This window comes from Polypterus senegalus, chromosome 15, assembly GCF_016835505.1.
Source record: "Polypterus senegalus isolate Bchr_013 chromosome 15, ASM1683550v1, whole genome shotgun sequence".
Lineage (NCBI taxonomy): Eukaryota > Metazoa > Chordata > Cladistia > Polypteriformes > Polypteridae > Polypterus > Polypterus senegalus.
In genome coordinates this window covers 137,253,726-137,375,416 of record NC_053168.1, presented here as the reverse complement: position 1 = coordinate 137,375,416, position 121,691 = coordinate 137,253,726, and the positions used below count along the sequence as shown (strand labels likewise).

The 121,691-nt window shown below is 39.3% G+C and overlaps 3 protein-coding genes and 1 long non-coding RNA gene across 9 annotated transcripts; 1 reads left to right on the top strand and 3 right to left on the bottom strand.

The window, feature by feature from the left end:
- Positions 1-2,255: 2,255 nt before the first annotated feature.
- bloc1s4 (biogenesis of lysosomal organelles complex-1, subunit 4, cappuccino) lies at positions 2,256-18,838 on the top strand. Its single transcript, XM_039736869.1, has 5 exons — positions 2,256-2,585; positions 6,191-6,262; positions 8,354-8,455; positions 12,228-12,362; positions 17,962-18,838. The coding sequence occupies exons 1-5, from the start codon at positions 2,325-2,327 to the stop codon at positions 18,055-18,057; spliced, it is 666 nt and encodes a 221-aa protein (XP_039592803.1). The 5' UTR covers positions 2,256-2,324; the 3' UTR covers positions 18,058-18,838.
- LOC120515656 lies at positions 8,999-31,732 on the bottom strand. The gene is made up of 4 exons (XR_005630679.1): positions 31,668-31,732; positions 31,494-31,555; positions 29,558-29,686; positions 8,999-9,060 (listed from the first exon to the last, which is right to left on the bottom strand). It is a non-coding gene; the product is annotated as an uncharacterized LOC120515656 (long non-coding RNA).
- A 3,180-nt stretch (positions 31,733-34,912) lies between these two features.
- Positions 34,913-59,798, bottom strand: LOC120516186 (activity-dependent neuroprotector homeobox protein 2-like). Of its 5 annotated transcripts, none has more exons than XM_039737684.1 (4): positions 59,460-59,798; positions 52,042-52,158; positions 44,140-44,232; positions 34,913-39,937 (listed from the first exon to the last, which is right to left on the bottom strand). In XM_039737684.1, exons 2-4 carry the CDS (start codon positions 52,147-52,149, stop codon positions 36,959-36,961), a joined length of 3,180 nt encoding a protein of 1,059 aa, XP_039593618.1. In that variant the 5' UTR covers positions 52,150-52,158; positions 59,460-59,798; the 3' UTR covers positions 34,913-36,958. The 5 variants fall into 5 exon arrangements, with proteins under 5 accessions (XP_039593618.1, XP_039593619.1, XP_039593620.1 ...); XM_039737685.1 differs by having other exon boundaries at positions 59,720-59,789; XM_039737686.1 differs by having other exon boundaries at positions 59,731-59,773.
- A 40,160-nt stretch (positions 59,799-99,958) lies between these two features.
- Positions 99,959-114,393, bottom strand: LOC120515861 (nuclear transport factor 2-like). Of its 2 annotated transcripts, XM_039737201.1 has the most exons (5): positions 114,184-114,294; positions 113,659-113,777; positions 104,043-104,114; positions 102,548-102,646; positions 99,973-100,363 (listed from the first exon to the last, which is right to left on the bottom strand). In XM_039737201.1, exons 2-5 carry the CDS (start codon positions 113,758-113,760, stop codon positions 100,250-100,252), a joined length of 387 nt encoding a protein of 128 aa, XP_039593135.1. In that variant the 5' UTR covers positions 113,761-113,777; positions 114,184-114,294; the 3' UTR covers positions 99,973-100,249. The 2 variants fall into 2 exon arrangements, with proteins under 2 accessions (XP_039593134.1, XP_039593135.1); XM_039737200.1 differs by lacking the exon at positions 113,659-113,777 and having other exon boundaries at positions 99,959-100,363; positions 114,184-114,393.
- Positions 114,394-121,691: the final 7,298 nt, after the last annotated feature.

Sequence of the window (121,691 nt, the reverse complement as noted above, 5' to 3'; positions counted from 1 at the left end):
ATGATTAGTATGAAAACCAGCAGCTGCTGCAGCCCTGCAGGATCTTAGTTGGACACCCGCGATTTATAACAAGCTGTGTTAGTTTTTGTCCCTGTGGCCCTGAATCACATTAAGTGGGTTTAATAATGTTATATTTTGTGAATGTCAATGCAGTGGTCATAGCAGGCAGAACTGCCAGCACACAACACTTAAAACATTTGCATGGTTTTCAGCTCTGGTGCTGTCTCTATGGTGTTGACAGGTTTTCTCTGTGGTCAAGGAAGTTTTACTCAAAAAGTCTAATTGCATGTTATTAGAATTAGTGGTTAGGTGACCACTGAATATCTTAATGGAGTGTGCAAGTGATGAAGTACCCCCACATCCATGAATCTAGTCTTAGCCAGATGAGAAAGATTCCAGATCCCAGCAATGCTGACAAAACAAATACCATTAAAGATGATCACCATTTAGAGTGGATTCAAATGTGAACAGTAAAATTTCGAACAGAAATAAATAAATCCATGTAATAAAGAAAAACACAGCACTTAGCACTATTCTAAACAATGCCACTATATTATATGCAAGTACACAAAGCCTGAATCTGAACAGTTACAGAATGCAAATTACTTTCCAGGGGTTACGGCAACTGGGCTGGAATTTTAACGTGGAGAGGTGGTTGTTATGGCACAATACAGGTAAGTCTTTATTAGAAAATATTAAATTCAAACATCTTACTATTGAAGTAAAATATTGAACCTATACAGCAAAAACAATAAAAACCTATAACCGACTGCTAAAAAAGTTTCATGATAGAGAAAAATTGTTTTATTTTTTAATTCAGCACCTAAAAATATATAAAAATAGCATGCAATAATCAAACCTTTTTTCAATGTATAGCTGTGTTATGTATTTTATTTAAAAATTGATCAAATCTTCTAATAATGAAGGCTGAAGTACTCGTCTCCTTGTAGAATTTTTGAAATAAAGGAAAAGATTCTTTTACACTGAGTTGCTGCCAGACTCATTGAGGGTTGGTTGCCACCTTGTGCCCATTATTGCCAGGATAGACTCCCACTTATTCACACCCTAAAACTGGATTAATTATGTTTCATAATAAACTAATAGGATTATATTTAAAACACGTGACACATGAGCATTTGTACACACTGCAGTTTTTTTAATGTTAGTGTCATATTTGATATATGAAAGACACATTCAGTTCATAAAAATGATGTTCTGTACTAATTACAGGTAAAATGTGATATTGCGACAATAAGCAAATATTTTAAGAATAAAGAATTGATACAGTATAATTTGTTCTGTTAGGGATTTTAAATGTATGTAGTGGAAGTAAAGCTATTAAAAATAATTTTTATTGTGCAGATGTGGATATATTAGTAATAACATACTGGTTAAACGAAGATACATTTATTAGAAACAACGACTCTGGGCTGATTACTATTACATTACTATGTGTGGGTTAGATCGGTGATTCCCAAAGTGGGGCACAATTTGATTTTTTGGGGGGGCAATTCGAGAATTTAAGTACGTTAAACAATTTATAAAATGAAAAAACAGAAATTCACTGTTAAAAACGATAGAAAAAAATAAACAATTTTAATTTTTTATAGAGACATTTATATATTTATATAAACATAGAAGGGATGGTGAGTCTTCAATATATGATTTTACAACCGGCTTAAGTTTTTCTACTTAGAAATCGCTTTTACCATTAAAATAATATGAATTGTAACAATGATTATAAAATTTTGCAATCTAACAAAAATATAAAATGATCAAAATATTACAGAAAAAGCTGTCACTAAAGTTATGTTCTATTAATATCACGTCTCTTATGTTTCCAAAACTGCATTTTCTGTATTTTCATATACTGCATATTATACATTTTAACAATTTTTGTCAGTACTTCAACTATCCTTTCCCTCTTTTGTTTCCGTGTTCTTTGGAAGCTTGTTTAGACCAAATTAATGACATTATGGGATTCCTCCACATGAGTAGGAGTTCACTTTTTGAATAGGTGATAATAAGAATAAGATATGTTACAGTGGGGGACATCATGATTTTAGTGAGGCCTAGGTGGGGCATGGCCAAAAAAAGGTTGGGAACCACTGGGTTAGATAGTTACTATAGCGGAGATAAGCCGATAAATGTATCGCTGTGTTGTTTATAAACCACACATAGAGCGGCACCTCGTCACTTTCCAACAAGAAGCACCAGCACGTGCACCTCTGAATACTTTCCCCGACGACCCTTGAAGCTTTAAGTTCCGCGTGACAGAAATCAGCTGACTCCAACCGAGCGGCCGTCCGCAGCTGCCTGCCAAAATGGATCGGCGCTTCGAAGGCGGAGGTCTGCTTCTGTCTCCGGTGGAGGAGTCGAGCGCAGAAGTCAGCAGAGACAGCGGTAACGTGTCCCAGAGCGAGAGCAGTGGATCGGTACTCAGCGATGTACTCAGCAGCGGTGACATCTCTCAAAGTCCCAGCTTCAGTATGCCCGGGCCGCCGGAGTCCACGGAGACGGAGAACTTGCTGAAGAATACGGCGCAGAGCTACTCGGCGTACGTGAGAGCCAGTGCGGCGGATGAGGTAGGATGGTTCGATGAGCTGCTAAAGAGCCTCGTTTATGTTTTTAAAGTCTTTATAATAAGAGACATAATCTGAAATTTGGGCACCGATTTGTGTACCTTGCTTCCGTTTGTGTCATGCGTCTCTTTATAGAAATTGTAGCTTTCAGTTCCCAATTAAGTATTGACTTGTTGTTTCTAAGTGTTCAAGACCCTCGCTTACTGCTTGCTACTACCAGCATCGGTGGGCAGGTATTAAACTGTGGAGATGTGCCCCCAGAAGGCGCAATGGCTGCAGGTTTACATGACCATTTATACTGGACTTGTGTTCTACATTTCCCTTCATTTAGTTATAAACTTGTCATTTTAATATACGTTTTCCATATTCTTGAATTGTCTTGATTACTCTCCGCGTAAGTCTGTGGTCTCATAAGAAGCCCCTGAGAACACTCGTCACGTAGTAAGTTAATATGATGTCAGATGGCTCTGCTAATTGAAGATGTCGTTAGACAAGACAATGTTCGCTCACTCTATATTCACAATATTACACATAAAAAGTAAAAAAAAAGTGATTTATCTTCATTTTGTTTAAAACATTTTGATACGCATCAATAGAAAATACAGACAACTACGCACCTCGCGTTGGTTTGCTGGACGTTCTCGATGCCCGTGTCCTTCTCCGATGCGGCTTACTTCTTTTCACGGCTGTTCGTTTAACTGTGTTTCTAAAATGTCGCCAGTGACGTAAATCCTTAATGTAAAAAACTTCGTACTTATGAAAAATCGAAGGCATTGTTGTCCTAGCGTATTTGGAGCAAATATTAAACGTGTGCACCCGTAGCTGGAATGCTGTAGGAAGCGGGAAAATTTCTTCGTGCTGGTTGGTTACGTGAACAGTAAGAAAGTAATTGGACCAATCGGGTGAGCTTTTACTGGCCGGTCTAAAAGCGCGGTATTGCACCTGTAGAGAGAGCGCGGGCGGCTTTGCTTTGGTTTTGTACGGAAGTGCATTGGGAGAAAAAAAAATAAATAAATTAGGATTACAGTAAAGGGGAAAAAAGTTTAATCAAAACGGTCTATAATTCTGCTTTAATTTTATTAATTTTAGGTTTTGATCTCGTAGTTTATTCCACGATTGAAATCAAGATTTCAGCTGTTCTTGAATGCAGAAAACATATGGCTGCTGTAACTAGGCCTCCAAGAGGGTAGGTGTATGAGTGTGTCCCACTACTTTAATTTAAATAACGTGTAAGTGTTAGATGCATGAGCTGATGGTTGCAGAGACAGAGTTCAAAGAATCGTCTTCAGGGTGGGCTCATGTACTCGGTGTTGTGCATAAACAAGCTCATTTTTCTAAGAGCATTGAACTTAACGTAATGTATTAGCAAGTGAAGAACCTGAACGTGAGCTAGTTCAGTTTTATGTGACATTCTTGATCTGGTTTAGGTACAGAATAAACTTTTTGCTCTACCCTGTATTGTAGGGGTGGAGCCGAATTCGAATACGGTATTTGGATAAGCACAAATAGTGGAATTTTACAAATATTTATTTTGTACTAATGTTTTGCCGTTTATTTGTATTTGGGGGGGAAAAAAATAACGTAAAATCGAATAGGCACTGTACGTGTCTGCCTGATTGTGCTTAAGCCGCACCACTGCTGACACTCCACTTTCACTTTTAGGAAAATGTACTTTGTGAGGCTACTTTATGTTTTTCCCCGTTGGACATGCAATATGTGACACAAATTTTGACCGGCAGCATAATTTGGTTAGTTCACCTACACCCTGGTTCCACAGTCAACATTTGTGTCACATGGATGGAAATGGAGCAGTAATTTATATGTATACTTGCATCTATTTAATTTCTTTTTTGACCGGGAGGATATTAGCATATATGGTTTATACGTGTTTGTTACTGGGTATAACTCAAAGTGTATTTAAATAAAAAAAAAGTCTTAATAATTATTGTATTTTATTCAAGAACAGTGTAATAACCTAATAACAGTATTACCTCGGTATACATCCTTAATCCGATCCTATAACTTATCCCAAACAGGAAGTATACCAAACAAATTTTTCCCATAAGAAATAAAGGGAAAATGATTAATCCGTTCCCATGAAAAAAATCCTATTGTTATTGGCATATTATACATTGATGGGGTGTATAAAATAATTTAAACACTGCTTAATACTAAAATTACATAAATACAAAAGCAGTTAGATTAAATAAATGAAAATGTAACCTCACTTTACTTTTTAATAACGTCTTTGTTTTTTCACAATCATAGATACCGTCGTTCTCGGCATACAGTATGCAACAGCCAACTTCTGGATACGCATGCCACCTTCATACTTTTCAACAATCAATTTAAATTTATGTGAAAAAACACAAAATCATGTGGAAATTCACAGAGAGTTATAGCGCGGGTTGTTCACTGAATGCTAGCAACTGGCGTACTGACGCTCGTGGACAGTCATGGCTCTCTCTCAAGGGAGAGGTAAACCTGGGTAACATGCGGTGTTCTAACACGCGAGTGGCATTCCAAAGAAAGGTCGTATACCAAGCAAAATGTTTCACGTCCAAACAGGACGTATACCAAGTAGGACTTGTTCCAAAGCGGACATTTACCAAGATACCACTGTATAAGTCATGCAAAATTGAAGCTGCGTACCTCCATTTGAAGGACAATGGACACTCATTTGAGGACGTTAACGTCCAGATATTGGATAGAGAAGACAAGTGGTTTGAGAAGGGGGTGAGGGAAGCTTTGCATGTGCAAATCAACAACCCCTCACTCAGCAGAGGTGGAGGCCTTAGGCATAACCTGTCTTCAATTTATCATGCTGCCCTTTCATCTATCCCCAGGTAAATCGAGCCCAATTCACACCTCCACCAGGTGGACCACTCTTAACGACCCACTCTGTGGGGGCAGGAGGGGCTGTTAAAAGTGTGACGGTTACTTCTACCCACATCTCCCCCTTCCTTCGTTTTACTCAACGAGCCTATTCAGGGCAGGTGTGTAGTGAAACTAACCTGGAGGACAACATTCCTCAGACTGAAGAAGATGGTTGGATGAGCAGTAAAACGCATCTACCTAACAAGAAAGAAGTCCAGTTGTCATGACTCAACTACCAGATAACTTCACCTGGATGACTGGGAATCTTCACAGACATAACGCTTTAGTAAAAATACAAGTGTTTAGGACTTTGTGAGCATGCAACTGGATAAGATGAAATTTGGATTATACAACACCAGCAATGGGAGATTTTTTTTCATGGATGTTTTCATATTATTTGTTGTTGTAATGCTTTGGTCACCATTGATGCCTGTTATATCAGAAACATTTCTACCACCAATATGCATGAAAACGTACTTTTTTTTTTCCTTGACCATCACTACAAATTGCAAGGAGTATGCAACATTAAAATAGAAAAACACGTATGTTTGGGTGTTCTTATAAGAAAACATGTTACATTTGGAGAAGTTTGTTCCTGCTCCTTAAAAGTAGACCATCACTAAAAAATCGGCCTGGCCTTGGGCTACGCCACTACTATGCAGCTCGATGGTGGCGTTGCATTTGCCAGCAGGCTTCCATTTTATGATGGCATTTCTTTACTGTCTCCACAGATTCAAAATCTAGAGATGAGCTTGGAAGAAATGTTGGTGAGAGTGGATGAGTTCGTGGGAATGCTGGACATGGTATGTGAAACAGTTTTTTAAATTCTTAAGAAAGCAAACCTCTGTTAACTTCTTGTTGTGGCAAGGTTTCATGTTCACTTGCCCATGTGGAAAATAAATAGGAATTTTTTTTATTTTTTTCTAAAAGAAAACAACTGTACATCCATGTTCACACATAAGCAGCCCTGGAAATCTGATGGAATTGTAAGTTTGAGATTTCCCCCACTTGACGTATATACCCTCTACTTGACAACTTCCATCCATCCATTATCCAACCCTCTATATCCCAACTACAGGGTATCACGGAGTCTGCTGGAGCCAATCCCAGCCAACACATGGTGCAAGGCAGGAAACAAACTCCGGGCAGGGCGCCAGCCCACAGCAGGGCACACACACACTAAGGACAATTTAGAATCACCAATGCACCTAACCTGCATGTCTTTGGACTGTGGGAGGAAACCGGAGAACCTGGAATAAATCCATAGAGACACGGGGAGAACATGCAAACTCCACGCAGGGAGGACCCGGGAAGCAAATCCGGGTCTCCTAACTGCGAGGCAGCAGCGCTACCCACTATGCCACCGTGCCGCCCCACTTGACAACTTATATTTATGACTTGGACAGATATTTGTCCCAAGGAATACATTCAGCTTTTTATGAAGTTAATATTATAACAATAAACCTCACCACCCCTCAAACTCACAGGAAGTTACAAAAAAGAAGAAAACCTCTGGTTTGGCTAAATAAGAGAGCAGCCACAATAAGGCATCATAAAGGCACAGTGCTGTGCATATAAAAGAGCACCAGTAGTGTTTTTCACACACTTCTGTTGAACAATTCGTTGGCTAAATGTACTTTGAGAATTATTGTGAATGTGTGGGTCTGCCCACAGAACACAGAGAGGATCACCGTGTACCATGCAGTCCCATCACATCTGGCGTTAAACCTTTAGTGATTCCTTTAGCACACTTCAGGAAGGCTATGTCAATGAAAGCGTTTTCACAATCGCACAAGTCTGTGCGGCAGAACAGCTTGCTACTTTATATTGTTTGTGTGATCCGCTGACAGGCAGCGACTGTGTGCATCTAAGTAATGTTTTATTTGTGAACTATGCACTTAACTGGCAAATAAATCTTGGCATGCCCGCTGTCCCATAGCTATTTCTGTTCTGGTCATCTTTGCTGAGTAGTAGGCAATTGGTTTGTTTCTGACTGTATGTGATATACAGTGCCCTTTATAATGTTTGGGACAAAGACCCTATTTTACTTTGATTTACCCCCTCTGCTCCACAGTTTAAAATTACAGATCAGACAATTCAGACATTGTGATGAAAGTGTACATTGCAGACTCTCATTTAAGGGGCTTTGCATACATTTCGGTGACACAACACTTTTCTCACTTTAGGGCACCATAATGTTTGGGACAAGTGCCAGGCCCACTGCCCGGGTCATGTGAAAGTCCATTATAGCAGGGAGCTTGTCGTCTTGTGGCACCCAGTGACCCCAGCAGGGCTGCTCTTGTCAGACTATATCTCCCAGCATGCCCTGCTGGCTTCTTAGTGGGCACTGATATCTAACGCTGCTGTCATCTAGCGTGCTGGGGGAATCAAAAGCCCCCAGTGACATCTTCCCTTTTTGGTTGGTTGTCTGTTCATCCCTTCTGGTCTTTCCTTCCGTGTCTGATTCCCTTCTCCTCCCCAGCCGGGATGCCAAGCTGCCAGTTAGGAGCCTCCCATCTGGGTAAGGAACCATCCCCTCTTCTGGTCGGGATGCCATGTGGCATCTACAGTACCAGCATTGAATATTCCCAGCCTGACTGTGAGAACTGCTGAGCTGCTTGAAATGTACTTCCCCAATTTACAAAAAGAGAGAAAAAAAAAATTTTGGGATGAATAAAAAAAAAAAAATTCTTTATGTACCTACAGTGTAATAAATTGACATGATTTCAACTTAAGTCAATTGAAAAAGGGGAAATGCAGTGCAGCACATTGCAGAATTGGACAGCGATGCCTAATATAGCGTGAAGCATTCTTTAAACAGGATAGTTTTATTGTATTGTCCTGCTAAGCCTGTGAACCTCATTTTAATGTTTACATTTTTTTTCTTTTTTAAGATCCGAAATGATACGTCTCAGGTTGTAAATGATAATCTACCTCAGATTTACAGAAAAGCTGAAGAGATGAGAGCCGTCTACCGGAAGATTGATAACCTGGATGTAAGCTTGTTATCTGTCATCTCACCCTCGTGTGTATTTGTTAGTTAATGTAATACAGTATAAATAATCAAATTAGTACACATTTCTGTCACTGTTGAGTGTTTAATTGCAAGTATCAATGGTGTGTTTTAAATTGATGGTCCATATTGTTGATATTAACTATTTTAATATAAGGACTGCTTGTATAATTCCTGTTATTGGCTATTATTTGTTTTAATAAAGCATTAGGTATCCATTGCTTATAAATCTGTCACCTGTTTCTTTATACTTTTGTATGTTAAATTCTGTCAAGTCCCAGCTTTACCCTTTTTGTGTGAATTTTTTAATGTTCTACTCATTTTCAGCTCTAGCAATCTTTATATATAAAAACATGGAAGTGTGTGCGTCTGTCTGTTGTGATAAGAACGACACAGATACATCGAAAATAGTTGAGGCAGCCACCCAAGGTTGATTTTTAGTTCAGTTGTGTTCAGGATGAAGTCCAAACAGAATTGATTTCGGTTTGACAAGATGGCGGATTTAAAGACCATGGCAGGAGGTGATGTCATTGAAGCCGGGACTGGGTGATGTCATCTAAAGCACCAACACCGAGTGGGATTTCTAGTCTGCAGAGGACGGAGAGAGAGAGAGAGTGTTAGTGCAGCTCACCACCCCCTGGTCTAGTGTGGTATTACTATTCTTTAAACCCTCTAGCTGCTTCCCATGCGCACGTGCAGGCTCCACCTCCTAGGAAACAAACTCGCTTAGCCGCGAATACAAGCGACCCAAGCACATCGGCAAACAAAACCTAGAAAGAAAAAGTCGCTTGGCTGCTAATACACAAGCGAGCCGAGCACATCGGCAAAATGAAACCTCCAAAGAAAGACAAAGTCGCTTGGCCGCTAACACACACACAAGGCGAGCACATCGGCAAAACAAAACCTCCAAGCAGAGAGACGCCCAGAGTAGTTCCTTTCAATTACCTGATATCTCTACATTTCGGGGTTTTTTTTTTCTGACGATTGCTAGTTTCTAGGACCCCGTGCTTTTTACAGTACGGCCTTACACAGCTAGTAATAAATAATAAGCCTCATTTGACAAGTAAAGATGACTACATGGATTTACAGACACAATACAGTAACAGTAAAATACAAAACACCATACAGCATGTACAATGGCAGGAGACCAAGAAGAAAAAGAGATTGGAGGAGGATTAGTAACAGCCAGTAATGACGTTTGCCTAATTATATCCTGTAGAAAAACTGACCAGTAACATACAGTATAAAGAGCATTGTACGCAGTTCTGAACTGACAGGTCTTCACTGTTGATTGGAATCATGAAAGCCAGTGAGGCATACTTTATACGAGCAGGGCAATAGGTTTTGTATTTTTAACACTACTAATGACAATTTTGTTCCGTATTTTAAGGAAAGTGAGCTATAACATTCTTAGACCGATAGTGAAAAATATCCATCTCTGTATTTGTTAAACCTGCTTATTCCAGTTCAGGGTTCCAGAGAGCCAGGGCCTGTAAGAGCTGAACAATAAGCAAATCTCAACTAGTGCTGGATTGGTACTAAAATTTGGGCTTTGATATCGATACCAGCTTTCAGAGCATAGTGAAACAAAGAACAGATCACTCTGAAACCCTCCATCTTACTACACCCTCCCTGATGCGCTTGCACTATTTCCCCTCTTCCCCAGATAGCGCTGAAGTAATAATTCTCTAGGAAAGTCTCGGTCTCGCTAAAACAATAAAGGGTTTGGGTTTCTCGAAGTTCAGATCGTTTTTGCTTTGTGAAGTGTACAAAATGGACGTTTTTCCACAACTGCAAAAACAAGTGTGAAGGAAAGGGGTTGCCTTAAAACCAATACTAAAAATTCAACTCTGTCTATTAAAACATGTCGTCAGTCCTCGGACGTCTTCTAGGCTGTGTCAGTGTTTATTCTCTCTCACGTGCGCACAACTTTAGGCTTTTTGCAGCACTAGAATTCTAACGCTGTGATGTACAAATGCAGATAACAATCCGTTTATCTGCTCAAATTGCTTCTCTGTTTTCCGTGCTTTCTTTTGTTAAAAGGTATTGAGTTTTGCTGAGAAATGCAGTAAGGGTCCTGTCCACATTACTAAGTTTAGAAAATGCAGACTTTTTTGCGTTTTCACCCACACTACCCTACTGTTTTCGGTCTACGAAAATGGATACTTTATATAAAAAAAAAACAACAAAACTCTGCCATACCTGAAGATTTTTGTAAACGTAGCCTCCGCTTTGTGGTGTGGATGGGTGAAAATGCGGCTTTTTTATTTTTAGAAAACAAACTCTGATCTTGCTCCGATTTGTTTCTGCTTATTTAATAGCCTTTCCCTGATTGGATTCTGCTGACATCATGTCATTCCCTGATTGGTCACCCTCTACTGAAGAAAAACGTTCCAACATTGTGCAAATGGAGGAATTGCTTTGCATGGTGCTTGTTGTGGTACAACAACAATAACATTTATTTTTTTTTTTGAGCACGTTTTCACACCAATGATGAAGCTCAAAGTGCTTTACAAGATGAAGAAAAAAAGAAAAATCTAAAAATAAAATTAGGCAATAATAAGTAACAAAGAATAATGTATGATCTGATGGCCAGGAGGACAGAAAAACCAAAAAAAAAAAAAGAGCTGGAGGAAAAAAAAAAACCAAACAAAATCTGCAGGGGTTTCCGAGGCCACAAGACCACCCAACCCCCGACATAAATGATCTCAATCAGTCCTCATGGTTTTCAAGCTTCATGTGGACCTTTGTCCTTCAATCCATCAATGGAGGGACTGCATGGCACCCTGATCAGCTGGTGGTGGCACAGATGGGCATCACAGAGAACCAGAAAGAGAACAGCAGAGAAAGTAGGGGCTAGTACGGATTTCAGAGCCATGGAAAACAATAATTTATTAAAAGCATGTATAGAATATCAGGGTTACACTAAAATGAAGTTATGAGAAAGCCATGTTACAAGAACGGGTTTTTTTGCTGTATTTTAAAGCGCTCCACTGTATTAGCTAGGTGAATTTCTATCGATAAGCGATTTTAGGTGCGTAACAGCAGAAGGCCGCCTCACCACTTTTAAGGTTAGCTCTAGGAATTCTAAGCAGACCCTCAACTGAAGATGTAAGGGTACGATTTGCAGTGTACCTAAATTGTGTTTTGTACACTTTGAGTACTGCAAACGTGTGCAAAGGGCAAATTATTTACTAGTCACTACGGTTTTACGATAAATCCTTTGCACTGTTACAGTCCCTTTTTAAGGATTTGTTTTATTAATCGCCAATGCCTGCTCCCTAGTGTAGGCAAATGTCTGTCATTTGTGTCTTTGGTTGTTTTGTGTTACAGAGACCCTTTTTTTTTTTTTTTTTAATTTCAAAATGCTAGCTAGATGTAGATAGTTTTTGCTCTAAAAATGTAGTAGAGTGAACCCAGTGTAGCCCAATGCCCTGTGCTGCTGGCTCCCATAGTGCTTTGTAAATAAATCTTTAAGAGGATGTCCTTAATCTCTTCCTATAAAGAATCTGAAAAATCCTTAATTTACTGGAATTGTGCAGCCAGCACCACTTGGTTCCAGGTTGTCCAAGATTGTGGATAAAAACATTTTGGTTTGTACTTTGCTTATTTAATTTAAATAACCGAGCATTGGTTTTCCTACCTCGATTTGGCAGTCGGTGAGAAAGTAGGTTTGATTTTAGCTTGGCGTAACAACTTCTTTTATGAAATTTCACATGCCTTTATAACTGAGCATTGTTTCATCTTTTGGACAGGCATTCGTTAAAATGGTTGGCTGTAATGTGGCTGTAATGGAAGAGGAAGTGACGCAGGCAGAAGCTAATCTTGGAACACTTCCGGGCACTTTTAAAAAGTTCCTACGTGCCATCAGTGCACCAACATTTCTTAATGTAAGTGGCTTGTGTTTTAATTGGGGGATTTGAAAATTGTGGCCCCGGGTTCAAATTAAATCATAAAAGATGTCATGCTTGTTCTATAAATACGAACAGTAAAGGAGTAAATCCCAACACAATAACGGCAAAAATGAATTAAATAGTACAACTTTGCTGGGTCTTTATGAGATAGTTAACTATGTGCAGTGCCTTTTTCTTATTAAGACTAGGTGACTTTAACATTGGGAAGTATTTTAAGTGTTAAAAAAATAAATAAATTACAGAGAACAATTTTTGAGTTTAGAAAATTGGCCACAGGTCTGAGTACTTTTGCAGTGACACCCACATAACACTGATAAGCAAAGCTGGCCTAATATGTACAAGATCTCTGACGGTGTCCTGTGTGTGTGTGTATGGGAGCAGGAGATCCCCTTAACTAATTTCAATTGTGAGGTGGAGCCGTCGTGAATCGGACTTCTTGTTCCAACACATCCCACAGATGCTTGATTGAATTGAGATCTGGGGAATTTGGAGGCCTGGCTAAGCCCTTGAATGCTTTATCATATTCCTCAAACCAAACGTGTGCTCAGTCAGTCAGTCAGTCTGTCATTTTCCAACCTAAGACAGGGTCATGGAGGTCTGCGATCAGGGCACACACACACCCAGCACACACTAGGGACAATTTAGGATCGCCAATGCACCTAACCTGCATGTCTTTGGACTGTGGGATGAAACCCACGCAGACATGGGGAGAACATACAAAGTCCACGCAGGGAGGACCTGGGAAGTGAACCAAGGTCTCATTACTTACTGCGAGGCAGCAGCACTACCACTGCGCCGCCACGTGTGCATTGTGGCCAGGGCATATTATCTTTCAGAAAGATCCTACCTCCATTGAGAGAGACCGTCGACATGAAGGGGTATACCTGGTCTACAATGATGTTTAGGTAGGGGGAACTTGTCGAATTAACATCCACATGAATTCCCGGACCCAGGGCAGGAGCCCCAAGCCGTCCATATGTTGCAACAGAAGATGGGATTCACTAGACCAGGTGACCTTCCACTGATCCAAGGTCTATTTCCAGCACTCATGTGCCCACTGTAGGCATTTTCGGCTCTGGCCAGAAGCTAGCTTGGGCACTCTGACCAGCCTGTGGCAACACAATTTCATACACCGCAGGATACAATGCATTCACTGTGTGTCATGTGTTGAAGAAATAAATTGGAATACATTAAAGAAAGAGATTTTGTTCACAACTGGAACCTTTTAATCAATATTAATAATAAGAATTAACCCAGAGAACCAGGCTGGAGGAAGCTTGTTCATGCGTCTTTAATTTCTCTTCATGAAGAGGGAGCACCCTGCCACATTTGTATGCCAAGGGATGGTTCCCAGAGCAAAGATGCCACAGAATGGTCACAGAACAAAGCTATAGTCCCATTTTTTGTATAGTACTAGGGTGTTGTACCGTGTTAGCCATTATGGATGGAACGAGACGTTAAGCAAAATGGTGCCAGAAGAAGGGGCTGAAGTTGCCTCGAAAGCTTGCATATTGTCATCTTTCTAGTTAGCCAATGAAAGGGGTCATCTTGCTTAACGTCTCATTAGTCCTGTTTTTGTAAACAATTGAATGTACATAACAGAATTGAATTAAGGCTTACACATCATCTGATTGACTCATTAGCGCACACACCTCTTGTACACCTAAATAAAAGTCTCATTCCGCTTCATTCTTTGTCCTTCGCAATACTTCTTAGGGTTCTGCTCTTATCTTATAATGGAAGCTGTGTACGTGACAACTGTCAAGTACTCCAGCTGCCACTTTCTTTCACCATCACCCAAAACAGTCTCATCACCGTGTTGCTCACACACCCTGGCTTGTTTAACTCTTCGTGCTACTTCTAAGATACACCCATACATCCATTATCCAACCCACTATACCCTAACTACAGGGTCACGGGGGCCTGCTAGAGCCAATCCCAGCCAACACAGGGCGCAAGGCAGGAAACAAACCCCAGGTGGGGCGCCAGCCCACCGCAGGGCACACCCCCACACCAAGCACACACTAGGGACAATTTATGCAACCTAACCTGTATGTCTTTGGACTGTGGGAGGAAACCCACACAGACACTGGGAGAACATGCAACCTCCACGCAGGGAGGACCCAGAAAGCAAACCTTCTAAGAGAGAGATAGCATTTACTCTATCTATCTATAATATTAAATTCTTTTCGCGTTTGAAAGGGAAATTACTATGACCACAACAGTCAGGTTACACAGAGAAAGTGAGACAGATGCAGATCGAGAGAGAAGGCTTGCAGGCTCACTGATCAACGTATACCACAATCACAATTGAGGGCCTCACAAAACACCCGAACAATGTGCTGAACAAAATCGAATTCGACGGATGCAGTATTCACGGGCTACCACGTCATACAGGCGTCAGGGTCTTTATATGGAGGGATTGAATTATAACATTGAAAAAGATTAATGCACATCATGATACTTACACATCATGTGTAAGTAGCGCCAAGCACAGAGGGTTAAATTTGAATCACGTGGGATGTGTTGTTCAGACGGGAAGGTGAAATTAACACCTTTAAGCCATCCACCTGAACCGTTGTTGTCTCTTATTTCTGGTGCAAATCCACATTCAACTCATTTTCTACAGAACATTAGGAAATATAATTCGTGTTTTCAGATGACGTCGTTTGGCACCACGGCTGCTACCGAGGAGTCTGGCTTTATGCCGACATTTAAAATGCGGGGGCAAATCTATCATAGAATTGGGTCATTAATGCCGTTGCCTCATGAAAGCCACAAATTTTTCCCTTTCACTCAGTGAGCGAAGCCACTGGGTAATCTGCTAGTATTTTAATATGGAAAGCATAACTACAGTATATTAACTAGATCATCACGTTAGCCCTTGATCCCCCTTTATTTTCTTTCACTCGTGACACGTTACTCATCTGTCAATAGCACTAAGAGTCGCTCCGGTCTTTACACCTGCCCATATCTTCTGCATTCAACACATCAACTACGAGTACCTAACGTCCGCTTACTGCCTAATATATCCTCGACATTGGCATGTGCCGTCGATACAAGGTGATTGATAATCACTGTCATTCACTTCATATAGGAGTGGTCGTAACGTTTTGGCTACTAAGGTATGTTGTGTTAGTAAAGAAATGCAAGTCCACAGGATGTGCACCAGCACTTAGACAAACAACCAGAACCTTCATATCTTAAACTGCTTGTGTACCTTCTGAGATATCCACACATTGGTTTCCTCTCCTGGCAGCCCACCAGAAGGAAACTATGGATGAGACGTCGGCCCGTCACAACCGTGCAGATCCCTACCTCAGAGCCACCAAAAAAATTTGTGAAAACACAAATTGTATTTCCTAATGTTCTGTAGAAAATGAGTTGAATGTGGATTTGCGCCAGAAATAAGAGACAACAAAGGTTCAGGTGGATGGCTTAAAGGTGTTAATTTGACCTTGCCGTCTAAACAACACATCCCACTATTCGTGATTCAAATTTAACCCTCTGTGCTTGGCAGTACTCACACATGATGTCCATTTCTCCTATTGTAACTTTTGGATGTAGGCAATAGTCTTTTTCAATGTTATAATTGAATCCCTCCATATACAGACCCCGATACCTGAGTGACGTGGTAGCCTGTGAATGCTGCATCCGTCGAATTCGATTCTGTTCAGCACATTGTTTGGGTGTTTGTGAGGCCCTCAATTGTGATTGTGGTATACGTTGATCAGTGAGCCTTCTCTCTCGATCTGCCCGATGTCCATAGCCCCATTAGAAATACAAAGTGCATCCGGAAAGTATTCACAGCACATCACTTTTTCCACATTTTATGTTACAGCCTTATTAGAAAATGGATTAAATTCATTTTTTTCCTCAGAATTCTACACACAACACCCCATAATGACAACAGCAAAAATGTTTCCTTGAGGTTTTTTGCAAATTTATTAAAAATAAAAAAACTGAGAAATCACATCTACATAAGTATTCACAGCCTTTGCTCAATACTTTGTCGATGCACCTTTGGCAGCAATTCCAGCCTCAAGTCTTTTTGAATCTGATGCCACAAGCTTGGCACACCTATCCTTGGCCAGTTTCGCCCATTCCTCTTTGCAGCACCTCTCAAGCTCCATCAGGTCGGTGCACAGCCATTTTAAGATCTCTCCAGAGATGTTCAATTGGATTCAAGTCTGGGCTCTGGCTGGGCCACTCAAGGACATTCACAGAGTTGTCCTGAAGCCACTCCTTTGATATCTTGGCTGTGTGCTTAGGGTCATTGTCCTGCTGAAAGATGAACCGTCGCCCCAGTCTGAGGTCAAGAGCGCTCTGGAGCAGGTTTTCATCCAGGATGTCTCTGTACATTGCTGCGGTCATCTTTCCCTTTATCCTGACTAGTCTCCCAGTTCCATCCCCACAGCATGATGCTGCCACCACCATGCTTCACTGTAGGGATGGTATTGGCCTGGTGATGAGCGGTGCCTGGTTTCCTCCAAACGTGATGACTGGCATTCACACCAAAGAGTTCAATCTTTGTCTCATCAGACCAGAGAATTTTGTTTCTCATGGTCTGAGAGTCCTTCAGGTGACTTTTGGCAAACTCCAGGCAGGCTGCCATGTCCCTTTTACTAAGGAGTGGCTTCCGTCTGGCCACTCTACCATACAGGCCTGATTGGTGGATTGCTGCAGAGATGGTTGTCCTTCTGGAAGGTTCTCCTCTCTCCACATAGGACCTCTGGAGCTCTGACAGAGTGACCATTGGGTTCTTGGTTCTTGGTCACCTCCCTGACTAAGGCCCTTCTCCCCCGATCGCTCAGTTTAGATGGCCGGCCAGCTCTAGGAAGAGTCCTGGTGGTTTTGAACTTCTTCCACTTACGGATGATGGAGGCCACTGTGCTCATTGGGACCTTCAAAGCAGCAGAAATTTTTCTGTAACCTTCCCCAGATTTGTGCCTCGAGACAATCCTGTCTCGGATATCTACAGACAATTGCTTTGACTTCATGCTTGGTTTGTGCTCTGACATGAACTGTCAACTGTGGGACCTTCTATAGACAGGTGTGTGCCTTTCCAAATCATATCCAGTCAGCTGAATTTACTGCAGGTGGACTCCAATTAAACATCTCAAGGATGATCAGGGGAAACAGGATGCACCTGAGCTCAATTTGGAGCTTCATGGCAAAGGCTGGGAATACTTATGGACATGGGATGTCTCAGTTTTATTTTTAATAAATTTGCAAAAACCTCAAGTAAACTTTTTCACGTTGTCATTCTGGGGTGCTGTGTGTAGAATTCTGAAGAAAAAAAAGAATTTAATCCATTTTGGAATAAGGCAGTAACATAACAAAATGTGGAAATAGTGATGCGCTGTGAATACTTTCCGGATGCCCTGGATTTACCAGTCACAGGCCAGAGAAAGGCATCAGCTCTTCATTTGGTTAATTCTTCTGCACGCTTATTCCCTTACATTTAGCAGTAATGTTTTCATTTCATAATTGAACAATGTGAGTTTTTGTTTTCTTGATACGGGGCACCAGCCGTCATGTACTTAACCTTCTTTTCTTTTATGTCCCCCTGTAGAAAACCGCCTCTCCAAGGAGACAGCAGTCACAACACAACGCGATGCAAGTCTTCAGTACCGATGATTACTTCTGTCCTGAGTCAGCAGAAAAGTGAGAACTGGCCACACAGCACAAGAGCATTTAATACCTCAGGCGTCAAGTGCTGGGACACGCACATTTATTGAAAATACAGGTTAAGATGACACGAATAAAACATGGCGTACTGTTTGCAATATAGTGGATCTGATGATATGTCAGAATATCGAGGGTTCTACTCCTACTGTTCACAGTTCCATTAGGGAAGCATTTTGTATGTTTAAGGAAAGCTGATGCGCTGTTAACGGATTTCTTATTTCTTTATGAAACGTCTTCCTGTTAAAAGCATTTAAGCCAAGCAAAAAGAACTACAAAAGCCTTACGTAACAATAACACCTACCGGACTAGTTATTGTAGAACCAGTGCCTTGAACACTTTGTAAATGATTCCTCTGTATATTGAGGTGCATGACATTAGCGGTTTTTTTATTTTTTTCTGTTCCAATCGAGTTTCTATTTAAGATGAACAACTGTCAAAACTAATTTGAATGTTTTATCGCTTGCAGTAGCCTAACTCTTTCTTTAACGGTTGGAGTTCCCCTTTCTTTACAAATCAAATGCGATCGGATTTCAGTTTCTCTTTGCCGCGCGAGGCTCCGCTTTTGTCTCGACGCTTGTTTCGGCGCTGCAGGATGAAAGGATCTTATTTTCTTTTTATTCAACTGTTGTAATTGTGTTGCTAATTTGAAGAGCTGAGGAACAGCCAGCAGAATCCACCCGTCCTTCAGTGTGTAACATGACATGCACTTTACACTCGTCGTTTTCTAATGGGTAATAAAATATCTGTGTATTACAAAGAGAGCTGGACCTTTTGTGTGCTTTATTAACCGTGGAGAGACGTGAACCAAAACACGGCCGACTGGAGAGATCTGCCAATATTTGCAGCTTACCGTGTTATTCTGTAGGACTCTTATACACTCAGCGGCCACTTTATTAGGTACACCTCGTTAGTACCCGGTTGGACCCACTTTGGCCTTCAGAACTCTCACAGTTCTTTGTGGCTGGAGCCATTCCTCAGGTCCTCATTGACGTGACACCATCCGGCTGCACATCCATGAAGCCAATGTCCCATTCCAGCACATCCCAAAGGTGCTCGATTGGATTGAGATATCGTGATGTGGAGGCCATTTTGAATCCAGTGAACTCCTCATCACGTTCAAGAAACCAGCTTGAGATGATCTGAGCTTTGTGACATGGCGTGTTACCCTGCTGGAAGTCCCCTTCAGAAGATGAGAGTACTGCAGTCATCAGGGGATGGACGTGGTCAGCAACAATGCTCAGTTGACACCAAGGAGCCCAAAGCTTTGCCAAGAAAATATCCATCACACAATGCCCACCAGCCTCAACCATTGAAATAGGCAGGATGAATCCCTGCCTTCATGTTGTTGAGACCAAATTCTGACCCTACCATCTGAAGGTTGCAGCTGAAATCGAGACTCATCAGACCAGGCAACGTGTGAATTGTGGCCTCAGTTGCGTGTTCTTAGCTGACAGGAGTGGCACCTGCTTCAAGGTTGGATGGGTTGTGTTGCAGAGCCGCGGGGGATGGCTTTCCTGTGCTTTATTAACAACTAATTACCATATATACTCGGGGATAAGTCGGGTTTGTGTCTCGCACCCTCATACTCCTTTATCGTAAGAGCACCCCTTATCTACGATGGAGCATTCGATCAGAAGAAAATGTGAAGTTTTAAATTTAAAAGTCGTCGTAGTGGCAAAAGAAATTGGTAACTGAGCTGCTGCAACAAAATTCGAGGTGTCTGAGCAACTGATGTAGAGATTGGAGAAAAAAACGAAGTGTATTTTTGAACGGGCGTATAAGTCGGGGTCTGATTTTATGATCGATTTCTGAGGATGTGCTCGGAAGACGCGTCAAAAGAAAGCTGGGAATGCGTGGCAGCCATGATACGCACGTGTATTGGTTCAGATCATGAAGTATAAACCAGCCCTGATGCAAAACAGCAACACTACTGTGCCCCCCTACCACCATGATTAATAACAGTGTAAATGATTTAATTCGTTAATTTATTCACCGTATACACTTACGGATAAGTTCATCCGCAGATAAGTCAGGGCTTGATTTTACCATCTAATTTCTGGTACAGGGGGTCCTTGGGTTACGAAAGTTCTGTTCCTACAACAGTGATGTAACGCGTATTTTGGTGTAAGTCGAAACACACTCGAGCCTAAGTCACTTACCTATCTTAACACATTTGCAAAATCATAATCTAGAACATAAAAAAACGAACAAATATACTGTACTACACACTGTACTGTAGTAACAGAAAAAATGAGTGTAAAAAAATCCTTTCCTTTATTCCTTCACATGTCTCAATTTAAGTTTTTATGGTAGTGAGTGTTGTAAACTCGACACGTTGTAGCCCGAGGACCCCCTGTATTTTAAAATGTCGCTCGTATAAGTCAAATGTGGAAAACTCACGCTATTGGTACCAAGAGATTCTGATATGCTAACACCTGCCCACCTGCGAGAGTAACCACGGCGCACAGGGTCTTGTTTTTCTATGTGGGTGCGGCAGTGTGCTGTATCAGTGCGTACTCCTCGCCTGTCTGCCTCTATTGTGCCTACGTGACCACACGGTAATACCTGAACTATTCGGAAGCGATGTTTGCACTGATTTGGTCATACAGCTTTATCGTAAGAGCACCCCTTATCTACGATGGAGCGTTCGATCAGAAGAAAATGTGAAGTTTTAAATGAAGTCATTGAAGTAGCGAAAAAAATGGGTAACTGCGTTGCTGCAACAAAATTCAATGCATCTGAGAAACTGATACGAGATTGGATGAGGCAAGAAGTTGTAAAAAAAATAAATAAATAAATAAATAAATGCCGTATTTTTGAACGGGCGTGTAAGTTGGGGTCTGATTTTATGATCGATTTTTCAGGTTTCTCGATTAGACTTATACACGAGTATATACGGTAAATAAAATCCTCTACATGCCCATCAGGAGGCGCTCTGCTGAAGCACTTTTAGCCCCAGCCTCGTTCTACCACCTTGTGCTAAGAAGCACCTCTGGAGGTCTTGTCTGCCTACTGTGATCAGGCACTTGAGTGCTTCCTCCCGATGTACTCATAAGTATTTTTATTTATGTATTTATTAATCAATTGATTAATTGTTTTAACTATATTTCTCATGTTTTTCCTCTGGATGTCCCAAACAAAATGCCAATACTCCCAAGTTCATCATGCAGTTTCTACACCATGTAAATGTATTATTGATTGATGAATTGTATTTATTATCTGTCTGGCGAGTCCCTATCCTTGTTTAGGGTTCTGCTGCTACATCCACCTGAACTCCAATGGATTAATAAAGTTTATCCAATCTACAGAAATAAAAAAAAAAACATTTGTTGGATAATAAATGTTTTGATCCTCATCACAGGCAGTTTTATCTTCTGACAAAGTACAAATCAGTCTGATGAAGAAGCCTGGCGGCCGTCTCAAGGCACCATGTATGTGCGGCACTGAAATAGGCCCCGGCATGCCCTGTGAATTCCCAGATCTTTCCTGTTTTCCCCCAACGCACTGGAAAAACACAAGTACCAAAATATACACTGCTGATGAATGCCAAGAATCAACGGATTCAAAATGTTTTCAGATCAGACTTTTTTTTGGTTTTGCCTTTGTATCCGATACAATACAATTTATTTTTTTGCATAATCCAAAAAAATTACACAAGAAGTGCAGCAATGGTCTTTTAACAGGCCCTGCCTTTTGACAGCCTCCCAGCCATGACTTTCTAAAAAGACAAGGAAAAATCTTCCAAAATAAAAAAATGGAAGAAACCTTGGAAAAGGCAACTCAAAGAGAGACCCCTTCCCAGGTAATTTGGACGTCCAAAAAAAAAAAAAAAGGGTCAATACACAGAACACAAGTAATCCTCAATACAATAGAAATATTGCAAGTGCAGAGCAGAATTCAACAGTAGATGATATCCCATAATAGGATTTGGATTTGTTTAGAGGCCTGGAGACCTCATTCATCAAGCCGTCTCCCCCTATTGGCCATTCCACAGGTGAAACAGCCAATCTGATGAAAGGACCCCTCTACCTGACGATTCCTGTGCTCCTCCATCAGAGATGACTTTACCTTAGGCAAGCAAAACAACCTGGCAGGTGGGCAGTGGCACCAAGTGCCACATTTGAGTACCAAGAAGAGAAACAGAATAGCGGAGGGTTAGTAGTAAATAACTATTATGTTACTTATGGTTTAGTGCTAATAACTAACTACAGAGATATAGCAGTCTGTACAGTTCATCAGCAGCTCTAGTCAGGGTGTGCTACACTGAAGTCGTGAGATTTGAAAGCTGAGACCAAAGGGGCATCTCTTATAGTAGCAGGCAGACCACCCCACAGTTTAGGGGCCCTGTAACTAAAAGCTCGACCTCCCGCTGTTATTTTATTAACCCTTGGGATCCTAAGCCGACCGGCATCTTGAGATCTTAATGTGCGCTCAGGTTTGTAAGTCATGATAAGTGCAGACAAGTAATCCAGACCTCGGCCATTGCCCTGAAGATGACGGTAAAGGGGCCGCGGGTTGATTCGATTTGGCACATTGTGTAGATCAACTAATAATAAATTCCTACTTTCATATGCTGAAAGTTTAGATTCGCAATAAAATATGAAAAACTGCATTTTTTTCCCCCTTCCAAGGAATTGTAAGAATATATAGCAAGGAGGGGACCGCACTGAAGAGAGTGAGGAGGAGAGGAGAGACCAGGAGGGGTCATTTCATGTAAAACAGTTTTTGGGGGAAAACCAGTAGGATTGCGTGATCAAAGGGTTATTCCCCAAAAATCTGATGGGAGGGTTTAAATAAGAGAGCAAAAGTTGCACATTCAAAGACAAAAAGGCAGTCAGTCGTTGTCGAACCTGCTTATATCCTAACTACGGGGTCACGGGGGTCTGCTGGAGCCAATCCCAGCCAACATAGGGCACAAGGCAGGAAACAAACCCCGGGCAGGGCGCCAGCCCACCGCAGGGCACACACCCACACACACTCTAGGGACAATTTAGGATCCTGCATCATCTTTGGACTGTGGGAGGAAACCCATGCAGACACGGGGAGAGAACATGCAAACTCCATGCAAGAAGAACCCAGGGAGCGAACCCAGGTCTCCTAACTGCTCCCTTATGTAATATCATCCATCCATCCATCTATTATCCAACCCGGTATATCCTAACTACAGGGTCATGGGGGTCTGCTAGAGCCAATCCCAGCCAACACAGGGCACAAGGCAGGAAACAAACTCCGGGCAGGGCGCCAGCCCACCGCAGGGCACACTAGGGACAATTTAGGATCGCCAATCCACCTACCCTGCATTATCTTTGGACTGTGGGAGGAAACCCACGCAGACACGGGGAGAGAACATGCAAACTGCATGCAGGGAGGAGGACACAGAAGGCGAACCCGGGTCTCCTAACTGCGAGGCAGCAGTGCTACCCACTGCGCCACCGTGCCGCCCAAGACACAAAGTGCAGGTGGCAAAACAAAAGACTCGAGCTAAACATAGGCACTGACGGCGTGCAGACACAATGTATTAATAGCCACGTGACTCCGGCTTGGGCGAGGCCAACACCAGGAATGCTCAACAAGTCACAACACACGGCCCTTCATCATACAAGAGATGTGAAAACAAGGCAGGGGGGCCGACGGCCACATTCGCATACCACCTTTTACTCCTGAAAGCCTTGAAATTCTGTTGGCACCAAACCCTCAGAAACCCTGAGCAGTAAATCATTTGCAGTTTGCATGTGGAGAAGATATTGCTGCATTAAAACCCGTTTATTTTGAACCCATTTCAATCAATAACACATTAAAACCTCGACGCCTGTGTTCATTCAAGAACGAGGGGAGCAGCCAAATAAGCTGAGCAGGGACCAACCTCGAAAGCGCTGCCAAGGCTCATGTGGAAAAAAAGGACACCCGTTAACTCTTTGAGGGCTGAATATTTTTTCCGAAAAACATAGTTTCTGAAAAACACAACGGTTTCACACAGAAATCAACGTAAAACGTCTGTTGCTGCATGCCGCGGCTATCAGTTTGCCAAGAATGTACAATCTGGTTTCTACCTCTTACCATTGTTAAGTGGCAGTCCTCCTGGCGAACATTGCCGTAGGCGTGTCAGCTACACGATTAGCTGGGGACCAGTCCGCTCAAGCTGCAACCTCACATTCATTTTCAGTCACTTGTATCAAAATTGGAGTCTGGCAAGTCATAGTCCAGTTCAGAGATAATAGACAGAACGTCGTCCTCGGAGTATTTCGCCGTACCCATTCGCTGTGATCCCTCGCCATTATGTCAGTGCCATTTTTGCTCTTGTTTGCATCTTACTACTCACACAAGTGCAGAAAATCTCGGTCAAACCAATGCAGCTAACTTTCCTTCTAGCTACAAAAGTCCATCTACAGTGGTGTGAAAAACTATTTGCCCCCTTCCTGATTTCTTATTCTTTTGCATGTTTGTCACACAAAATGTTTCTGATCATCAAACACATTTAACCATTAGTCAAATATAACACAAGTAAACACAAAATGCAGTTTTTAAATGATGGTTTTTATTATTTAGGGAGAAAAAATCCAAACCTACATGGCCCTGTGTGAAAAAGTAATTGCCCCCTGAACCTAATAACTGGTTGGGCCACCCTTAGCAGCAATAACTGCAATCAAGCGTTTGCGATAACTTACAATGAGTCTTTGACAGCGCTCTGGAGGAATTTTGGCCCACTCATCTTTGCAGAATTGTTGTAATTCAGCTTTATTTGAGGGGTTTCTAGCATGAACCGCCTTTTTAAGGTCATGCCATAGCATCTCAATTGGATTCAGGTCAGGACTTTGACTAGGCCACTCCAAAGTCTTCATTTTGATTTTCTTCAGCCAATCAGAGGTGGATTTGCTGGTGTGTTTTGGGTCATTGTCCTGTTGCAGCACCCAAGATCGCTTCAGCTTGAGTTGACTAAGAGATGGCCGGACATTCTCCTTCAGGATTTTTTGGTAGACAGTAGAATTCATGGTTCCATCTATCACAGCAAGCCTTCCAGGTCCTGAAGCAGCAAAACAACCCCAGACCATCACACTACCACCACCATGTTTTACTGTTGGTATGATGTTCTTTTTCTGAAATGCTGTGTTCATTTTACGCCAGATGTAACTGGACATTTGCCTTCCAAAAAGTTCAACTTTTGTCTCATCAGTCCACAAGGTGTTTTCGCAAAAGTCTTGGCAATCATTGAGATGTTTCTTAGCAAAATTGAGATGAGCCCTAATGTTCTTTTTGCTTAACAGTGGTTTGCGTCTTGGAAATATGCCATGCAGGCCGTTTTTGCCCAGTCTCTTTCTTATGGTGGAGTCGTGAACACTGACCTTAATTGAGGCAAGTGAGGCCTGCAGTTCTTTAGACGTTGTCCTGGGGTCTTTGGTGACCTCTCGGATGAGTCGTCTCTGCGCTCTTGGGGTCATTTTGGTCGGCCGGCCACTCCTGGGAAGGTTCACCACTGTTCCATGTTTTTGCCATTTGTGGATAATGGCTCTCACTGTGGTTTGCTGGAGTCCCAAAGCTTTAGAAATGGCTTTATAACCTTTACCAGACTGACAGATCTCAATTACTTCTGTTGTCATTTGTTCCTGAATTTCTTTGGATCTTGGCATGATGTCTAGCTTTTGAGGTGCTTTTGGTCTACTTCTCTGTGTCAGGCAGCTCCTATTGAAGTGATTTCTTGATTGAAACAGGCAGGTGTGGCAGTAATCAGGAAATTGAACTCAGGTGTGATACACCACAGTTAGGTTATTTTTTAACAAGGGGGCAATTACTTTTCACACAGGGCCATGTAGGTTTGGATTTTTTCTCACTAAATAATAAAAACCATCATTTAAAAACTGTATTTTGTGTTTACTTGTGTTATATTTGACTAATGGTTAAATGTGTTTGATGATCAGAAACATTTTGTGTGACAAACATGCAAAAGAATAAGAAATCAGGAAGGGGGCAAATAGTTTTTCACACCACTGTTAAACAGAACGGTTTGTTTTGGCACCGTTTACAGTTGATTACCATCGTCATCTCCTCCTTTTGACAAAAGTCGCCATCAGCCCTGAAAGAAGTGAGCACAGCAAGAATCAATCCGTCCTCTTCCGGGCCAATTCTTGAAGGAAAATTACTTCCACCCAAAAATGATTTTTATTTTTTTGAAACTGCTACTTACCCATGTCAGTTTGCAGTGATCATTTTTAACCTGATGTTTTCGTGCATAATGAAAGAACAAAAGCTGAGATATAATGGAGCCAAATGGCAACTCGTGCTGCACAACGGCAAACGATGTAAAGAAAAGGAAAAAAAAAAAAAGTGCATGTTACTCGTGTTGCATAATCCACATGTTCATTATCCTGTCATAGGGTAGAAAAACGCTGCAAATGCCTTAATTGTTTGCTAAAATATTAATAGTTACCTCCAGTAAACACACACTCCCATAATTCTGTGCTTCTAAATTGAAGAAAGGCCTTTTGACCAAACAAATGAGGGGGAGAGGCAGGTGGTGCCCACCACTGTACCATCTCTAGGGCACGTCTTCTATCTGAATGCAAACATTTGTGTGAGGTTAACCTGAATCTCCCAACTGGCCGAGTGTGTGTGTGTGTGTGTGTGTGTGTGTGTGCTCTTCAATGAACAGGAATCTCCCCCCATCTACAGTTTCTGAACCAAAACATCATCCGTCTTCCATGATCTGTTTAGAAAATGGACACCTATTAATGCACGCGTGATGCCATACTTCACTGGATTCAGTTAATGCCAAGCCTAAAATCAGAGAAGATGCACACATTGAGCCTGTAATGGCGGAGTCCTAACAAGTGTGAAATGTTGCCAGAACAGAACTGGCTTAAAACACTTTAATTTTATTTAAACAAAATAACATCACATACAATCAAGTCACACATACAGTAGAAATGACTTCATAATAAAACTAGGTGATCAAAAAGGAAAAAAATTAAAAAAAAAAGGGCACTGGCTTTCTGGAGCACTAAACTGGATAAGAGAGCTAAACCAGTAAGAAAATGGTGTCATGACTTAACACTCAGGTGCGTTTAGAGGATTGATAGCTGGAACATTTAATTTTCTAGTCACTTCAAGGACTTTGTTGCTTTTGTAGAACAGTGATTCATATTCTGAAAGAATGCAATCAGACGCAAGTCGTGTAGATGTTTTTAACACCATTTTACGATATCATTTGGGTAAATGTGCTTTTATAGACAGCAGATTCCAACTCAAATTAGGAAAAACTCTCAGTTGATTGTTGGAGGTGGAGAGTTTGTGGCTAACTAAATCTTTCAAAGTAGTAGTTGGTGGAGATTTAAAATTCTTGCTAAAGACACACGCAAAAAATCTTGGCTACATCTGAACTAGACAGACAGACAGACAGAACAAACTTATTTTTTGGCCCCTGAAGGGAATTTGGCTTTTTGCAGAGGCTCTTTAAAAAAATTAACACATAAATAGGCAGTTACAGTGCATAACGGAAAGTATTCACAGCACATCACTTTTTCCACATTTTGTTATGTTACAGCCTTATTCCAAAATGGATTCAATTCATTTTTTTCCTCAGAATTCTACACACAACACCCCATAATGACAACGTGAAAAAAGTTTACTTGAGTGTTTTGCAAATTTATTAAAAATAAAAAAAAATGAGAAATCCCATGTCCATAAGTATTCCCAGCCTTTGCTCAATACTTTGTCGATGCACCTTTGGCAGCAATTCCAGCCTCAAGTCTTTTTGAATCTGATGCCACAAGCTTGGCACACCTATCCTTGGCCAGTTTCGCCCATTCCTCTTTGCAGCACCTCTCAAGCTCCATCAGGTCGGTGCACAGCCATTTTAAGATCTCTCCAGAGATGTTCAATCGGATTCAAGTCTGGCTCTGCTCTGGCTGGGCCACTCAAGGACATTCACAGAGTTGTCCTGAAGCCACTCCTTTGATATCTTGGCTGTGTGCTTAGGGTCATTGTCCTGCTGAAAGATGAACCGTCGCCCCAGTCTGAGGTCAAGAGCACTCTGGAGCAGGTTTTCATCCAGGATGTCTCCGTACATTGCTGCAGTCATCTTTCCCTTTATCCTGACTAGTCTCCCAGTTCCATCCCCACAGCATGATGCTGCCACCACCATGCTTCACTGTAGGGATGGTATTGGCCTGGTGATGAGCGGTGCCTGGTTTCCTCCAAACGTGATGACTGGCATTCACACCAAAGAGTTCAATCTTTGTCTCATCAGACCAGAGAATTTTGTTTCTCATGGTCTGAGAGTCCGTCAGGTGCCATTTGGCAAACTCCAGGCGGGCTGCCATGTGCCTTTTACTAAGGAGTGGCTTCCGTCTGGCCACTCTACCATACAGGCCTGATTGGTGGATTGCTGCAGAGATGGTTGTCCTTCTGGAAGGTTCTCCTCTCTCCACATAGGACCTCTGGAGCTCTGACAGAGTGACCATTGGGTTCTTGGTTCTTGGTCACCTCCCTGACTAAGGCCCTTCTCCCCCGATCGCTCAGTTTAGATGGCCGGCCAGCTCTAGGAAGAGTCCTGGTGGTTTTGAACTTCTTCCACTTACGGATGATGGAGGCCACTGTGCTCATTGGGACCTTCAAAGCAGCAGAAATTTTTCTGTAACCTTCCCCAGATTTGTGCCTCAAGACAATCCTGTCTCGGAGGTCTACAGACAATTGCTTTGACTTCATGCTTGGTTTGTGCTCTGACATGAACTGTCAACTGTGGGACCTTCTATAGACAGGTGTGTGCCTTTCCACATCATGTCCAATCAACTGAATTGACCACAGGTGGACTCCAATGAAGCTGCAGAAACATCTCAAGGATGATCAGGGGAAACAGGATGCACCTGAGCTCAATTTGGAGCTTCATAGCAAAGGCTGTGAATACTTATGCACAGGTGCTTTCTCAATATTTTTTATTTTTAATAAATTTGCAAAAATCTCAAGTAAACTTTTTTCACGTTGTCATTATGGGGTGTTGTGTGTAGAATTGTGAGGAAAAAAATGAATCCATTTTGGAATAAGGCTGTAACTTAACAAAATGTGGAAAAAGTGATGCGCTGGGAATACTTTCCGGATGTACTTTAGGTAAATAAATAGCAGGTAACTGTGGCAAGAGAAATACTGAATCATTATAATGAGTCGATAATGAAGCTATGAGATTTGGAGTTTTTTTTTTGTTTTTTCTGTCCATCCTGGCCATCGGACCTTACTCTTATTCTATGTTAATTAATGTTGGCTTATATTTATTTTTTATTGCGTCTTCCATTTTTCTATCATTTTGTAAAGCACTTTGAGCTACATTTTTTTTGTATGAATATATGCTATATAAATAAATGTTGATTGATTGGATTATTTTTAGTGAAATTCTGATTACAAGTTTAGTTACTGAAGCATAAAAAGCTGCACAGCCACATTTCATACAGTTCAACCTATTTTTGTATTTTAATGGATATCATCATGTCACTTACCTGCTACCAATTCAAAGAGCAGAGGATCGGAGTAGCTACACCTGAAGTTCCTACAAGATGCTGCATGGCCACAGACTCAACGGTGAAATGAGACGAAGGCAGGCTATTGGCAGATAGTGAGACCTGCTGCTGTGTTGGTACAGCAAGGAACAGTGATGAACAAGCAATTACTTCCATATTGAATAACGGATATCATTATTAGTAAATTGAATAAATACATATCTAACACCATACCTTTCTAATATGCTAATACCAGGCCATCTAACCCCATGAGTTTAAATACCTGGGATCAACAGTACAGAGTAATGGGGATTGTGGCAGAGAAGTGAAGAAGAGAGTGCAGGCAGGGTGGAGAAGAGTGTCAGGAGTGATTTGTGACAGACGGGTATCAGTGAGAGTGAAAGGGAAGGTCTACAGGACGTTAGTGAGACCAGCTATGTGATATGGGCTGGAGACGGTGGCACAGGAGACAGAGCTGGAGGTGGCAGAGTTAAAGATGTTAAGATTTCCATTGGGTGTGACGAGGATGGACAGGATTAGGGATGAGGACATTAGAGGGTCAGCTCAGGTGGGATGGTTGGGAGACAAAAATCAGAGAGGCGAGATTGTGTTGGTTTGGACATGTGCAGAGGAGAGGTGCTGAGTATATTGGGAGAAGGATATTAAGGATAGAGCTGACAGGGAAGAAGAAGGACTAAGAGAAGGTTTATGGATGTGGTGAGTGAGGACATGCAGGTGATGGGTGTAACAGAGCAAGATGACGAGGACAGAAAGATATGGAAGAAGATGACCTGCTGTGGCGACCTCTAACGGGAGCAGCTGAAAGAAGGTCATCTAACCCCAGCTAGATCTGCCTCTTCCCCACCATGCGCCCTGCCGCGAGATGCACGTACTTCAGCCTGCACAACTGCAGGCGTTTCATTGTTTTTCTGTCAGAAGCATCCGATAAACGAGTAAAATAAAAAATACACAAAGAAATATGTATATACAAGTTACTTCGACCGTTACTTTAACCATACTCAAGATAAAAATGAAACCATAAAATATGTATCTGAAGTTGCACAGTATTTCTGTTTGAAGACAGAAGGGTTAGCAAGTTCACTTTTCACAAAGGGAGACTGACGGATATCTCAATGAAAACTGAACAGTTCCAAAAACTTAAGTCTGGCAAATTTCAGCAAAAACGAATCCCCAGTTAGTTGAGTTGTTGCACAGACAGATACGACTATTACAGCAGCATGTCGCCCCTAAACAATGGACGCACAGACCGGCCCTACTTCAGAAGGATACTATTAATCATGTGCCTCTATCATAGCAATGGCCATTTCGATCCACTTTACCGAGTACAGAAGAAGAATTCATTTGAACTGCCGGTTTAAGTGAACCGAGTCCAGCGTATATTGGAAATCTGGAAGGTTGGGTTTGGTGGTTCCCTCTGATCACATCACAAATATATAATCATTTCTACATTAATTTGATGTACGTGTGTATATAAATTGCTTATTACACAAATAATTAACTTAACTCATATATCACTGTCTTTTTTCTTTACACAAAGCAAAACACATCTGGTGCATAATTAAAGCAACATGTTTTGTTACAGAAACACAAAGGAGTGAGAATTCTGCCACTCGTAACGACTTGTTTCGAACGCAGATAAATGAGAATCATTAGGCCAGATTTTAGGGTGACTCCACATGACTCTAACAGTCACACAGTTGACAAGGCCCTCTGCTTACACTGAACTGAGCTAAGAGTTAACTTACAAATCAGATCTCTTTGTATCTTTATAAGAGTTTCATCCTTTTATTACTTCCATGTTAATGGAAGTTTGGCGACAAGGTCAAAAATTCACTATTGTGTTAAATTCTGCTTCTGATTCTACAACGCTTATCACATAGAAGGTCTACGGAAAATCCAAATTTCCACAACTTACAATATTTGTCAGGGAATTGGTGTTTTCGTTGCCACTGCGTGGATCACCCGGATGACTACATCCTAGCAAAGACAAATAAAAATTTAGAATGAGTAGTTTCCGAGATGTCAATCCTGAACTACTGAAACAGTCAGAATTTTTAAATTACACCATGATATTGATTTTTGGCCCTACCACTCATTCCTAATCCAGGTTATTGGTGTAGGGAGGAGATCTGTGGCAGAGCGATGGGCATTAAGCAGACTCCTGTCAATCATGAAGAATCCACTGCATCCACTTAACAGGATCATCTCCAGACAGAGGAGCAGCTTCAGAGACAGACTGCTGTCACCGTCCTGCTCCACTGACAGACTGAGGAGACCCCACACTATGCGACTCTTCAGTTCCACCTGGGGGAGTAAATGCTAACATTACTCAAAGTTATTGTCTGCTTTTACATGCATTGTTATCACTCTTTAATTTAATATTGTTATTATCAGTATGCTGCTGCTGGATTATGGGAATTTCCCCTTGGGATTAATAAAGTATCTATCTATCTACTAATCCTCGAGCACAGTAAAGGAACCAACCCTAGATGAGATGTTAGTCCACCACATTACCCACACACACTGGGTACAATCAGTTTTTAATTATTATTAAATTATTAATATTATTATTAATTATTATTATAATTAATACATGTATATTTTTCAGATAGGAGAGGGGTAAAAAAAACAAAAAATCCAAACACAAAGCAATTGCCGACCCTTGCAGGAGTGCCTACACTACCACCCCAGCCCTTCCTCTCTTATTTAACTTTTAGATATCACTGGACAACAAATAATTTGCTTTTGTGTGCATCCCATGGATTTTGGCCTGCTGATAACAAAAGTCGCCTTTAATTTTCCTATTACATACCATTTAACTGCAGTCACCTATTTTTGTTGATTTCCTCTCACATTTTTAGTATACATACATAGTACAACAACTGAAACTGGCACATCTGTGGTAATGAAAAACAGTTGCACTGCCACGAGGAATTCAACTTGAAATCAAAGTACTATTATTTTATTTATGAACGGGCCAGCCATGCTAAAGAGTTACAGTAAAAAGAACTGGCCACTCAGTGAGCATTTGGTCAAAGGGCCAAAAAGTGTAGCACATAAACCACTTGTCGATCCAAGATACAAGATATTTTTGCTTCATCTTCATATAAAACATTGCGAAAGCTATGAACAAAGTGAAGTGTTTTGATATCTGAGACAAATGTTTCCATAATAACTGATGGCAAGATTAAGGAAGACATTTTTGTTTGTCTACCAAAAAAAAAAAAAAAATAATAATCATAAGCATCACCTACTAGTGTTTATCTGTTAGTACAGCCAGGAAAAAAACACATGGAAAGCATTCAAGGATGCTGTTGAGAATTGTGCTGAAAACTACAGAGCACCAAACTGGTGGAAGATGCACTTCAAGCACACACAACCATGAAGTGCAACATGTTGCTAAAATTCATTTTCTGCAGTCACACTTTGACTTGTTCCCCCCTAATCTCGGTGCATTCAGTGATGAATACAGAGTAAGGAGTCACCAGGGGCCTCATGTATAAACGGTGCGTATGCACAGAAATGTTGCGTAAGAACTTTTCCACGTTCAAATGGCGATGTATAAAACCTACACTTGGCGTAAAGCCACGCACTTTTCCACGGTACCTTATACCTTGTCGTACGCAAGTTCTCCGCTCGGTTTTGCAGACTGGCGGCACCCAGCGTCAAAGCAGTGCTACTGTTCCTGTGTGGTTACACCTTATTTTCCTGACGCGGCTTTATAAATACACCGAAACTAACCGCATATTGTTTACTAGTGTAATGCATCTGATTGTAATTAACCTGTAACAATATAATAGTCCAGAGAATAGCCATAGTATTCAAGCCTACAGCCGCCAATGAGTACTGCTGCAATAAATAATTTCATCGAAGGTCGCGCACAATCACTGCGCCGTGAAACCCATGTTTAATAACGTGCTTTAACTCCTATCATCATGAAAATGATATCACTTATACATCTCAGTATTTTAGTTATTCAGAGAGCTGTAATATCACGAATGTAATGGATTCTGTGTCCAGTCGTAGGAAGAGAACCGGTTTAAGAAGCACTAGTGATTCACACACATAGAAGAGCACATACAAAACAAAGCATTTAACGTGTTACTTTAATTACGATGTGATTTGAGAAACTGGTTAAACGATTTTAAGATGACTTTTATGATGTTCTACTTTAGTGACAAAATAAACTACGTGATTAAAGTGGAAACTTCGAGATTGAAGTTGACATTTCGTGCTTTTTTTCCCCACTGTGTGCCTATTTTTTTTTTGTCCGTACCCTAATAAGCTTTCATATGACCCTCAGACGGTGGGCTACGACTCGCCTTTTCACTGTGACTTTGATATCTGAGCTTTCAAGCTTCTCCAACATACTATGTCACTCGATCAACTTCCTTTTGTTGATTATACCACGGTTTAATTAAACAAATAGTATGTTTTTCCTTTGCCCCCACTTGGTATTCGCTGAAATTATTGTATTTTCCTTCGTACTTTTCCCATTGTCTTTTCACAGAAGGCTGAGCTTAAGGGCGATTTATATTGATTTGCATATTGAAAGAGGCGTAATTCTGGGAGGAGTTTTGCCAGGACATAAGGCGCATGCACGAGCGTTAGTTTTCACGCTGACTGGGATTTATGTAGCGGAAGAACATGGAAGTTGGAGTACGCACAGATTCCTGCATCTGGATTTTTCTGTGTGTAAGGACATTTCGGCTTTTGTGCTTACGCCATGTTAGAGTGTGAATTCTACGCACGGCGTTATGCATGAGGCCCCAGGAGATTGCTATTATCAAAAAGTAATGCCAGGGCAAATGGAATCTATCAATACTGGCTGATTATTGTTGGACACGGAAATGAGAGGCATCATTTGGAGTGAATTCAAAAATCAGCAGAAAACATCTGTAGCTCAACTCACAATATAGATTACATTTCATATTTCTTCAAACCCCTGCAGGCTACACTCCACATGAAATTGCATTCCTTTTCAACTGTCATAAGTACCCAAAGTTTTTTGAGAAGCAAAAATGTGTTGTCCAGTGTTAAGGATTCATTATAACATGCCAATGGGTAAAGCATAAATAAGAACATTTCTTAAAAGCAAAAACTGCTCTCCGCTTTAATGCAACTGATTTAAAGTGTATATGACCCACTGGCCTAACAGTGTATACATACCAAATAATAGCTCATAATTGGTTTCTTTCTCAATCAGGACTTCCGTTTTCAAAATCAAAAACAAAAAATCTAGTTAAGATTTTAATAGTAAAATTAAGGTAAAACAACAAGTCATTTAATGTACTTTAATGAAAAATCAGGACAAGCATTTGACTTAACTGCAAATGACCTACAAAAATTTTATTTAAACTGCATAAGCAGCAATATATTGCATTTAACTGAGGAGTAAACAAAACAAGTAACATAGTCTTAAAACATCTGTATAACCAAGATTTACCATATAAATACAGCAAATACTTATTTTGTTTAAGATGTATTTATTAAGCAATTACAACACAATGGCATGAATGAGATATACAGAACGGCAGACTGATTGAAACAGTCAAACAAGTGATGCAGAAATTAACGATAAACAGATAAACATTTTAGTGTACAACGTGTTCTTTAAACTTTAAGCCTACAACTGCATCCTAACATGGTCCAAGTATATGCAGAAGGAAACCAAATACTGGTGGAGTGTTACAAACTACTATTTTGTTAATGGCAATACAGAAGAAAGCCAATACTAAATCTGTGTATTTTCAACAACACTCTTGCTACCAGCTGCTTTCCAAGGAGAAAAAAAACCCACTATCATGGGCTGAAATGTCTGAATTATTATAACAGGTTATTTCCTAAATAAAAGCATCTTCACCATCTACAAAGAACGTTTACCATTCACATAAATAAAAAAAGAAATCTGTACAATGGTTATGTGACAAATGATTTCTGAGAAATCAACTCTGTCCTACTACAGCAAAAATAATGTTCAGCCTCTACATAATGTAATATAAATTATATTGGTTCTATGCATTCATAAAGCCATAAGCAAATGTATTCTAATACTTCAGTTTTTCTTAAGCTTTTATCTTTCAGCGAAGTATGTTGTAAGGCCTTCAATGGTTAAAATGGAGGAAAGGGGCAGGACATATAAACCAAACACAAAATCCTCTCTCTCTCTTCTACTCAACACACTGAAACACAAATATCCAGAGAAGTGGAAAGTGAGGCACACATATTTTAAAGACAAGCAAGTTGTCTTCTTGGAGAAACTGGGGGGGCAAAATCCAATGCACAGAAATACAATTCAGTGAGACAGGCAAGGCCTCCAACAAGGGAATCGGGACTTTCAAAAAAATGAAAATGTACGGCAGTGCAAACAACTGCACACCCACATTGTAGTATAACACAATGGTCCACAAACTGAACAAATTTACAGATTGGCAATTTTCCCCCACTAACACCCTGCAAACCTGAAAAAGTGCAACTGCAAAAACTGGTCACACTCTTCAAAGAACAGTCTTAAACTATCTGTTCATAGTATAGCTACTATTTCTTTTTTTTATAGTTCTATATATATTTTTCCCAATCATCTAAGTATTTCCTGTCAAAAATAGAATTAGGGATATTTTACAATAATCAAGAAACCATTTGAAAAAGTTTAAAACTAATAGGTTAAAAAATTTTACTAGTTCTAATACAAAACAAATTTAAAATCCACATTGTAACTTTTTAAATATAGCCTGTTTAACAATACACAAAAAAAAGAAACAAGTCAAACATTGGCACACCAATGAACATCTCTAGACAAGACCATGTAGAAACATAGAGCACCCTTTCTAGAGGACCTTTCCCTTCTCACTTGAAAACTAATTATAGGAAAGAAAAGAAAAAAAAAAAAAAACAATACAGGAAAAACAACAATTGCTGCAGTTTACACCAACATATGTGTTAAAGCAAAACATGGGGCATTGATTTATAACTTGCATTAGTCAACAATAAATATGCAATGAACCACAAAGTTTGTTTTTTTTTTTTTTTAAGAAAATTCTAAATGACAGCTTGCTCTATTTTTAGTTAGTAGTTTGTTTTTTCTTCTTGTGCGTTGTAACTGCTGTGAAACAAAACGCTTATAGAGCCAGGACAAGCACTTAAGAGCCTAAGCAAAATTTTAACAGTCAACTTTTGAGTTTGCCCTCATGTTCTCTCACACACACACTCACATATATATATTGGTCTTCAGTGGCGCTACGGAAAGCATCTCTGCAGCTTGACTTTGGGTAATTTCTTTCTATACAGTGGATATGTAATTAGAAATAGTACCTAGCATAGTTTATCATCTTAATTTGGAAGAGATAATATTTAATACATAATTAACAGTTTTTATCCGTTTCAGTCAATTGTGACTTCAGTGATTTCCAAGTTATGTTTTATTTTTTTCAGTTCAGACATATTAAAGCCTAAGAGTACAGCTGGTTGCTTTTTCTGCATTGCTTTCATGCATCTGGTACGCTTTGAGCCAAAATGGCAAGCAACATCAGGTTTGTTGAGCCACAAACGTGATGCTAGCACTTCAATTTCTTTTTTGGAGAGGTATGGCTTTTTGTTGAAGTAAGCATTGAGAAACTCCTTACGGGCTTCATTTGAACGCACCGACACACTGGTAGGATCTAGTGCTAGAATGACTTGGGGTTTTTCTACAGCTGAGCTTACGGGGTCATTTTCAGAATCAATTTTTCGTTTTTTCGCAGCAACACTTTCTTTTTCACTCTTACTGGATTCTAAGCTTCTCATTATACTTTCAATCCTTAAAGTATTCTGAATAACTGGATTGATAGTCTGCGAGTTGAGGACTACTGGGGGATTATGTGGGATAGCTGGTAGCATGGTGAACTTCGGAGGTCCACCATTCACTGACATGAGTGTCGAAATACTGCTGTCCGGATATATAATTTTCTCCATTTCCTTGTTGTTCCTGGGAGCACATCTGCAGCGCTGTACGTGAACAGATATCGCTTTTGCTGTTGTCTTGCCTGTGTATACTCCACAGCAATAGATGCATTTGAAAGCTGGCATTTTTAAAATTGCATGAATTGTAGGCATAATATAGTGCTTGCTCTTCAAGTGCAGCTCATAATCATGGACACTCTCAAACTTTTCAAGGCAAAAAGGGCAATCCTTAGACGGGAACCTTGGAGTTACCTTGCAAATCGTTTGACCAATTGCAAGATGCACTTTAATATAAATCAATTCAAGAGATCCAGTCACTAGTGCCAAATTAATTTCTCTATCGCCAACTTGTTCTTTGGGTGCAGCTGTATTCATATCAAAATAAGGGAAAATTATTTCCCCTTGGTCATCAGTGTATAGACGATATTCTCGTTCCATAAAAGCTGAATTCACTTTCTGCCTAGGGCTATGTTCCATAGTTGTGTGTTCAAGCAGCTGTTTAATAGAACTAAACATTGCTGGACAAAATAAGCAGTTCAAACCATGTAACAAATGTTCACACAGACCTTTTTCAGAAAGTAACACTTTGCACGCTAAACATTTGATGGTCTTTTCCTTAATCTTCTTCAAAAATGGGGCTCTGGCAGCCAGTCCTCGTACCACATTTGTGGGCTTAGGAGGGGCCTGCTGCTTATGAGCTACTTCAATATGAACTTGATACACATTGGAAGGGAAAAGCTCATTGCAGACAGGGCATGAAATCCACTGCTTGGCCTGTTTCGATCCATCAGAAGAATCAAGGCTAGGAGGGACCACAGGTAATGCACTGGGTTTAACTGGTACTTGTTGGGCAATTTGTGTAACAGGATTTCCTTGTGGGATCTGCACCGGTACTGGTAAAGTGGGAAGGTTCTGAACATTTCCAGAATGGACAGGCAATGCCACTTGAACTGGTGCCAGTGTGTATGTTGGTAATCCATTTACTTTATTTCCTGTTGGAATCAGTTGACTTAACACAGACTGTGAAGCTAACATAGCACCTTTAGAAGCATTTACAGCAGACACAGGCTGAGTAAGTGGAAGTCTTTGAGAAACCAAGAGTGACTGAGGGGCCGCAGCTCGAAGTCCTACTTTATTTTGGAAATTAAGAGTTGTTTGCATCAAGGTTAGGCCCTGCTGTTGCTGCTGTGATGGAGGTGGCAGCAGCTGCTGTTGGTGCTGTAGTGGGAGTCGAAGAGACCCTGGCATTTGCTTAGGAGCATTATTAGTTATTGTTGGCACTGAAATATTCATTGGGCCCTTCTGCTGGTTCCCAACACCACCACCATGGATCAAAGTGGTTGCAACAGTGGTAGCAGCAGGCAGAGCAGATGGAGTCACTCTAGAGGGCTGAGAACTGATAAGTGAAGTCACTGGTGATGTGGGAGGAAGAGAGTTTCTAGGAGTGGTTGGGGACATTTGTACAAGAGAAGCAGATGGCCCTTGTGGGAGAAATCCTTGATTGCTGCAAGGGGCTCGTACTATAGGAGGCATACATCCTGGAGCTCCATGCATCACAGCAGGTGGTACCAATGATGGGCGCATGTGATTTAGTGATGGAACTGGAGGACTCATAAGCCGAGGTCCTGAAGAAGTGGCTGTAGTCCTTGGCACATTGGGGGCCATGATTGGACTATTAATAGGAGAACATTCAGGGGGTCTTGGTGGTCCCATTACTCCATGTGTAATATTCTGAGGAAGTGGAACCATATTCATTGGTTGCTGTCCATTAGTACCAGGCAACATGGGTACGTTTAAAATTTGAGAAGATGCTTTAACCTTTGGTGCAATGCTTGCGAGTTTTGCCAGCTGATTTCTTTTTCCCTGTTTTCCATGTTCATAGATTAAGGCTTTTAAGTGAACCTCGAGTTCTCTGTGCTTATCAGATGTCAGGATGTGATATAGTAAATGGTCAGAACTCTCAGCAGGTAAATTGCACATCTTACAGTAAAACCGAAGTGGGGAAAATCCAGTTTCCTGACATGAAGTAAGTTCAGATTCCGTTCGTTGGCCAAAATAACTGCTCAAAAGCGACGGATAATGCATAACCAAAATGTGCTTCTTCATGCAGTAATACAAGGAATCTTGATAGAAGCATTTTCGACAGGAAAACCTATCAGAAGACGACATGGCAGTTGGAGCAGACCCAACAATGGCATGTGAGGGAGAAAGCTGACTTTTCCGTGGCATAGTATGAAAAAACTTAAAGTGCTGATTGATGACTTTAGGGTGAGCAGTGAATGGACAGACAGGACACCCAGAAATCGTCTCAATATCTTGTTCCTCTTCATGGCACCGCTGAACATGCAGCCGGAAGGAATAAATAGTCTTAGTGGAAAACTTGCACAGGCTGCAGCAGAAAGTCTTGGTGCGGTACAGAGGCTGAAAGAAAAAAAAAAAAAATTACCACATACTGTAGCATTTAAAAAATATATTTTAAAAGCGTAGTTAGATCCCTTTACTTGAACAAGTTAGTGTTATGTTAACTTCTTACAACACTATACACAAAAATAAAATATGGTAAGTTAAAGATTTAACTTTCATGTCTTGATATTTATTTCTGAATTCCTTTTTTTAAACTATGGCCTGCATCAGATTTTAAGTAAATGTACTACTGTAGGACTAATGTTTCTCATTTCAATTTGTTTTTGATAAAATTAATTTTTTTTAAAATAACATTTTAAAAACAATTTCTGCCTTTATTCTTGTGGTCACTTGAGCCTGACTTCGCGTAATAATTTATTTCAGCTCCTTAAATCATTGTGAACTGCTTAACAAAGTTAACAAAAATGGTCCACTTCACATATGATTGCTAAAATTTACCTACATGGATACATATTTTTAAACCTTACACTTCTTAAATATAGGAACAACTTAGCACAATGATAAAACAACAAACAACACTCTGGCCTGGCATCGTTCAATGGCTCTTGGGAAAATTTGCACTTCAATTTATAAGCCCAGTGTGCTATACACTAATTACACATATGTACATGTATACATACATTCTAAAATTTGTTTAAATCAATTCAGGGTTATGAAGGGCAAAGGCCTACCCATCTTCACACGATGTAATATAGGAAACCCTCTGGACAGGGACACATTCCATGACAAAGCACATACACTCCAAAGCTCACTCACACGGGGACCAGCTGAAAGGCGTCAATCGAACTTATCACATGGATCTTTGGGGATGTGAAAGGTGCTAAATTTATGAACTTGAAATTTAACTTTTTTTTTTTTTTTTTTTTAAATGTTCAGCATATGACAAACCCTTGCTAATAATATAAGGCTTAAGCAGCATATACAGTATAAAAATCCCAAGTATTACTAATGTACCACAATTGGATTTATGGTGTACAAAACATGTAAACTGCATAGACAATGCAATGTACAGTATACCACAAATCATTTTTTCAAAGTCTAACATATTTGAGTAAATAGGGACATTTAAGTTCCTATTCAACAATTTACAAGCAAAAGTATCAGACAAAAATCAAGTTGTGTTAAACGAAGATGGCAATAGTTGGGTGTGTACTGGGGATCACAGAGAGATATGCCCATATTACCCATATATTACCTGTAATCCATATTCTCTTGCTACAAACACTAAGCATCCAAGTGTAAAAAGTTTATGTAATATAAGAATGTGGGGAAAACCAATCACAATTACTGCTCTGGATATTGACTTGAAAGAACAAAGTTAAAATAATGCATTTTATTTTTAGTCAATAGGATGATTAAAAAGGAAAGAAAAATACAGCTATTCAAATCAAACAACTGAAACATTCATTCCAAACAATCAAATATTGACCTGGTAATTTCTTCAGAACACCTGTAAGACTACTTGTTTTATTACTTTTTTTTTCCCTGTAATACATGGCTTAAAAAAATCACCTAATTTTAGGAATAGCTAGCAATATGTTTAAACAGGGTAATCAAAATAACAATGTTACACCACTTAATCCAATCCAAACTGTGGCTAATCAGACCATAACAGCTTTACACATAGATACAGGAAAGAAACTGCCTAGAACAGGGCATTCATTCATTTTGTAAGAAAAGTAGTCATAGCTGTACCTTTTTCAGAATTAACCGCATGAACAAAGGGACCACAGGCAAAACAGTTTTATTAATGTCTTAGCATCACACAGCATGACAAGTAGAAACACAAGTTTTTCTCATATGTGCATCTAAGGCTTCTATATAAGGTATTCAAAAAAAGAACAAAAACCAATGGCTTCTTCCACCATGAATTCTCCTATTCAAAAGTCCAAACAGAGGTGGACATTCAGATGCAATGCAAAGTTCCACTCTCTGAGGTCATGCACTGCTCATAACTCTGATCTGACCTGCAGAACACACCCAGCAGGCCTCTGTACAAAAATTCTAGAACTGGTCTGGCCCAGTCAACTGTTTTACGAAGGCCAGAAGTAGGAGTGCGAGATATGCATCATCTACGATAACTTCATTGTTGTTTTAACGATGTGCAAGCTGAAATCATTGAGTATGTCACTCTTAATCAAAAACACGCCTTGAGAGTCCACATATTCACTGAGAATACTGCACGTGTGTGCATGGTTAGCACACCACAAGTGAAGCTAGTGTGGCTGCCTAAAACTGATTCAGCAAACAGCACCAGGGCATAAACAGCCTCACAATCTACGTCATTAAATTTAACAGCAAGATGTAGATCATGCTCACTCGCATGGATGTGGTTCGTCTTTTAAAAGACTGATGTTACATAAAAGATGGCAGCAAACAATGCTGAAAATCGTTCTATGTTAAAGACAGCTGGAAAACTAAATTGTTTCACTATCTGTGAAGTGAGATTGATCGAATACAGAGCCCATTTGGTGTCAGGCAAAAAAAAAAAAAAAAATTCAAACATATAAGAGACAAATGCCTATTGTGCACGTTTTATTTCACAAGCCGTCTTGGTTGGGGGTCCTCGATTCCAAAGCACGTCTTTCATTATTTAAAAACTCATACAGATCCCTGCCTCCTTGCCCTGCTCCATCCTGTCTCTACAGCGGGTGAAAAAAATGTCTTTTAGCAGCTATTTAAAAAACACACAGGAATTGAGACAAGGCGAGTCTCTTCACAGTGCCACTGAAAAAAGAGATCAAGAGCTACTTGATGATACCTAAGGTGGACTGTAATGTAAATTCACCTGAGTGGTGGAAAACAAAAGAAGTAAATTTACCCAAATTGGGGGTTTTAAAAAAAAAATAAAAATGTACCTGTGCCCCAAACAGCACTTCTGACAGGGCTTTTGTAACATGAAACCGTGATGCTGTGAAGCCTGATGCTGTGGACAGACTGGTGTTTGTCACACTACTTGAAGTTTCCTCAGTAGAACTTTACAATTGCTTTATATTCCAGATATCTTTGTGCAACATATGACAGGACTTGTTTACAAATGATATTGTTTTTTTTCCATTGCAGTATTTGACAGAACTTTGGATTTTTACACTACAGTACAGTATGTTCGAGTTTTTTGTTCTTGCTTGCATGCTTCACAATTCACCTTACAGCAGAGCAGTTTGTTTTTCCAGACTAACATTTATGCCCTGCATTTCAATTATAATTCAAATTTTACTCCCTCTGGATTCATATCTTGTTTACATTGAGTGTCTGTTTAAAATGCTCTCATTATAATAGTTTTGTTGGTTTTATTGTAATTTGTGTAAATTCTATAGGACACTTTAAATGAATTACTCATACTTGCACTGTTTCGTCCCAGTAATACTTTGATTGGCGATTTTAATGTTTGTGTTATTTTACTTCAGTTTTAACTAAATAAATAAAACCTCTTTTCCTCAACCGTTGCTTACATTAATCTTATTAGTAAACTACAATTAACATTTGATTATCAAGGCCGACCTAGATCAATTAAGACTTTACAAACGCGTTTTTAAAGGAGGCAAAATATTGTCTAATTACTGTTATCACTTAAGTCCCCAAAATATTGAGACAATTTTTTGCCAATATTAAATACCCCTAGTTAGAAGTCATAAAATTCAAAACAGTGCACTCACAACATACTGTATGTACCATGGTTTTTTTTGATTCTGGCTCAAGTATAATGCAATGAAACTTAACTTTATGTCCATTCCATCAACCTTCATTTAAACATTTTAGAATTACCAAGACATTCTTTTCCTGCTAAAATTACATGTTTTTCAGGTCAGTTTATTTGTGACAGTCAGAGAAAGGCTCAATCACTGTGTAAAAGGGATACTCTAAACAACTTCATATTTTTTAACTTTTCACACTACATTTATCAATTATTTCTGATAAAATCTCTCCTTCAGATTGGCCAGTTGCTCCCCTAAAAGGAGATACTGGAAAAAATAATGTATAGCTGAATGTCCTTCCTAATGTCAACTGTTGACATAAGGAAGGGCAGAGGAACAGTGACCTAATTCTAACCCCAGGTAGGTTAGAGATCCTTTCTGATTAAATAAGTACCATTATACATTACCGATTTATGCTTTAACTGAAACTTTCACAGCTTTGTTGTTCACTTCTAGTGAGGTGAAACACATTTTAAAAAAAAAAAAAAACTGTAGGAAACGTACCTTTTTTTTCCTTCTGTACGAATCCCATTCACAAACATCTGACCATTCCGTATTATAGAAATACTTATCTCCAGCATCAAAGCTCTTGAGCTCCTGGTGAACAAAAAGCATAAAATAAATAAACCTGTGATTTATCTTAACTCTTACTTTGCACTTAACCAGTAAGTCTAAACAGATATATTGTACTGAAGTTATGTCTCCAGGCACTATATACATGTATAAAGCTATAAAACTCACAATAACCATGGACAATCTAAACGTTAAACACAGAGTGCTTGATTTTGCAATGATGTAGGAAATGCATTTGTAATAATTCATTCAACTGATTTTAAGCACCATACTTGATTTTATTACATTAACTTCAAAGCAAACAATAGCATATTTCGAAAGTAACAAGACCAAATTTGTTTAACTACTAAACTCAGGATGTTAAAAGAAAAAAAAATCCCACAGACAACCTTTGTTGCCATGCTGATAAATTTATATGTCTGAGAAATTTAACCTACCAGAAACCCCTGGTTCATTATACAGAACACAGTTTAACTTGAATGATAACCAGAAAGTCTGAACTAAGAGAATGGCTCATTCTTTTTAAAAAATAAGTCACATTTTTTAAGTTAAAGTTATTTTCCACAATCATGGCATAGATTCAATTACAGCTTAAGTTCATTCGCAGTGTATGTACAGTATGTTTTCCATCAACTTACAATTGTGGGGAACAGTGCTCCAAAAGAAAAATACAAAACTCTTAAAAAGTAACAAACATGTTCCACTAGCATTAGACAATCAAGATATGGACAAACTTAGATAACCTTCAGGATGACAATGGATTTAGGAATCAACAATTCTAGCAAATATATGTTAATACTCAGAAAGTTCTAACTATGTTAGGTTCAAAAAAGACAAAATCAACACAAGAATAACTCTGTTGAAATATAGTTACCATTAACATTTGGTTGTCGCCACACTGTTTTGACGCTTAACAGTGTATCAACTTTATAAGCACAAATGGTTTCAGGTCTATGAAATGGATTAAGGTTCTCCTTCACAGAAGAAACACAATACAAAAAACAGTTTACAAAAGCCTAATCCTAACATTCTCATATTTGAAAAGCTTTGTTTAATTTGAACAAAGCAAGGCAATACTTGTCAATCTTTTGTCAGCGTCTTTATCAGCTTGCTCATATATCATAAGACTTGAGTCTCCTTAGGAAGTACAGTCTGCTCTGCTCCGATGCATAATATATAGCAGAATGCAGCCATATATAAATAAAAACAAATCAGTAAATATGATGTGTAAGCAAATTTGCACTGATCTAAAAAAAAAAATGCTTATTCATGATGAAAATGAAGTGATGGCATTACATTCTACAACAGCAACTGGAACATGTGAACAAATGTATTTTAAGACATTTTCTGCATTAAAAAACTTCACAAGGACCAAATTTCATATTACAAGCATAAACAGCTGAATAAATGTTTATAATTCTGAAGCTATTCAATAGTTTAACACAATAAACGTAATACTATAATATCCCTTATCACAACAGATTGCGAATGAAGTTTGTATAATCATGCCAATGAGCACCACCTTAATTCCTTAGTCAATAATGAAAGAAATGGCAGGTCAACATAAAACATACAGTAACATTTAAACAAAATGTCAGTAAACTACTATCATTAAGCACATTTACCACTTGGTAGCTGGCACTGCTTCCTTACAGCTTCAGGAAAAATGGAGACATCCACCTCTTACCTATTTGGGGTCTTTCCTACATTCCAAAGATGTGTGTTAGATACAGCATGAGCAAGTGTAGCTAATTAATAGCTCACTGCTGCAATCTTACAAGACTTTAACAATTATGGATTTGTGTTAGTTCACAGTATTCTTGACCAAGATTAAAACAAATTTAAAAATATTACTGCAGCTTGAAAACAATCATCATGGATTTTTAAAAATCCAATGTTCGATCATGTCCATTTTACAAATATGTCATTTTAGCTTCCCATAGAGTTTTCAAGTATTTTTCTGATTGCGGTGTATATTTATACTCAAGCGAACACCACATTATTTACACCCCAATGGATTATTTATTCCCCAGAAAATAAACACAAATGTGCACTGTGGAAGAAGGAATTAAATCAAATAATTTATAAGACTGACTCTTAAGCATTTTCCTTGTTCCAGCCTGTACATTTTTTGGATACTGATTGTTTCATCCCATTATTTTATTTTCCACTGTTATATCCTAATAGTAGGGAGTGTTCTAAACTGGGTAATATTGAGAATTACAATGAACTCTGTGCATGTGACAATAACAACCCTACAAACCTATTGTTGCAGGAAAATTCAACAAACCAAATTTAAGAGAGGGTTTATCCTAAACGTCATCAGCACGTCACCTGGTCCACAAGGGATCCTGACAACACCTTGACAAAAGAAGCTTACTATCAGCTACTGTGTCCCCAACTTGGAAAGTCTGATGATGTGCCAATTTTGCTGCTAACTTACAAACAGAAACTGAAATATGACAGATTAAATAAGCAGAGGGAAAACTGTAGGACTACTCTGATTAAGCAAACTGGGACATGTTTTGATATTCCATCAGATCTGGACACCTATGCAAAATGTAGTAATAAGTTTTTTTTTTTTTTTTTAAATAAAAAAGTGTGGATGTCTGTGTGCTTACAGAAGCAATCCAAGAAACCACACATCACTCAGTGACATCTGTAATAAATTTCAGGATAATAACATGAAAAAATAAGGAATACAGATATAAGGTCAAAAATACACAAGGTGGCTAAATATCTGTATGGTATAAAATGGAGACCAATTATCACAGCAGTAAGGATTTGCACAAACTTTGGTTTAGAGACCCATATGGATTTCACAGTGAAGACTCATTCAATGTCATTTTCAATTTCTCTCCCCAGTGAATTTAACGCCTTCTACTTGTAGTAAGGAGATCATGGGTCTGCATGTAGTGTGGTGCTCTCTGAGTAGAGTGAAAAGCACTACATAAATGTGAAAAAGTATTGTTATTATTAACTCAGATTTGATTATGAGAACGCGTGGCATGCCATCCAACTGTATTCAGCACTATTTGATTCACGTGTCTCCATTGCTGTGCATGACTTAAGGAGCATTTTAAATAAGTAAATGTCCTTGGGCATCCAGTCCAGATTAAAATACCAAATTGTGTTTTAAAATTGTTTGACAATCTACTAGCTGACAAATTCAATGACAAATTTAATACACTACTGAGAGAATCTGTGGTCCCTGCCTGCTTTAAAACGACAATTACTACTGGGCATAAAGTTCATGTGACATAAGAAGTTTTCTTCAACAATTTTCAGTCCTAGCAATCATTTAAATAATCTTAGTAAATTACGGACAGTCACAACGACATTCAATCATGTATAGTGCGCCATTTCTGGTAACTTCGTCATACAGTTCTGCAACTGGCTAAGACAAAAATCAAGCAGTCACAGGGACAGGCTCTTGGGTGCGAGAGTTGACAAGCAATAAAAGCTCAGCTGAAAGTGCAATGTATACAATGAGGAAAAGATGCAAAAAGGATGTTCTGGGGTGTGGAAACCACCTCTAGTTTGTATATTGTCAGAAGTGGTCCAAAGAGGATGCCATATTCCTTGTACTTCATAAAACATTGCCACATTTGGAGAGTAAAACTATGCCAGAGTACCATTTATAAGCCATAGTACATCATTCAAGATTATTGTATTACCAAAGATGCCCACTAAACTTCTAGACTTGTGACTTATATTCAAGTGGCTACAATTGGATTTTTTACTTCCTAACTAACACACCTCTGCAATGGCCGCATCACATCCTCCACATAGATTCTCAAAACAGACACTCTAGAGAGTACTGTCCTGAGCTCCATAATGTATTACATGTTCACCTATGACTGCGAGTGCAAACACAGCTCCAAACCCCATCATTAAATTCGTAGAGGACTCCTCTATAAAAGGATCGATCATCAGTCTCACCCAAAATAGTCAAAGACTTCAACAAACTGAATGCAGACCACGCTTCCATCTACTCTGGGAGTGATGCTGTTGAGAAGGTGAGCAGCTTTAAACTGTGACCATCACCGACGAATTAATGAGTGAACACATCGCGGCTCTCGTGAGAAGATTTACCACCCATGCCTCTACATCCTCAGATGTCAATGGACATTCTCTACCTATTCTCACTTGCTTCCATTGGAGCACAAGTAGATTCATCCTAACTGACAACATAAGATCTGCTTGGTATGGCACCTCATTGACTTAAAATCCAAGGGGTGTTGAGGTGGAACAGAATATAATTGGCACCCAGCTAATTTCTTCTAATACTAATTGCCTTACAAAAGCAAAATGTATTATTACTGAAGACCTCAACTATCCTAAAACAGTCCCTTTTATAACTCCTAGTTTCTGGCAACAGGTACAGGACCATTCATACCTGGACCTGTGGATTCAGAGACACTTTCCGTGCACAACTTGCAAGGTTACTGAATACGGTTTGTGTAGTTGCCATAAGAACAACATAATAGCATACATGTTCTTACATATATGAAGTCCTGTGTCTCTCCACTACCACCTCTTCTACTGGCTGTATATTCAAGCAACTCAATCCAATTGGAGACTATAAAGTGTGTCCTACTTTGACAGACCTGAAAAAGTACCTCTTCATACAAATAGTCAGGAAAATCTGGAACAAACTCCTGACCCATTTTTTTTTTTTTTTTAAGTGTATTTGGATGAGATTTCTTTCTGAGAAAGCGGACAGTAAAATTTATTTAAAAGGTGCCACAAATCACCACTTTTCAAAGAGTGGTCAGTTTATATTCAGTCAGACCAGAATGCATACTGCACTCTATTGACAATAAATTCTCTAACAAGATCTTATCAACAAAGAAATATGTAAATGCATAAGCACAGGAAAACAGAAGCAATGGTTTGGTTCTTATCATACATATTTGTGTGTCAATATTTGAAAAGTAGTTATCCACTTTCTAAATAGTACATAACAAATAATGTACACTTCAGAAGTATCTAATTAAAACAAGTATAGTCCAACACAGAATGGTAAAAAAGCTCATTCGCTCATGGCTATACTGGTTTGGACTCCATCTACTAATTTCATTAATGAACTCTTTCTAAACAGGATGCACAGCTTGCTAAATGTTTTTCCAGGCAGTGGCCCACCCTGGATCTATCCACATTGTCATGTGTAAAAATCCCAGCATTTTTCACAATACATTAATGGTGATGTGCAAGAAACACACAAACCTGTTCTTTTCAAAGCCAATCAAATCTCCTGTCTTCCGCATTCTACTTTGGAACTTTCAATACAGTACAACACAATCTATTTACACAAAATCACCAACCATATTAAACTGTTATTTGAATATATGAAGCTGCTACCAACTGAAAAATAAGAATTAGGACCAAGACCAAAATTTTTTGAGAATAGTACAAATGAATACAAACAAGAACTGCAGAAATCCAACCATAAATTTCATTAGTGTTTTTCTTTAGTAACATTTTGTAACTAACAGAACAAAACTTCACCTGTATTGAAGGTGGAAAGTTTTGAGTTGGAAAGGATCAGGTGCTTAACTCATGTTAAAGAGGCACACAAAGTGTCACAGAATATTCATTTCAAAATTAAACAATTCACTCAAAGTTTCCCACCTCGATTTTAGTGTCCATATTATATCATTCAAATTAAATAAGGCCAGTAGGAGGGCTCCCCTTCAAAAGCAAGGGGAATAACCATCTTGAAAGCAGCACAGTTAAACAAAATATCTGTTTGTTAATCTTTACAAATACCTGAAAATCAAAATCGGTTCACACATACACCCCTACTACTACCAACCTGTATTCCTTTTATAAAGCAAATCTCATTTAATGAGTTCCGCCAGTTGACTTTCTTCAGTTTGTCTTTTTTTTCTTTAATAAAGTAGAGGTTGTACTAGATAATGCAATAGAAACTACGACTGTACACATTACTAGAAACAAAGAACGACGATATATTGAAAACCTATATTGTGAACATTAAATCCAGACGCAAGCTGTACTCAGATTGTGGGGGAACTGACTGGGACAATCCTTTTGCAAGACATCTACCCCTGGCTCCTCCTATCTGTGTGTGTTGATGCACAACACTAATACCCTGTAGCCCAACTGAGACTGCAATATTGTTTTAGTAATTAAGCCTTATTAATGAAACAGAAGCAAAAGAATTGCCAAAAAGCCACATACCTACTTATTCAATCATAATGTTATGTAAAATTTTAATCAAAATAATATGTTAAGCAACAATTAACTTCATTCCTTCTAATATCAGGATAACACCGAGTGAAGTATACATTTAGCAATCCCAACACTGCTATTAATAACAGACTATTTGTCAGAGAGGGCAAAATGGATGTCCTTAAAAATACTATGCGAATCATCTTTTTGGAACAGAAAATAATTTTTTTTCTTAATACTTAAACTATGAATTATTAAAAATGGCATTCAATTATTGAAGAATCTTAATAAAAATATGGAATATTATTCCATTTAAAAGAAGCTTCATCTTGGAATAATTTGTAGTAAATATGTTGGCCCCCCCATGGGGCAGTCTTTTCATAGCCATTTAAAATTATCTAAACAAAGGAAAAACTATTTTAATAGAGCTTAACAACTTTACGCTTAAATGCCGTTGTATTCCACTTTATCTCATCATTTCGGGTTGTTATTAATTTTACCTAAATGTAAAGCATCACACATCCATTTAATCCTTAAGCAATGAACCAGGCTGCTTAAAATTTGCTGCCTTTCTCTACCTCCACATTTTTTGTTAGAATTAGAATAAATAATATCGTGTCAGTACATTTTCAGAAATATACAAATCTTCATATCTGAAACAACAAAACATAAGCACATACAATAGGAACACAGAAGATGTTGCTAAGCATGTTATGCTGGTATGAAATAACATTTAAGATAATGATGGACTTCCTATTATGCCAACTACAGTTGCAGCTTTACAGATATGCTCACACCACTTTTTTTTACCATAAATACAGAAATAAAAAGAAGGCTTCACCAAAAACAAGCTATTGTACTTCTGACTTGCATGAAAAAAAAAACACCATGGAAAGTAAGCTACTCTATAAACAGCGCAATAAAGTTGTACGATTTCTCATATCTAGGATTATGTCTTTAAATTGTAAACTTTTCCCAGGGAACAAAAACTGCAATGTAAATGACAAAAATAATTCTTTGTATTTTATTCAGGTTACGTTACTGTACCTTTAAGACATTTTGTGAAAGCTACTTCTTAGCCCACATTACCACAGCTACTAGGAACTCTGTCTCCTCCCACTACTTCCCTGACTGGCTTTGGTAACAATGATGTAAGTGCAAGCCAATCAAAGCAGATATGCTGCAGCCCATTTCTCTTGCCTGTCTGTACAATATATTAGTCTGTAGACATGGAACAAAAAACTGAGGCAAACAAAGAACTTAATTTTAACACAACCCCAGTCTCTGCCACAGTAACTCCAATTTGAAAGTTGTGATTTGTAAATTATGAGTCATGTGTATTTTTCAGACATTTACTATTTAAGGTTTTAATAATGCTCCACCCATTAAGACTGAGAAGGTGGAGCTAGCACAAAAGAGCTGATCACTCATGTTTCTAAGCCTCCATTATCTGGAAACTGGAATGACAAAGGTACATAAAAACACAACATGAACTCTTTAAAAATAACCTTAAATCCTATTCTGTTGCTGTACTATATACCACATTATCTTATCAGAAGGAACCAAGAATATCTGGAGCTAAATTTTTAAAAATAAAGAAAACTATCAGCCCTAAAAAAAATAAAGAGAAACACTTACCCCTACCAGCTCTTTACAACTCTGGAGGCCAATGTCACATAAAATTCCTTTAACTCTTTTTCTAGATTTTCGGATTTTTTCCAGGTTAAACACAGGAAGCTGAAACATCTTTCTTTCCTATAAAGTGAAATAACCTTGTATTAATACCTTCCTAGGTCAAATTGCACAGTAATGAAAAACAAAAGTTGCTTTGTTTTACGATCTAAAAAAAATCAGATACTTAAGACAGTATGACAAGTAAAATTTTACTTAAATCTACAAGTCAACTTGCTGTGTAATCCATGTTTGCCAAACTGTTAAAGAAATATCAACATACTGCAATTAAAGTGTACTAAAATGCGTCACTATTAGCCAAATAAGCAGTCATCTCCTCCTCTTTAATCAATCTATTATAATTAATAACTATTTTGAACATCTGGAAACATTTTCTAAGAAAATCAGCCAGCATACATTTTCTCATTATTAAATCTGAATTACCTAGAATGTTGCTTTCTTAGAATCAAACTATTCTGCATTTCTATATTGCAAGTATACAAAAATCAAATTAATCGACTTTGTTTATAAAGAAAGAAAATGCTCAATTTTAACTTATTTTAGCGTTATTTATACAAATTACTCTCAGTTCCATGATCCGCAAATAAAAATTAAATGGTAAATTGTAGCAGCAAAAAATAAACATCTCCATTTCTACACAAATTCAGGCAGATGCATTGCATCCATCCATCGTCTAACCTGCTGAATTCGAATCAAAATTAAAATTAATAAGGCATAGAAGAAAACAGAATTGAGAGGAAACACATTTAAAAAATAGTAAGTTCAAACAGCACATAACACTAAAAACAAGTGGCTGCCTTACAGGCTTAATGTATGTCTTGCTGTGCAACCACACCTTCATGACAGAAGAAGCAGGTAGAACCAGGCAGGATAAGTAACAGAAGAAAACACACCGAAGAAATACTAAAATGCAAACCTACAATAAACAATAGGCATAGCAACAAGCGACACTTAAATGTAGTTCACTTCTAGATTAAACAATCTCATAAAACAAACTTTATTAGGCAAGTGAAAAAAAAATTACACAAGGGATACAAATTTCAAATCAGCATCTCTAAAAACGTAACATCTATCATTGTAATCTTAAATTGCATTGTAATCTTGAGGATATGGCTTGGACATTCTAGGAAAAAAAAAAAGAAAACCTTAATCACAAAATTCATTAATTAACCCAAATTTCAAAATAAAATTTGTTTTATGTAATAACCAAACAATCATAACAAAATGTTAGTTTTTCTATCTGACACACTTTGGTCTGAATGACCACAACCATGACTGTTTTTTTTTTTTTTTCTACGTTATCACTGTAATTAAACAAACAGAAGCATATTAGCAAAATTCTAACAATAATTATGCTGAATAATGTTCTTAGCTCTGATATCCCTGTTCCAGTGCTGGTTTCTGTCTGCATCTAATGTTGAGGTAGATATCAGATCCCCTCTATCATTTAATGGGAAAGGTATTTTCATAAAATGGACTGATGCTTACAATGGAATGTAATCATTGAGCTCAAGAGGAGCAACTTACATTTGTTAACTCTAGAAACACGCACTGAACTATGGGGCTGGCACAGAACGCTGCCCACTCCCCGATGCTTATGGTTCCCTAAAAACAGGACATTAACAAATTAGGCTCACATAATATGCCTCTTTCAAAATGTTGCCACTACATTTCATTTAATATTACAGTGGAACAGTGCTTGAATTTACCTTTGTCTTTCTTATAAATTGATGTATATATTTTTAATAACACAACTTGTAAGAAAAAAAAAAGATGTTGCAATGTAGTAGATACTCAGTAAAAGGTTAACTGTTCAGCAAAAACAGCTCTAAATAGTGAACGCAGATTTTATCATAAAGATTGGATAAGGAATTATCCAAGCATGATCCCTAACCTTCTTGTGCTTCAAGTGTAGAGAGAGCACATTAAAGATATTCATTCAGAACACCTGCATCTTTTTTTAGCATGCCTCTTCCAACATTGCAGTTTAAACGTCACCCTTAAATTGTAAATATTAAACTATCAGCACAATACTTTTTATTTACAAATGGGTCAAATCTATGGGTTTACTTTACACTGAAAAAACTGCCTTAAAATCAGCACATTGTGCATAGAGCACCATCGGAATCCAATTACACCTGAAAACTCACACTTTCTCTCCAATATTTTAAACCAACTGGACTTGTGCTCATTTTTTTATTACATGACTATTACGTAATAATCCTTACACTATTTATCATATTTCACAATCTACTTCTAAATATATTCGCTTAACCCCAACCTCTATATTTGAGTCTGTTTATAGGCATAGTAGGCTCCAATGCAAAAGGATGCTGGTTTCAATGTGTGAACCTGAAGCAGATACCTAAACTGTCTGTTCAACAGTATAAATTAATTGTAAGCAGTTGTATTATGCATCTGTTCAATATAGTAATGTGCTATACAAAAATAAGAGGTATATACATTTGGCTAATTTTTCTACTAAAACTTTTTTTTTGGTTCTTTATTTCATCTTATACAATTTCTCGTATTAGGAATTTGTTAGTTTTCGCATACCCGTTGGGGTCTAAGCGCAGGGTCAGCCATTGTACAGAGCCCCTGGAGCAACTGAAGGTTAAGGGTCTTGCTCAAGGGCCCAGCAGAGTAGGATCTCTTTTGGCAGTGACGGGGATTCGAACCGACAATCTTCGGGATACCAGTGCAGATCCTTAGCCTCAGAGCTTTGTAGTCAGTTTTCAAGCTGTGCAGCATAGTGGACTCCAAGACGACAAGACTGCTGGTTCAATTCTCACTTTTGACTCCTTGCGTGAGCACAAGTACAATACTTAAACTGTGTCTGTATTTCAACTGTAAAAAGTAAGCATTTGTATTTTGCATCCGTACTGAAAGTGCCTTACAATAACGTTTGTTATGAAAAGATTATACCCGGTTCATTTTCCTCACAAAACTCTGCAGTCTATTTTTAGGCAACGTGGCATAACTTGAAGAGTTTGCATCTCAAAATGAAGTGACTCCAATTGGGAATTTACTATACAGTGGCACACAACTCAGGTGGGTCGATAGTCTGACTGGAATTGTTACATCTGAGTATCAAACAAATAGCCACTGAATGGCCAATCTCCTTCCAGCATCTGGCTATAAAACTAGTAACGAAATATGGTCTTATCCTATTCAGTGTTCTTTAGCCTCGTGGGTGACTGTAACACCTACTTTTATATCCCTACATGTAACCATATGGTGTTATTTGTTCATGGCTTTTTTTCTAAGCCAGTTTGTTTCTTACTCTATTTCTAAACTTGGTCATTTATGTATTATTTGGTGTTTAATATTTGGTATTAGTTTCTATACAGTGCTCTGTCATCTTTGCTTTTATTCCTATTGCATTGCCTTGAACACTGGTGAAGTGCTTTGATTGTGGATAAGGCACTATATACATACAATGTACTTTTATTATACTGGACTCCAAACTACAAGATTGTTGGTTCAATTTTCCCCTTTGACTCGTGTGAACACAGGGAAGATAAACTGTCTGTGCTCCAACTGTAAAAATTAAACAGTTGTACTATGCATTTGAACTTAAAGTTCCTTATGAAGGTTTGCTTTATGGAAAGACACTACATGAAAATGTCTCTCTCTCTCTCTCTCTAATATATATATATATATGGTTAATTTTTCCCCAGAAGCGTGTAGCAGAAGACACTCTGGACTACAGCGATGTTGGATCAATTCTTGCTTTTAACTCACAAATGCGAGCAGAGAAACAATCTTAATCAAACAATTAATCATATCTCACCCATTTATAGCACTATTACATTGGTTTTGGGTGTGCTTTAAAACACTATGAATGGTTTCTAAAGCTCTAAATCTTGCTCCTTCCTATATTTTGGAGTGTCTGCCCACCTACATTTCCAACTGTAACCATAGACCTTCTAATAGTGGTTTGCTTATATTGCAAGAGCCAAATATGAATACTTATGGAATATTTTACCAACACAGATACACCAGGCTAATACTATGAAACATTTTAAAAACATTCTAAAACTCACTTTTTTTTTTTTTAAATTTGGCTTTTTCACAGCTGCATTTTAGTACGGCTTCTGCTAGATTAAAAACTGCAAAGAAATCTTCAAGGATTTCCACCCATTATTAACTTCTACTTTTCTCTCCTTTCTTTACTGGTTTCTGACCGATTAAAACACTGTGCTGTCACCTGTGATGCTGGAACATAAGCAGATACTCCAACTGCTGATAAGACCCACTGCATGAAACCATCCAGAATAAAGCATACAAAACAATAAAGAATTACTTAAGTGCATTTATATTAGCTGGGTGCTCTTTTTGGTCTTGGAACCCATGGAGATTGACCCCCCACCACCAGCATCACACCACTGGAGTTTTATTCTTTCTGTTCTCCCCAGTCATTTGGCCTTAGAATCAGACTTATCTTTTGAGACTTAAGAACAAATGAATACATAAGAATGCTACTTTTTCTATTACTTGGATATATCTATGTTAAATAATTAAGTAGTGATTTACTATCATCTATTGCTTTGGTATGTCATTCATTCTTATTTTTAGTAACTGTAGTTGGGATTTGCTTTTCTTGTTAACTATTTTGACATCTTGTATGCATGAAAATGTGCTATAGAAATAAATGTTATGCATCTGTTCACTGCAGAAAGGCACTATATAAAATAAAGGTCTATATACCTATTTAGATAAAAAAAAAATGTAGTCTCTTTCATGGTAGTGTAAGATAGTACACTCCATACTACAAGGTTGTTGGTTCAGTCCATACTTTTAACTCTCTGTGATACTTAAACTGTTTTACAACAGTAAAAAATAAACAGCGGTGCTATGCATCTGTAATCAACGCACCCTAGAATGGTGTTCACTATGAAAAGGTGCCATACAAAAAAAGGTCATTATTTCTGGTTAACCCCTAAAACCCCACCTCCCAAACCAAAAAAAAAAAACTGTAGTCTATTTCTAGTGTAAGATAGTGGACTCCAAAACTATAACATTGTTGGTTCAGTCCACAACTCTAACTCACTGTGAGCAGGTAAGTTACTTAAGATGTCTGTTTTCTAACTGTAACAAAATGTAAGGTTATACTATGTATCTGTACTCAAATTGTCATTAGAATGCACTCTTTATGGAAAGGTGCTATATAAAGGTGTATCTTTCTGGTGAATTTTAATTCTGTCCCCCCCATGGCCTTTGTAGTCTTTCTACACAGAGTAGCACACATAGTGAACACCAAACAACAAGGTTGTTGGTTCAATCCTCACCATTCTGTGTAAGATATACAAAGTGTGTTCCAACTATAAAACCAGTTGTGCTATGCATCTCTACCCAAAGTGCCTAAGGATGATGTTAATTATGGAACAGCACCATACAAAATAAAGGACTATATATCTGGTTAATCAAAAAAAAAAAAAAAACTTTGCAGTCTCTCTCTAGGCAGTGCATCTCTGTGGACTACAAGACTGTTGGTTCAGTCCTACTTTAGCCCACTAAGAAAGAACAGGTAAGAAAGTTATGCTGTCTGTTTTCCAACTGTATAAAAAAAAGCCAGTTGTACTACACATCTGTACTCAAAATGCCTAAAGATGGTGTTCATTGTGGAAAGGCACTACATAATGGTCTATATATTCGGTTATAAAAACAAAACTGTACTCATATCTGTAGGCAGAGTAGCGCAACAGACTCCAAAACTACAAGATTGCTGGTTTGGTCCTCACAGTATGTGAACAGGTAAGATGCTTGATCTGTTTTCAAACTGTAAAAAAATAAAACTATTGTACTAAACATCTGTACTCAAAATGCCTTAAGATGGTGTTCCTTATGGAAAGGCACTACAGAAGTTAAAGGTATATTTAGATTTCTGTTTAAATTCTCTCTAAAACTCTGTACTTTCTGTCTAGGCAGTGTATTATAGTGGATTCCTCAACTATAAAGGATTTTCAGTTCAGTCTTCACCTTTGATTCCGTGTGAACACAGGTAAGATACTTCAGAGTTACTATACAGTTAAGATATACAAAGTGTGTTCCAGCAAGCAGCTGTGCTATACCGTAGGATGGTGCTCATTATGGAAAGGCGCTATATAAGACTATGGTTGTTTGTTCCTATTTTGTTTCTTTCAGTGCTGTGCCAAGCTTCGAGGGGCATACTGAACCCTTGAAGGTTACCCTATAATGCACTTCTCCATTAACTGCTACTCAATACAAAAGTTACTCACAGACACTGAACGCACTCCAGCATCAAAACAAGCTCACTATTCATCAGATATCAAAATGGTTATTCAATATATTCCCAGCATTAGCAGGTTAGTAACCTGTTTATGGCAACTGGATGCAAGGCTGGCTTATAACAAAATACACCTCTGGATTGGCTCTCGAAAGGCATCACGGTCAAGCGAATTTCACGAAGGTGCCTCTCTCCTGATCTCAGCTGCTCCCGTGTCTTTTCTGCAGGGCAAACACCAAGTTCGGGGGGAAATCCTGCTCCTCTGTCGCTCCGCGCTCTAGAATTTTGCGTCACCGTCGTTCCGAGCGGCAAGAAGTCGTCTGCCATGTGAGTGGCACCGATTTAAACTTGCTTTAAACATTTCCTAGTATTTACAAAAAATAAAAAAACACACAAACACTGCTCTTCAGAAAACTAACCTAAATGTAACCGGCCGAAATCCAAAGTGCATTTTTTAGTCCCGCTCTAGCCACTTTTTATCGGCTGACAGAACCTAAACCTAAAAAGATCACCGTCGTTGACACCCTTTTTTAAAGCATTGGTTCCCCAAAAATACAAAAGAAAAAAAAAAAACTTAAGCATCGCCTAAAATTTACAAAAAAAAAAACAAAAAACGGGAGCACCGAGCGTGTAGCTTCGCGTATGGACCCACGGGTGCGCGCTCATTGTTCATCCTGTACATCCTAACCCCAAATCTGCCAGAGGGATCTTCATAAAGAAGAAAAAAAAAAATCTTTCCATGCATCGCCACCATTTCGTTTCCACCACCACCCCCTCCTCCGCTACCACCCCACTCCAAGTTCAACCCTTCGCCGCTTAAAAATAATGAAGCGTGCTTCGTTGTTTTTTTTTTTTCCGCGCCGACCCGGTGCTGCCAGCGCTCAAGACTTTTAGCGCTCCGGAGGTTGCGAGTCGCGACACGCGGGTGGGAAGAAGAAGAAGAAGAAGACGACGCGGCGACTGCGAGCCCGCCAAACGAAATGACAGCGCGACGCGGATTTCATAAATCGCACGAACAATAGTTAAGTGTGAGCGGCCAGCCCGCCCCTCGCTAGTTTATGCTGTGCTGTTACAATAGCCGTCACCGCCGCTAACCGAATATTCCTGTACCTACCCGTCAGTCCTGGAAGAGGGAGCTCTCTCTCGTTCTCTCTCTTTCACACACACGCACGCACACACACACACACTCCTCCTGCCGTGTTTGTGCGTGCGCGTGTGTGTGTGAGCGTGCAAGAGAGGTCTCCCGATATTGTACACAGCCCCCGCACACCGCTCCGCTGTTGCTGTTATCCCGCGCAGTCGGCGTTCAACTTCACGCTAGTTATCTGCTCGTCAACATCCGCGCAGGATTCGGCAACAATAAATATTACGGGCCTTTTTTCCACCTTATTCGTCACTGAATGTGAGCTGCATCGCCCTCCTCCTGAAAGGAAAAATGGCGCTTGCCTCAATCAGGAAGTGACGTCGGACTCTCATTTACATATTCACACTCTGACCAATAAGAGAGAAGGTAACCCAAACTCCAAATAGCACCGTTTTGCAGCTTCTCATTTTGGGTGGCACTGGTGTTGAATGGGAAGGGTGATGGTGCCTTGGCTTGATGACACCAAGTCCATGACCATGTCCAAGCCCATGGACTTTAATGTCATCCTTAAATTGCTCTCCTGAGATTTGAGCTAATCATTACAAGGGGGCGTGTCCACATTGGAATCACATGACTCAAAGAAAATCTTTGGAAGAGGTTTTAACAAGAGGGCGGGTCCTAAGCCACTTTTCATTTTCAAGATGTCCTCCAGTTTAAGTTCCAACTCTGAAGATAAGACCACCCAGAAAGGGTTTGTGACTTGAAGAAGCAGAAAAATATCAGTTGAGTTCAACTGGATTGAAGACTACGAGTGAATATCATGGCCGCACCATCCATTTCTGCCTTGCATGATCATATCTTTGATCAAAATCTGGTTGGGTCTGTACTCCATTGTCCTTCCACGATAGTCGAAGGCTTGGTATTAAAAAAAAAAAAAGAAAAGCTGATCAAATTGAAAGAAATTGTCCACACAAAATTTGACTTTGATGTGGCCAGGCATTAAAACCTTAGCTGGTCAACATCAGTCAAAAAATAGTAATCATTTAAGAGTTTCTGGTTTTAACTCCAACTCTGACTTAGCTAATGGGTTTAAAGAATGAGAACGACATGAGATTTGAGCAAACGCAATGCTTAAAGCAGATGGTTTACGATAAACGAGAAGTATGTTTTGTTCAAAAGGTCCTGGACACGACCAACTTAATGGAAGGATATTGAAATCCTGTGCAGAGTTGCTCAGCTCCATTCTGTTTGTTTTATTTATAGGTTGTCATTAGAACTGCGGAAGTTCCAAAACCTATGAAAACAAACTACAGTAATTCCTGTAGCTAAAAACAAAAACCCTAAAACCTTACATTTACATTTATTTGCTTAGCAGAAACTTATATCCAAAGCGACTTACAAGAAAGGTCAACAAAATCAAGTAAACATCAATGTGGGGGACTATTTAGGAAAAAAGTGTTGCAGGAGTAGGTTACAAAATTGATCACCACAAGTGAAGATCTCAAAACAAAATGCAATCTAGTTACAAATCCTAGATAATAAAAACCTAACAACTAATATCAATTAGACAGACATTCACCAAGCAAGAGAGTCTTCAAATCCTTCTTAAATGCATCGAGGGAGACAGAATTCTGAATGGAGGTGGGCAGCTTGTTCCATCATCTAGGAGCTACACATGAAAATAGTCTGAACTGAGATTTAAGAAAAAAAGGCAGCATCAACAGTTGCCATTCATCAGCAGATCTGAATGGTCGAGAGTGTGCATAGGACCTCACAAGTGTATTCATATATATATAGTTGCTGATTCATCAACTACTCTGTAGGCAAGCATCAAGGATTTGAACTTAATGTGTTCTGCTACAGGGAACTAATGTAGTGATCTTAAGGGAGGAGTGACATGTGCCTGCCTTTAGCTGATTGAACACCAGACATGGCACTGTATTTTGAATCATCGACAGTGGCTTGGTGATACATGTCTGTATTCCCACCAGCAGAAAGCTGCAGTTGTCCAGACAAGGCAGGACCAAGGTCTGAACCAGGAGTTGTTCTGCATACTCTTGTATAGAGCTGTATAGAGTGAATCTGCAAGACCAAGAGACCATAACAACATGGTCAGTGAAGGGCGTTTGGTCATCGATCACCACCCAAAGGTCGCATCCTTACTTGGTGGGTATTAGTGATAATAAGCCAAGCTGAATAGACGAGCAATCTGGGATGACAAGAAGGTCAGTTTTTGCCAAGTTGAGTTTGAGAGAGTGTTTCTTCATTCAGGTTGCAATATCAGTGAGACATTCAGAGAGTTTAGCCCAAACCATGTGGTCCTCTGTGGGTGGGATGACTTGTACATCTGTTTATCATCAGCATAGCACTGATAATAGAAACCATGGAATTGGACAATAGGGCCCAATGAGGAAGTGCATAGGGAGAAAAGTAGAGAGCCCAGCACTGACCCTTTGGGCACACACAGGCTTTGTCTTGTGCACCCTTGACATTTTTCCATGCCAAGACACGTGGGAGGATCTGCCCAAGAGGTAGGACTCAAACCACCTAAGGGCAGTCCTAGTGATGTGAAGGTCAGAGAGGGTAGCAAGGAGGGTCTGGTGGTTGATTACGTTAAAGGCAGAGGAGAGATCTTGGAGGGTGAAGATAAATGACATGTTGGAAGCTCTAGCATGTTATAAAGCCCTGACACAGTAAGTAGAGCTGTCTTGGTCAAATGTCTCTTCTTGAAGTCCAACTGATTAGGACTGAGTAATTGGTTCTGTAAAAAGGAAAAGACATCGTTTGAGACAGAACTCTCAATGTTTTACTCAGAAATGAGAGAAGAAAGACTGGTCTGTAATTATTTACCTCATGTAGGTTGAGAGTGGGCTTCTTGAGAAGAGGAGTTATTAGGGCCTGTTTGAACAATGTTGGGAAAGTCCCTGTACTGAGTAAGATGTTCACAATGTCTGTAATTGCAGAAATGAGTGAAGGATAGCATGGAGGAGATGTGAGGGAATGGACAAGTCCACTGTGTGCACAATTATTAGGCAAGTGAGTATTTTGACCATATCATAATTTTCATGCATATATTCCATCTCCAAGCTTTATAAATTTGAATGCTTATTTGATTGAAGTATATCAGGTGATATGTATTTGTGTAATGAGGGAGGGTGTGGCCTAAGCAGACCAACACCTCATATAGGCAGCTTCTTTTCCCTAGGCAAAATGGGCCAAAAATTGTAAAAAGTCTTTCAGAGGGATCCAGCACTCTCCAAATTGCTAAGATATTGGGGCGTGATCATAGATCCATCAAGGGTTTTGTTGCAAATAGTCAACAGAGTCGCAAGAAACGTGTTGAGAAAAAAAGACGCAAATTAACTGCCACAGATTTGAGAAGAATCAAATGTGAAGCAACCAGGAACCCGTTATCCTCCAATGCTGTCATATTCCAGAACTGCAACCTACCTGTAGTGCCTAGAAGTACAAGGTGTTCAGTGCTCAGAGACATGGCCAAGGTAAGGAAAGTTGAAACCCAACCACCACTGAACAAGACACATAAACTGAAACGTCAAGACTGAGCCGAGGAGTATCTGAAGACAGACTTTTCAAAGGTTTTATGGACTGATGAGATGAAAGTGACACTTGATGGACCAGATAGATGGGCTCGTGGCTGGATCAGTCACGGACACAGAGCTCCACTTCAACTCAGACGCCAGCAAGGTGGAGGTGGGGTACTGGTATGGGCTGGTATTATTAAAGATGAGCTAGTTGGACCTTTTCGGGTTGAAGATGGACTCAAATTCAACTCCCAAACCTACTGCCAGTTTTTTGAAGACACTTTCTTCAAGCAATGGTACAGGAAAAAGTCATCAACTTTCAAAAGGACCATGATTTTTATGCAGGGCAATGCTCCATCACATGCATCAAAGTACTCCACTGAGTGGCTAGCCAGTAAAGAACTTACTGTATGACAGAATAATGACATGGCCCCCTACCTCATCTGACCTAAACCCTATTGAGAACTTGTAGGCCCTTCTTAAACAGGAGAGCACACCTCTCTGAACAATGTCTGGAGGGCTGTGGCTGCTGCTGCACAAAAAGTTGATCAGCAACAGATCAAGAAACTAACAGATTCCATGAATGGAAGGCTTATTGCTGTTACTGAAAAGAAGGGTGGCTATATTGGTCACTGATTTTTTTTTCTTGTTAGAAATGTTTATTTGGAAATTATGTGTTGTTTGTTTATTATTCTCACTTTAACAGATGAAAATAAACAAGGGAGATCGGGAAAATGTAAGTTTTTGATTTAAATGCATAATAATTCTGCACACTAATAGTTGCCTAATAATTCTGCACACACGTGTATTCCCCTGATAATGTTCACACTCACAGTTCCTTTGCATAACATTCAGGTTTCAGGTTTATTAACATTTTGGATTGAATGATGGCACTGTATTTGTTTCATATTAAAATGAATCCCCAAAATACAACTTGCCTAATAATTGTGCACACAGTGTAGAGGGACACCTAGAGAGAAGGTGACTGGAGAAATTACTTCAGAGTAGTGCCTCTGACATAATATGTTATGAAATCATTTGAAAAAATTATAAAGAGGAAGGCAACCACTAAAACTCAGGGTTTATTAGATCCATTTGCATTTGCCAACCAGTCCAAAAAAGGTATAGAGGATGCCATTGTCACTTTGCTTCATCTGTTATCAAACCACTTGTAGGGCATCAAGACTCACACAAGGCTTCTGTTTGTAGACTTTTCTTCAGCTTAAACACCATCCAGCCCCATCTACTTCAAGCAAGACCTATAAAAGGTTTTAATTTGTACTTCAATTTGGTAGGGTGACTGGGTGACTTTTTAAAAGTCTGGACTCAAAGAGTGGAAGTCAGTGGTTGTCTGTCTGACATGCTGACCTTAACCACAGGGTCCCATCAGGGGTTTCTTTCACCTCTTTAGTATATTCTCTACACTAATGGTTGTTGCAATGTGAAAAACCAATTCATCTAAAAAATTGCTGATGAGTTGGTGATTGTAAGGCCATTGAATGAGAATGAAACCAGTCATGGTCCAATTTTAAATGATTTTGTTATCTGTTATCTAAATATTACAAACTAAGGAACATATAACTGATTTCTGAAGAAACACTTTTCACCCACACCACTAATCAAAGACCAGGTAGTGGACACCGTCGACAGTTACAGACATCTGGGAATGATCATAAATTCAAAACTGACTTTTAATAGAAAATACTGAAGCCATCTGCAAAAATGGACAGCAGCACTTTTATGGTTTAAGGAAGTGGAGTCTTTCTAGTGTGAGTCTTACCATTGTGTCACACTTTCATAATTCTTTAAATAAGTCTGTCTCCATGTTTTTCTGCCATTGTCAACGACAAAAATTGAATAAACTGTTAAAATGGAACAAAAAAATAACAGGGTCTCAACAGTCCAATCTCACAGTTCTATTCAACAAGTAAGTATTATGGAAAGCAGAGTGTATTTTCTCCGACAGGACTCACCCACTACATTCTCGATTTCAGTTTTTGCCATCAGATCTTAGGTTGAAGGTTCTAATGATAAAAGGCAGCCGGTTCAAATACTCTTTAATTCCAACTGCTATTAATCTTCTAAGTTAGCACTTGCACCAGTCAAGTCTGAATGTTGTCTTAATTTTTATGACAAACTAGGGGACTTTGCCCCCTGCTTGCTTTGCTCGCCAACCCCCCTGCCTGCGCTACGCGCCAGCAAACTTCGCGTATCTGCCACTCGCATATGTGGATTTCACTTTCACCAAAAGACAAAACTTTTAATTCTCATGGATAGGCCTCTTCATTGGGAAGAAACACTACTTTTCCCTGATGTCAACACAAATGAGATGATCTACAAGTCTCCGACTTAAAGTTTAAAGCCAAACAATATCTACATCCTTCTGTTATATTAGCTATGTCCATATAGTCAATCTCTTTTCGCTTTTACCTTTTTGTCAATATCGCATTGAATTTTACTTTCGTGTTTGGAATTACATCGTGACAATGCCCGTAAGTGAATATCGTTTCTTTCTCTCTACACGAACTGTGATAATAGCATTCACAAAAATGAGAAATGATTGAGCCGTGTGCGTGGTTGTAAATATTTTAGATGTGGGCAGGACTTTTCCAAATCTCTTTGCATAAAGTCTTGTCTCATGGGGCTTGAAATTTTCTCTCACGGGATTTCACTTTCACTAAACAACAAATCTTTTAATTCTCGCAGATACACCTCTTCATTGGGAAGAAACTCTACTTTTCCCTGATGGCAACACAAATTAGGCGATCTAAAAGTCTCCAACTTAAAGTTTAAATCCGAATAATATATTTGATTTCTTTTCGCTGGTCTGTTATTTCACCGAGTAATAATTTCCGTTTGTTTGCACTAATGCAATCTTTACTATCATTTTTTTGAGACTTTGGAATTTTCATACTTCCATTATCTCTAACCTGCTCAGCATGTGTTTTGCAGCCACGTTTTTTAATTCTTTACAACGTTCTACTTTGTCATCTACTCTATGTCTTTTATTTCCGGGGTATTTGATGTGTTTCACAGTAAGTATTAGGCTCACTGCTATATTTTATGTATTTGTACAAAATTTGTTTGATGGCTGTGTTCTTCGTTGATGTGTTTTTAATGTTATGTTGTGGTCTTTTTGTTACATCTGCTGATAAACCAAATTTCCCTTCTGGGACAATAAAATGAAACTAAACTGAATTCTAAACGAAACCAAAGGGGCTGACATGTTCATTCAATTAATTTCATTCTGATTAGGTCTGTTCTCAGGACGTGAAAAGTTTGTTTTTCTGCCCCTGTTCCCAACCATGAATTATATTTTTTTTCCTTTCTCCCTTTCCATCAAATGCATTTCCTCTTTATATGCCCACCATTATTATTTCTGTCTTAGTCACTCAGAGATAGATCATTGGCCTATCCCTGTTAACTCCATTGTGTTGGAACACAGCTTTGAAAAACATCATAAACTCTTCCAGAAGCTCTAATTATCAACTGTCAACACACGCGCCTTGGGGACAGCTTAAAGACTCTGGTGGTGGAAATTAAACGCAGATCCACAAGATGGTAGTGTATGCTAACGCCTCTTCTCTTCCTCCCTCTACAGTCTGGATGATTGACAATTCCTCCACCTCTGATGTCACTTCCAGTGTGTGTGTGTGTGTGTGTGTGTCCCTCTTGATCCGCCTCTTCCTCCCTGGCCTGTACTAAACAGGAAGTGTTGCCATCTTAGCCAGTCTAATCTGAGACTTGTGTCCTTAGGGACATTCTTTTAGCTGAAAAGTCTAAAATATTTTGCCTTAATAATATACGGGGTCGTGGTGCCATCACAACCTTTTTTCTTTGGACCTCATTTACACAACACATATAATATTGTAACAACTGGTAGTTGAGTATTGAAGTTCTTGGAGCTGAACTTTGCTGCGCACTTCCCCCAAGCTATCGGCTAGCAGAATGCCAGCGCCATACACGCAGCTGTACCTAGCTCAGTAAGCAGGCGAACACTCGTGTCCCATACACCGCACGACCCCGAGTGTCTCTGTAAATAACTGCATAGATGGAATATCTAGCAAGACACAGCTCTGTCCTTTATAACCTCTTTAATAGAGCAGAGAGTCAAAAACAAAGCTTAACACATTGCAAGGCCATTGCCAAGGTCATTCATAAAGACATCTTTCTCCATGATGGTAACTGTTACACTTTTATATAACTGGGCTGCAAATGAACCAAACCCACCCAAACTAACTTGACATAAACACATAACATCTAATACAAAAGAAATCGACTGCCTTGCTTAATTAACATAAAAAGTAAACTCTAAAGAATTAGCCATAATGCACCAGGCTGTTAGCACTGACTGCCGGATCATTACAATATAAAGTTTTTCATAGAGTTTCACTACCCTAAAAAATGTTTCCTGATGGGTTCAGCTCCTGACCCAATCTTTCACCAGTGTTCCCTTACTTGTATCTACACTGTGATGGACTGGAGACATGTCTGGGGTTTGTTCCTGCCTTGTGCCCAATGCTAGCTGGGCGACCAGCTGGACAGAGTTTGGTGCTCAGTAGTTGCCAATAGAATTCTACAACAACATTCTTGAATGCCTTGATAAGGTTCAGCTCTTTCAATCTTTTCTCATAATTCATACCCTGCAGTCTTAGAATCGGCCTAATTCTCTGACTTCTTCTGGCACTACTATGTGTTTTTGTAGATAGGAGACCCGAACTGAATACCATACTCCAAGTTAGGCCTCACTAGTGCTTTACAAAGCTTAAGCATAACCTTCTTGGACTTGGACTCTACATAGCGTGCTACATAACTTAACATTCTGTTAGCCTCCCTAATGGCTTCTAAACACTGTCTGAAAGTTAATACTGATCACTCCACTATTACCCCTAAATCCTTTTCATAGGGATTTCACCTGTTTTAACATCATTACATTGGTTACCCATGTCTTTTAGAATTTACTTTAAAATGCTACTAATGCTGCGGTGGGCTGATGCCCTGCCCGGGGTTTGTTTCCTGCCTTGCGCCCTGTGTTGGCTGGGATTGGCTCCAGTAGACCCCCGTGACCCTGTAGTTAGGATATGGCGGGTTGTATAATGGACGGATGGATGGATACTACTAATGGTATATAAAGCTTTAAATAATCTTGCTCCTTCCTTAGATCTTCTAACAGTAGTCTGATTATTATTCCAAGAGCCATGAATAAAAAACGTGCTGAGGCAGCTTTCTGCTGTTATGCACCAAAAATCTGGAATACTTTACTGATTCACCAGGCTAATACTGTGGATTATTTAAAAAAAAATCAAATCCTGAAAAACCCACTTAATTTGGCCTTCTTGTAAATATAATTTAGTTCTGCCCTTAATAAACTAGATACTCTCAAACATACTTGTCAATGAATCTACAATTTTAATATTAATCTTAACTTTCTCTGTTTTCTTTTCCAGTTCTTCTATGGTGGCTTTCTACGCCACCACCACCTGAACAAAGTCGTATGCAGCCATCTGCGATGTTTGAATGAAAGCAGATACCCCAACCTGCCATTGTGACCCACTGTGTTGATTCCTTTAAGACAAAGCCTTAAAAAAAAAGAAAGAAAGAATGACTTAAGAACATTTATGTTACCCAGAATGGCCAGAGAGGGCTGGCCGGTCTTTTGCTCCTTCCACAACACCTATATATTTATTTTATTTTTTCAGCTTCACTGAAGGCTTGTTTTTCTCTTTTTCTGCCAATTGACTCTATCATTGGACCATCATTTAGGGCAGGGGTGCCCAACTCCAGTCTTGAAGGGATGCAGTGGCTGCAGGTTTTCATTCTTACCCTGTTCTTAATTAGTGACCTGTTTTTGCTGCTAATGAACTTCTTTTAAATTCATTGTAATTGACTTGTTCTTGAAGACTCAGACCCCTCAATTGTTTCTTTTTCCTTAATTAGCAGCCAAACAATAATGAGATATAAAATGAGCCAAAACAGGACCAGCAAACTGTGACCATCATACAATATCTGGAAATAAAGAAAGGTGAAGGTCTCAGGAATGCTGATCTGCTCTTAGAAAAGAGAAAATCCACAATTTCAAAAATGTCTGCTATTGCACAATGAGAGCAGCAACAAGCCATGGAATTAAAGAACGAGTTTAATTAACGACAAGACTCAGCGCCTCATTAAGCAACTGGTTGGAGTGAAATTGCTTGGAGTTTGAGGCCCTGACTTAGTTGGTCTTCTCTTGGCTCACTCACTTCACATTTCATGTCTGTTTGGGTGCCATTTAAGGAAAAAAAAATGAAGCAATTCAGAGAAATGATGAAGAGATTCAGGGAAACAAATCTGAAAAAACAAGTCAATTAAAATTTATTCAAAAGAAATTAATTAGCAGCAAAAACCGGTCACTAATTAAGAAAAGGGTTAGAATGAAAACCTGCAACCACTGGGGCCCTCCAGGACCGGAGTTGGGCACCCCTGAATTAGGGATTAGAAAAAACAATTCTGTATTTAATGACTTTATTTCTCTTAATTATGCAACTTTCCTGCGTAGGCGTATATTATTTATTTTTGTATACTATTTATGCATTCTTTCTTATATAATTTAAATTTGTGTTTCTTTGCATGTAATTACTTCTTTGACATCTTGCAAAGCACTTTGAGCTACATCGTTTATATCGAAAAAGGGGTATATAAATAAATGTTACTGTTTTGTAAGCAATACTTTCAATTTTCAAACCTCCTATTGTCTATTCAAAATCCTAACAGTTTTACTTCCTTCCTGTAATACCTTAAATTTACTTTTTTGAAATAAGCAGATGCAGATACACTTCACTGCATGTAATATTTACTAGCTTTTTACATGTTTATTCTTGCATCCTATTTGCATTTATTTGCCAGTCTGTATAGTCAGCATTCTTTTTAATTTAGAGGTGTCGCTGATAGAGGGAATTCTTACTCACACTTGCTTTTGTACCTTTCTCTCTCATTACCAAAGCATTTCCTCGCTGATCCACCACTGCATTTATACGTTTTTAATCTAAATGTGTTTAGCAGTTCTTTTCAAGATAATAACATGGTACTTCATATACTCTTTGATAGGAAAACAAATATATCTGGCAGCTTCAATGATGTGCAATAATTTCAGTGCATTATGCAATTTATTAGAAGCACAGTCATCTCCACTTTCCATTACAGACCTTAAAATGCAAATTTAAAATCTAAATGTGTTTACCGTAAAGTCTGAAAATTGAGTGTTACTAAACTCTCTCTGGAATCGCCTGGATGTAAAGAGTAATTGCTTGTATTGAATTGTTCTCATTCTAACTCTTAGAAAGAAACAACATAACACAACATTCTCAGTTCTGCTTAATCCAGTTCAGGAACGCAATTGTTGGGATGTATCCTATCAGCATTGGACACTGGGAATGGGTCATTCCTGGTCATGAACTACTAGAAAAAGTAGTTTCTGAGCAATTAACTCATCACCTACAGGACCATCAGGTAATGGATCTTTTTCAGTCAGGCTTTAGGCCCCAACACAGTACAGAAACCGCGCATTTACGTGTCCTAAATGACGTCCTTTTGGCACTGGACTCGGGACTCCACGTGGTTATGGTTCTTCTCGACTTATCTGCTGCTTTGACACAATCGACCACGACATCATGATCTCCCGACTCGAATCCTGGGCTGGTGTATCTGGCTTAGCCCTCGACTGGTTCGGGTCATATTTCTGCAACAGGACTCTCAGAGTCATGCTAGACGATTTTTCATCTGAATCAGTCCCACTCCCATGTGGGGTCCCCCAGGGTTCCATTTTAGGGCCACTACTTTTTTCAATCTACATCCTGCCTTTAGGTGCAATTTTTAGAAAGCATGCAATTTCATATCACCTATATGCTGACGACTGCCAAATTTATTTCTCCCTCAAGCCAACTGACTCCACCAAACCTCTCCTCGACTGCCTATCTGACATTAAGGACTGGCTGGCTGTAAACTTCCTTCACCTGAACGATTCAAAAACCGAGGTCATTGTTTTTAGTCCCGACTGCAAACAGGCTCCACCCCTTGGCCTCGTTTCTCTTCCCATTCCAGTAACTTCGTCTGTCTCCAATCTTGGAATCAAAATGGATACGGTCCTGAAAATGGATGCTCAAGTCAACAGCACAGTAAAATCCTGCTTTTTCCATCTGAGGCGAATCGCCAAACTCAAGCCTATTCTTTCTAACCACCTCCTGGAATCAGTAATTCATGCATTCATTACGTCCCGGCTTGACTACTCTAATTCCTGCCTTTTTGGTATCAGTAAAGCCACTCTTTCTAGACTCCAACTGGCTCAAAATGCGGCTGCAAGGCTTCTAACTGGAAGTAGCAGAATCCAACACATTTCACCGATTTTGAAACACTGGCTGCCGGTTAGATTCAGAATCGATTTTAAGATTCTCCTCCTAACCTATAAGGCATTATACGGTCTAGCCCCCGCCTATTTGAGTGTCTTGCTTCATTGTCACAATCCCCCTTGTGTTCTTAGATCCGCAGATCAGCTGCTCCTAACCGTTCCCAAGGCACGTTTTAAAGCTCGTGGTGAAAGGCCTTTCTCCGTCTGTGCACCCAGGCCCTTAGTGGTTAGGCGAGCCGCTTCAGTCGCCACATTCAAATCTCGCCTAAAAACGCACTTCTTCACATTGGCTTTTAATTCTTAACCTGTTTCATTTTCCACTTGCCTTTTGCTATTTTCTCTATTTTATTTGGTCCCCTGACCTGTTTTTAGTATCTCTGTTTTAATTCTCTCTTAATGTTTGTTTTTAATATTTTGCTTTTAGTCCTGCTTGTTGTAACTGTACAGCGCTTTGGTCAGTTGTAATACTGTGTTTTTAAGCTCTCAACAAATAAATAAGGTATGGTATGGTGTGGTATGAACACTTAAAATTATTACCATAATTGTGTCAACTGATTCCCTGGTCAATTCTATCTTGGAAAACGTGTCATTTGACCAAAGACAAACTGAAACAGTCAGGAAGGGATCAACGTACCAATATCTACAGTTTGTCCACATTGCATTTTGTTATTTTTTCATTATGTTTAAAATGATGAGTTGGAATTATTAGCAGTTATTCCAAAATGACTTCTACATACATTTTCAGATTTTATAACAGGTAAAATTAATACGGTGCTGACAATTCATTATTCCTTAAAGTACGAGGTAATCAGAAGCCTAAACCTGAAAGGATACTGTATACCATGGTGTAAATTTTGTGACCAAAGATTAGACGCTGTGCACTAAAACATCCATCCATCTATCATCCAACCCGTTATATCCTAACTACAGGGTCACAGGGGTCTGCTGGAGCCAATCCCAGCCAACACAGGGCACAAGGCAGGAAACAAACCCTGGGCAGGGCACCAGCCCACCGCAGGACACACCAAGCACACACATGGGACAATTTAGAATCGCCAATCCACCTCACCTGCATGTCTTTGGACTGTGGGAGGAAAGCCACGCTGACACGGGGAGGACATGCAAACTTCACGCAAGGAGGACCCGGGAAGCGAACCCCAACGGGTCTCCTAACTGCGAGGCAGCAGCGCTACCACTGCGCCACCATGCCGTCCGCACTAAAACATGTGAAATTCAATTTTGTACCCTGTGTTTTTTATCATGTATGTTTCTTTTTCAGAACCTTGTTAATAAATATACTGAAACCATAAAATCAAGTATTGCGATTATTGAATTTCTAATGCTAGAGAGCACTCCATCAGAGATTCCTTGCTGCCTAGTTAGCATGTAACAGGACTAGTCCACTTTACACAGTACAGTAAAAAGATGGGTTCTGTACTCTCTGCATAAAGCAGCAGGCCGTGTTGACTAGAGCTGTAATCAGAAGATGAATCATTGAAAAGGAACTAGCAAAAGTGAAAACTGATAAAACCATTTTTTAGCACAGCCTAAGACATTAAACAAAAATTAGAAGTAGATAATTACAACGGTAATGTCAGAAACAAAAAATGATGAACAGAGCCAAAGCCAAAATCTTAGTTGAGGGGCAGAAAGAAGTTTAAAACCAGAGATTCCTTTAAACGCTAGGTATTAGGGTGTATCCAGAAACTTGGATGATGATCACTCCATATTGTGGGCTAATGAGTTGTCAGGCTGATGATGTCACTCACTATGACTTCCAAGAGACGTTACCCAGCAACCTGTGAACTTGTCCATAAATACAAATGTTCAAGACAGCGGTAACAATAACAAAACCAAGAAGGTGTTGTGGGACAACAGAATTACTTTTAAACATCCATCTATTATTCAACCCGCTATATCCTAACTACAGGGTCACGGGGGTCTGCTGGAGCCAATCCCAGCCAACACAGGGCGCAAGGCAGGAAACAAACCCCGGGCAGGGTGCCAGCCCACCAGAGGGCACTCACACACCAAGCACACACTAGGGACAATTTAGAATTGCCAATGCACCTAACCTGCATGTCTTTGGACTGTGGGAGGAAACCCACACAGACACGGGGAGAACATGCAAACTCCACACAGGGAGGACCCGGGAAGCGAACCTGGGTCTCCTAACTGCTACCACTGCACCACCGTGCAACCCACTTTTAAACATTAAAAATAAAATTAAAAATATGTCAAGTTAAAAAAAAAAAAAAACGTGATGAACACATTCCTTGACCTCTTAAACCCCAAGAAATAAAGTTTCAATTATTTTTAATGTCCAAGGAGAAATTGTCTCTCTGTTATAATAAAAAAATCTTGGGTTTGAGACGTGATCTTCTCAGAAGACACCTTGACGTCCCGCCAGACAAGGCAGTGAGACAAAAGGACAGCTGCTGTACAGGCTTTTAAATGACCGACGCGCAGCGCGACAAGCAGAACACGCACCTCGGCAGCAGCAGCAGCAGCAAGACCACAGCTGATCCAACTGCATTTCCTTAGCGTGCGTTCAGCCCTCCCCTTCACAACGGCAGGGACGTGAGTAAAGCAAGAAGGGGGCAAAGTCCCCTAGTAAACAATTAAAAATAAACACTAGGTCATGGTCAGTTCCAGAATTCCACTATGGCTGGACATCTTTTAAAGATAAACAAAGGTCTGGGCAGCCTTTGACTTAAATTACGAAAAGAAAATGTTGCCAATATATAGTGAATCACAAAGGGCAACTGAAGCATGATAGTATGTCAGATAGTAGGGATTAGTAAAGAGTCAGCTGAATCCATTTTTCATGAACACTTAATACATTGCAAAACAAGTCTGAGCAGTCTGAATATTGACTCCTGAAATGCAGCATCGCCATATTATCTGTTCCAAGGAGAATCTCTTGCTAAAGAACTCAGACTGAGAGAAATTTAAGAAGTAATTCATACCTGGAGAAGAAGCTTCAGTATTTCACTAAAACTTAAGAGTTGTAGCGTGTGGCCGGGGCTCTTGCCTGGCTGGGACACCTCCACGCTGAGAGGACTGGGGGAGCAAGCGTGGCCAGAGCATTACCTCCCCAGGGACGCTAGATGGCAATCCCCCTGGATTGCAGCGGTGCCTCGGACTCCCGCAGGGCTTCATGGGAGTTGGAGTGTGGTGCAGCCCTGTGGAGATCTTCAGGCGCCACCAGGGGGTGCTGCAGCTGGAGATCCTGAGCCCTTATGGGCAGTTCTTCCAGAACACACGGAAGTGCTGCCGGAAACGAGTAATCAAGCACCTGGAGCACTACCGGGGGCGTTATAAAAAGGACCCACCAGCCACTACTCGGGGAACCAGAGTCGGGAGGATGAGCGATGAAGCTTGACCTGAGGAGTGAAGGAGGAGAAGGAAAAGAGTAAAGGAAGGGATTAATTGTTTGTGCTGTGCTTGTGCCGGGACTGTGTTATATTTGTGGAGAACGGGAAAAGCGTTTCCCACAAGGGAAAAAGAAAATAAAATCAAGAGAATGTGAATTGAACTTGTGTCCCGTGTGTGTCTGTGTCAGGTTCAGCCGGCGGTGCCAGCCTGGTGGGCCACAGAGTCCAAACATCACTTTAACAATTGAAATATGGTGAAACTCCAATACCAAAGAAATTCAAGGTCCAAAGCAGAGCCAGTAAGTTAATGAGCACAAATTTAAAGGATGTTGAGGGTGTAGTCAATATTGGTTACACACCTCAAAGGCCTAGGTAAGAAACCAACACTAAGCTTATTTGTTCCAACATTTGTGGCAGTCACTCGGGCAAAAGCTGGAAAAATACTTGCCAGACATCTCTTTCTGCATGGGTTACAAAGGCTACATGGCAAAACTGTGGATTCAAAAAGATGCAATCCATACAATAAATTCAGATAGTACTTTGTTTGCCCTATAGGAAAATATAGCTTTTTTACAGAAGCTCAAGAAATATAGATATATTGTAAGAAACAACAACAATAAATTGTGCTCTGTTCTCCAGTCCTAGCTCTTTGTGGCCAACGCTAGCTCTCCAAACTGTTGGGCACGCCATGGGTGATACCAATGATGAAAACACCAGGAGAGCTACAGCAGAAGGTTTACGCAAGCAAGACAACACATTTTAACTGAGTGACCTTAAACAGCTTTGTACACATGTGCGATTTGTTCGTGGGAATTGTACAGGTGTAACTCTTCTTATCAGGTCAGGCTTAAAACTTCAGAAAGGAAGACAAAATGCGTTGGTGTTCATGAGGACAATGCAACTGTAACTCTTCTTAATAGGTGAGGTTTATACCTCAGGAAGGGAGACACAATTGATCCAGGTAATTACAGACTAGTAAGTCTTAGTTCTATACCATGCAAAATTATGGAAACTATAATAAGAAATACATTAGAAAAGTACCTACATGAAGATAATATATTAAATAACTAGGATGGGTTAGATAGCTAGGATGAGTTTACGGGAGGAAGATCCTGCCAAACTAATCTTTTGGATTTTTTTGAACAGGCAACTGCTATAGTTGACAGAAGCACAGCAAACAATAGAGTTTACAGAGACTTTAAAAAGTCTGATACAACCTTCATCAGAACTGGAAGCTGTAGGCATCTGAGGTATCTTACAAACCTAGATATCAAGTTAACCAGCAGGAGAAAAATAGTGCAGATCACAGTAGCATTTTTCATGTGGATTATGGTCATCATTGGAGTCTGTCCTTGGGCTGTTTATATTTTATATTAATAATACAGACTTCAGTATAGTTAGTTAACTTGTGAAATTCACTGATGATGCCAAAATTGGAGGAATAGCAGACACTGAGGGGGGCAGCAACATCTCACATGCCAATAACTACTAGGATTGGTTTTATTTTGCTTTGAACTTCAAAAAATATTTACAATTGTATAACAGTTGGGTGCAGGAAAGTCTATGAATTCCTCATATTGTTAATTATTTCAGTTCGGTGCCATTGAAGTTCCAAGTTTCATTTTTTCCTTTTAGACCTTAATCACCAGACAATTACCACAAGGACTGTGGTTTGATAATCTTCTATATTAACAGTGCACAGTGTGTTAGTATTTCTCAGGAAAATAAAATAGCGCACTAGATGGAGTTTCTCATGTGACAGAATGAAACAAGGATCAGGCCATCAAATTAAATTACATGCTCCATTGACAGCAATAACTGGCTTCTAATTAAGAGAATGTTACGAGTAAAAATCTGCAGCCACTGTGGCTTTCACAGATAAGGATTGCCTACCCCTTCCCTGAAGGTGTTTTCATTTCTGTGTGAGCAATAGATAGATAGATAGATAGATAGATAGATAGATAGATAGATAGATAGATAGATAGATAGATAGATAGATAGATAGATAGATAGATATGAAAGGCACTATATAATAGATAGATTCTACTTTTAGTATAGTAGGCAGGATAGATAGATAGATAGATAGATAGATAGATAGATAGATAGATAGATAGATAGATAGATAGATAGATAGATAGATAGATACTTTATTCTTAGGAAAGACAATGCAAATACTGGGGTTGATAAGGTAGCCCTAATCCAGTGATCTCAAACTTGGAGTTATGGAGCAGAGAAGAGATGTCTAGTAAGCTGGTCCATAGCAAATAGGTTGAATTTGTCCTCCCCTTATTTGGGCTCCTGTGTAGTTTAATTAGTTTTTATACACCTCTGGAGTTACTACAGTATGATCCCATTGCTAAATAAAGGACCATGGCTTGTTTCTGTCCTCTAACAATTTGTCTGATATTCAACATTTTGCTTTTAGTGGTGAATGGACACCATTTTTGTCAACAATTATAAATATGGTGTCACTGAATTGAGATATGAATTTAAAGAAAAGATGAGAACATGTAAGCTGCATGTTAAGAGTAATTTAACAGAGAATCATACACAGTCAAACTGTGGCACCTAGTAATAATTATGAGTGTAATAAACCTCAGCTGCGGTAGGTTGGTACCCTGCCCAAGGATTTGTTCCTGCCTTGTGCCCTGTGTTGGCTGGGATTGGCTCCAGCAGACCCCCGTGACCCTGTGTTCAGATTCAGCGGGTTGGAAAATGAATGGATGGATGGATGGATGGATAAACCTCAGTGTACAACCTTGAATTTCATATCTGAAACCAAAATGGCTACATTCACAATGCAGCTCAATTGCAATTTTTTCACACATAGTCTCTATGTAACAAAGATCTGATTTTTTTAGAGAAATATGATTAATAATAAAAAAAGTCACTGAATCCCAACTTTCCAGAAAATATTTCCGCTGCTCTCCTAACGACTCTTTTGCATCCAAACTGTCCACATCGCCCTCACCAGTCCTAACTCCTGTCCTTTGGGCCACACGTTTCTGTGTACAAAACACAGACAAATACGCCCAACCCAACAGCTCCGATCGTTTGTTTCTTCATTTGTCTTCTTTGCCATGTTGAGATGTCAAATTCACACTTGGGAGTGATGCGATGTAGAGCAACAAACAGCACCTTTTGGTTTGCATCTATCAGACGACATTGCTTTATTCGTTTTGTGAATGCATTGGAGACAGACATATTTGGATTAGTCACAAAATTCACCTGAGCAGTTAAGGCAAAAATCAAGATCGAGTCAATTTAAGGGTGCCACAAGACTTGCGTTTCTTCAGGCAAGTGCTTTTATGTGAACAACAGCATCCAAAAACACGTGAGAGTGTGAAAATGTTAAATCTGGGAAATTTAATTCGAGATTCTATTGTAATTTTTTGTATTATTATTATTACATTAGGGATGAGCCTGCTGATCTCCGTTAATGCTGTGGCAGGAGTGACACGAATTCTCCTTCTCTCCCATGCGGCCTGCTCGCTGCATGTCTCGAATGGCGCCGTTTGCACTGCGCAGTCTCTTTAATACCTGGAGGAGCGCGCGCGCACAAAAGCTGTTCACGAGCCCGGCTGATTCACAGCAGCCTACTTCCTGCAAATGACGTCACAACTAAACGCGCCTTTTTCGTATCATTGTATGCCTCGCATGGATTTGACTCAAATTTCTCCTTTTTAGCACTTCACCTTTAGTGAAACAGCCGGGTGTATACATTCGCGTTTATTGCAACCGTGAGACAAATCACAGAGGAGGAGTTAATATAGTCTGGAACTTAAAAGGCGCGAATGCTTGCAGGTCAGTTAATACTTTATTACTGATACTTGAGTAATAAGGTATGTTTGGATTTTCTTGCTTACATTTTGTCTGTAGCAAACCTTTGGAAAAACGTATATTTAAGATCGAAAGTTTGGTTTAGTCATGACGGAGAGAAGCAAGGCAATATTGTTTTATGGGACGTCATCGTGGCCATTCCTTTAAATCAGTGTTTTGCTTTCCTGTAAACCGGTGTGTGCGTTACATGTGAACTGCTGATTACACTTGACGAAGAAGGAACTTAAATCTGATGTTTAAAGGCAGCAATAATGCGCGATTCGCGAATTATTCGTTGTTCGACTCTTTACAGTGAATCGTTTGAGCTGATTCGTGAGTGCCAAGTGCCGCGCGACAAGAGTGCTAAAGCGCATGCGTGTCCTGCGTGACGTCATCGACGCTGGATTTTTTTTAACGCCTCAGGTAGATAGAATGAGAATAAGTCTAATGATTAATGTTCGTTTTATTTGTGACTGAATAGTTACAAGTTGTACGGTTCTCATGGACTTGTGATTCTGTAACAAAACATGTTTATATCATGTAAAAAAGCAAACGTCTTCTCAAACTGTCTTCAGTGTTCTTTAGTAGCCTCCCCAGTCACTTGATTAGAATCAATGGAACACCTTTGGGATGTGGCAGAACAGGGGATTTTTTTCAGCATAAATGTGCAGCTGGCAAATCTGTAGAAACTGCGTGATGCAATCATGTCAACATGGAGTTGAATCTCAAAGGCATGTTTACAACATCGTGGGGAATCCATGCCATGAAAAATTGAGGCAGTTTTGAGAGCAAAATGAGGCCCTGCCCAGTATTAGTATACTGTAGTGTTCATAAGAATTTGCTCATTGAGTGTATATGACATATATAATTGTAGTATTTTCAACATAATGTAGAATTATTTTATTAATTTTAAATTTTGTAAAATTCCTTACTAGAAGATATCCGGGCATTGTCAGTTACAAGGCTGTAGACAGCTCTGCAGGGAATATCAGTATATTGCAGGACATGCTAATGCAAATTCCTGCACTTGGGCATTGTGGGTCTGTTTCTTAGATACATAACTTATAAAGGTTTGAATGCCAGAGGAAATAAGGAGTACCTAAAGAAAATCAGTGTGAACATGCAAATTCCTAACCAATAGTCGCCAAATACAGATTGAAATTCAAACACCTGAAGCAGTGAGGTTAGCAGTATGCCATTCCCAAACATTATCAAGCAAGAAAATGTATACTTTGGCGACTGCTTGGAAAAATTGTTAATGCTCTATTTTTAAGTGTTATATTGTATCAGTTTATTATATTTAATATTTTAGCACACAAAGATGCACTTACCCAAACCTACAGGACCAATTTACCGTGGAACTGTCAATAAACTTAATTCAGATGTTGTATTTCTTATTAGTGACGTGACCTTTTGAATAAAGGTAATAGAATACACTCAAAAATATCTTTTACCTAACGTGTACTACGCCTTTATTTAGTATCTGTTAATCTGTCTTGGCCGGGGTTTCCTCTCTCAATTGCGTTCCAGTAAAGCCTGCTTCTCAGACTGTGTCACTTTGAGGAGTGTTGGTGTCCTCCCGTTTCACCTTTTGACTACTAACAGTGGTAGATGGGCCTTCCTTACCGGCTGTGAAAATATTTGTATTTTTGCAGAAACGTCCCATGTTTGAAGATGACTCACGGTGTTCCCCCTCCTCTCACTTCTCTTGCCCGGTGCTTTCTGTCTTGATCGTATTTGACTGAGCAACCAAAGCAAAAGTGATCAATTCGAACCAAATCCAAGCTGACTAATGGGATTGCTCGGAGAGACTGCTATATCCTAACTACAGGGTCACGGGGGTCTGCTGGAGCCAATCCCAGCCAACAAGGCAGGAAACAAACCCCGGGCAGAGCGCCAGCCCACCGCAGGGCACACACACACTCACACACACACCAAGCGACCATTTAGGATCGCCAATGCACCTAACTTGCATGTCTTTGGACAGTGGGAGGAAACCGGAGCACCCGGAGGAAATCCACGCAAACACGGAGAGAACATGCAAACTCCAAGCGACCCCCGGTCTCCTAACTGCTAGGCAGCAGCGCCACACACACACACACACAGCATTTTATTATACAGTAGATACATTGCAAGGAGCTGACTGCATAGATAACATTCTCCAGCAGTGGAATATTAAGTGTGTGATACAATCTTAATCTACTTATTATGCACACTACATCTCAAAGATATCTTACCCATAAGCATCCTACTGCAAAGCCCACTGTCTGCATTAGCTGGGCTGACATATGTGGTAATAGTCACTTAGAACTATCTTACTTCCAGATGTGTGTTGTAAAGTTATATTCATAATTGCTAGGATTACGAGTTGTATATACCAGAGCAACTTCTCCTTAGCAAGGCCTTAATTCTTTGACAGTTGGAGTAATCCTGTCTCTTATTTTCTGAGAACCTGTCTAGAGATAATGAAAATGCTAGAAAGAAAGCCTCTAATGGAGAAGAAAGAACAAACATTTCCTAAGTCACTGAATTAACATTCTGAATAATATTTCTGAAATACCTAATAATAATAATAATAAATTTTTATTTATATTGCACTTCATATTTTAGAAATCTCAAAGTGCTACAGAGTAAAAACAAAAATAATAAAACAAGAACATCTATGTATGCTTTAACAAAATATCTTTCTAAAAAGATGAGTTTTTAGATTCCGTTTACCTGTACTTTAGATACAGTAACGCAGGACCATATTTACCAGAGAACTTTTTCATATTCACATCCTTAAAAATTAAAATTTTTATTTTTCTTGGAGGACGCAGGTCATTGGGTCTAGTGCTGGGGGCAATTGTTTCCCTCGGGGTACAGATCAGCTTTAAAGTTGTCATGTACTGATTTACAGCATTTATAATTAGACCATATAAAATATATTGTACTTTTGATTTTTCATGGCTATATTTAGTCATATCTTTTAATTGCATCACACACATAACTGATTAAAATTTGGTGAGTCATTTGTATTTATTCCAGCATTGAAAAAGTTTACATTTAGGCAATCACTGGAAGCTTTGCACTTGCAAATAGTGTCCTGAACTGCAAGTGTGAAAAAAAAAAAAATGAAAACAAAACCAGGTGGTGAGACGTTGTTGGCGATCCCCCTTTTAAGTGCCAGCCATGAAAAAGTTGTTAATGTACGGTCATTAAGCTGTCTATAGCATTATTATGCTTCCCTCAGCAGGCCGTTTGTATTTACCATACAAAGTGTTTGGGCATGGGGCATTTTTATACAGCAGGGAAGCCATCTGATCAACTTGATAAATGAAACACACCCTTACACTGTAAAAATGAATGCAAATTATTTCCATTTATATACAGACTGCATTCTCTGGAGAAACATGTGGAGGAGAATAAGGTGCAAGTAACAGTTTGATAAGCTTAGTAATGTGCTTCCCATCTCTCTACAGTACATAAGTCAGCATTGCTACTAGGCCACAATGACTTTCACAAAAAATAAAAGTAAAGTCACATCATTAGCCGTCAATTAGCGTTTTTAAGATTATCATTTCTAACCACACTATCACACTGGCGATACCTACTTTGAAAACGGCATTTGCATAAAAATCTGACATCACTTTTTATGTAACCTGGACAACAAATACGAGACATTGAATAATAAATACTACAGTACAGATTGAGCACAGCTCTAGCCTATTGCTAAAATTGTAATAATGTTTGGAATAAATAAACAGCCTTTATTTTATATAGCATCTTCTTAAAGTAATACACAAAAATTATATATTATTTTATAAGTTACTTAACCCATGAAGTTTGTAGTGGTGGCCGAGAAAAGCTTTTATTACCATGTTTTTGTGGAGAACGTGTATAAGAGGAGAGACCCAAAAGTTTCCAGAATTGCTTAAAAACACATACAGCAATTTCCATTTATTCACTGTCAAAATACTCCACTTGAGATTGAATACTTTTGAACCAGGACTTCTTTCATTATAGTAGCATTTCCTGTGCTCCTCTTTTGTCTCCTCCCGTGATTAGCCCCGCTCAAAACCCCACCCAGGATTCCTGACACTGTTGCAAATCGTCTTCCCTTCAGTTCTCAATTTAAAAAAAAAAAGCCGCAGGGAGTGAGATCCGGCGAATTTGGGGGTGCAAAGCAACACCCACATTTTTGGTAAAACTCTTTGATTGACACTGCAGTGTGTGTAGATGCTCTGTCATGGTGCATTGGTAAGTACAGGTATAGTGTTGTGGTGCAAAATGTAGTTTTTTATGTGCCATTACTCCTGACATTTTTTTTTCCAGATGCTTTCCCACAAACGCCTTAACAGTTCGGTGAAATGTTGCTGATGAACAGTCTGTTGATGGGAAACAAACTCTATTAGTCTGTTAATGTCCAAAAATGCGATCATCGTTGTCTTCATGTTTGATATCACGCACACAATTGTTGAATAAATGTCAGAAATACACATCTTGACTAACTCAGCAGAGTGTCACTCAGCGGAAGGATTAACAAGACTGTAGACGTGCGATACCAAGTGGCATAGTTGATAACCACACCCTATTCTTGTGCTGTTGATCGATTCTGGGAATTTTTTAGGTCAACCCTCATAACAAAGTTATTCATAGAAAGGATACTATAGCGACCAACACTGGACAACAGCAAATGATGTGAAAAACGTTCATGGGGAAAATAGGTTTAAAAAAAAAAAGTTGCATTACTCGGGTATAATAATCTGCTCATCAAATCATCCATTTGTACACTCATAAGGTACAAATTGTGCGTGCTTCTTGCTAATAATACATTTAATTCCAGGAAATGAATGTAGTGCGCAAACAGGGTGCACCTTCACATGGGGTCACATTTTTGAATTGAAGACCCACCTCTCCCTCTCATTCATTGGTCAAGAGTCCTGTTTTAATTCAAAAGTGAAAACCCATGTGAAGTGATTTCCTGTTTGCATACTGCTTTCCTTTTTCAGAGTTATTTATTTAACAATATTTTAGCAAAAAATACTTGAGTAAATGTCAGAAATACACATCTTGACTAACTCAGCAGAGTGTTACTCAGCGGGAGGATTAACAAGACTGTAGACATGTGATACCTAGTGGCATAGTTGATAACCACACGCTACTCCCATGCTGTTGATCGATTCTGGGAATTTTTCGGTCACCTCTCATAACAAAGTTATTCATAGCATCCTACAGTGACCAACGCTAGACAACAGTAAATTATATAGAAAAACATTCATGGGGAAAATAGCTTTAAAAAAACTTTTGTGTTACTCAGGTCGAGCAATCCGCACATCAAGTCATCCATTCGTATGCTCACAAGGTACAAATCGTGCGTGCTTCTTGCTAATAATACATTTAATTCCAGGAAATGAATGTAGTGTGCAAACAGGGTGCACCTTCACATGGGGTCACATTTTTGAATTGAAGACCCACCTCTCCCCCTCATCCATTGGTCAAGAGTCCTCTTTTCATTCAAAAGTGCAAACCCATGTGAAGTGATTTCCTGTTTTGCATACTGCTTTCATTTTTCAGATTTATTTATTTAACAATATTTTAGCAAAAAATACATGTGTTTCACATGTTGTGAACATACAAATGGATGACTTGATGATTATTATACATGGATAACATTAGATTTTTTCATTAATGTTTTTCTGATGTTTCTTGCTGTTATGCAGTGTTAGTCAATATTGGGTTCCATCCTATCAGAAACTTTATATGTCCTTTCTACACAAAAACATGAGATTAACAAATTTTCTTTTATTTAAAGAGAAGTCCCTTTACATGTTTGAATGCAATGAAGGGAGAAGCCCCTGTGATGCTGCTCAAGGTAGGTAGGTTTTGGAAAACAGATAGATGAGTGAGAACTGAAATGGTACTGAAGCAAATAACCTTCCACCCTGTCTCACTCCACACAACTGCAGACCTCCCCTGTTCCCTTTTTTAGCACTCTGGGACATCTCTTTGGGGTACAGCCTCATGGAATCTGAAGCCTACCAAAGAATGGGTTTGACAGCCCCACATGAAGTCTCCAGTGTGTTTAAGAGCAGAAGAACAAAATGCTGGTCGCAAGGTCTATTAAACCTTCCATTTCCTTCCAGTACCAAAAATACTAAATTGCTGATACCGTACCGTTTTAAAAATGTGTTTTTTTTCTGTAATTTTTAGTACCTGTATATTGTGCAACCCTAGCCCAGATTTTATAAACAGCTGTTTCTTAAGGTAACCCCATTAATGCAAGCTAAGTTTCAGGAAGCTAAAGCTGACAACATTTTACCAAAAACTCTATACCAGGCATCAATAGAAGATAATGGGAAAACAACGTCTTATATTCTTTTAAAGTAGAAAAAAAGTTTTCCTTATGGGGAAGGACACAGATCTTTTTCAAAATTTGAAAACAATGTAATTTTGAATTAGCCTGTTGGCTTCTACCACTGTTTTGTTAACTCTTTGGTGTGTTAATAAAATGGTTTCTGGTCTATTGTGTTCTCTGAGTTGGGTTGGATGAAGTTTAAAATGTTTCTGATGTTTCATAGTATATTAACTTTCTGGAATCCTGTATTATCCACACTTGTAACTCATTGTTATAGAAGAAAAACCACAAGAGGCAAGGAACTGGTTTTAGAGACACCGATCTCCTTGTTTATTACACAACTGGTTTGTACGGAGGGTAACAGAAATTCAGTCACTTTACTGAATGTACCACCTTTATGGGAAACTCTCTCTTTAGAAGACAGTCAATACAATGAAGCAGTATTCAGTTTTGTTTTCTTTCTCTCTTTCCCTCCAGCTACACGTGACCATCTTCACCACGGTCATTTGTGACAATGGCTGAATGTCCCTTTATGTGTTGCTTCTGATCTGGGGTTATTCATCATGGGATAGGCATTTCTGTTAAGTGACCCTGCTCCCTTTCATGCCCAAATTAAATGTTTTCCTTTAACAATATCCATATGAACCCAACTATAACAACAAATTTAAACATTATAAGGCTGTCTGCACTGGTCCTTCTTTTACATAAAGGCACTTATAATGAGGGCTGTATAGTAACTTTCAATTATCTGTTACCACGTGATTATTTAAAATATTTCAGAATTTAAAAAATCACATTTACAAATAACAAAAGACTGATCAGTCCTTCCGGTAAATTGTTAAACATGTTGTATGGTTTCCATTATCACTGTGTTTAACCCCCATTCCTAAATAACAGCTATATTTCATGTAATTTCTGATTTGTTTCCTTTCCGCACAGATCCTCTAGAGATCATCTAGTATATGTCATCATAAAGCATATTCATGTTTACTAATGGAAAAAAATGTAATGTGTAGAAAATTTAACACAAAATACAAGTGAAGTGATATCTACAATGATTTACTGTAAAGTAAACTTAGCAGTCTAGGTAAGAACTGACATCTTTTTAATTCATATTGATTAATAACAGTATTCGTTTTTTATACTGTTTAAGTAAGTTGGCACATACCCATTTATTACACAGTACATGTTTTATTAGCAGGTACATGCAGGGCAACTGAAAGGTGGATTTCCTGTGTTATGTATTACAAGCGTACCATACAGTATATATTAAAAGGTTTTTGAATGATATGTACAAATTTATGAACTTTTTCAACACAGAGCTAAGTAACGGTCAATTTACCACATCCTGCCCATATAAACAGTCAACACCCACTCTCTCTCATATACTGGCTCTAAAAGACTTCCTAAAACAAAATGGAGACTATTACATATAATTTTAAGAACAACCCTTTTGTGTTGGTTTGTTTGTTTTAGGGTAAGACAAAGAAGACAGAAATAACAGAAGAATAGAAATCTGGTGAACCAGTCACATTGTTTTGGTTGATGTTTACTTTGACATTATTTGGAACTGTGATACACAGCAGTGCACATAATATTTAAAGCATACTGTTATTTCAGAATGATGCCAGGGAGGCCAAAATGAAAAAAAAAACAGAGTGGGCTTGTTAAATAAGAACAATAAAAGTAAGGCATGGACACTTCAAGAATACAAAACGCCAGAGTAAAGAAACAAAGCAACAAATATGCAGCTTCTATGAGCTACTTCAGCTGTGGCTGAACTGATTTGCCCATCACGAAAGTGAACTTCCCTCTGTCTCCATATGAGTTTTGTATATGTAGTGTAACAACATTTATTTCTGCAGCATATATTCATGCAGCGGATGTAGTTCAAATTGCTTTACAAGATGTCAAAGAAAAAGTTGCAAGAAAAAAGAAAAACAGAATAAGAATAAATAACTTACCAAAAAAATAGATAAGAATAAATCGATATGCAAGTACATAACATAAATAAGAATAAATCGATATTTAAGTACATAACATAAATATGTCTCTCTATTATAATGAAAAAATCCTGGGAAGAGACGTGACTTTTTAGCCTGGGATGAGATGTGACATTTTCAGAGAGATACTTCCATGTCCTGCGAGACGAAACTTTGTGCCAAGAGATCTAACCATGCCCGTGGCCGAAATAAAATACAAAGAGTCGATGACAAAGTAGAATGTCGCAAAGAATTCAAAAACGTTGCCGCAGTAAACATGCAGAGTAGGTTAGAGATAATAAAAGTACTAAAATTTGAAAGTCTCAAAAAATGATAGTAAAGATTGCATTAGTGCAAACAAATGGAAATGATTACTCGGTGAAATAATGGAACAGCGAAAAGAGATTGAATATATTGTTCGGATTTAATCTTTAAGTCGGAGACTTGTAGATCGTCTAATTCCGTTTGTTAGCACTAATGCGGTCTTTACTATTATTTTTTTGAGACTTTCGAATTTTCGTACTTCCATTAACTCTAACCTGCTCTGCATGTGTATCGTGCCAACATTTTTGAATTCTTCAGGACGTTCTACTTTGTCATCTATTTTTTGTCTGTTATTTCCGGCCCTGGGCATGGTTAAATCTCTTAGCGCAAAGTCTCGTCTTGCAGGACGAGAAAGTCACGTCTCGTCTCTTTTCAAAAAGCTTTTTTTATTATAATAGAGAGAAATAAATAAGTAGATGCTTACCAAGGAGGTAAAAACATACATAAAAAGGTAAGCAAGTAACATTGGTGGGAATACAACTTAACATCAAGCCAACATAAAAATGAACACGCTACTGGCATATCCTTTCAAGTGTATAGCAGGACTACATAAATAATACATTGTAACAGATTGAGAAACCTAACTGTGGTTGGCAGTTGACCCCTCTGCTATTGTGGAAAACATCCAGAAAACAAACGGCACATAAAATAAAAACATCAATACATATATAGAAATTAATATCGCTAACATAAAAAATGTACAAAACAGACATAAATGAGAAATTTGAACCCCAGCTTGTAGCCCAGGCTGAAACACAACACACATAACCTAACTGACACCAGGAACAGACGATGACTCTAAGGATACACAAAACGATTGGTTTGCGAATGTGTCATCAGGTTATCTGATTTTTTTCTCTGCTAATTCAATTAAAGTTTTACATTTTGATAATTCTTGTTTATCATGGTGCTGTAGAGCGGCGACGAGTTGCACATTGGTTGAACATGCAAGTAAGAATTGATAGTACAGTTACTACTACTACAGCTGAAACTAGCACCTTCAGGACCATCAGATCTTGTCTTGGTCTTTTATGGACTCTAGGTTGATCTAAATTCAACTATTTTGGGCTGAATGACCTAAAAATTGTCATATATCCCTGTGTACTCCATTTCCCTAAATGGTTTGCCACAATTGACTCCATCCGAGTAATTTCCAGTGCATATTTTATATTTTTTCATTGTATGATGTTTCCACACTGCCATTTTGTGTTTCATTTTGGACTGCAGTTGCCACCATTTTGTAGCATTTCCTGTGACTGTGGGGTTTTTGTTATTTGCAATGCTGTAGCGTTACTGCCACATGACTGCCGGAACTGGCAAAAGTCATCACACTTATTGAGGTTTTGAAGATGTATAAATAACAGACCTTGCTGAGCAAACTTATTTAAATTGTTTAGGGATCTGTAACTTTTGCATGTTTTATGACAATGAGTTTTTGGTTAACAGTTTGGTTTTGGTATTTTGTGTACCTTCTGGCTTTTGACCTTTGATTGTTTTATTTTTGCATTAATTTCCTTGTCCTGCCATTTTACTTAAGGCAGAACAGTCACAGCCTTCTAACAGTAAATCTCAAGCACTGGTGTTCATGTGGAATTTTGTGTTACACTGTGAACTACAAAAGTCATCCACAGCAGGGTTTTTAAAACCATTACAAATAAACAGACTGCTGTAATGAGCAGACTTAATTTAGCCACTAACAAGTAAGTTCATCCCAAACAAATTGTTTGCTGAAGCAGGGTAGAATTATGTTAACACTCGAAAATAATGCTAGGCAATTCAGAACTGAAGGTGATCCAAGCATCCCTTTATACATTTTCAATCCTGCTTGTTGACTTCAGGGTCACGGGGAGCTGTTTTCTAGCCTGACTGCTAGTCCTAAATAGGTCAGGAACATGAGGAATCTTTTCCCAGAATAATTTCCTAGTGCTTGACAGTCAGAAAGGCTCCAAGACTACTCAAAACTTGAAGGTCAAGTACTCTCCTAAAAAGAGCCTCAATCAGTATTTGAGGTCAGCTGTAAAACAGTTGCTAGGTAACAGGCCACCATTTTATAGAAAACAATTGGAGCAGGACATCACTCCCAAGATATTTTTTTTGTATTCGCCTCCACACTAAAGTCCTTTCTGTCTGGAGCATCAGACCATTGCTTGTCCTTTCGATTTATTATCATGGATTCACCATAACATCTAGTCCCACTAGACACCAAGTTACAATACAGTCCTTGGGTGTCTGAGGTTAACTTATAATGGTGGTGACTTGAATAGCCACAATGCTAATTGCTACCTCACAGCTCCACCAGATAGTTTCAGTCTGGTTGAACTCACCCACTTGGATTTTTAAATCATGCATCCAACTCCACCTACAGGCCCAGCAGTTAAAGCCCACCCTGGAACAAGCATGGTAGTGAAGAGATTTGTCGTGAGAGAGACAGAAAGGAGAGAAGGGATCCATGTTGCATGTACACTTACTTCAACATTTTTGCCATCTCTATTCATGTATTTTTTAAATTGTTTAAAATAAATGGGATCCCACTCTGATGCTTTATTATTTGAGCAGTAGTGATGGGAAGTTCCGATCATTTTACCGACTTGGACCTTTGAGTCTCTTTCAGCAAAATGAATGAATCTTTTTTCGAGTCATTTTGTTCATTTTAATAAAATATAATTAAAATGTTACCTGTTACCTCCCTAACACATCTACTGCTTACACAAATGTTGATCACAATAATTAATCAATAATTTATTTGTAACAGGATTATTTATTTATAAAATAACACACCACAGATCCTCAAGAAACAGTAACAAAATCATAGTGACAGAAATAGACAGACCTTTTTTATCTATAAGAAAATGCATTTTAGATATTTTTGATAAGTTTATGATAATGTTTAAATATGATCCAACATACAACAAATGGAATTTTACGTTAGTATTTGACTGAGGTACTGAGCCGGTAAGTGGTCACGTGACAAAAGAACGAACGACTCGAAAGACTCGAGAGATGAACTAATCAATTCTGTTTCCGGCTCAGAATGTATACTAGGTTAAGCTTATGGGGCTGTCACATGATGAATGAACGACTCGAACCCGAAGACTCGAGAGATGAACTAATCAATTCTGTTTCCGGCTCAGACTGAGTTGGTTAAGCTTATTCCAATACAGAAACTATAGGAAGTTGCGCAAATGTGCATGCGCGACTGAACGAATCACTCCCACGAGACGACTCGTTCTTCCCGAGTCACATTAAAGATTCATTCAAAATGAATGAATCATTCAAGAGCGACCCATCACTATTGAGCAGTGCTTGACCATCTAATTCTTTTAAAGTACTAGGGGGTTCCGCCCCATGCTTGCCCACCCACAGGTTTGGTTAACTGGAAATTAAATTTTAAGAGATTGTTATTTTCATGGGAATTGTTACATATGCATAATTTTCACTTTTACTTTAAAACTTTAGTAAAAACAATATTTGGAATGAACTTTTCTTCAAGATCGCATTGAATTTTGATTCCGTGTTTGGATTTACATTGTGACAACGCAACATATAACTGCCTGTGAGTGAATATCATTTCTTTCTCTCTAATAAATAAAATGACTTTCTCGAATGTTTGTCCAAGCTCTTTCTTCTTCACTTAGTCTTTGACGTATCATCTACGTATAAAATTATTGTTGTGATATAATTTATAGGAGCTGAGAGTGCGGGAAGTGTGTCTGCCAAAAGCATTCATACGACTGAGGTTAGATGACCGTGGTCTTGTTTGAAAATAGTTGTAAGTAGGGAGTGACTTGAAAGAATCTCATGTTAAAAGTCTCCGTCTCACGTGACTTCATGCCGCGCCAACTTTTTTGGAATCTTTTAATTCTCGCTAGCAACACGAATTAGACGATCTACAAGTCTCAGACTTAAAGTTTAAATCTGAACAATATATTTGATCTCTTTTTGCTGTTCCATTATTTCACGATTATTATGCGATCTTTCCTATCCTTTTTTTTAGACTTTCGATTGTTTGTACTTCCATTATCTCTAACCTGCTCTGCATATGTACCGCGCCAACATTTTTGAATTCTTTACAATGTTCTACTTTGTCATCTACGCTTTGTCCTTTATTTCCAGCCCCTGGCGTGGGCTCGTCTCACAGGGCGTATAAGTGTCTCTCTGAGAAAATCATGACTCGTCTCCTTCCAAGATTTTTTTTTATAATAGAGAGACAGGTATACACATACTCTACACGGAAAACTCCATTAAACATGTTTTCTTTCTTTTAACATATGTGAACATGTCTAGATTTGATGTTCGTTTAAACAGTATCTCTAAAATAAAGGTGATAAAAAATAATATCAGGCCACGTTTACATTTTGGAGTCCATTGCATAGTTTAAAAAACATAAATGCAAATTGTGATGTGGAAAAAGCAAGTACGCTGCTACATTTATTTCTAACTCAAATACATAAAATTAGAATCAGGTACATATGACTAGAACTTCATTAGAGAGAATTTTGGAGGTGCCTGACTTATTGAAATCTCGGACATTTACTTTGGTTTGCATCACCATACGTATACTGAAACATCTTCTTGAGGTCTTCAGAAAGAAAGTTGAAGATGCCTAAAAGTCTGGGCAGGGATTTTAAAAAAATCTAATAATTGGAAATCAACCATTCCACTGTACAGTAGGTCATCATCAACAAGTAGAAAAGATCTCAAACAACTTTAAACTTATCCAGGGCAGGCTGTCACCGCATGTTCAGCCCAAGAGCAGAACTCAAGATGTTGAAAGAAGTCTGCAAGAACCCCAGAATCTCATCACCAGACTGACAGGTAGTTCTTGCCACTGTTGATGTCAAAGTGCAGGAGTCTACCATTAGAAAGTAGCAAGTGTGCAAGGAGGAAACATATGGTGTCTGGAAATTACATCAGTGTAAGACTATAAAAACCTATGCAAAGCAGAGAATTTCGGGAACAATATGCTCTATACAGATAAGGCAAAGACAGAGCTACTTGACCACAGTACCAGAAGACATATGTCGAAAATCAAAGACAGCATTACATATATATGAAATATAAAGCATTGTGGTGGGAATGCTATGGTTTGGGGCTGCTTTGCTGCACCAGGGCCTGGGCAGTTTGCAATTGTAGAATCCATTGTGATTTCTTCATTGTACCAAAGACTGCTGGACAATAATGCAAAACCATCTGTCAGAAGATTAAAGCTCAACTGAACGTGGACCTTGCAAAAAAACAATTACATGAGACATACCAGTAGACCCAGCAAGAAATGACAGAAAACAAACAAGCGGGGAGTTCTGGAATGGCCAAGGCAAAGCCCATATCTGAATCCCACCAAAGATGCTGTGCAGGGATTTAAAATGGGCTGTGCACACAAAACATCATTCAAACATCACACAGCTGAAAGAATTCTACATAAAGGAGTGGGAATAACTTTCTCTCAGTCAATGTCAGAGACTGCTAGACAGAGGAAGCACAGACTTGAGAGGGCAATACCAGCTATTAGAGCCAAGGGGGGAATGAGTTTTTCCACAGCCAGAAATGGCATATCTGTTCATGTGTCATTGAATAAATTATTGCAAAGTCAAATTTTCAAATTACATAACCTTCATCTAAAGATAATGTTTAAATGAAGATCAAAACGTGATACAGCTACCTATGTAAAAACAGAAAAAACATTTCATGAATTGTATGTAAATGTTTACATGACTAGATGTATATACATACATAAACCACATACATACATTACGCAAATATAATGCCTTTAAATACTATGTCATAATACATATGGCTAGGATATAATATTCAGTGTATTACAGTTTATATACAGCAGTGTTGATCCGTTTTACTAAGCACTTGATGTGAAAGTTAACAGTAAATGCCCGTGGGGCACAAAAAAAGTGGAACAAATGTCGTGCTTTGGCAGTTATAAATGTCTACTGGAACACTGTGGCCTAAATACATTATGCGCAATTATACAAACAAGATGCATTGGTTATTTTATTAAAACTAACTTTTTTATGAGTAGATCAATGCATTATTCGATTAGGTGAGAATTGGAAAAAAACCCCAAACCACACAAGGCTGAAAGAACAAATGCAAAAAATTCTGTTTATCACAGCCAACTGTTCATCAGTCACTGGTTTAGTAGCCATATGAAGGTGTTAAAAATCCTCATCAGGTCCAGACACCTGGGCAGAACACTTACTGGGGCTGCGCTAATCACTCAGCACCCCTTGTTCTACTTAATGGGCATACCAGGCTCGAGTAACACCTCTGTAGTGTTCTCAGATTTTCAGTGTCTTCTCTCCTGAATATTATAAACTCATCAGAATCTAGTGGCGCATACAGTTCCAAAAAACATTAAAAACGTAGCTGGTAGATCTTAATTAGCTGAGCTTCACTCAAAAAACTTGAAACAAGATAGATTTAACTAAAATTCATGTTTTTCAGCTCTAACACAACAGGCCATCTACTATATTGTCATCACGACACCGGAGATCCTCCGGTACTGTTCTAAGGTCTTGACATTCAGCTCTTTGTCACTGCTCATTTACCTTTGTATTTCTTGTTCTCTGGAATTCTCCACAGGTCTGTCAGTAAAGCTGGATCACCGATGGTCTCCTTTCAAGAAGCCACTCGTTCCCATTAAGATGCCACTATTGGGCTTTTGGATTACAGAAAGGTCTTTCAAGCCAGATGCACTAAAGAAGCATATCTTCTACTCTAATAGGTAGGTGGGCTTCTGACTTCTAAACTGCAACAGCAAGAGTTACAGAGTGGGAAGCGCTCATTCTGTTCCAGCCTTTATGTAAAGTAGAAATGAAAATTGGTCAATCCTGACATAATTAACATCACCTAACTGAACAAAAGTCATTTAATTTGTGATTGAGAGTCCTGAATAGTCTGTTTGGCAAATCAAAGACACTCTTGATAGCAAATTTGAGAAAATAACAGTTAATTGGCATACAACAGTGGTGCTGCAGTATGCGCCCCTTCCACACATTTTCTGGATAGTCTATGGTGAGATGCAGTTTTATATTTTATTACAACTGGGCTGTATTGTCAGGTTGTCTTGTCAATTTCCTGTTTCTGTACCAATCATGTGAATTTAGCAATAACTAGAGGTATACACTGATGAGCCAAAACATTATGATCACCTGTCTAATATACTATTGCTCCTCCCTCTGCCACATAAAAACAGCTCAGACTCACTGAGGCATTGACTCTACAAAACCTGTGAATATATCTTGTGGTATCTGGCACCAGGACTTTAGCAGCTGATCCTTTAACTCCTATAAGGTGCAGCTGCTGAAAGATGACACTTCGGTCAGGAAATACCATTGCCATGAAAGGGTGCGCCTGGTCTGCAGTGATGTTTAGGTAGGAGGTATGCATTAAATTAACCTCCACATGAATTCTCAGATATCAGGGTTTCCAAGCTGACCATCATATTCCTTCCATCTCTTTTCTTCCCACAGTAAACCCTGATGCAGTCTCTTCTCACACACACACATACCCAGCCATCCACATTAAGCAACTTCTTCCATTGATCCATGGTCCAGTTCTGATGCTTGAGTGTCCACGGTATGCATGTTCAACAGTTAACAGCTCTAACTGGCCTGTGGGTATGCAGTCACATGTGTGGCAAGGTCAGATGCATGGTTTGCCGTTGTATTACTCCAATAACCATCATTAAAACTTGCTGTAAATCGTGCCACAGTAGCCACTCTTGGTTTCTACCAAAAGGTACATCCTTCATAACCCCTTGCATAAATGATTCTTGGCAGCACAACAACTTGTTGGTAGATTGAGGTCTATTCTCTAATTCTAAACCCTGGACCACTGTCTGTAGGTAAACATCACAGCTGACTGTGAGCACCCCACAAGCCTTGCTGCTGGCCCAGTCTTCTTGCCGTAACAATTTGGCCCTTATCAAAGTCACTCAAGTCTTTACACCTGTCCCTATCTTCTGCATTCAACACATCAATTATGAGTACCTAATATCAAATTAACATCTAACAGATCACAAGCACCGTAGGCATGAGGTAGTCAATGCCGTCAGCTTCATATGGGACTGGTCATAATGTTTAAGCTCATCAGTGTGAAGTTGTATAATAATTTCTGTAACTGGGTGGAGGACCTAATTAGGGTCTTCAAAATTTTCATTACATTTATAAAGTGGATCCAGCAGAATTCTTCCAGTTATGTTGTGTATCGTACAGGAGGTATTTACACCCTAATCATTCAGTTGAATTGTCAAATATCCCCCCTAAAGAGAAAATATACACGGAATGTAGAATGTAGATCTGGAGAGGACCTGCAAGGAGGAATGGCAGAGGATCCCCAAATCCAGGTGTGAAAAACTTGTTGCATCTTTCCCAAGACGACTCATGTCTGTATTAGCTCAAAAGGGGGCTTCTACTAAATACTGAGCAAAGGGTCTGAATACTTAGGACCATGAGATATTTCAGTTTTTCTTTTTTAATAAATCTGCAAAAATTTCAAAACAACTTTTTTTTTTTCTGTCAATATGGGGTGCTGTGTGTACATTAATGAGGGAAAAACTTAATTTAAATGATTTAAGCAAATGGCTGCAATATAACAAAGAGTGAAAAATTGAAGGGGATCTGAATACTTTCCGTACCCACTGTATGTAGCATATCCTGAGTAAACAGGTATTTAATGAGAGCAACAAGAACTTCCAGTTATCTGAAACCGAGGGAAGCCTTGCCAGTTCAGACAAGTGGAGGTTCCTGTCTTGGGTTGGATTCTCATTTGTCAATCATGGGTGATTTTCAGCTAGTCAGGATCAGTTAGTCTTCTTTATGCAAAACCCAACAACTAATCATTATCAATACAACTCTTTTTCTCACGCTGCTTGGCTCATACAAAGCTAATCAACTGTCAATCTTTTGTTTATAATCACAGTTTTGTGCTGTCCTTTTGAGTTTTTTTTCCATTTTTCCATGTCATTTTGCAATACCATTTTGTGAAGAGTCCACCAGATTCAAAATTCAGTGTCCACACCGCATCACATGACGCAAAATTGCAAACAACGAACAGAAAGCCACACAGCACAGCAAACTCCACAGTGCAGAATTTGATACAAACATTTGGGTGAATTTTGTTCTTCACACATTTATATGGGGAAAAAAGTTTAATATTGAACATGTAATCTGAAAAAACCATGAACATTAAAATCTACAGCTGTCACATTCAAATTCAAAAATTCAAATATATTTAGATGTGATCTTCATCTATTACTAAGCAAGGTGTCTGTCCTGAATGATAAAAACTTAACTGGAGATTTTCTACAGTACTGCAGATAATTACATGTCTTCAAATCATGTGTCTCATTCCCCCCTGTGCCTGCCCGAGTTTTTATTCTACAACTCAAAGTCTTTTTTGACCAGCCATTCCAAATCAGTTTGGTGTGAATGTGCCCTGTGATGAGCGGACACCCCTTTTAGCGTTGGTTCCCATTTTGCTCCTGCCCCCATAACCCTGAAGTAGGTTATACAGATTTGTGAAGTACTGTTATTTTTGCTCTCACGATAACACCCCCATTTCTAGAAATGGGGCCATATTGTGTTAAATCAAACATTAACATCTTGTATGATTTAAGTTATGGCTTATTTAAAAAATAAAAGCTGTCAGAAGTCCATTATTCACCAAGTCTGAAATGTTATAGCACTCCCTAGAGTTACATTTGCCAAGGGGCTGTGACAGTTTTATAGACAATGCCTTATTATTGATTGTTAATTGTGTCTAGAAGTACCCCCAAGTGTGTAATTAATCAAATAGTCGACTGACTGTGTATGTTGTCAGAAATGAATTACACCCAAAATGGTAGGGGGCAAGCAGCATATTATTGAATTTTTTCCAATTTTATTATTAATAATAGAACAGTATATTTCTTCAATAACTTAGTATAGAACTCCTTAATGCAGGTTTAATGTCAATAATATCTACAGTAGTCTATGTTGTTTTAAATTCAAGTCAGGCCAAGAGGTTTTTTATACAAAAAATTTAAAGTGATATACACTATCATATTATCCAACACCCCACACACCTGCTTATCCATGCAATTACCTAGCCAGCCAATCATACGGCTGCAGTGGAATACATAAAACCCTGCAGGTACTCATCGTCATAAAGGTAGTGGGAACCTTAAAATTATAATTTTCCCCCCATGATGCTAAAAATTTCACTTAAATCATGTGGATCCTGTATAATGTTTGAATACTTTCCAGTTGGACTGGTCATCTAACTGACTACTGCTTGCTTTAGGCACAGTAATCTAAGAAACACTTTCTTCACAACAATACAAGATATATGCAGATATGTGCAGCAACCCAATCAACACCTGAATTCCTAAAGCACTACTTAAATATTACAGAAATGTTCAATGATTTAACACTAGTATTAGGACTTTATGCAGTGAACAGTTACCAGACAGCTGGGAAACTACAACAGATGTAGTAAGGGTGCTTGGCGTGACATCTGGAAAGAGGAAGGAGGAAAAGGAAACCTGGTGGTGGGAATGAGGAAATACAGGAGAGTATACAGAGGAAGAATGGCAAAGAAGAAGTGGGATAGTCAGAGAGATGCAGAAAGTAGACGAGTACAAGGAGATAAGGTGCAAGGTGAAGGGAGAGGTGGCGAAGGCTAAACAAAAGGTGTATGAGGAGTTGTATGAGAGGTTGGACACTAAGGAGGGAGAAAAGGACCGGTGGGCTACAGAGAGAGGCCGAGCTGGGAAAGATGTGCAGCAGGTTAGGGTGATAAAGGATAAAGATGGAAATGTACTCACAAGCGAGGAAAGTGTGTTGAGCAGATGGAAAGATTATTTTCTGAGGCTGATGAATGAAGAGAACGAGAGAGAGAAGAGGTTGGATGATGTGGAGATAGTGAATCAGGAAGTACAACGGATTAGCAAGGAGGAAGTAAGGACAGCTATGAAGAGGATGAAAAATGGAAAAGCTGTTGGTCCAGATGACATACCTGTGGAAGCATGGAGGTGTTTAGGAGAGATGGCAGTGGAGTTTTTAACCAGATTGTTTAATGGAATCTTGGAAAGTGAGAGGATGCCTGAGGAGTGGAGAAGAAGTGTACTGGTGCCGATATTTAAGAATAAGGGGGATGTGCAGGACTGCAATAACTACAGGGGAATAAAATTGATGAGCCACAGCATGAAGTTATGGTAAAGTGTAGTGGAAGCTCGGTTAAGAAGTGAGGTGATGATTAGTGAGCAGCAGTGTGGTTTCATGCCAAGAAAGAGCACTACAGATGCAATGTTTGCTCTGAGGATGTTGATGGATAAGTTTAGAGAAGCCCAGAAGGAGTTGCATTGTGTCTTTGTGGACCTGGAGAAAGCATATGACAAGGTGCCTCGAGATGAGCTGTGGAATTGTATGAGGAAGTCGGGAGTGGCAGAGAAGTATGTAAGAGTTGTACAGGATATGTACGAGGGAAGTATGACAGTGGTGAGGTCTGCGGTAGGAGCAACGGATGCGTTCGACGTGAAGGTGGGAATACAACAGGGATCAGCTCTGAGCCCTTTCTTATTTGCAATGGTGATAGACAGGTTGACACACGAGATTAGACAGGAGTCCCCGTGGACTGTGATGTTTGCTGATGACATTGTGATCTGTAGCGATAGTAGGGAGCAGGTTGAGAAGACCCTGAAGAGGTGGAGATCTGCTCTGGAGAGGAAAGGAATGACGGTCAGTAGGAACAAAACAGAATACATGTGTGTAAATGAGAGGGAGGTCAGTGGAATGATGAGGATGCAGGGAGTAGAGTTGGCAAAGGTGGATGAGTTTAAATACTTGTGATCAACAGTACAGAGTATTGGGGAGTGTGGAAGAGAGGTGAAGAAGACAGTGCAGGCAGGGTGGAATGGGTGGAGAAGGGTGTCAGGAGTAACTTGAGACAGACGGGTATCAGCAAGAGTGAAAGGGAAGGTTTACAGGATGGTAGCGAGACCAGATGTTATATGGGTTGGAGATGGCGGCACTGACCAGAAAGCAGGAGATAGAGCTGGAGGTGGCAGAGTTAAAGATGCTAAGATTTGCACTGGGCGTGACGAGGATGAAGAGGATTAGAAATGAGGACATTAGAGGGTCAGCACAAGTTGGACGGTTGGGAGACAAAAATCAGAGAGGCGAGATTGCGCTGGTTTGGACATGTGCAGAGGAGAGATGCTGAGTATATTGGGAGAAGGGTGCCAAGGATAGAGCTGTCAGGGAAGAGGAAAAGAGGAAGGCCTAAGAGAAAGTTTATGGATGTGGTGAGAGAGGACATGCAGGTGATGGGAGTAACAGAACAAGATGCAGAGGACAGAAAGATGTGGAAGATGATGATCCGCTGTGGCAACCCCTAATGGGAGCAGCAGAAAGATGATGATTAGGACTTTATGCAGTTGTGTTACTCAGCTATTTAAGAGGTTAATGGATCAAAAAACAACAGTGTCTTTAATGCCTTGCCTTTGCTCTGCAACTAGTAGTTTTAAAAAAATCAACAGGAGTAAATTAAATGAACATGATGAACTAATCTTTCAGTTAGAATGCAACTCACTGCCAATTTCATCATACTGTGCTTAGAAAAGTGACAAGCACTGTACTATTTTAAAACGGCATCCAACTAGAGCAGCTACAATCAGCCAAAGGAGGGTGCCACCTAAACAGCTTTATTAATTGTTTATATGCAGTGCGCGCACACACAAAGAAACTGATGACATACAAATATAAGAAGGAGAACTAACTTTGGCAAAGTTAGAAACTGCCCTATTCCTTTTATTGTTTGTGCATCTTTTCAGGCCAAATACAAGATAGGAAAATGGTAATCACAATAAAGAATCTTCAAGGTACTAACTACAAATGAAACACTCTTTCATAAGATGATTTTTTTAAACAAAATTTATGCTTTTAATAAATTTTGTAACAAAAATATTCTTCTAAATGAGCATGCACTATATGTAAGACTTGAAGACTAACAGGACACAAAAATGTTTTAATACTTATTTCTACACAGCATCTTTACATAAAACATTTACCCAAAATTATGAAGAGACAATCTGAACATATCATTAGTGCAGATCCATTTGCTGTTAACATTCTTTAGATGGAACAGCTGATGAAAACCCATGACAGGATCATTATCCACCTAAAAATAAACAAGCAAAATAAAGTGAGCGTTACTCATAATGTAGGTTAAGACACTTTCTTGTAGCCACATGTGAAAATGTAGGGAAAAAATAAGCACAGGTACAGAGGACCTGACAAATCAAAGTGATGGACGTCACATGAATAAGAGACCGTAGTTTTGGAAAAGTAAAACATATACAGCATTTTCATTGACACTTTCATTAATATGATGTCATTGTTTCAGGAATTAATCACAGAAATTAAACAAGAATTATACTCACGGATTTTGTAAAATATCTTGCAACGGTAAGCTTCAAAATATCATTTACAGTGTACATATTTGCTGTTTTAATACCGCAGAAACTGTAATGTGCACAAGTAACATTTAAAATAAAAAGTAGGTTTACAGTTGTGAGCACACAAAACAGTTTATAGTTCTATTATTTACTTATTAATTATTGTATTATATGCCTTCTTAATCATCTTCTTATTATTAAAGTGTGCCTGAGTGTAGCAAGTAGACTACAAGAATGTGTAAATAATGAAGACTAGCAATTTGAGCACTTTCACGAGATTGTACCCAAGTGCATTGTACCATTGTGACACTGAGTTAATAAAATTAATAAAGGTACTGTAATAATAATAGCCTGCATGTCTTTTTCCATACAAGCTGTAAACCTACTTTTGCCCACCCTTGCATAATTAAGTGTAAGCCAATATTAAAATGTACACAAAAAAACATGCATCTCGCGAAACAGGTAGCTCTGTATAGCAAGTAAGGCTGGGAGAGCTATCTTGATTTTTTTTTTAGGTCCTGACATCATAATAAAGAGAAAATATTTAAGCACTTACAATATTTTATATCACTGCTATTACATATGAATACTAAACTATAAAATTTATCTGCCTTGTTTTTCTCTCTGTGGAATTTTGTAAACGCAGCCGAGGAAGACGTTCTGTTTCTATTTTAAAATCCTGTGATCAGTAGGCGGTTCAAAGACATGTAACACCTTGGAGCCTGGAGAATAGTTGTGCCAATGTGATATTTCATTTTTCTATCTACTATTTAATAAAACACCAAGGTTTTGTGTGTCCAGTCCCTCCGAGCAATCGGATATGTCAGTTTGGCTTTAGTAATGTAACGAATGAGCAAGACACATGAGGAGAAGTAAAACGGTATGAGGCACGCTGAGAGAGTAACCTTTAAAGACAGCAAGGATAAAACAAGACAGGAGGCAAGAAAGGTGCCTACAAGATAAAGAAAGAGTCTGAGAAGCGGGCTTTACAGGAAGACACTCAAGAGACAGAGCGCCAGTGAAAAGACATTCACACAAACACAGAACAAAGGCACAGTAAGTACACATAAGGCAAAAGATATGCAATTTATAATTTTTTTTTTTTTAATTATTCTGGTACCAGTTTCTAAATTCTAATACCATGTTTTTGATTTCTCATTCTGGGGTATTGAGTATTGCTCAATGTGGGGAAAAACAACTTTAGAAGATTTTATCAAAGGCTGCACCATAACAAAATGTGAAAAAAGTGATTGTCAAGGTGCATTATCAGTTTGTTTGTGTGTGTTTATAATAATTACCCAACAATATAAACAACAACTTTACCTACATTTATCTTACTGTTTTACTGGTTCTTTCATTGCTTGTATGTTTGGACACATAAAATACACTTCAGTAATATGTCATAATAAAATAAAATCAAACTTAAGATAGTTACTTTAAAACTGATGCTTTATAGTTCTCTAAACGCACCCACCCTCTAAAAAACAAAATCTGTAATCTATCTATAAAGCATAACTTTTTAAATTTTCCTTTATGCAAAGCTTTGTTTTTCAAAGCACACATTTCTCACATATAACTGTTGGTCATTGACCTTAACATCCCCCATCTCCCGTTTGTCCCTCATGGCCTGACCAAGTGGTAAGAAACACTACCGTGTGGGCTGTTGACGGGCCTAACGGCACCAGAGTGATTCAATTCTGGATCAATCCCTGCCCGTTACATTTAACTGCTTCTTCAAGCAAGCATTTTCCTCACTTTTTTGTCTCATGGAAATGCCAGGTAATTCAGTTAGCATAAAATAAAAAGTCTGCTTCGGAAAGTGTGGTGTACTTTAAGTTCTAGGTGGTTTACCAGACCTCCCTTGTTCATTCCATCTGCAAATCTTGTTTAACATATTGTACACTTACTTTAACCTGTCCGACCACCATGCTGATAACACAGCTGTCAGGTGTGGGCTGATGATCTTCCGCAGTGATGCTGTGTTGAACTTTCTCAAATGGTAATTGCTACAAAAAAAGGCAACATTTCATTAGTATATAACTATAAAATGTTTTTAATAAAAAGCCTAACGGACATAACATTTTTTTAATATACAGTAGTAATAATCTTTCTCAGTAAATTAGTAATTTAAACATTCCGTTACTAAAATGAGAAAAAATAAGGCTGAGAGAAAATACAGTTTCCAAGCATTTTCATATCAAAAAACGCATTCTATTTAATTGAACATGAAATTATTTTAATGATTGCTTACAGCATCAAAAAAAGCACAATTTAAGTTACCATGCTTACCTATTTTGTAAGAATGTCTAAAAGGCAATTCAAATAATGGCAATTTGTTGTTCTGGGTTAGTTTGCCAAATCATCCAATAAAACTATAGATCTGTCTCATTACTTTATCCAACTACAACAATATTTGCACAGGAATCATCTTTAAATTACAAACATGGTAGATTATGTAAACTTTAAAGATGAATTTAAAATGACTTAACTAATGATAATGATGCAGTCATTACGCACTGTAAAGAATGGCACAATAATGCCAACCTGCGAACGCTGCAATCAAGCACCGGCCACACTGGGTCACATGTTTTGGGCCTGCACCAAATTAACATTATTTTGGGCCAAAATCTTTAAATGCCTTTCAGACAGCCTTGGATGTCACAATCCCTCCTAATCCACTAACAGCTGTGTTTGGTGTACTTCCAGATGGGCTTAAAATTGAGAAGGACAAACTGTAATTGCCTTTACTTCACTATTGGCACGTTGACTTATCTTGCTGGAAGAATCCTAACTCTCCTATTCTAAGTCAGTGGGTAACTGATGGTATATTCTATTTGAAGGATCTGTACAAAACTTTTTTAAAACCTGACAGGATCTAATCAATAACATTTTAGAATAAGCATTTAAATTGAGGAAGCAGGTTCTCTCCCCCTTTTACTCCATTTATCTTTACTCATTTATTATTTTATCTATTTATTTGTCTTTACTAACAAAGTTTTACACTGCTGGCCTAGCCCTCTTTCTCAGGGGTGGGGGTTGATTTGTTTCAAACCTTTCTTTTTTTTTTTGGGTAAAAGTCAAGTTGCGTATGAAGTGTTATTTGATTTTAATAAATTCAATAAAGAAAAAAGAAAATGTACTTATTGGACCTCTTAATGTAAATTGCACTAAGCAGGCTCATTTTCTTTTAGTTATTTGTTAGACAACTTTAAATCAACATATGGAGGGAATTGTTTATTTGTCGAATGTGTGTCAGAGACTTGCAGAATACTGATGTCCTAAAAATGTAGGCGTTCTGTAGAAAGCTCAGCAACTTAGGTGAATTTCCGAGTGCTGTTTTCCCTTCTAACTTCTAAAGGAACCTCTGGCATTGAAGACAGAAATTTATGAATTTGTACTTACAGTTAACTTTTGAAGTATTGCATTTTTTCCACAAAAACCTTCTCCTTCCCATGTTAAGCAAGAGGTATCAGTCTAAGGAAAAATCAAAGAATGCTTAAATTGAGGTGTGTGGGGCCACAAGCATAGGATTTGCAATTTATGACAAGGTTTGCTCATTTCAACCTGCAATACAAAAGACAGATGAGAAGGAGACCCCATCACTTACACAGTGAATCTGTGCCACACACATACACCCAAACATATAGTTTACAAAATGTTGCTGAAGCAAAAATCTTAAATATAAATGTTAAAAGACAGAAGTTTGATGTTTGGAGGTCAAATGGCAAGAACATGGAGGAGAACCAGTGCCTTTTTAACATGCATCTTACTTACTACTGGAAGACAGTTCAAAGATCTAGTGGTATCAGAGCTGGCCTGCCAGATTCCAACCTTTGTTGAAAGTAAAACGTTTATTGGTAATGATGCTTTTCCGAAGAAAATAAGGATGTTGTGCAGTTTAGGCAAAATAGTAAATGCGGATAGAAACACAGGCAAGATATACATAAATCTATCTCCGGCAGATGTCCACTATTCTGACTTCTAAAAATCTTTTCTGGCATAAAAGTTAAGTCTAAGCATATTGTAAGGTGTATAGGAATGCATCGTGACTCACAGAATGAGGCACACATCACATTTAGAGAGGACTAAGAGCAAAACGATGAAGTGAAGGATTTGCTTAAAATGGTGTGGCTGCACTGTCATCAATGACTAATTGTAATTGCTTAGTAACTGCTCTGAAGTTACGAGGAAAGATCAGTTTAAAAGATTTTGAGTGAAAACACTTGCGTAAGCAATTCAAATGTAAAGAGAGTTCCTATCCTACATATTAGGTGGATTTTGTTTTTAAACGGTTTCAGCCATCATAAAAGAGTAAAACACAAGAAATGCATAAAACTTGTCTAAAAACCAGAAACTGTTTTAAGGGTTGCTCTTTATTTCATTGTACAAGCAGATAGCTGTAACCTTTACATGGACTTTAGAGCAACATATCACGATGAAAGCCCTTTCTACCTACAAAATAGTGACAGAGTGTCATGTGCAAGTATAACATGCACTAGAATATGATGAATGCTTATTTGGTTGAAAAACACATTTGTTAAATTCACTGTGCGAATGCCTCATGACTTCCTATCATTAATCAACTAGTCATTAACATACCTAATTTAAACAGGATATGCAAACACGACCAGTTCATCAGTAAAAATGTTTTTCACAAAAACACAACAAATTAAAAAGTCAAAAACACATTGTGGGTGAGCTACCCATGTAAGTTACACATTAATTAAAAAATGAAGTAATTGATAAGCCTTTATGAATGCAAGATGGACAGATAGATAGAGATAGATATATACTTTATTAATCCCCAAGGGGAAATTCACATACTCCAGCAGCAACATACTGATAAAAACAAAAACAATATTAATTACACAGTGATAAAAATGCAGTGCAAGTTAGAAAATGCAAGGTGGAGAGTGTGAGGCAGGTATAACAGTCAATAATCTTGTATAATGTTAACGTTTACCCGGGTGGAATTGAAGAGTCGCATAGTGTGGGGTCTCCTCAGTCTGTCAGTGGAGCAGGACGGTGACAGCAGTCTATCACTGAAGCTGCTCCTCAGTCTGGAGATGATCCTGTTCAATGGATGCAGTGGATTCTCCATGACTGACAGGAACCTGCTCAGCGCCCGTCGTTCTGCCACGGATGTCAAACTGTCCAGCTATATGCCTACAATAGAGCCTGCCTTTCTCACCAGTTTGCCCAGGCGTGAGGCATCCCTCTTCTTTATGCTGCGTCCCCAGCACACCACCGCGTAGAAGAGGGCGCTCGCCACAACCGTCTGATAGAACATCTGCAGCATCTTATTGCAGATGTTGAAGGACGCCAGCCTTCTAATGAAGTATAGTCGGCTCTGTCCTCTCTTGCACAGAGCATCAGTATTGGCAGTCCAGTCCAATTTATCTCCAGCTGCACTCCCAGGTATTTATAGGTCTGTACCCTCTGCACAGTCACCTCTGATGATCACGGGGTCCATGAGGGGCATGGGCCTCCTAAAATCCACCACCAGCTCCTTGGTTTTGCTGGTGTTCAGGTGTAGGTGGTTTGAGTCGCACCATCTAACAAACCCTTGATTAGGTTCCTATACTCCTCCTCCAGGCCCCACAGCAGTGTCATCAGCAAAATCTTGCATGTGGCAGAACTCTAGAGTTGTATTGGAAGTCCGATGTATGTTGGCTGAACAGGACTGGAGAAAGTACAGTCCCCTGCGGCGCTCCTGTGTTGCTGACCACAGTGTCAGACCTGTAGTTCCCGAAATGCACCTACTGAGGTCTGTCTTTAAGATAGTCCACGATCCATGGCACCAGGTATGAATCTACTCCCACCTCTGTCAGCTTGTCCCTAAGGAGCAGAGGTTGGATGGTGTTGGAGGCGCTAGAGAAGTCCAGCAACATAATACTTACAGCACCACTGCCTCTGTCCAAGTAGGAGAGGGATCGGAGTAGCATACAGATGATGGCATCCTCCGCTCCCACCTTCTTCTGGTATGCGAACTGCAGAGGGTCGAGGGCGTGGCGGACCTGTGGCCTCAGGTGGTGAAGCAGCTGCTGCTCCATGGTCTTCGTCACATGTGATGTCAGAGTGACAGGCCGGAAGTCATTCAGCTCACCAGGACGTGATACATTTGGGACTGGGGTGATGCAAGATGTTTTCCAAAGCCACATAACTCTCCCCTGTTCCAGGCTCAGTTAAAACAAGTGTTTAAAAAAATAAATAGTACCAGTCAAATGTTTAGATAGCCCTACTCACAGAATGGCTTTTATTACTATTTTCCATATCATATATAAACGCCTACGCGTGGAAGTGTGTTCATCTGTCCGGCCCATAAGTACGAGGCTACAGCATAAAGCTGAAAGAAAGCGACTACATTGCCAAAGTGAAACCGCCGAGGAAAGACAAACAAGAGAGAAACTCGCTTAGCTGCCGATAGACAAGGGGGACGAGCACCTCCACAAAATTAAACTGCCGACTCTGCATTTCAATTTTTTTTTTCCTGACGATTTCAATAGTAATAGGAGCCTGGGCATTTTACAGCTAGTTTTAGAATAGCGAAGAGATCAAAGTTAAAGACACATAAAATTATGCAGTGAAAAAACTTCTATTTTAGACTCTTCAAAACAGACACCCTTTACCTTGATGCCAGCTTTGCACACTCTAACCAGGCTCTATGCCACCTTAATGGGACAGCTACGCAAGATGCTTTTCCAACAGTTATGAATGAAGTTACACAAGGGGTGTGCTGGTAGGCTGTCCATCTTATTCAGATAAATAATAAAAATACAGAGGATTTATAAAGTGGATATTGATAACTTAGGCGACACGGTGGCACAGTGGGTAGCATTGCTGCCTCGCAGTTAGGAGACCTGGGTTCTCTTCCCAGGTCTTCCCTGCGTGGAGTTTGCATGTTCTCCACGTATCTGCGTGGGTTTCCTCCTACAGTCCAAAGACATGCAGGTCAGGTGCATTGGCGTTCCTAAATTGTCCCTAGTGTGTGCCCTGCAGTGGGCTGGGATTGGCTCCAGCGGACCCCCGTGACCCTGTGGTTGGGATATAGAGGGTTGGATAATGGATGGATATTTAGAACATATTACTGTGGTAATTTTTTAAACTAACACTTAATTTAAAAACAGCAATTGTTTTTTTTTTTTAAAATCATAGAAAACATCCGCTACCCATCCCAGACGAGCACAGATATACGGTACTTCTTGCCATTTAAACAGCTTGAACGTTCTATTTAGACAAACTGTTCAAATTTATATGTAAAAAACATCACTACAAATTGCAGCCTATAAAATAAAAACCAAAAAAGGATACAAATTATAACTGCTTATAAATATGAAACAAACATTAAGCCAAAGACGTGGAAGGTGAGTTCATTAACTGAGCAAAAACATCAAGGTGATTGCATTTTAAGTGTCTGCAAATTATTCATACTTGTGAATTTAACTACTTTCTTGAAGCAATGCTGACAAATAGCATCTTATAGTCACTCCTTTATAATTTGGCTTGAAACAGAAATGAGCTTGACTTGCAGAAGTTACAGTTAGCTTTAAAATAATATCCATCTTAACTGTCACTTTTTTTTTTTATTATTATTATTCTTACCTACAGGGCAGCGTCAGTTGTTCCAAAAGAACAAAGGGTGGAAATTGTCCCATTTTACTCAAAAGTAGTTACCTAATGAAATACACTTTTAAAAGGTTGCAATACATGGACACAACTTTGTTGGTCCTGACTAGTTCACCTAGATAGCATTTTTAGTACAGCACGTGTGTCCCATACACATATATTTTGAAATTAATAATTGAATGACTACTTGCTGTGATTGCTCCGATTCATTATTATTATTATTAAAAATATGCCAAACCACTTGTAAGACAGACTATATGCAAATAAGGGTGTTGCCTTTCTTTGACTCTCCAGATAAACACATCCTAAACTATTTCAACTGAGTTTAGGTCTGGCAACTGTAGAGGCCATATCATGTGCTGCAGCACTCCACCACTCCCCATCTTTGCCTAAATAGCTCCTACATAGTCAGCGGGTGTGGTTTTGGTTATAATCCTGTTGATAAACAAAGAACAGTCCTGCCACTTAAGATGAAATGCTGCTGCGGTAGTCATGCTGATTAAGTTTGTCTTTAATTCTAAATATGTCACTGACAATATCACCAGTAAAGCACTCGGCTGTCAGAATGTGACTATAATATAGTATATATAGTATAGTAGAAGTAAAATACAAAATGTTAAAATAAAAAAAATAAAAAAAAGTTTGATATTGTTCAAAGGCAAAAACTGAAAATATCTGTGTTAACCTTTCTTGAGGTGTTATCCGATTAAACTGATTGAAACATTTATTATCACCATTATGGGGTGTAAACCAAGGTGAAGTTAATTGTCAGCTTGTGAGGCTGATGACTCTAATAAGCTTATTCTCAGCAGAGTTAGCCCTTGATCCACACTTTTGATGTGACAGTGCTTATAAGACTTGGTTTTATCATAGAGCTTCATGGTTTGTATGACTGCACTTGATCAATGTTCTTAAAATTTTCCATACTGACTGACCTTGCTTTTGATTTAATTGTCTTTTCTCTTTGGTAAGACGTGCTGTTTTCACCACACTACTACAACAAGGAACAATGGCCTTCTATTACTTATAAATACAATATATTATACCAACACTTATTTGTCACAATACAATTAACTAACTTTTCAAGTTAATAATAGCAGAACAAATTCCACTTATAAAACCACAAACTTTGTAAATTAAAGCTACTTGTTTCTGGGGGTGTTCTAAAATTGTAAAAGTAAAATATTGGGTTCAAAAGAAATTCATACATGTTTGTCTCAGAAACAAATTTCAAATATTTAGGCATAACCTTTGATATAAAAATATATCTAAAACACACACACAATCATATGGGTGGCATGGCGGTAGCGCTGCTGCCTTGCAGTAACGAGACCAGGGTTTGTATCCTAAGTTCTCCCTGTCCGGAGTTTCTATGTTCTCAGCCCCCACTGTCTAAAGACATGCAGGTCAGGTGAATTGCCAAAGCTAAATTGGCCACAGAGTGTGTTCATCCTGCAATGGACTGGTGCCTTGTCCCGGGTTTGTTCCTGCATTGTGTCCTATGTCAGCTGGGATATGCTCCAGCACCACCTGTGACCCTGGTCTGGATTAAGTGGTTAAAAAAATGACATGACAAGACAAATCAGGCGCATCCAATTGTTTAACTGGTACTGGAGATAAAAATATCATAGGAGCCATGACATGACCCTTTTTTTTTTAAACTCATTAAGAGGTTCATGAGTTGTATGAACTGAAATATCAAACTTAAAAATTCTGAGGTGATGAAACAGAAAATAAAAACCACCTCGATCTTCAAAGCAGTGGACAAAGTCAGCCCTGGAACGCTGCAGTATTTAGCTGCTTTGTGTCCATCATGAGACCACCTAGTTCTACTCCTCCATTCATAGCTGTACAACAACAAAAAAAAAACCTGACAAGATGAATCTTGACTTTCTCAACTCTATCAGTAAAGAATCTGTATTGCTTACTGAGATCAAAGCTATATATATGCCCCATTATTGGGTTAGTAGTGTCTTTTAAGGGACCAACACTGAAGAGAATGAGAATATGATTCACACAGGTGGCTTCTCCATAAAAACCTTTTAGATAGATAGATAGATACTTTATTAATCCCAAAGGGAAATTCACATTTTAGAAATAAGTAACTGGAATGTAATCTCAAAAAAACAACAACAAACTGGACCACTATTTCTTACAAAATGAAACATTTTCTACCAGACAGCGAGTCCCTTAAAGGTGTTAATCACCTTCACACTGCAAGGATCAAAGGCTAAAGATCATAAAGCACTGCACAGACCATAGTGAAGGCAGCACAGGAGATTACTAGCACTCAGCTGCCTTCTGCTCAAGACATACAGTATGTGTATATGGGGAAATTTTTAATCCAAAGCAATTTACAAAAGAGGTCAACATAATCAACTGAATATCAGTCTGAAGGACTATGTTACAGTGAGGTGTTACATGACAAAGTTACAAGATTGGTCATCACAAGTGAAAAGCTCTAAAACAAATGCTAGCTAGTTACACTTTCTTGGTTACAAAAACCTATCACAACCATTATCAATTAGTAAGAAACTCACAAGAGAGTCTTTACATGCTCCTTAAACTCCGAGAGGATGTCAAATGGAGGTAGGCAGCTCATTGCACCAAGTAGGAACTACAAATGAAGAGAGTCTGAACTGAGATTTGACGGCAAGCTGAGGACTTGTCACCAGATAGTGTTCATCACCAGACCTGAGTGGTTGAAAAGGAGTTTTTGACCTCACAAGACTCAAATGGGTAATGAGCCACTGACTAGTCTGTAGACAAGCATCAAAAACTTCAACTTAATACACGCTACACCAGGGTGACTAATGTAATGATCAAAACAGGGGAACGACAGGTGCTTGCTTCGGCTAGATGAATACCAGATGGGTCACTGCATTTTGAATCATCTTCAGTGGCTTGGTGACAGATATTGGTACTCCTGTCAACAGAGAGATGCAGTAGAATAAAGCCTGGACCAGGAGTTATGCTGCTTACTGTCAGATACGGTTTGATCCTGCAAGGGTTGTATGGACTGAATATCTCTCTCTGTTATATTAAAAAAAAAAAACTTGGGACGAGACTAGACCTGTTCAGGGAGACGAGACGTGACCTTCTCAGAAAAACACTTTCATATCCCACGAGACTAGACTTTGTGCCAAGAGATTTAACCACAGTCAGAAAAAGACAAAGAGTAGATGACAAAGTAGAATGTCGTAAAGAATTCAAAAACGCTGGCGTGATACATATGCAGAGCAGGTTAGGGATTATGAAAGTACTAAAATTCGAAAGTCTCAAAAAATGATTGTAAAGATCACAATAGCGCAAACAAAATGGAAAATATTACTCGGTGAAACAACGGAACAACGAAAAGAGATTGAATAGAGTTTGAGGACATCTGGGGGAGAAGAGAGACAAGGTAGCGAGACAAAAGGACAACTGCTGTACAGGCTTATAAACGCCTGAAGCGCCGCATGAGATGCAGATCACGTGATATGGCAGCAAGCCAGCAGCTGATCGAGCAAAGAGGAGGTTAAAATATATATATAGGTTTCCCATTGTATCACCATTTAAGAGGGGTTTCGGAGGAGCGCCCGCATCCCCTTGGGGTGCGTTCAGCCCTCCTTTTCACAGTGTAGTACGGGGGTGGTTGGGAATTGGTGAGCGAAGCCCCCTAGAATAATATATAATACACGCTACCCTAATAAGGCAAATAGGATTATTCGAGACCTCTGTCTGTCTTCACAGTGACTTTTCCTACTCCTCTGTTCTGACAAACAGTACAAGATTATTGACACTCCCAGCAGTAGATTCAGAGACAGTTTCTATGCACAGGTTAAAAAGTTACTGAACAGTTAATCATGAAAAACATACTTGACATCAGGGGTGTCCAACTCCGATCCCGGAGTGCTGGACATTCATTCGAACCCTTTAAGTAGTAATCGGTTTCTGTTGCTAATTACCTTCTTTTGCCTTATTTGTAATTGACTTGCTATTTAAAACTCAGACCCCTTAATTAGCAGTCAAACATTAATGTGACACAAAGTGAGCCAACACGTGGCCAGCTAACCTATGTCCGCCATTCAATATCTGAAAATAGAGAGGTGAAGGGCTCCGTAATGTTGATCTGCTCAGGTCTATAATACATTTTTATGGTTCTCTTAGAGAAAAAGAAAAAATGTTTTGGAAATGTATACTGTGGCAGAATGACAGTACCAGCAAACTATTGAGGTAAATAATGGGTTTAATTAACAACAAGAATTGTCTTCTACAAGCAATTAAGAAACTGGGTGGAGTTAGCTGGTCATCTCATCTTCACATCTCATTTTTGTCTGCTGTGTAAGGGGAGGGGGGAATTCAGAGGATGGTGTCTTTAAAAACACTGCAACTAAAACGAAAGGAAAAGTAGTCAATTAACAGCACAAATTGGTCCCTGATGAAGAAAATGGCAGGAAGGAGAATCAACAGCTACTGCAGCCCTCTAGGGTTAGAGTTGGACACCCCTGCTTTACATACTCCTTCAAAAACATAATATGTGAAATTGTGTATGTATGTTGCATTCTACTCTGGCTGTTTTATCTTTGAGTCTTTTATGGTTGTATTACTATTACGTTTCTAATTAATCATTCAAGAAAGAGAATTTTATTATACAACTGTCTAAGGATTTTGCAAGAACTATTTTTTTCAGTACCATTAGTTGGGGCACCACAATAATCTGTGAGAAAATCATAAGTAAAACCTCACATGCAAATTGCTCACAGTGGTGATGATACAGCATCACCATCAACACATGTCGAATGGTAAAACAAAAGAACAGTATTTCTGGAAGTGCTTTGAGTTCCAGGCAGCAGAATTTCAAGAATTACAGTTTAAAAAAAGGCAAGACACACAAAAACTGGCTCTTGTTATTGACACTTTTATCCATTAACATTATTCACTTCTACAACTGAGGTACTTTTAATAAAAAGCCATTGAATGGGATTTCTGTTTCTGCCGTGGTGTCAGAAAGTACCGAGTATCGTAAAAATGTCACCAGGTATTGGTATCGAATACAATTCCTGTCTCGCTAGATCCCTACAATTAATATATGACAAAATTGAATAGGAACTTGAGTGCTGTCGTAAAGCTGAACGGCTGGGTGCATAAAGGCTTTTACAGATGTATTTGTTCATCAAACTGTAGGCAAAAGATACCCTGAAACTCAACATTTCGGATGATCATCAGCCACACTGCACACGTCAAACGTGAGCGCGTACCTGTCACAACACATATGACCCACCGGCATGGCAGTCTGAGCGCGCGCGCACACCCACGTGTCAGTCTCTGGGGTGACTGGGCCAAAAGGCGCGCGCCCGTGCCGCCCTCTTTCACGGCTTTTATTGTAGAGATCGTGGACGAGTATACTTACGTAAAGGTCTCCCAGAAGTAATCGGTTCGTGTCGAAACACCGATAGTAGTGCTGCACAAAGCTGGAACCGATCTGCTGCCACACTGGCCCGGTGCCGTCCATCCTCCTCGTGTTTAAACCTGAAAAAGGCACCAGAAGAACATGTCCACAAATACAAGGGCATCCGAGTGCAAAAACGTGACTTCGGCACAAACGGCATGTCTTAACAAATTTACTCCAATGTATTTCAAACTAATCCTTAACAGTGGACATGCCCTGGGCCGGCCAGTATTTCAACTACGTAACGTCTACCACTTGAATTTCTCCACGCGTTTATCTCGCATATTCCCGTACTTTGGCCAACTCTCGCTTTCAGTCCTTACTTTCCCAGAGTGCCGTACGCTCATATCGCACTATGTTCATACCATTCAATCCTTAACCAACACTTTTGGAAAACGATTAACTAAAACGCGGAGGCAGCGTCAGCTTGTCCGTTTTCTTACCCGTGCGCTTTTTCCTGAGTACAGACAAATACGACTGGCTTACCTTTCGAAAACTGCAGCCAAACGCTGAAGATAACGTGAATACACCGACTAATTTGACTTTACTTTTCTTCGGAGTGATGCTGCAAATCGCGCTTTCCTTGAACGGAAAGACAAACTGGATGACGCCGTTTTCAAAACTCGCTGAGAGAAGCAGCCAATGGGATAGAAGCGGGTTGCACGTGACCATGTCCGTCATCCGTAAAAGACCGAACATTAACGAAATCCTGCGACCTTACGTCTGGGTTATAGTACTGAAACGCTCTCGTTTTGCACACGTGGTAAAAGACAAGCAGCTGTATTCCCCGCTTTTCAGTTATGTATTTTATTTATTTAAATAAAATGTTCGAGTAAATAGTAAGTTCGTTTAGCACTACAAAATCTTAGTTTCGAATGTCATAGTGGAGTTTTCTTTATTTATTTATACCTGTCCTTACAAGTCAAGTGGCTTTATTGGAATACCATCTATACACTGGGCAGCAGCCTACAGTGGCACGAAATAACGTTCTCGGGGGCAGTGGTGCAACATATACACAAGTGGTACATACCCAACATAATTAGGGTCAGGTCAGGTTGGGGCACATGCTCTGGTACACAGCATTGTCACACTCACCACACAACGAAACAGCTCGGGATCCTGATTGGCAAACCAAGGGTCCAGTCCCACCCCCTGGAGATGACCATCTAATCTGCTGCTGCCAGGTGTTATGTGGGAGTCTCCTACAGTGACTAGCTTGTTATAGGACCAACCCCAGGACACATCCATTCCTTCCCAGGCCAAAAAAGTTAAAGTAATAATAAATATATTGTTATGAATTATTATTTTATTAAAATACAAATATAACAAATAAATGTATTAACAAAATATACAAAATACTGGAAATGTATATATTCTTTTGTATTGGTTTTACTTTTTGTTACATACATATTTTTTAAACAATGGAATAATGGAACCAATCAACAATGGCATATATAGCGGAACTAACTTACATTTATTTATTTAGCTGACATCTTTATCCAAGGAGACTTGCAACATTCAAGAGACATAATTAGTTACATTTGTTTTGTTTTTCTAAATGGAGCAGAGACAAGTGAAGTGTCTTACTCAGGGTCACACAGTATTAGTAGTGCAATTTGAACTCACATCCTCAGGGGTTGAAGCCCAAAGCCTTCACCACTCTACCACGTAATTAAATAACATGTTTATGGAAAGCAAATATTTTTCTGTGCTCAGATGATAGTTCTTAAGTATCAAATATTAGCTCTTGAATTAGATTTTATTCGTTATCAATTTTTATTTCAGCCCTTATACTCACACTACATGAGAATGATTCTCTAAACTAAAATTTAGATAAGATAGATAGACAGATATGAAAGGCACTATATACAAAGGATAGATAGAACCTTATTTGGCCCAAAGGGGAACTTTGGCTTTTTACAGAAGATCTTCATATAAATAAATAAATAGATATACTGTAGTGGCGGCACGGTGGCGCAGTGGTAGCGCTGCTGCCTCGCAGTTAGGAGACCCGGGTTCGCTTACCGGTCCTCCCTGCGTGGAGTTTGCATGTTCTCCCGTGTCTGCGTGGGTTTCCTCCGGGCGCTCCGGTTTCCTCCCACGATCCAAAGACATGCAGGTTAGGTGGATTGGTAATTCTAAAATTGGCCTTGGTGTGGGTTTGTGTTTGTGTGTGTCCTGCGGTAGGTTGGCACCCTGCCCAGGATTGGTTCCTGCCTTGTGCCCTGTGTTGGCTGGGATTGGCTCCAGCAGACCCCCGTGACCCTGTATTTGGATTCAGCGGGTTAGAAAATGGATGGATGGATATACTGTATATACTAGGGGGCTTCGCTCACCAACTACCGCCGGGCCTGCGCTGGTCTGCTTTATGGTGAATTTTGGAGGCCTCAGACCATTTGTGTTATTTTTATGACATTTCTGTGCCAACTTGATGTTGCTCCCAGTCCTGGTAGCTTCTTGAGAAGTGTGCACACTTCATTTTCAGTGATGTTGAAAGCACTCTAATCCCTGTCATGTTTTTGTGTTCTTAAGAACTAGGGGGCTTTGCCCCTAATCGCTTTGCTCGCGAACCCTCCCGGCCTGCGCTACACGCCAGCCACTTCACATCTCTGCCACTCATGTATGCGGATTTCACTTTCACCAAACAACCAATCTTTTAATTGTCACGGATACGCCTCTTCATTGGGAAGAAACACTACTTTTCCCTGATAGCAACACGAATTAGACGATCTACAAGTCTCCGACTTAAAGTTTAAATCTGAACAATATATTTGATCTCTTTTCACTGTTCTGTTATTTCACTGAGAAATAATTTCTGTTTGTTTGCACTAATGCGATCTTTACTATAATTTTTTGGAGACTTTTGAATTTTAGTACTTTCATTATCTCTAACCTGCTCTGCATGGTTACTGCGCCAACGTTGTTGAATTCTTTATGAAGTTCTACTTTGTCATCTACTCTTTGTCTTTTATTTCCGGAACCCCGGGTGTGGTTAAGTCACTTGGCACAAAGTCTCGTCTTGCGGGATGTGAAAGTATCTCTCTGAAAAAGTCACGTCTTGTCCAAGGCTAAAAAGTCTCCTCTCGTCCCAGGATTTTTTTATTATAATATATATGGATACACACCACTATTGTTTGAATGCTCAATAGAAAAGAAAGGACATTAAAAAGAAAGAACATGTCTGACTTGGCATTCCCAGTCCCAGTGACGCATTATGTAGGCGTATTGCTCCCCGTTGCTTTTCTTCGTGGCAGCCATGACGCGTGCGCATACGCTTGCTGAGCATGAAGTATAAACGAGCCCTTAAAAGCTATACAGTCAGACTGCGCCATGATAAAGAACAGACACGCATGCATCATGGCTTCCATGCGTTCCCAGCATTCATTTGATGCGTCCTCTGTGCAAGTCCTCAGAAATTAATGTGACGCGTGCGAGAGTTGCAATACCAGCAAAAAGTCGGAGGGCACAGTGTGATAAAAGTTGGAATGTGACGTCAGAGTCCCTGTTTACTATCTACATGTGACAGAGAGCCCCTATGCAGATCCTCCGGGATCGATGTGCACGCTTCGATGTTTGATGAATGGTTTGATGTGGTGAAGCAAAATGCTGACATACAGATGCATTTGTGGTGCTTTTATATTCAAGCGTCGCATATTCCCGATCGTAATGACACGACACGTTTTAAAAGTCTCACATGCCATCTTTTGTGCCGTCTTTTTTTTTTTCTGGGTCTTCCTCCTGACCCGACAGCAGCAGCAAACAGCAATAGATCGGCACACAGAACACATTACATGTCTGATATTCCAACTATCTGCACATTTAGAATCCTTAGATTTATACTTGATTTCACTTTCATGATGAAATGCATTAAGGTACGGATGTTACATTTTACAGATAAATTTTTAATTTCGTTTAAATAATGAATACTGTTAATAATTACACACATGGGGGTGACAAGATGGAGGAGCGGTAGCACTTCTGTCTCGTAGGAAGTCACGTCGCTGGTATTCCCTGCCTGGAGTTTGCATGTTTTCCTGCTGGGTTTCCACAGTGGGCTCCGGTTTCCTTCCAAAGATATGCAGATTTGGTGACACTAAAATGATGCCAGTGTGTGTGCGTGTGTGTGTGCTTGTGTTCACCTTGCGATGAGTTGATGCCCTGTCCTGGGATTGTTTCAGTGCTTGCTGAAATTGACACATCCCTTGATTGTTGGATTTAATCATTAAACATCCTTTTCAGAGATATTGCGGTAAGGTGTCATAGGAATTTAATGGGTGTTCCTGGAAATTCACAACACAGCGAAGCCAAACCTGTTCTCACGGTGATGATATCTTGCACTACCACCTGGTGGATTCCTCCAGATTTATGTAAAGTACGCGTGCAAGTATAAACAGTAAAACGCTTGCGTAGCATGAGCATCCACTGGCGCATGTGTCGTGTCGCGTGAAGTATAAACCTGGCCTTACGTGAAGATTTTTCGCTGCTCGTGGTCAGCACTGATTAGTACTCTTCGTTTTACCTGCTGCCCAGAGGGGCTGGAACTGTGGACTTACTTATAAGCTCTGGAAGGGGAACTGGGGGGGATTTTCTTATTGTATATAGATTTTTTGTATCGTCACATATAAGGGTTATTTTGGGTTTTGGGGGGTTGGCAGAGGAAAGGGACTGTTATGTTTGTTTTTTCTCCTGTCTTTTTTTTGATGTAACATATTCCTCATGTATTTATGGATATTGACCACTAGTCTTTTTTTTGTTTCCGACTATAAATGCTCTGGCATCAGGTTGGACTGAACATTTTAAAATAAGGTGTGTACATTGCTCTACAGGGTGAGATATTGGCCTATCCTTAGGGCGGGGGGGTCTACAGGGTGAGATATTGGCCTATCCTTAGGGTGGGGGGGGCTCTACAGGGTGAGATATTGGCCAATCCTTAGGGCGGGGCTCTACAGGGTGAGATATTGGCCTATCCTTAGGCGGGGGGGCTCTACAGGGTGAGATATTGGCCTAGCCTTAGTGTGGGGGTCTCTACAGGGTGAGATATTGGCCTATCCTTAGGGCGGGGGGGAGGGCTCTACAGGGTGAGATATTGGCCTATCCTTAGGGGGCTCTACAGGGTGAGATATTGGCCTATCCTTAGGGCGGGGGGGGGGCTCTACAGGGTGAGATATTGATCCATCCCTTTTATCATCTGCCACAAATTAGGACAGGTTAGCAGTAACGATCGTCTCATGTCAGCATGGCGGGCTGAATTGTTACAACTTTTCTACAAATACAAATCAATTAACGACATCTCCCGAGTTTTACATCAAAACCACTTCTTCCCATATGCAAAGATTGCTTTTACATTCTTACCCCATTGTTTGGTTGAAGTGTTTGTGGCAGTCAAACTTCTTGGAAGGAGTACCTGGGATGTGATTCCTGCTTCTCTTGTTGTGAGACAGTACAGTACAGTATGTAGTTACAAGAAAACATCTGTCCATCCATTTGCTACCCTGCTTATCCAGGGCTGGCTCACAAGGAAGCCAGAGCCTATCCCAGCAAGCAGCAAGCACTGGGTGCAAGATAATCCTTGAACAGGGTGCCAGTCCATGTGGACACACACATCAGGGGCCAGTTTAACATGACCACTTGACCTAACCAACATGTCTTTAGACCAGTGCTTCTCAATTATTTTCTGTCATGCCCCCCCTAGGAAGAAGAAAACATCTCACGCGTAGTATCATGTCTATAAAATTGTTATAAGTACAAGTATAAAAAAAGCATGTTCCCCGAGGTCAAACGTGGGGGGCGCGCCCCACTATTTGAGAAGCACTGCTTTAGACTGTTGGAGGAAAGAGGAGCATCCAGAGGAAACCGATATGTTTACGGGCAAACTACTTGGAAGGAGCACCTGGGATGTGAACCCTGGTTCCCTTGTTGTGAGACAGCAGTGCTACCGTTGCACCACAGGAATACATTTATGGTAATATTAACACTTTAAACATGAATAATATGAAATAAAAAACAATGGCACTCTCATACCGACATGGCATACTGTAAACAACTCTGTCAGTCTCACTTCTCATGGACATTTTCTGTCACCAACTCTAAAGTACCCATTTGTGTTGAAATATAAAGGATATGCAGATATTTCTGAAGACAGACAAATGTTGTGTTTTTCAAAGTCATGTCTCACTAGACTTTTGCAGCCTTCTTATGGGAAATCGGTTTAGGACGTCGTCATTAGGCCAAATTTGACCAGGTTTTGGTTTTGAAATCAGTAAAATTAGGGTGTTGTACCGTGTTAGCCATTATGAATGTAGAAAAAAGCCAAGCAAAATGACACCTTTTATAGGCTAACTAAAAAGATTACTCCGCTTCGAGAGGAGTCAGATGAGGTGGCTCGGGCATCTGATCAGGATGCCTCCTGGACGCCTCCCTGGTGAGGTGTTCGGGCACGTCCAACCGGGAGGAGGCCCCGGGGAAGACCCAGGACACGCTGGAGGGACTATGTCTCCTGGCTGGCCTGGGAACGCCTTGGGATTCTCCCGGAAGAGCTGGAAGAAGTGGCCGGGGAGAGGGAAGTCTGGGCCTCTCTGCTTAAGCTGCTGCCCCCGCGACCCGACCTCGGATAAGCGGAAGAGGATGGATGGATGGAATAAAAAGATTACAGTATGCAAGCTTTGGAGGCAACTCAGGCCTCTTCTACAGGCAAGATGTAATACAGAATCTGGAGTTCCCTATATTTATATACACACACTAGGACAAGAAACAATATTGGTAAATCTTTAAATGAAAAAGTCTTAAATGTAAAAATTAATAAAGAACCCTACGTTGCATCTGTTCAGGACGAAACTTTGTGACTTTTCCTACATTTTCCCCAAATTAATGAACAATAAAAAAAAAAAATTCTAAAGACCCCGTAATTTATACAGTCTTTTCTTTTTAAAACCTTGCCATGTCTTATGTGTCAATTTTGACCTACCATTGATTTTTAAACATTTCACTAATTACACAGGTTACATCGGCAACCGTGGGGACGGATGTCACATTTTTATACAGCTGATACACACTTTGAACACTGCCATGTCTTTTGGGTCAGTTTTGACCCACCACTGACTTTTATAGATTACTTTGTTTGTTTTTTTTCCCCAGATTAAAAATAAAAGAATGTGTGGCTAAAGTGGAATTGTTTGGCCAGCTCTATACTACCGGTCAAACGTTTTAGAACACCTCCATTTTTTTCCAGGTTTTCTTCAAATTTAATCACTTGAAATGCAATGAGGGACTTAAAATGGTGCAAAGGCAAGCTGTGCACAGCCAGAGGTTTAAATTTAAATTTTAGATTAGCAAAAACTGAAAAATAAGCACATTTCAGAATATTACAAATAGGCCTTCTTCAGGGAACAACTAATAGGTTACAACATACAGCTGTGCTGCAGCAATTTAAGTAAATGAAGCCTTGCAAGTTAAAATTAAACAATTTGCACAGGTGTCCCGACTTCTGTCATTTACTTAAAAACCCTCTGTGTTTCTTAAAAGCACAAAAAAAAAAAAAACGGGGAAAAAAATGGAGGTGTTCTAAAACTTTGGACCAATCGTGTATATGAACCACCTTTATTTGAGGACTGGTGGTCCACATGTTTGCTAGCATATGAGTAAATGTGTAACTTTTTCTGTTGCCCATTTTGGTGCTCTGTCTACTTGCCTGGGTTACAGAATATAAAGGAAAGGGAGAAGTGTTTAACTACAGTGCCCAGGCTGGTAGGAATAAAAACATACAAAGGCTATGGATAGGATTTGAGGCATTTGAGCGGAGAACAGGGTCACCCTAGGGCAACAACGGGTTGCCTGAATAGGCTAGTGCCCACCATGATCATGCAGTGTGTTCACAACGTGTTAAATAAGAATTCTAACAAACACTGTATAGCACCCATACATCCATCCATTATCCATTTTCTAACCCACTAAATCCGAACACAGGGTCACGAGGGTCTGCTGGAGCCAATCCCAGC

Bases quoted from the DNA above. Each gene is read 5' to 3' on its own strand.
- bloc1s4 (XM_039736869.1), top strand. From the start codon at position 2,325: ATGGATCGGCGCTTCGAAGGCGGAGGTCTGCTTCTGTCTCCGGTGGAG. The intron at 6,263-8,353 runs GTATGTGAAACA...TTCTTTTTTAAG, and splicing joins TCGTGGGAATGCTGGACATG to ATCCGAAATGATACGTCTCA. The intron at 8,456-12,227 runs GTAAGCTTGTTA...TCTTTTGGACAG, and splicing joins GGAAGATTGATAACCTGGAT to GCATTCGTTAAAATGGTTGG.
- LOC120516186 (XM_039737683.1), bottom strand. From the start codon at position 54,681: ATGGCTGACCCTGCGCTTAGACCCCAACGG. The intron at 52,159-54,651 runs GTATGCGAAAAC...TTCACTTTATAG, and splicing joins CTGCGCTTAGACCCCAACGG to GAAAGAAAGATGTTTCAGCT. The intron at 44,233-52,041 runs GTAAGTGTTTCT...TTTGTTCACCAG, and splicing joins GTTGTAAAGAGCTGGTAGGG to GAGCTCAAGAGCTTTGATGC.
- LOC120515861 (XM_039737200.1), bottom strand. From the start codon at position 114,378: ATGACGGACATGGTCACGTGCAACCCGCTTCTATCCCATTGGCTGCTT. The intron at 102,647-104,042 runs GTAAGTACAAAT...CTTTTTTTGTAG, and splicing joins CAATACTTCAAAAGTTAACT to CAATTACCATTTGAGAAAGT. The intron at 100,364-102,547 runs GTAAGTGTACAA...GTTTATTTTTAG, and splicing joins TGGTGGTCGGACAGGTTAAA to GTGGATAATGATCCTGTCAT.